The sequence below is a fragment of the Synchiropus splendidus genome, chromosome 3 (genome assembly GCF_027744825.2).
Source record: "Synchiropus splendidus isolate RoL2022-P1 chromosome 3, RoL_Sspl_1.0, whole genome shotgun sequence".
In the NCBI taxonomy this organism is placed as follows: domain Eukaryota; kingdom Metazoa; phylum Chordata; class Actinopteri; order Syngnathiformes; family Callionymidae; genus Synchiropus; species Synchiropus splendidus.
Genome location: NC_071336.1, coordinates 28,197,536 through 28,328,417, shown reverse-complemented (window position 1 = coordinate 28,328,417; position 130,882 = coordinate 28,197,536). Strand labels below are relative to the sequence as shown.

General features: G+C 42.1%; 1 protein-coding gene across 2 annotated transcripts; it reads left to right on the top strand.

The window, feature by feature from the left end:
* The first annotated feature begins 9,761 nt into the window (after positions 1–9,761).
* Positions 9,762–73,104, top strand: LOC128755342 (matrix metalloproteinase-16-like). 2 transcript variants are annotated; one of them, XM_053858668.1, is made up of 11 exons: positions 9,762–10,214; positions 26,565–26,713; positions 28,396–28,410; positions 29,292–29,414; positions 34,785–35,089; positions 48,999–49,160; positions 51,288–51,502; positions 59,758–59,896; positions 64,452–64,602; positions 65,421–65,536; positions 69,194–73,103. In XM_053858668.1, the coding sequence occupies exons 1-11, from the start codon at positions 10,098–10,100 to the stop codon at positions 69,520–69,522; spliced, it is 1,821 nt and encodes a 606-aa protein (XP_053714643.1). In that variant the 5' UTR covers positions 9,762–10,097; the 3' UTR covers positions 69,523–73,103. The 2 variants fall into 2 exon arrangements, with proteins under 2 accessions (XP_053714643.1, XP_053714644.1); XM_053858669.1 differs by lacking the exon at positions 28,396–28,410 and having other exon boundaries at positions 69,194–73,104.
* The last annotated feature ends 57,778 nt before the right edge of the window (positions 73,105–130,882 follow it).

The following is a 130,882-nucleotide window of genomic DNA, read 5'->3' as shown; positions in this document are numbered from 1 at the left end:
CGTGTTTATAATCATGCATTACAACTCATGACTAGGTTTGTATTATAAGCAGTGGTCTGAGTGCCAGCGTAAATAGAATAAGTGTTATTTACAGTTACAGTATACGCTGAGGTTTACGCAGTATATATACGCATATGCAGTATACAGTATACCTCTTCATAACTGTGTTATGATAGTTATAATGACATACAGGAAACACTCTAAATGCACAGTCCACCACTTATACTTTATAGTTATTGTTTCCATTCGTGATTATTATCCTTCAATAAAACTGTAGAAGTACATCCTATTGTCTGGTGAATTTACTACTAATATTAATGTGTTATGGATTTGTATTATGGATTTGTACAACAACAGGTATTTTGCCTCCACTAAGGAGAAGGTTGTTGTTAGTATTGCTCTGAAAGCACGAGCAGGAATATTCTGTTACCTGATCTGAAGCCTGTTCTTCATCTTCAAGTGTGAAAATCCACTCTTTCGACTTTGTTCAGTTTCTACTGGGTTTTGCAATCGATTCCTAAACACTACTGCCACCTTTTGTCCCTCAGAGCGCATTTGTTTTTTTTTCCCCCATCAACACTATAACATGTATAGTTTTTCTGATAGTTTCCAAAGTCTAAATACTGTATAATGAAACAATGAGAAGTTGTAGTGCAAGTTCACTGGTCGAACAGGGCTCTGTACATCAGTACCAGCCTGTGCAGGTGAGAAAACGTCAGGATTTAGCAGAGCAAGACTCAGCTGCCGTTCCGGAGATGAAAAAAGATTTACTCGCTCTATTCTTTTCTTAAACTGGACCGCTGTTTTCTGATAACAGAGATCAAAGTATCATCACTGCTGCCCACTCCTCCCTCCAACTTCACTTTGATAAGGTCTCTTTCTAAACTAACATCATTCTTGAGTAGGTCACTGCACTACTCTGCTGCAAAGCCAGGTTTCATAAGGTAAAATGCTAAATAGAACACTGCAGCTCAGGCAAACGTAAGCAGTCCATTCACTGATGTGCAACAGGAAGTTGAATCTTGAGCGAAAAGCCAATGTGGGATATTGTGACCATCACACCTAAAACCCTCTCTGTGTTCCAAAGTAGCTCATAATATCTCCTCATTAAGCTTAGGACTCTTTTCTGTTCATCACAGCTTCATTAATAATTCTGCGTTCACCCTGCAGCACTGGCTTCTGCTCATGAAGGGGCCGAAGAAGATTCATAATCAGACATGACTCTATCTTACCGTGTGATGGAGGAGTAGGAGGGTGAAGTGAACATGGAGAGAGAGGCCCGGCCCAATGTCAACTCTGCAACAGCTACAGATTGCAGTGGGAGGGCTGTGTCCCATTTCTGAGCATGAGTAAGACTGGAAGCAGATGACGCCATGACTCCAGTCAAAAACAGTGACCGAGAGAGACAGAAAAACAGAGCGAGAGATGCGAAGGATGCACAGCCGACTCATGACGGGGTGCTTTATCGGACCATTTATATTATTATGGAATCCATTTGTCACTCAGAACATGCATTCATATTTGGTTTTCCTTTAGATATTGAGGTCAACATTTAAATGTTTGGTTTGTATTTGTCCCATATCCTGTTTCTGAAATGAGCCAAGCTTTTACAGGTCAACATGGTGACAATTGCATTTGTGGAAAGACAGTACCAAGGGGTCTCTATCACCCAATAAATGCCGGTAAAACAGGATTCCAATTTTACAGGGCCCAAATGGGATGCATTCTGTAGCTAAAATTAAATTGATGCGAACGATGAGGCCTATTTTTATACACGTTGATGCACATTTTTTAATTGCATTACATCTATTGCCGGACCAGAATAACGTCTCATGACCTCCAAATCGAATCTTGCCTTGCTATACCAGCACGGCGGTGGTGCTGGCTCCGAGTCCCAGGACCCATTAAGTCAGCATTTCCATTTTAAAAGATCATATTGCACAGTTATGTAAGGTGGAGACATTCCTGCACTCACAATGAATTGTCTATATTTTACCATCTTATTTTGTCGGGAGTTCAGGAGGAGACGGGCAGTAATGATGTCTGTAACTTCCAGTCCGCATCTGCCGGTGACATAGCAGGAGTACTGCAGTAATACTTCCCAATTTTGCTATTAGGTATATGTTCTGTATGAAAATGATTTGTTAAATAAATTTGCAGTCTATTATTATTGTTATTAATAATATATGAATAATAATAATAATAATAATAATAATAATAATAATAATAATGTTTTTTTTTTCATTCTTACCGTTGAATCAATTTTGAATCAAAGTTCTTCTGTTTGTTTTTAAAGCTTTAAATGGTCTTGGCCCTGAGCACCTAGTAGAGCTCTTAACCCCCTATGTTCCTCTGTGGTCCTTGAGGTCAGCTGACCAGCTGCTCCTGGAGGTACCTAAAACTAAGAGGAAGATGAGAGGTCTTTCTCAGTCTGTGGCCCCCGGCTATGGAATGCCCTCCCTCCCCATGTTAGACAGGCACCATCACTGTCCACTTTTAAAACACTTCTTAAAATGCACTTTTACTCTTCGGCTTTTATACAACCGCACAGCTGATCTTTTTTTTTTTTTTTTGTGTGCATCTGTCCCATATTTATTTTATTATTTTATGTTTTTAATGTTTATTTTGTCCTGATCTTACAGTTGTACAGCACTTAGTGACGATCTTGTATTGCTTTTTTAAGTGCTTTATAAATACATAAGGTATGGTATGGTAAATTTAAAGACACAGCTACGCATAATGTTCACTCCCATTTACTGCCAGGATATTGGCAGTGATGGCCGCATATAGAAATATATCTGTGTCAATGAAAATAAAATAAACGTTATGATATATAAAAGTCAAATCTTTCTATTTATGGATGCAGAAAGAGGTCACCATTTTCTCACGTTAGTATAAACATCTTGTTGTCCATCATCAGTTTTACCTTTTCATCACATTACCTTTTTTGTTGTTTTCCTAACAAGGCAGCAGTGAAGTTGGAGCAGGTCACAGTTTTTTTTTGTGCTTAGTATGAGCGACATGATGGCTGCTGGTTGTATTTGAATGCCAGGAGGTGGTGGAAACACACTGAGACAGAACTGAAGTCAGAGAGGGGCAGGCAGGGTGGAGTGGGTGGAGACGACTGTCAGAGGTGATCGACAGGCAAAGAAGAAACTGAGCTGCTGATTGTCATATTTGGCTTTACAGCACAGAGAGGGTGAGGTAGCGTCCCCATAGGTGTGTTGCCAGGCAGGTCATAAACAAGCAGCGTTTGCCAGCGCAAGGTCAACTACAACCGTGTTGCAAGAGTCAGACCTCTTAGTGACGGCTTAGCTCATCTATATGAAGAGCTGAAGGCAACATCACACAACTAACATTTGCACAACTTTATATCTGTCCTTGAGGTCAAGGTTCAAAGAGAAGATGATGATTGGTCTTGTTTTGATTCCAGGATGGAGTCAACACACTGTACCATTGGTAGTCTCTCTCCCATGGTGTTCAACCTGGAGTAAGAATTGCATTTAAAGAGGTAACCAGCACGGCTTGGAGCTCATTCCTAATTATGTAGTGTTGTGTGGCGCAGACACTGAATAGAAATCAGCAGCTGCTGACGCTACTGAACCCCCACAGATTAGTGTTTGACTGTGTAACGTGTTTACCTACATCACAGTTAACACTCAAGGAGAGTGGGTCACCGATGTTTTTGTCAGTCATTTGAGGAGAAGCTGTGATGTTATGAAGCGTTGGCTCATCGCTGAATTTGTCGGAATGTCTGTATGATACGGGATGGAGGGCCAAGCACTAACTGACCTACTTCTTTTGTAGATCATTGGATGTTATCGGATGAAATCATATCCTTCACAAACTAGATGCATATTACACTTAACATTGGGTGGAATTGTTGACCTTCAGATATAGAGGTCATGGGTGGCACCAAGTTTCCTTCATAGCCGCTTGGATGATCTGCTGCAGTCTGTTCTGATCTGTGACTTTACGAAGGGGGGAATGTAAACGCATGTTGACGCAGGAAGTGCATTCATCGCCATGATGGTGCTCATCTCTTGCTTCAGGTATGAGGCCACCAGTCTTCAGACCTCTGACCATCAACTGGCCTCATCTTCCCCTGATAACTGTTCCAAATGTTCACGTTTCTATTTCTCATCACAGTGAATTATATTCTTGCCCTGATGAGCGCTTTGTGCAAATACCAGCTCCTGTACTTGTGTGTTGCTTGTACACAAACTCGCTGGCACTTTGTACTCAATCACAATCAGTGTCTAGTTCCAGTGTGGCGACGTGGCACTGGCCGGCGGGTAGTAGCAAAGAGAAAGGATATTAGACTTCTGCCTCCTGCCAAATCGCCCTGCACAGAGGTGCAGTCACTTGACAGCGACAGAGGCCTGGACGTGTTCCGGTGACATTCAATCCTGAGAGCCGCGCCAGGATGCTGATTCAAAATTTACATCCGTGCTCATACCCTGTCATGTTCGGTCGGCTCCCACGGCTTGATTTAAGGGATTCGTTGGGACAAGAGTACCCAAATATATCTAGGTCTATTCATGTGGCCTCTGCTCAACATTTAAAAATGGAACACGGATTATTAATGCAGTCCCTGGTTCTGTGTTTTTCTGGAGGAAAACTGGTAGAAATATTTAAAGGTTTAGTCCATTGAGATTATATTAGCCAAATCGTCCACCAGAAAGTAGTTCTTATTTAAACTTTTCTTGCCAAATATAGTCCCACAAGAGAGAGCAATCTCACCTGAACAGTTCTGGTAATGTCTGAGGACACCGCATGAAAGGGAACCAACAAAAGCCCTGATTTACCTGACACAAATATGAATATGAAAAGCATCAAACCCAAGCCAAAGTCCCCACCGCATCTTCGGCTCCTTCTGTTCAGTTTATTTTTTCATGCTAATACGAAGTGAGCCAGACGGAGAAGGTTGGTTTTATGCTGCCAGCGGAACCAGGAGGTCTGATTCGGAGCAGATGAGGCAGTTATGAGACAGACTCGTGTTTGCAGGGGAAGTCTTCATCATCCTGGCACAGCTCTGCATCTGTGGGAGGACCAGTTGAAACAGACTTCTCCAAAAGGGCGGATGCGGTGACAGCGTTCGCCGAAGAGAAGGATGTTTTTCAGGGAACAAGCAAAGCGTGTTTGAAATTATTACGTTTGATTTCTTGAATTCTCTTTAATTGTCAAAGAAGTGAAATATAATATATAACCAGCCAATGCGACATTCAACAATATTTTATTTGTTCTTGTCAAATTTTAATCATCACAACACACGAGATGTTGACAAGCTCAGAGGTGGGCAAAGTGCAGCAGGGGCCACATGTCGCCCTTTGCCTGAGTTTACGCGGCTCTCATGGTCAGAGCAAAACTACAAATGAAATTGACAAAAATTAGCTATTAATATTAGCTATTAAAGGTAATGAAAAATGCCATATCAAAATGCTCCATTACCCATACCTATTTTCCCAAGATATTAATGCTAAGCCTAAAAATATCCAGTATTTGTGATTTAGAATGACAATATTTAATTCAGTGCATTTGCAATTTTAAACACATTGTGTACTGTCAAATACTGTCACTTGACTTTCTCTGATTTTCTCCCTCTTTCATATTGTTAAAGTAACATATTTAAGTCACCGCAAATTCTGGACTATTGAGCGCACCTGAGTATTGGCTGCACCCACTAAATTTAAGAAGGAAAACAGATCTTACTCAGGCATAAGCCGCACCGGTATATAAGCCACAGTGGTGCAGTGGTGCTGCCTGCACCATAGAAAGGTCAGTGGTGCACCTGGCTTAAAAATGCACGAGGATCACTTCGGAACTAGTTATGAAAACAGGCTCCAGCATGGAGACTGACTCATGAAACACAGTCAATCATGTACTGGAATCATGAACTCCTCACATCTTATATTCACATTAAAGTGCACAAAATGCACTGTTTTAGTATACAAAGTTCCAACACCACAGCCGGTCTCAGCTGCTGCTTCTTGTCGCCAGACCTCTAGGAGATCGACTCTGTTGGTGGAGCTGCAGACATGAGGGTGAAACAATGCATTTTCAGCGTTTGCCTGTGATTTCATCAGTTTGATGCAACAACGCTCAATATTTTGGCAGCATGACGCTCTTTAGCCTGTAAAAACCCATACATTATATCATCCGTGTCATTGTATAAACCGCGGGGTTCCGACTGTGAGAACAAGTAGCGACTTATAGTCTGGAAATTACAGTAAATTCAATTCTTTCTTCAGTTTTTTTGGCTTTATGGTCCCCAACAGGACTCAAAATTAACTGTAGACCCTTTGGGAAATTCAATTGCCGACCCATGGACTAGTAGTCCATTAGCAATCGTGTGCTAACATTTAACATAGAATAGTTGCTGTCATGAGATCTGAGATCTTGGACCCAAAAGCAGGAGACAGAGCAGGACTGGAGTTCAATCATGGTTTCATCCAAAACAAAACCCTATATGACGACATCAAGGAGGGCAAGGACAAATCTTGAGATCAGACTCGATGTTGAAATGACTTGACAATGACTGGACGAGTCACAACAAGACAAGACTTGGCTTAACTTGATGATACCTGATGATGACTTGGCTTGTATGTGACTAGACAGAACTCGACTTGACTGTTACTTGACTTGACGTGGAGACTTGACTTAACTTGGCAAGAAGACAATGGCATGACCTGACGAGTCGAGACACACAGTCGTGTCAGGATTATTGAGACTGGACCTCAATGGGCAGCAATGAGTCCGGGTTTTTGTTCCAACCAATCCATCTAACTAGTCTAATCCCACACAGGAAGACAAGACTAAACTCACCAAAATAAAACAGTAAAATAAACATCCAAACATTAAAAACTAGCTAAAATGGACTCCAAAAAAACCCAACTGGCAACATTTGACTTTATTTGGAAATGAACAGCATCAGTTGTCATGAACTTCTTCTGACAGGAAGCAACAGCCAAATTTATGATTCATTCTTGAAAAGCTGTTTACTGTGTAGAGCGCAACCAATAATAATAATAATAAAAAAACACATCTATTCATTAGACACTCACCACTGGTAGTCACCTGATTTCAATCGCTTCCAAGTCATCCAACTTTTACCCACTGCGGGGAGCATTAAAATTAACGACACGCAAAGGGAAGATAAAAAGAAAGGACATGATGTCTGAGTCAGAAAATCTTTGTCCTTGTTTGAGCAGATTATTCATGCAATGCAAATTGCACATCATCTTCATGTCAGTGGAGCCTGAAGAAACATTCTGACGTTAAAGTAAATGAGCCCTTGCTGTAGTTAATACGACTACATGGCTTTCATGTTTGCCTAGATTTTACAGTACAGTTTCTTTGCTAATTCATCAAATTGTGATACATTTTAACATAAACATAACGACTTTTCAGATGAGACATTGTTTGTGGATGGCACCAACAAGGCACCAGCAGCAGATGGAATTTTTATTTTCACGATTGCTTTCGCCCACACGCATGAAAGAGTGGTTAGGTGACATTTTTAGCCATGTGCATCTTTGGTGAGGAATAGTAGAAGCATTTTACATTTACACATTATATAAATAAATAAATAAATACAGATTGACTGCACTTAAATCAGCTGTCAATGGTGAGAGAGAGAGGGAATGGATTCCCTTAAAGTTGCTTTTTAACATGTTTGTGTTTCACTTGTAAATCATGGCCTTTTCCATGCATATATATATAATATTTGCTTCTTATGCACTGGCCTTTCATTTTAGTGTAATAACATGGCATATCAAGCCAGTAAAACCCATTATCCAGCTCTGATCTCTTCTGATAGACAGCAATGTCAGCTACATATATCAGTTCAGCTTCCATGAAAAATAAAGTTGATATAAAGTTGCATCTTTTTGTAATAGAAAAACATATAGTTTTCCTACCAAACCCAACTTAGAATACTTTTGTCTGTCTTCCATTATTTTGAGTCATACTTTTATCAGCTTTTCTCTTATTTTACTAGCCATATACCTTGTAATAAACTCAGCAAGACGTCCTTCCAGTCATCGCTTGACTTGTCTTCCTCATGACATACACACTTATCATCTTTGCTCATAGATCATCATCTAGTCATCTAATATTATCGAACGTTTGAACATTCCCCTGCCTCCAAAAAGAGTCCAATGGAAAGATGTTGCTCATCCTGGTTTTGCAGGGACTCACAGTAGTCAGTGTCAAGTTCCCTCCAAGGTGTTTGCAGTTTTTAATCGCACTGTTGTCAATGGATTGATTTATTAAAATTCATCTCTGTGAAACTGACTTATAATAGTGGAGGATGATGTACCTTCAAAATGCTTTGAGCATAATTAAACCTCCCAGGGAGGATAATAGGTCACTTACCTTCCTGCGACAAACCATATTCACCTTCTTCATCCCTTGTTAGTGTAAGTGGGAGATCATTGATCTGGCTCATTAGATCTAAGCCCCTCTGTATTATCCGCAGAGATTAGAGAAAGGAGATGAGTGATTTTTCCAGTCACTGCTGAAGGCCGAGGTTCTTTGTTCAACCCTTATTCGGGACAGGAGCATTCATCTCATATATGGTCCTGATGATATGGAAATGAACTCACTGCCAATGACTGGAAACTGCGATGACACAAGAGAAAACAGAAAATGAGTGTTACTCATCGACACTGATCGAACGTATTAGTGGGCCCATCGTTGCCCTCTAGTGGCATTAAAGATTAATGAGCTATTACGTGGGAAATCTGAAATAGCAGAGCGTGTTAATGCCAGTGAGTTCTGTTTATTGCCTCGTGATGACTATATATATATATATATATATATATATATATATATATATATATATATATATATATATATATATATATATATATATATATCTCAAACGACAGATCTAAAAGCATCTGATCGTCAAATATTAAAAGGAAAAAAAATAGACTGTGTTGATAACTACCAAATGCGTCTTGCAGCATAGAAATCCATAAACTTGCACCAATTGCACACGTCCAAGTAGGAGGTACGTCAAAGTCTGATCCATTCCATTCATTTCACGAACACTAACCATTTGCTGTAGCGCTACAGCGGCGCAGAGCTCAGATCTGTCTCTAGATTAGACTATCTTCTTCATGTCTCTGTCTTCCACTGTCCCACAGGGGCTTGTCTAATCCCCTCATGGTACTGGGCAGCTGATGCTTACATGGTCTTGTTGTCTATGTCAAGGGGCCGAAGGAGGACACGTCTGCTGTGGGCTCTTGATCGGTAATAATTCAACATGAACAAATTTAGTATTTATCCACGCAATCTGAAAAATGCTCAAACCGTATCTTGTCACCAAGTATTGATATACGCCTCACGCCTTACTCTCGACTTGCCAGACAGTGACTTTATCATGCTCATATGCAGGTTTCCATCAAGAGCCAGGACTTGATGACTTGCAATACTAAAACTGCACGAAAGAAATGACATCCTGTATTCCAGACTATTTAATAAACTGTATTCGACAGTCTACAGTTGACACCAAGGGCCAAATACATTTTGATCGGGGGCCACAAATGTCCCTGGGGCAGTGCTTTGAATAACAATGGAATACAAGGAAATATGGATTTTTTTTTTGTTGACTTTTCCCAAACGCAAGACTTAGTCACCCGCTGCTCACTCGCGCAGGCAAATAACTAAAAAAACAAGGTTAATCCGAGTCGCTCCTTCATGTTGTCGATGCCGGGAGGGGGGGCACCTCTGCGCAGGCGCACTCGATGGGAAACCCAGTTGAAAACGAGCAGCTATGCCGCGCGGAGCTGTAGACGAGCTGAACGCTTTCGCTAGGAGCAGCGCTGACGGAGGACTGACCCGGGGACAGCGGGACCAAGAGGCTGGACGTAGCGCTTAACAACCACTCTTTCCCCGGGGAAACGCGACTTCCTCCAGGCGCAGCGAGGGCGGCCGCCGCTCCGTCTCCCAGTCCCCCTCCGCTCCGCTCCGAGCTCCACGGGAAAGACAGCGGCGATGCTGCTCCGGAACGTTTAGGATTTCTCTCCCCATTGTTGCTCTGCTTTTTTGTGTGTGTGCATCCACCTGGGACAGTGATAGACGGCTCCGCTATGGTCTCGCTGGCTCTCGGCAGCAGAAGATGCTGCTGGATGGGGACCTTCTTCTTGCAGTTGCTGCTGTGGATTTTATGCGCCGTGAACGGAGAGGAGCAGCCGTTCAGCGTGGAGGTGAGAACATGCCTTTGTTGACGCGTCTCTAAACATGAGCCCGGTTTCACATGAACATTGTTCACTGTGTCTCGCTAACAACAGGCTCTTTGTTATACATCCAGCTGCAGCACACTGCCGTGGAAGCTTCCGCGCTGAAAAAAAAAACACACTTTACCACTTCAAAATGTCTCTCACAATGTTTGACGACTGGATCAGTTTTGTCTAAACTGAAGTTCTAAACACTCCCGACTAACTTGGTGTGTTGAGTTTATGAAGCGAGGAGATGACATTTAGTCATGGGTCATAAATAAACAGCACGTGCTTGAAGGTTTGTTCCAACGACAACAGGAGACTTCATGATGCTGAATGAAAGCTGAATGAGAACCTTTCTCTGCCATGAATGGATTATCCAAAACCTCCAGGCTTCACGCGCCAGTGAAACCCCAAAACAGGTGACCTTATCCTGCTTGTAACCAGCGTCTCCAGGCGTGGTTGCATCTGGTCAACTGTTGGTGAAATTCTGCCTGTGTTGAGTCAAAGAGATAATAAACGTGTCAGTACACTTATGGACTGTCAGCAATATCTCAGTTCCCACATGATTTACACGCTCGGCTCTCATCACTGTGAGGAGGCAGCTGTCAGATTTAGTATCGTATGCAACAGGTTTGTCACTTTAAAGGTCCTCGTGAAGAAAAGAGCAAGACACTTCCACCACAGCAACCCCAGTCTGCATCATCCCTGTAGGTGTGTTAGTATTCAGTCATCAAATCATCTCATGTCTAAAGAACTACTAATCTTGTTTATTTTCTTATATATACGTTATTGTTCATAATTGTCAAACAACGGTAAGTAGTCAATTGTGCATTAATATTGCCTTCCTGACAGCCAAATATGCTTCTAGACACAAGTCTGTGTCTAATGCTGGTCAAAATAAAGCTTGCTGTTTGTGTGGGCGGTAGTAACCACATTTGTGTTTTGTTTTACAAGAGTATGATGTGATTTAATAATCATGGAAATGAGCGACAGCCCATGTCAATGGAGATTCGTCATAAAAACAAATGTCACATGCTTAAAAATGAGACCCTCGAGTTCAGTTGATTTAACAGAATGATTAACCTTGAGAGCTAGTTTTATGTCTGGAAAGCGGCCAGACATACCCTTTTCCTCCGTGATGTTACAACAAGAATAGCGTGATAACAACAACTAAAAATATGGGGCCATATCTTTTCAATATGATTCAAAGTTGTGATGAGAATTTAAATCCGTCTGACAGGATTATACATTGCTGCTGGGGGACTGATGTCCCCTTTATGCAGCGGCGAAGTAAACATTTCCTGTGTCCCTGGAAAGTCTGGTCACTGTATTGATCGTAACGGCCGACTGTAATGACTCTGTCTGCACCTGCTCTGCATGTTATATCGCTTATCAAAGGATGATCCAGAAAGAGCCTTCTTCTCCTTTGTAAGTTCTTACTCATCACAATTGGTGTGCAGTTTTAGGGGTGCCTTGCAACAGGTTTGTCACCAGGACACCATTTTTCAGTTATTTTCTGTCATACCCATTTCAATATTCTATTTCTTTCCTTTAATTTCAGTCAAGTAGTTAATTGTCTGTGAGTGGCAGAGGGTATGTATTTGAATAACACAGAATGAAGCCAAATCGGACTGGCATGTTACATTGTAACTCCCAGGGTTGGTTGGAAATGGGACACCGTTGAAGTGGTTTGATTTTGGTGGTGTTCTGTTGGTTGGTTTGGATTTACAAACATCTTAAAGATGCCGACAAACAAGCCAGAAATCCTGATCCTACGTTGTTGAAATTTGCTCACCGACGTCTGAAGGGTTTCTCACTCATCCATCACTGAGGGCAGAGTGCGTGCTGATGCTGCTACTGAATGCTACTGCCACCTGCTGTCCATATAAGCACACGTGTATATGTAAAATCTATGTTGGGGAATGATATCAATGTCACAGTTTGGGTGAAAATGTGAGGCTTGGTGGAGGTATATGCTGTCCCAGTACCTTTGTAGTCTAGTTAGTACGGGCATCGTATTTGTTCTGGTTTGACTTTCAAAACACAGCTTTTTAATCACGAAAAAAAAAACCCTCTTCTCTTTAATTGTTAGTGCTTTAAAAACTATGTAATGCCTCTGACCGACCTAACTACCTGCTTATGTCATGGCCACGGTACTCGATGCGAATATTGTTCATTGGGGAACTTTTGCTGTGATTGAACTTGTTGTCTGGTGTGTTTTTTAAAAGTCATGTGATATGGTCTCTTTGGCTGATCTCTCCTGTTTTAGTGGCCTTCTAGTTGAATTACACATCAGTCTTGCAGTCGACAAATGTTGTTTTGTTTAGCACCATTCTGTTGGACAAAATGAAGGGAAATTTTTCGCTTATTGTCTTATCTTGTCATCTTTATTTATGCTGCTATCTACATAGTTGCATATGAATATAAAAATACTAAAGGAAGTAGCATTAGAAGGTACATACAGGCATGAATGCAAGGAACTACTCTGGTTTCAGTCCGGTCAAAGGGAAATGGCATGGGTGGATTGACATGGTCTGCAGTACTGTAACCTATCATTGTGCTGTTTAAAAACATGCTAACTGAAGTGAAGTACTGTGTATTTACACCTCATTGCATGATGATGCATTTGCCATTTCTTAAAAAGTGTATTTCGCCCCACAAAAGTTGGCTCCATCTCTGTCAGTGAAACTGTTTGCTGGGAAATTATTCTTTGCCTCTAATGATGTTGACACTCCGCTGACCAAAACTGTCACTGGAATGCTCCAGAATAAACACAGGAACTGATTCACGGTCAAAGTTAAGCAGATTACGTGGTAGCCTTTGCAAATTGTTTCTCTCCGTGGCTCGATGAGATAAATACGAACAAGAGGAAGTCATTCTTGTTATTTTCATCATTTTCTTCACCCATGACTGAACAGATAATGGATGCGACATTTTGATCCTGTCCATGTCCAATGTGCTTTAGCATGTTATTATCGTCTTCATTCATGGCTCTCTGGGTGTTCGACTTTCTCTTCTGTCCTCCACTAGAAAAACAACATAGTGTAAATGTGTCATCAGCCTCCTTCATATTCACAAGGAGCGATGCATCAGGTTCACTTCTGCAGCCTTTGAATCGCTGGCCATGTTTGAATCATGTCACCACGCTCTCCGGGGATGAGACGAATCTGCATCGTCAGATAATGTGCGGCTGCACAAAGATGACAAAATGATTAGTAACACCGCGGTCTGTTAACGCATCAGAACTCAGATGGATGATTGCGTTCATCAAACCTGCCTCCGCTGACTGTCAGACGCAATTATCAGGTCCACACAGGAATTCTCTGCCTGTTGTGATTCCTGACAGTGAAGGGAATATTTTGCTCCGGTTACAAAACAGTGTATCGACGAGCTGAAAATATTTCATGTGTGGGCTTCGCTTCCCTAAAACCCACAGCCAGACCAAGGTAATGATCTGCCGCTACAGACAGGTTTTAAAATAGCTTGTCAACCTGCCTCAGATTTGAAAATGTTCCAGAGATGTTCAGTTTTAGATGAACAATACGTCACAGGATAAGAAAATAACAAAAAGGTTTTTTACCATTGGGGGAAAAGTTGAAGCACTTCTCTGTCTTGAAACATTTCATTGTTTCACGCTCTTTCAAACCATGAACTAAGACTTGTACTTAGTGGTCATGAAGTTCAAAATTATTGTCATCCAGAGTTGCAAAATTGCAATGGGCTGCATTGCTGGAGTTCAACAAGCTCAGCTGCAAATATGAAGCCTGATGTAGTTACGACTGAGAGAATTTGACTCAGATTCTGAAGCGGAATATTAATCCTGTGATTTTCTCTCTTACGGTATGACAGAGAGTGACGCTGCTTCTCTGCTTAGTGACTTTGGATGCTTTACTGTGTAGCTGGAATCTGGTTGACAGAGGAGGTGTCGGACAAAATACAACCTGAATAGTAGTGGAGCCTGCTCTGTCCATGTTCACCGCGCTGCCGTGAATGTAATCCACCATTACCGCCACCATTATTACTCAAATACTGCAGCTGTTTTACACACATTTTAAAATCTCAATACTGACATTAGTAGTGTCAGAGAGTGTTGGATTTATTCAATAGTGATAAGAGTTTTCAGTCATGGATAGTCATCTGATCCATGATTAGCACCATTTAAAGTTAGTTAGTTCAGCGTTTCAAGTTGTTTTGACCTAAACTAAACTTGTGCAATTTATTTCGTGTGTTATTTATCATTCATTGCTGTGATTTTAATTCAGTGGAGTGTAGAGTGAAGTTGCGACGGCATGGTCGGTAGCATTGCTTCAACACTCACACAGGCCACTGCAGACACTCAGATATTAGCTAGTCTATAGCCTTGTTGGTCCGTGGTTAGATGAATGTAGATTCAAAGCTTTCTCCATATTATCTTCATTTAATGAAAATGCAAAATTAGAATTTTGGTAATTATTAAAAAAATTGGTCCTGGCAAAACGACGACAGGGCTGGCAACCTGACTGGCATCCTAGGACAATGTGAACATCCACAAACGCAAAGAAATTAACCAGTATTATACAGAAAATCACTCTTAAAAGAATCTAGGAAGATTCTAAAATTGAAGACACTGCTCCAACTATTATACATTAGTTGGTCCTGTAAAGCTGTGGTGATGCCATCCCTCACCTCTTTCCTCCAGCTAAAGTCCGTATGAACACATATTGGAAGGGGTTGTTTGAACGATGGTTCCTTCAAATGCTTCCTCCAAAAAAAAAGACTTTATATTGGTGATGATAACAGTATCGCAACAATTCTCTACTATCTATTTAAGTTATTAAAAATCGTGGTTCTTTTATCCCTGTTGAGTCAATGCTGCTAGCTTGACCAGAGAGCTAAATATTACATGGCTCGCTTCTGATGGAAGCTTCTGCAGCATTGCCAAAACTAAAATCCTGATTTTTTAAAGGTGAAATAAACGCTTCATCTTGGTCATCTTGTAAGTCATCGGTAAACAGTCACAAAGCATAAATAACAAAAAATAAAACCATCTTATTTTAAGAAGGTATTTTGTGAGGTCAAATATGCCACACTGAGCAGCTATCCATATATATATACTGTGATAGATAACTTGATATAACTTGACTATATTTACATTTTTATGGATAATGATTTCCTGGCTTGTGTGTGAGCATTTTAGGAATACTATAATAACCTGAAAATGAAAGTCTGAGAATAGTGGACTCAGCAAAGGCTCAACAGAGAATGAAGCATCCTTCTCCTGAAAGTATCCAGAGGCCTTGTCGCCATCTTTTCTTTGTGTTTACTTTTACAAGCCCAAAGGTAACAACGAGGCCCATGCAACATGTCATAACTGCTCACAACATGTTCTAGTCTCTATATTTTGATATAGTTGCATGTATGAAAGTACTCGGCACTGTACGATGCACATGCACACAGACCTCCTGACGTCATTTGAGCAGATTTCTTTGCCACCAGGGTGTCTGTTTGTTCACCCAGTCTTTGAGATGTACGCAGCACCTGCTCTGACCCAAATGATTCATCCACATAAACACACTGTGTTTCTGCCCGCTGTTATTACATTCCTCTCTCTAACCGCCTTGTTCATCTTTTCTCTCTATCACATCTCTTACTCAGGCTCCCCTTTGACTTGTTTAATCCCTGAGATAAATGGGGGATTAGTGGCGATTGTCGTCACGTTGTGAGGCCCCTGATGAATGGAGGGGAAATACTTCATTACCCAAATAATGTCTGTTTGAACTCAAGTGTTGATAAGTAGCTCATATTGTATAAGAATTTAAGAACAATTGAACACATTTTGGGTACACATTAATACGCCACTATTGTACCGTCAAAGATTAAGTATGTCGATAATTTGCTACAATTTTTCTGTCAGGGTTTCTGCTACACGTAAACAAGCATGAGGCACCACCAGGGCTAAAATGAGAGCTGCTACGCCTTCAGAAAAATGGTCTCTTTTTAAAGATGTAATCTTCGTGATCAAACATATGTAAACAAAGTGGAAACAGAAACAAACATATAGCATCATGGAGGTGGACATGACTGAACATGAGTACTTTTGACTGAAATCTCTTGCTCACAGAACTCAAGTTGCGCAGTCCCATTGGACATATGAAGAGACGGACCGCAGGAGGACGGCTGCATATCGGAGGGAGATTTACAGTTTTAGCCGCTGAAATGCAAACTCCAGTGTCATATATCACTGTGTTTAGGCTGATGCATCACATTATTGCCGCGACACACCTGTAAGGCAATAATCATGTCATGTGACTGGTCTGCACTAAAGTGCTAGCCACAATTTTAAGAGCAGTTAGTTTTGTAACGGTATGTGCTGAGTCAGAAATCACATCCAAAACATGTGAAAAGCAGTCTTCCTGGGCGGTCTCATGGCTGCCAGGAAGCTAATTGCAGTTGAAAACAGTTAGTCACACACGTCATATTTTAGAAATCTCCTCCTAAGCTTCTCCCTCAGCCTGTCGTCGAAGTTATTTAGAAAGTCCAAAGAATATTTACCTAAACTGCGATGGTCTGATCAGTATGTATCATCAAACCGTGACATTTCTGTGTGGCATTTTTGTGACATTTTGTCCCACCGGCGCCACAGAGGTGGCAGACATGGCATGCATAAAGAAGATTTGTGTCTGTTGTGGGTTACTCAAGTGTTCCTTGTTAAATTGTGATGTTTGGCCATTTAATGGTTTATAATCTGAGCACGGTGATCAATATTATTCGGTTCTGTATTTCGTTTTACGGATAATTGTGTGGGCAGGAAGACTGCTGTTGCCCTGGAAACATTGGCACGCTTGCAAATGTTTTCTTCTTTCTGATGAATAATTCAGGGTGATCTGAGATGGTAGTTCTCCCACTGGCCTGGGATTGTGCTCCCACGAGAGCCCCTGCGTTGAACTGTCTTCTTGAAACTATTAAATATTTTCTTGGTGTGACAAAAGTGAATGCAATTATTGATGCAATGTTTTTGTTTGTCATCACCTTTTGGCATCCGAGTATGTGCATTTCAAATTAATTTATCTTTTTGAAACTTTATATGTGGGGAAAAAAACAGTTGAACGTGGCGAACCGGGGTATTGTTGTTATATAACTGTCATTGCGGGACGCACATTTTCAAGGGTTAAAATATCCATTGCAATGGGCTCAATAAATGATTTTCTTCCCCGTCACTGATCATTTTTTATTCACCCGTTGTCTCCACATTGCACTGTATCCTGTTGTGTAATAATTCACTGCTCAAGGTTGCGTTCTAATTTCCATCTTGGCAGGGGGGTAATTTTATTCATTTAGCAACTGTGCCAAAGTGATTTTCACACTAGCATCTGCAAGTGATGCAGGCATTGTATTGTCAGTAGACTGATACAAATTTGTGTCAAAAGAAGTCTGTGGAAGGAAACCCCTCGATACTTGAGATTTCAGACATGCTGCCTCAGAGGATGCGCGTCTGCTCCTTGAAGGCGAGTCCGCTTGTTGTCTTTGTAAAGTGGATTGCAAACTGAGCAACAGTCCTTTTCATAAACCACAGCTGTCAAGCTATTAAGTATTAAAATGCTCTGTAATTTACTTTTAGACCATATCAACTATTATGTATGGTTTTTAATTTTCAGGTACAGTTGTTATAAAGGTCTCATCTATTATGCAATATTAATACATCCATAAGACATTAGAGTGCCTTTATAAGGCTGTACAGATGATGTCATGAATCTCTTCTTTGGGTTCTCAGGTTTCCTCCCACAGTCCAAAGACATGCTCTCTAGGTTAATTGGACACTCTATTCAAAAATGCCCCTAGGTGTGTGTGTGTGAATGGTGTGTGTTCCCTGTGATGGACCTGTCCAGGGTGTATTCCTGCCTCTCGCCAATGGCCGCTGGGGTAGGCTCCAGCACTCTCCACAACACAACATTGTCTCTTGAAACTGTTTTTGTCAGTCTTCCAGTCATGCAGCATCATCTCTCAGGTTTGTTGTTTCTTGGGCAAAAATCCCCATGCTGTTGTTTATGATTTTCCCCAAATGTGCGATGAGGCTGGTCGCATTAACCTTTTCAGGTTGCGTACCACCACAAGTGTTGCATTCATGTTTTGTCCGAGTTTGCGATAATATATTCATCACTTCTTCTTGCGTAGCGCACACCCTATGTTGTCGTAATGACGTCACACGCTCCACATGCTGGATCAGAGGTGTTCTTCTGGCTACTCCTCGGCTATGGCTATACCCAGGCAGGAGTATGAGGTTTCATAGCTTGTCGATATTGCCACTGATATTTTGTGGATCATGTCTAGAAGTGCTGGAGCGGAAAATGGACTGCTTTTCGGAGCGCATATATTGGAAATTTTAGATGGGGTCCGATAAAATCCGATACTCTTTTTTTGGTTGATCGATGGGATCGATGTCCGATATCAATATTGAATCAGGATGCAAGTTTTTATTGACTTAACTTATCATATATATTTAATTCGGTCTATCTACTGCTAAATCTGATCCCTGCAAGAAATTAATTCTGTTCTTCTGCTTTGCATATCTGTCATCTGTCTGCCATGCTTTAGGACAACTGCAGTGGTTACTTGTCATTACTTGTTTTTAGCTGTTGTTCTCTGTGTCACAATGAATTTATTTTTCCAAGTTCATCTCCTGCTCACCACATATCCTCTGTGATCGGCCATAATACGACACAATATTATGTTTTATGTATTATGTTTTGTCTCCTGCTTTCAGCGTGTAGCTTCTTGTGCAGCGACTTTGGAAAGCAAAACGGCTGATCTCCTATGTAAATATATGACGGATGTGAAACCCTCCATCACAGCAGGCACCAGACACATGCCGGGCTTTGGCTAAATAGTCTGCTGCTGTTCATCATAATGTTTAAGCTTAGAGAGGGATTGTCGGGTTGTTCAGGTGACACACTTATCTCTGCTCTTAAATCTTGCTCAGCAACAAATGATAAACACTCACCGGTATAAGTGTTCATTCTTGGCTGGCTTTAATTAAATTATTAATCCCAACAAGTGTGTGCAAACACAGTTTTCCCTCTCTTAATTAACAATTGAAGTGTAATTGAAGTGCCAAAATAAAGTCTATCATGTCGCCACAATGACTGGACACAGTCACGTGCTGTAACTTGAGGGACTCGGCTGCTATCAGCTCATCTGTCCCAAGTGTCTTAGACGTACACACTGTCAGCATGTTGCCATGCCAACAGGACTTCCTGGGATACGCCTCATTCATAATTGAGGTGTTATGTCCTCGCATGTTGGACTGTACTTGAAGCGGCACTACAACTAGTTTAACAACTTATTATATTTTTGTTGCATTATTGTCAATACACAGCCACAATATATGGTGAAATAGATTTGGCAATATCATTCCTCTACTTCTAAGATGCAACCTGATGGATGTCAAGTTCCATGTACCCCAAGACCTGATCTGTTTTGTATTGTTTGTTTGTTCATCTACATATAAAATCTTTTTTTTTCTCGTCAGCCACCCAAATGTGTTTTGGAAATGAGCTGCTGTGGCGTGTTTGTTCAGGAGGCGATACATTTCATTTTCAAATAATTGAATTACCATACTGCTACCTGATGGCGTTGCATCCTAACTAAATGTGCCAAACATCTCATATTCCCCTGCAATGCCGCAATGATTTAGTCAATATTAAAATGTCTTTGGTGATGCTTGCTTTCTCAGCCCGCTCCATTATTGTTTGTAGCAAAATGAGCCTTTTGAAATGCAGCACCAACCTTACCATCTCATTATCATTACACCAATATGGAGTCCAAATTCCAGCTTCAATGAGCAGCACCATCTCTGCGCACAAGCTCTCTCATTATCCATTTGCAAAGTGAGGACGCAGAGGAATATCTGTCTGGTTGAATAAGGAGGCTGTCGAGCAGGAGTCTGCAGCTCTCTGGAATCCTGACATCGGCAGAACTCTGGGAACCATAGATCATGAGCAGAAAAAGGGAATCGATGAAAAAGAGAAGAGCGTAACCGCGAGGGAGAGTCAAGAAAAAGAGATAAAAACAAAGGGACAATGAGAGAGACCCCAGACCTGACTCAGCTGAACATTTCAAGCATCTTCTCTCCTCTAAAGCCTATTTTAAAAGAAGATGCTTAATTACAATGCAGGTTGTAAAACAGGCGGACCCAACAGTGAGCTGTGCCAAAATAGACTGAGTGCTCCAAGACATCTTAACTTCTGGTCTTCATTAAAATGCATAGGGATAATTTCGAAGAACTTGTACACCAACGCTGACCTTTTCCTCTCATATAATTACAGTCCAATTCTGCTCATCATTTCACACTTAGTGTAAACAGAATACTTAAGTGGGCAATTTGATTTGTGAGTCTTGAACTTAACTCTCTGTGTACAGTTTAAGCCAGGAAGTAGAAGTCACAGATAGCTGAAGAAGAACTTCTGTTATCAGAATTTCAAGCACAGCTTGATAGTAGGAGTCCATAGACTATATACAATGCCATAAACAGAAAGTCTTTTTTCTGCCTCGGAATATTCTCCACATTCTCCAGATCAAGGTCTCTCGATGGCTATTAAGGGTCTTCTCTAAAATATAAAATATTTCATCTGCTTTAAAAGGTATGTATCAAACAAAGCGATTTTCTGTGCAATGGTAAGTTTTCTAGCAGAATAACAGACAATTTTCACGAGGAAAAAAAAAAATTCAGTTACTGAGACAAGGAACCTATGATCACATTTTGGTGCTGCTCCCGATCACAACTGCCAAAATGGGTGTCGAATTGTGTGGATAAAACAAATGTAGGGCAATAACACTGGGACGAAAATATAATTATGGGCGGAAATGAGCGGTTTGGTGGTGTTCAACCTCTGCTTTTCAATTGCTTCATTTCGTGAAGATCTACATTTATTTAAGGTGATCTAATGAGCTACAATTACATCAAACATTATTGAGAAGTACAAATGGAGGGTGGATCTTGACAGTATATTTATGAACACCTCAGGCAATGAAATGTTCTCTTAATCTAAGTACAAAAACAAAGGATCTCTTGAGTCTCTTGGCGGCATAGCAATTACAAGCCTCCGGTGAAGTGAGACTGCACTGAGAGATGTGGGGTATTTGGTCCACTCAGGTAGATGAGTGAACATAAAAACTCCCACACATGTAGTATTTTAAGTCAGCCGAGTTATTGGGATTTACAGTTGGACAAATCACACTAGCAATCTTCAGCACTGCTGTGCCGTTTATTTATTTATCTATCTGTTGGCTGTATTTTTGTGCGGAGTAACTCAACCTATATTAAAATGATCAATCATCTTCTTAAGTGTAGTGTTCAAAATAATGATAGCTTAATGTCGTGTACAGTCAGTTTTTATTGCAGTTGTACAGCAAATTACACCAATCTTCTTGTTCCCACACGGTAATACGGTGGGTTTTAGGTTAGGTTTAAAAACTGTTATCTTGAAGTTACAGGAGTCTAAATGTCGGTCACATAATACAGCTTGTCCCACAGCGCTACACACAGTGCGACTCTTCTTGATGAAGTTACTTTTTGTATCTAATGGAAGACATTTGCGATGCATTTTTGAAGCTTTTGTAAACAATGCAAGTGTGGCAGTAAATAAAAGAAGACTGCAAAAACTAAGACAACAGGCTACAAATGTGTTTGAAAATTCTCTCCAGTTCTGCAGAGGCTGGTCGTCATCCAATACTTTCCTCATTCTAGATTTGCTCTTCTCGCCGCAGCAGTGGATCACCGATTGGCTGTGCTCTCCCACTAGCTGTAGCTTTAGCTTGACTAGCTTCAAATGTCATGTGGTTTACAGGGTGGAGAGTGGTGAATGAAATTGATTTTGTCTTTGCGTGACTTTCATATTACGATCCTCTGCCTCTGTGTTTCAACTCCTCTCTGATCGCTGCAGCTGGGGACTTTGGTTAGACGTAACCTGACGGGCTTGCTTGTCACTCAGTCTTCTCTCGGTCACTGGCTTTCGCACGTTTGAGGAGGTAATAGGATCCGTTTCCAGAAAGAAATCAGCCGATCATGAATTAGAGTGGAGGACATAGTAATATTTCTTCTAGTAGTGGTGGGACTTTAGAAACCTACACTGCTGGTCAGGGTTCTCCGCAGCGCTTTAGCAGCAAAAGGGTATTTCACCCCAGGGGAGTTTTTTTTTTTGTCAACATATTGCAAAATATGACTCGTAAAGTTATTGCCCCCTTACTGTCAGTCGAGCAGGACTTCGCCTTTTAAGGTAGACCTTAAACTGAAGGATGTACAATGCCCTCTGCTTTTGTCTTCACTGTCATCAAACTCTGGAACATGGCAGCCCCCACCTGCTGATCGGAGACACTCACGATGTGTGGGAAAACTCCAGGGGGCAACACCGCTGGTATATTAAACTAAAGTAGGGTACCAGGTCCTCGGTTTGTGTGTCAACGTTTGTCTGCAGTCACACAGCGACTGAGAGACTATCAAAAAGGAGTTCTAAAACATCCAAAGCACAGTTCGATATGGTGTAATAGCTATGGTGCAATAGCTCCGACTTAACAAGTGGTTAACAGATTGGTCATGTTAAAGGGTTTGTGTATTCACCACAGGAAAGACCTTTGTGGTGCCGTCTATTCGCTAATCACCATTTTCTCCCCTACTAAAAGATACACCGCCACTGTGTTCACTCTCTTTCACGTGAAGCCGCACCATCACATGGCATCTTGAAGAATTGCAGCTGGCTTTTTGAGAGAATGCTTTTAGAATGGACGTTTGTTTATCGTTTCAGTATGGATTCTTGGTGCCCATGGATCGATAGCGTAGGGTCATACAAATCTCGCGATACATCCTACTATCGACGGTTTGGTACACCCCTAAACCAAAGAGGGTAATGATTATGGTTTTGATAATAAAAGATCATGCTCTGTGATGGCCATCATGTACAGTATAGAAGTGCGGCTCAACACCTTTGTAAGCATCACATAACGGTCCCAACATAGTTATTTACGGCTGGAGTTATACTGTAGTTGCAAGTGTTCAGAAATCTGCTGCTCCGGTTAAAGAGAGAATGAAGGTGAGTGAGAGATTAAGAATGACATCAAGTGTTGTGAGGAGAAACCTCAGGCGTTCTTGACAGAACGAAGTTGTATGACTCATGACGCGTGACATTTTGACATGTGTATTACTGACAAAACTAGGACATAAGTTAATGCTGCTGAGTGTGAATCTGTTCAAGTAGGTTTTCATTGACTTTTTCCTCCCGACACTGCAGATGTAATACAGACTGACGTGAAGATGTTCCTAAGTGCTGTATGATATTCAGTCCTCTTTATTAGATGCGTCAGTGTTTGCTTTTTGTCGTGAGATGTATTTCAGCTTTATTTTGCCAATGCCAAGTCGCTCCTTGTATTTTGGCTGCAGAAACAATCCTGTCCTTTTTGGGATGGGAGCTTCTACTCTACGTCAAAATAATCAGTCACTGAATAAAGGGGCAGATCTGCACCATAACAAAGGGCTGCAAATAATCTGCTGAAGTATTGTTGAAATACACGGGGTATTTCAAATTCAAACATGCTTTTGATGTTGATTTTGAGCTGTTTAAGTCATGCCTTACTGGTATGATTTGACATGACACCTACAGTGACACATGCCTGGCTCTCTTATGTTGCATAACAGATGCTTTTGACTTTGCTTCCATTGTTCAGGAATGGTTTGAGTTTCATTTCATCCTCCTCACTTGCTGCCCCCCTGTGTTGTCTCTTCCCATTCTGTGAATGTCTTTTGCTGTTTGTATGCTATCCTGAACAGCAGGCTTCTGAAATAACTGAAGCAGCTTGAAAACACTGTGTACAAGAATAGCACTTAGTTTTCACAGCACAGCTCAGCTGAATGAAAAAGAAAGGTTTGAGGCAAATGTACAACCCAACTGCAGCTCTTTGAGATTGGGAACGCTGCTGTCGTTCAGTTTTCATGCACTCAGGATACAGCTGAGCTGGTGTTTCTTCGTTCCCTGACAATACAGTGCTTAATGACAATGTTTTATTATCAGTAAATAAAGCGGCCAAGGCAGTTGAGTCTAATATCCAAATCCTTTAATACCTCTGCTGTTGGAAAGCCCAGTCAATCCCCATATGGTACAGACGGGTCCCAAAGACTGAGCCATGATTGCCTCACTGATTGAAACCCTGAAAGATGTATTAGATTAGTGTTAGTGGGGGATAAACTGTGCCTCTTTAACTACTGACTCTTATGCTCACTTATACATCTGTCTGAATAGTCCTCGTGGTTCCCTGTCACCATCAAGGTCACCCTCACGGCATCATCAACATCAAACCATCTGGTCCTGGTTTGGTAGTTCTCTGTTTTACTTTAGCTTTTTCACAGTACTGTGGGGGATAGTATTTAACGACTCTCACTTTTAAGGCGTCACTAGACTGAGTGCACTCTTGAGTGGACTGTTGAACATTGACCTGTTGACTACTAGGGATCGGAATGTTGTGATCACCGATACCAGTATTGGTACTCGCTCCTATAGTGGCCTATTTCGCTCTACTCGTACTCGTTGAGTACTCATAACAGCATCCGATACCTACTACAGTATTCCCTTGCTATATTCTGTGTATTCAGTGCATCATGGGATTATACGGGGCCGTCTACTCTCCCGCAAATGAGGGTTGTCACCGACTCTCATGCCAACGCTTGGACTTTCTCACATGACAAATATACCCCTTGATACTCGCAGACCATCCTCCACGTGCCATTCGCAAGTGTCCTAACAGGAAATCAGCCCATGAAAAGTGACGTGAGTAAGATGTCTGCCCCGATGAGATTGCAGACGCGTCTTTGATCTGTTGATTTCTAACTTTGAACTTGATACGTGAACATTTGTAATTCAAGAAAACCCTCATTAAGTTTTATTATCCATTATGGTTTGGTTTTATTATGGTGCTTCCACTTTCGTGTGTGGTCCCGCTAAGTAACCCCTGTGAATAAGAAGGACATTGTATACGTCTTAGATATATTACCATATACGGCCCAGGCTACACTTGAAATGTTCAAAGTGAAATCTGTGACAGTGGTGTCATGGTTGTTCAGGGAATGTGCTGAAAACCCCTCCCACAATTTAAAATGGTTGTAATTATTAATTACGAATATCGGTCAGCAAAGAAGTGTTATCAGGGCATCGCTATTGTTGACATTTCAGTGTTAATGTCAAAAGTTTCCTCTCGCATGTGACGTTCATTAGTGAGGAGAGTTCAGGATATTTTATATGGTTCGCGTATATAAAGCGCCTTCTGTGGTTAGGAAATCCTTGATCATTTGAGGTGATATAAAAGAGCATCTCAAGCAAAAAGGAGTGCCAACTCGTTGCCTAACCCCCTAGGAAATGGGGCAGAATCTGAAACATGTTTTTCAATGGAAAGCCTGGCAGACGTCTGACTTCACTCTGGATCGTAATAGCCTTTAAAATAGTCACCATTTCACATGTTGGAAGTGAGAATCACTTGACCATGAGCAAATATTGACTAGGTTTAGTAACAGATGTAGTGTCATACTACTCTACCACCAGGGCAACTGTGATGTGATGCAAATGTAGATTTATCAAACAGGGCTGTGCTACTTGTATAAGTATTTATGGTCCAGAATTTCGTAGTGTCACAATGACCCATCGGTAAAAAAAACATGCTTTAAATCTTGTAGCATATGGTTAGATTTCTTAAGGCATAAAGAGAGCCAGTGGTTTTTAAGATATGTTCCAGATTATACTTGTGCCCTAACTGAGTCTTTATGTTTCGCATGGCATTTTACCTTTAGTGGACACTCTTTGTGTTTTAACAAAAAGGTGTCTTTTACAACCATTTCTGTGGCGTCTTGGCATTCACAGAGAGCCTAGCTAACCCATGTCTTCCTGAAACCCTCGGGGTAAAGATGACCTACATGGACTGCCACAGCTTGCCATTTGGCACTTTAAGTATTAGGTTAAAGCTTGCTTACAAATTAGAATGTATGTCTCGGATTCAATCAACCTCATTCCAATGCAAAAATACCAACAGCTAAATCGATTCTTGGGATGCGTGCCAGATTTTTTTTTGTTGGCTAGAGGCATAGACTTTTCTGTGTTGCAGTGAGACTGGAGACGTGAAGAGAATTGGAATTGTTTTTACTCTGGTACAGGAGAACTGTTGAGACAGCCTTCGAATAAAGACATCCTCGAGGCTTTATGCTGAGCTGTACTTCATGTAATTAAAACACAGATCAAATTATCCAGCATCAAATGTATTTATGTTTGTTTTAGCATTTGTTTTCCATCGTGCACGTTGATAATCAGCCTCTCTTCCTCTTCTCAGGCATGGCTCCAGAGGTACGGCTATCTCCCCCCTGCAGACCCCAGAATGTCGGTGCTGCGTTCGTCTCGAGTCATGCAGTCTGCCATCGCTGCCATGCAGCGACGCTATGGCCTCAACATCACAGGAATGTTGGACAGCAACACTATAGAGTAAGCGTCATCCTCATGTGTCGCATCACCTGAATTTGAAATGATGATCCTGCTGTCCTATCAAAGCAGGAACTGTGGTTTCCTTTGGCTTACTACAATGAGATTGAACCAGTATTGAAGTAAATCCTTTATTTACGAGATTTTGTAATGACTATAACGTCGCTCTTAAGAAAACTTTCAATTATTTGTGTATCATTGTCCTTGAGGTTGTTTGTGTGTAATTGGTTTATTAGACACGGAACAACGTACTGTTGACTCTTGAAAAGTTGTAAACCAAACAATGCTGTTACACTACTTTAAATTAGACCGCGACTCATTAACTGGTGTTGTTGTCTTGCAGTATAAAACAAGTGCTTGATGAGTCTCTCATTCATCCCTGCTTGGCAGTCTGAAGGCGAACATCCTTATTTTGCTAGACACAAAGTAACCCTGACATGGATTAAGTGGGGCATTTTAATTTGATCAAAGAGGCCTTTTGCGGAGAGTACACCTCCATTGTCAGATCAGAGAGTGCCAAATGCCACAGTGTTAATACTCAGTGGAACAGAGAGAAGAACAGAGCAGGGAGTTTGTCGGCTCCACGTTTGATCAGTCAACCTCGAACACAGTAGGCACAAGCAGGCAGACACCAATGACATTTAGTTGTGAGGAAAACCAAGTTATTTTGAGAAATTGTCAAAGACTCCTCAAAGAGTGTCTCTATTGTTCGATTATGATTGTGATCTGACAGATTGATGAAAGTGCTGGTGACACGATTTTAACGAGTAGTTTTGCAATATAAGAATGCATTATGTCATTGCAGTTATAAATCAAACAGTCTTCACTGCGAAATCTTACTTTGAAAAAAAGCAATACATTTGACTTGTCATTAATTTGCCATATAAATCAATTCACTGAGCTGTGGATGTCATGATGCTTGGAAACAGTATTCTTGTGTGATTGAACCCTGTTACAACAGATATTTTCTGTTAGTCCTTTGTATATTCTCAATGCTTTTTTTGTTATTGTATTTTTTTCTTTATTATAACTCACTTAAATTATCATTGTGTATTTTTGTACTGAACGCTGTTCACACACTAACCTTAACCCCTGCTGTATATTTTAATAGCAACACAATACAAATAGTTTCCCAGACAAGATCACAATAATGGGTAATATAATATTTAATCCTAATCCTATGAATAAACATGTTCAGTTTGCTTCATATTTGAATTATATTTAAGAGGAAAGCAAAAGGAAAGGAAAGTTCCCTTTGTTTTTTAGTTACCAGGGAGAAATCTGCCTGGAGTCTCTTTCTCTCAACAAAAAAAAGAGGTGATCAGTCTATAAAGTCGACGCACACCACTTCCCAGAATGTTGTATCTCTTGTTTCTCCGAATACGGCCGTCAGGAATTCTATTTCTTAAGCAAAAGCCACATACTCAATTGACATTTAAAAGTGGTAGCACCGTTAACCTTTCGCTCCACAGAGCTGTATGTTCTTACCTACCAGAGACCAAACCAGTGTTCACTGACATTTGTCCTCAATACACCACTGAAATACCACGTGTGCTACAGGTAGCAGTGAGCTCCGTTTGACTGTTGAGCTGTGACATATGACCATGTTGACCGCAACTTCTCGATGAAATGTGACGACACTAACATTTATTTTCTCCATGTCCCTCTGCTGCTCTTTGCTGAAGCAATAACACGATAAGGTGAGGTTGTCTTGGTGTCTAATCTGAAGGAACCTGAATGTCCAATCATTTTGGAATCATATCGTCCTGCATTTGTTTGTGTTTTTCTTTAAATGCATGTTTCTGAATATCCATCAAGTTACTAGATGAGTACATGCACTTACTCCTCTAGTACTTCTAGATGAGAAAGTGCATGTAAAACGCTAAAGTTCTCAGTATAGATGACAGCTGGACACTGATGACAGTATCATATAGCAGGGACATCTTTGCCCAGTAGAGTCTCCTTTTCTTTTTTTTTTTGCTATGTGAATTTATGTGAATTGACCACAGGGACACTGAAAACAACGTTGCTACTGGTCTGATATGAAAATCTGGCAATCAGCACTCTATCTACAAACATAACATACGATGAAATGACATATGACAGTTTGACTGTGCAGGTTCAGCTACTTCCCTAAATCAATGGGGAATCCAAACTAGCTGATCTGCGAATGACAGTACTAATGATTATGCTTGCAATAGTAAGAATTTAATTAATTATTTTTGTGGCGAGTGCCTTTTTTCTGCCTTGATCTCATCTGCCCCCAAACTACCCAACTGTGTTAAGCTTGAAAAACTGAAAAGACATGTCACTTCCAGCAAGACTGAACCTGTGCTACTAATGAAAGGAAATGTTTATTCCATATTTATGACAATAAACAGTAGAAAAGTGGCATGAGAATGGTAGGTTTATCCTTTAGTTCTGCCTGCTCACATCTATTTCCAGTAATTATGTTCTGTTTCAGTTTAATCCATTGTAAAATAAGACAAACAAAAAAAGTTACTAAAACTAAACTAAACTAAACTAAATTTCACTCATTGTTGGATTTTTTATGTCTTATTCTATGTGTTCTTTCCTTAAGGTGGATGAAAAAGCCCAGGTGCGGAGTACCTGACCAGATTGGAGGAGTTTCCAAATTCAATGTGAGGAAACGGCGGTACGCCCTCACAGGACAGAGGTGGCAGCACAAACATATAACATACAGGTACAAGATACTCTTGATATTTTACACCACTTCATAAAGAGGCACACACAAGCACCACATTTTGACTTTATTCCAATATTCTTTTTCACATTTTCTGATCCTATCAACCGTCTCAGCATGCATAAGAGATTTTCACCAACTCCATCATGGGGGTTTTGTCAATTTGTGAAGGCATCCAGTCTGCAAGATTAACCCAGCGTGGGTTGAGAATGACAAAGCAGCGTCTGTATATGGCACAAGCACAACAGAGCCGTCTATATTAATGCTAAAATGTGCTGCATTCCACGATAAAATCATGTCTCACCCTGCTGTCTGCTATATCAAGCTGAGGCCTGATGTAATGCATTTGTTAAATCGAGTTAAGTCAAATGAAGCTATGCTGTTGAGTAGGGTTGTCGCAATACTAAAATTGCAAAACTCCATATTAATCCCATGACGATATTAAATACCATTTTTCAATACCATGAGAGTAAAAAAAAAAGACAATCATTAAAAAGGCGTACAAACTTGTTACTGCATTTAAAAAATGAAAAAATGAGAAGATGAAAACAAAACATTAAAACACAAGACCCACAATTTTCACTTCGTGCAAATAAACGCAAAACAAATTACCCAAATGTTATAGGTCCTTGATCTGCCTGAGTTTATTTTCAAAGCTTCATGAGATTGTTTTTCTAACAACACTGGTGGAGTTGGCTCGGACTTCTTACTGTAGGTTTAGTTTCAGGTCGACTTCTCACTGTGTAAGTCCACATCTTAAGTGGAAGAAAGCATGTTTGAGTCACGTTAGTGTACTAAAGGCTGCTCGCTGCGGCTACTGACCAATAACAAAACAACCTACAATCATTGAGTACGCAGCTAGAGCAGACAACACATACTTGCCACAGCTAACAACAAAACATCCTACATCAGTTTAATACAGTGGGTTGAATGACCAACGCGAGCTTTGCTCACCTGCTGGAAGTCGTGCCTGCTGCTGCGCTGCTTACTCAGTGCGTGAAGTATTGATACCATGGCAAATTGCTATTATAGCCACATACTTGCACTAGTGTCAATGTTTTTGTTGACCTGACTTTCGAGACACATCAGTTGTACTGAGACCTGTGACCAACCATGTTTGTCGATGATCATCGGTTAGGTACTGTTGTCAGTGCGGGAAAAACAACTGTGTTAATACCAGTTAATATCAATTATATGCTAGACAAAACTTGAAAAAAAGGTTTTGCTACTGCCATTTTCATTTCTTTTAGAGGTTGTTTTATTTTCCCAATTATATTCAAAATATTTGTACGTTTTTGTCACTGACTTGAAGGTCATTGGTTCCTCTCCACTGTCATACCAGTCTAGCAGAACTAGTGGTCTCCGCAAAGAAGAAGGTCACAAACAACACTTTGCGTAATGTTAAAGCTACTGTGAGTAATTTTCATGTGGAGCAGACAGCAAACAAAATCACTTGAACTCTGAATCAACCCTCTTCCTCTTCACATAAATTGCTCTGCCCTGTATTTCGTCGGAAATGTAAGGGAAACATCTCTCCTCGCAACATCAATTCAGAAATCCAAAATAACAAACATGTTCCAGTTTCCAGTTCCATCAACAGTAACATCTGTGCGAGCAGGCTTTGGTCTGTAATGTTTCATCAGCAGCCCTGATCTGTGATATTTTATATATATGCCACACTGTCGCTGGCTCCATGTTTCATAGTTCGATCTGTCGGGTGAGCTTGTTTTCATGTCCTGCCTTAAGCCTAAATGGAAAGGCAGCATTACATCAAAAATATAATCTAGTGGATCAGTGACCTACAGCTGAAATACAACTGTATATATCACTGATGGCACAATGAATCAGGCTCGCATCTAAGTTCCCTCTCCAAACATCATCATGGAATTGAGTTCGGAAATCATTTCACAGGCTTTTGGTTCCTTCACATCGTCGTATTGGGGAGCCGCTAAATGACCTGGCTTTGATGAAGAGTTAGAGAATAAATGTGGTGGAATGAAAAGGGAGGAAAGTTAGGCACTGCTGCAGAAATGAGTAAAGGGAACCTGGTGGAAAAGCAGGTGATTTAACTGGCTGTGAGACTTTTCTGGCTCAAGTTTGCTTTTGTTCCTCTCGTGTGGCGTTTCTATAACTAGAGTTGATGTGTTCAGAGGGATGTTTGTGCCCTCCTGCAGATGTTTTAAGCCATGCCATGAGTGAAAGAGACCTGAAAGGGTTTTTATTAGGGATGCATCAGTATCGGTATCGGGTATCAGTCCGATACCGGGATTGAATACTCGTACTCGTACTCATAAAATGTACCTATGCACTAGAAAATCATACTGCGGAATGTTCTTCAAATAACATATATATATATATATATATATATATATATATATATATATATATATATATATATATATATATATATATATATATATATATATATTTTTTTATATTTTTCCCCCCACATATATATATATATATTTTTTTTTTTTTTCCGGGTATATATATATATATATATATATATATATATATATATATATATATATATATATATATATATATATATATATATGTGGGGGGAAAAAATCATGTCTGTTGTATGATTTTTATAGGCCCAAATGAGGTTATTGGATATTCATGCCAAAATGTCTAAAACTACTGTTAGCAGTTATCTTAATATACCTATATGAAACTGTGTTTTCTTTTTGTTTATTAAACTACAAAATCAACATTATAGATTATTCTGTCCCTTTCCACAAGATGTTGTTGTGCGTAGCAGAAACAGCTGGCCAACAGTAGTTATATGTGTAGTGCAACGTCATTTCATATTGTTTTGGTTATAATCTGCTGGTGAAATTGAATAGTGTTAAATTCATAATTTTATCGGTTCACTCCAAATGTTGACTTTTCTAAAATGATTGAGTAATTGACTTTAGTTTGTCTGTTGGATGAGATGATTTAAGAAGTTAGTATTTGATATTTATTCCTCGATTTACCTATTCTAATGATGGCATGTCTCATGAGAGACTTAAAAGGACTTTCTCATAGTATCGTTTCTTGTCTTTGTATTTTTTACGCTCCTTTAATGCAAATATATTTTAAATCCAGCAACAAAATCACACAATCTGTGTGTAGCTTTCTGTTCTGCTGACATTGAAATTCATTCCATTGCAATAACAGTAATAATCTAGACACATATCAGTGTAAACGTGTTCAAAGACGGCAGGAACCAACCAAGGCAGGACTGAAGTGCATCAGACTGCATTGCACAGCAGTGAAGCATCTCAGTAATCACTTTTGAATGACCGTCATATGGACTGACTTCAGAACCCCGGAGCGCCAGATCGTAGCTTCATTATATCAATGGTTACAGAGGAAGCAGTAGACTCATTCTCGTGAAATTATTTTTCAAATTCACTTACCTTACACTGGTCTGTAACTGCTGTGCGATGTTTCAAAGGAGGGAATATTTCACAGGTGCTGAAATTTCCTTTCATTTATTTGAGTAAATGACTTCCTGCGGAACCATTACCAAAGTTTCTCTTCAAGTACGGCTCGTGAAATGAGATCGCTCATTGAGAATTAACCTGTGTATTGACAACCAAACAACCCCCTATTCCACCAACACCGAAGTGCGCATTTTGAGATGATAATTAGTCCGGAAGCAACTTTCTCTCCCTGCAGGGAAGCAGCAGGAATGCCAAAGCTAATTAGAGCTTCCGACTCCAAATACTGTATTTAGGTCCATAAAACAAGTGGCAGCCAAACATTCAGTTGGCTTTAACACAGCAAAAAAGGAAGTGTGTGAAGAGTTCATGTCAACAGTGTCAAGGGTGAATTAAGAGTAGCTTTCTGGTGCTGTAAGAACAGTCCTGCCCGGCGATGCTCCCTTTCAAACACTAAAAACATTCTGATGTTTCCACACATCTTGTTGACTGCATTCAAATTCAGTGCTCATGATGATGGCCATGGCTTTGTTTTCTTTTAAATAAGGAAGCTGCAATTGAGCAGTTTTGGGTTTGCATTTAGACGTCCTACATCGCATAGCACTAAAGGTACAGAGCAGTGAATTGGGCTCTCCAGACTAGCCCCACTATGGATCACAGTGTCATAGATATCCCTACTGTTTTACCTTGCTACATATTTAAATTAAGTGTCCAGATTTTAATGTTAACGTGTACAATGTTGTATGCCTGACTCCTTGCAACAGATGGCTGAGGTCCTGATGTCCTGAACTATAACTTAAGAATGCTGCAGTATAGCCACATAAGGTTGTCATCCAATACATTGATACCGTTACTAATCTCACCTGCTAGGCACCAAGAGTGTTTACAGGTTTTGTGTCGATTGGTGTCTTCTTTTTTCAGTACAGCAGAAATGAAAAACACAAACAACTTCTGTACTAACTCCAGGTGTAGCGTCAAGTGAGTGTGGTGAAAAGCCCTGAGGAAGCTCAACAATACACTTGACCCAAGATATGTACTACCTTTGCAAAAAGTAATTCATTCAAGTGAGAGAGGGGCGTCCCAATTGATCTATCAACGAGGTCCTACGTCTGCATTTTTTTTTTTTTAAATTGTGTCATTACAGTGTCAATTTCAATTTGTATAAAAGGAAAGTGGTGTTTTGTAATTGCACACCAACTGACAGAAAATGTAAGGATAATAAGTTAAAATTCAATCCTTACAAAGTGCTGACAACAATATGAAAATATCAATATCAACAAAAATCAATCAAAAAACTGATGTAGCACTGAATGCCATAATAACTGGAAAAAATGTAATATTTATACACACCATGTGAGAAACTTGCAACATATCACAAAAGAATGGAGCATTTCTTGGTTCTTAGTTTTGCATCTGATTTCATTTATTAATACAGGGTTATAAGACAGAGTTTACTGGACTATATTTCAGTATATAGCCACACTATTGTTGGCTCTTGTACCTCCCTGGAAAGTATAGCAGAGCGTCGCAGCAGGGACATTTTTCCTGGGCTTATGAACAGCAGAGAGGATTTCCTGATTGCCCAAACTGAAATTGGGGCTCTCAGCGGGCACTGGGCTGTTGATAATCCGTAATTAGAAAATAAATTCTCGAGAAAATTGTTCCATCCCCAGCACACCTGCAGCGGCAGGCGAGGACTCAGCTGTTTTCTCTCCCAAATTGCTCCACTTAGTTCTTTGTTAACAAAGAATTAGCTGCAAACAGAAGCGTACGGTGACTGTCGTCATGGCGAGCAGCTATACCCAACCGGACTTATGGATCAGAAACTCTTGCCGTTTGGTTTGCTTACATCTGAGTACTTTGATGTCGAGAAAAACTCACTGAATTGTCTTGAGATGTTCTGATAATGTACTGAGAGAAATCCGCTTTTAACCTGCAGCATAAAGAACGTGACTCCTAAAGTGGGAGCGGAGGAGACCCACGACGCCATCCGACGAGCCTTTGATGTCTGGCAAAACGTGACGCCGCTGCGCTTTGAAGCTGTGCCCTACAGTGAGCTGGAGCGGACCAAAAAAGATGTGGACATCACCATCATCTTCGCCTCAGGTTTCCATGGCGACAGCTCACCCTTTGATGGAGAGGGCGGTTTCCTGGCCCACGCCTACTTTCCAGGGCCTGGAATTGGTGGCGACACACACTTTGACTCCGATGAACCGTGGACATTAGGGAACCCTAATCATGATGGTAAGTTCTGCTATTTTACATTTCGAACTTCAATAACCTGTGGAAGCTTGTACTTTGGAAATAATCTATGCATATGATACAGGAAATGTGTGTAAGCATATTGAGCTTCTTTAGGGGTTGTCCACAGCCATGCTAGTGTAACTGCAGGAAATGGTAAATGACTCACACTTATATGGCGCTTTCCATGGTTATCCAGCAACCTAAGTACTTCACACTGGATCACCCATTCATACACACTGTAACTCACCTATGTCAGTGGGCTGTGACACCGTGCAGCATCTGAACTGCCGGGTGAAGTGTCTCAAGGACACTGTGACACAAACACATCTCGAGCTAGAATCAAACGCAGCTGCTCTGACCCATCAGAAGACGTTCTCTCATGAAATGGGAACATCAATATTTTCGGTCGAAAACACCGAAAAAACAATTTTACTTGGGCTGCCAACAATTTGATGGTGGACTAGTAACCAACAACCTTAAGGAGTAGCCATATGAGTTGTATAGGTTGATGAACACAATGATGTGTTTCATCGTAGAGTTTAATACTTGACGATGTCGACTAGTCGTTGCAGCCCTAAATTTAACACATATCTCTCTACTACATGGAATCACAGTAAACTTAAATTCATACAAGACTCTTATAATCTTAGTTTAATTAGTCTTTTTTCATTATTTTTTACACACAGAATTGTGGGTAGCCTCATGTTTTCTTAGTCAATCTAAGGGACGTTTCTTCCCTTTGGTCTGTTGAGATGACTTAGCCATGATGTTGTTTGAGTCATGAGTCAAAAGCAATGAAGGAGATGACCTCTGGAGACTTAAGAAACAGCAAGGCAACTGAGAAAAACAAGTGCATGCTGACAAAAGATGGTTTCAAAGCACGATGGATAGAAGTGTGAAAAGAGAGCATAAGAGAGAATCACAAAGTATCTCTAGACAAATATTGGAAGTTGGAGATTTTACATGAGAGACAGCGGTGCGGGCTGAAAAAGGCTGAATAGCAAGAAGTAAGGAAAATATTTGAAGAGGAAAGTGGGAAGCAAAGATCAGTGGAAGCTGCACTGCATCAAAAATAGAAGTGTGGAACTTACTTTCTAAAACTGAATTTTTAATAGAAGGGCTTTGCAAGTTGTGATGGCATCTTCTTAAATGTTTATATGCAGACTGCAAATGCAATGGTAGATCAAATTGATAAAGATGTCTCCTGCAAGTTGAGTAGCAGTATGGGGCCCGGGGGACGGCTTGCATGCAGCCCATTTTTCCCACCGCAGTTCAGCCAGGTTGTGTCAGTTGCACACGCATATTTGCATGCACAACCACAAAAACACTTGACATGTCAGGCATCATTAAAACATAGTAAATTCACACGCGCACACTCTTGTTCCTCTCCTCAATGCAATATTAATCCCGCCCTTGCGCGGTCCATAGTTCAGTGAGAACACCCAATAATGCATGCAGTCCTATTAAGCACTCTCCTGCTGGCTCACTTCCCAAATGTGAACATGCACTAGCTGAACCTCGAATGCTTGCCGTGGCAGTGGGCTGTACTTTTTTTTGTTCTTCTCCAGTGACTGATGTTACACCAAGGTGCATTTTTAAAAGCTTTTGCGACTTCAAATTGTTTCCCCAGTGCTTTAGCAGCATATGCGCCCGCAATGGTGGCTGTTTTTGTCAACATGTCAAGGACCAAGAAAGATGCACAATATGCTCTGTTGTTCCTCAAACTCAGACACATCTTCTTTGCTATTAGCAACACCCTGCAGAGACACCCTACGCTGGGAAAAATAAGTTGTGGAAAACCCTGCGTTTAGTCTCAAGCCACAGCTGAACGTCTTCAGTTGTTTTGCCAGAAATGCTCCAAATATCAGGTACTTTGTCCTGCTGCCATGATTGTGATCTTGGCAATATCCTGTGTTCTCTTGGGCCGTGTGTGTGTTTTGGATGACGAGCTAATATTGTAGAAGTTTTTGGAAGCATTTGAAAGCTACTACCAACATAGCCATTAGTTATTGTCTGCCATCCATCCATCGCTTATACAGTGTTGGGTTGCGGGGGTGACCTAACCTAACCCTAACCATTTCTTTGGGAATACATTGGCTGTTTCAGGCCATCCAATTGACATACTGTAGTCACAATGTGCACTCCAAGTTAGACATGCCTGGAACACTTCAAAATAAAGTGTTCTATAATAATTGGTGGCTCAGTTTTTGACAACAATGGTCTTTTGAAGCCATTGATCTCAGTAGCTGGCTGCCTGAGCTGAGATGTATTGCTTAATTGAGCCGGTGGAGAAATACGTTTGCCCGGGGTTGAAAATATAAACAAATTCTGAGGGCATGTGTGATGTTGGTTTCAGGCTGGAGTACCTAGTTCCCTCACTCACCAGTCTTTTATAGAATATGTCAGTGAATAGTACGTCTTTTAATTTATCCTAATGGCTTTGCTGGTTAAAATTCAGCAGCATGTTGCCGAACATGAAGGGGGTCTACGTTTAAATGATGAGCCGCTTTAAAATCAAATGTGTTTGGATGGAGTCGATGGCTTGCAAGTAACAGCCAGGTGTTGATGAGCATCATTTGAGAGATGCATTCTTAACACTATAGACGTAAACACTGGCGTTAGCCACATGTGAGTCCACGTGGCTGGTAGTAAAATGCTCCATTTTCCATATGGACTACAGTAAATGATTCAATCTTTCAGGTCGCTCCCCTAAACCCAGTTAATTATTGCAGAGATGGTACCATATTAAATGCAAATTATGGTCTAATAGGAAAACAAGTGCAGCAGCTGGCCAAGTGTTGAGAAACATTTGTTTTTGCTTTCTTGCCTCACTACATAACAACACATGGTCACACACAGACACACTCATACCTGAAACGATTTCCTGTCTAGCAAGCTGCCACTGTCTGTCAGACCTAATCCGTTACACCGTTGTGGGGCAGGAACAGTCGTCACGGTGACCACCAGCCGCCCTGTGGATGGCATTGTTGTCATGGGTGACGACATGACTGATTTACGCTGGTGGATTCATCTCAGTCTGTGTTACGATAAATGCTGCTCTGCACATTCTACACACACATGTACATAGACTGGGTCTTCTGAGTAACTCTGCTGCAGCTGAGGTTTTTGACAATAGAGGATTACTGAAAAGTTACATTCAGTGGCAAAAGACTTTCAGCAGTCACAGCAGAATGGTATGCCTTTCATGGATTAGCTATTATCATATAAAGGGACTTGAAAATGTTCCATATAGCAGCATTTTTTAAAGGGCCTGACCTTGATCATATAGGGCAGAAAAAAATAAATTCAATTATCAAGGTTATCAACATTGTTGTACCTGAAATAATTACCAGAAATACACTTGCATAATTCTCCAAGGGCTGTTGCCAAAGAGGATTATTTCTTAATTTATCTGTCTGTTCTTGCAAATAAAATGTGTGAACTTATTTAAATGAGCATGCTCACAAAACAAATGGATGTGACTCTTCTCTCAACGGCGATGATGATTAATACACCTTTCAGTAATGTGTTGTTTCCCCGCTACTCTGCATTGCATCCCTGTGAGTAGATGTTGCATCATTGCTTTGTTCAGATCCCTAACATGGCACCTTTTTATCTTTCATTAACGCTCGAATGTCCTCTGTACTGACAAAGTTGCGTGGTGTTTTGTGGATGATGGATAATTAATGCACAGATTTGCAAATTGTCACACTTTTCTGGGTGGTGTACAAAAGAGCCCAAACAAGTTTCATTGAAAAACATGATTGAATTTGACAGTGCATCAAGCTGAATCTGAGGCATTTGTTGAAGCCAGTAATAACATTGTGGCATTGTTTGGATGTGATATTTTTCTTTCTGTTGAACATGAAATCAGAGAAAAGAAAAGGTGAATATGCACTGCCTGCACCTTCACAGATAGAAATATGACATTTCTATCTGTCAAACCTTCCATTGAAGCAGTCTCAAAAAGTTACTGAATAAATAAAGACAAACTAAAATCAGTAAATGCCGGATAACTAAGTTGTTGCTACAGTATTATTTTCCCGGGACAAACATTTGTGTCTGGATTAGATAGGAGCAGCGGATTTGTTTCCTGTGCTGCATGACAGCAATGATCCATCCAGAGAAAATTAAAACGATCAAACAAAAGTCAATTATAGATGCGGTGAGATCCTTGTCAGGACTTTCTTTTATTTGTTCCATCCAATCAATACTATCTGCACAATAAGCTCATGAAATATTACTGTATGAATAAAGCCTCTCATTAAGTAAGTATGCAAACTGAACAATTGTTAGTGTAGCTGGAGGACATTCTTTGTTTTTGGAATATTTCCAGTCAAAGCATCTGTCAAGGATGCAGGATGTAATTCCCAAGCCACAGAAGCCACAATAATGCCGTCTAAGGAAGGGCCAGTATCTTAAAAAAAAAAAAAAAAAGAAAAAACAGGTTTTGTTTAGGGATTCACTCCATGTCCCTGTAATCCTGTCCTTGAATTCCAAACGGTTCATATTGTTAGTGCTGGTATTATCTGGGGTCCTGCAGCACACTCATTTGTCTTAGGGGGGCACAGTGTGTTTACCTTGCATAGTAATCACAAACTTCCTCAGAAAAGACGTTGTTTACTAAGACTTTTACTGAGAGATTCTGAGATGTGCGTTTACCTGTTGTCTCCACTGGACGCTCCTGAAATCTAAAGAAGGGTCAATGGAATCATGTTTATGAGCCCCAGGAACTCCCTCAGCTTCTTTCGTATCAGAGAGACGTTCTGAATTATGCATCAGCTAAAATCCTTGTGCTCGACTGGTCTTCTTGGGATAAGTGGATTTGCCAAAGACATGACAAGGTTCACCAGGCGATATAATCAAGCTACTGTGCGTGCGACTATATTGCAGGGAGTGGTATTTAACGTGTACAGATTGTCATGTCAGCTTGCTTGGTTTTCAATTTTTTATTCACTTCTGTTTGGGAGTAAGAAAATATCGATACATAGTAAGCATTACTTGATTCTCCGATATTGTGTCAATATATTTGCAAGACTTGATTGTGTGATAGTGTCTTTAGTTTTTTCTGTACGTTGTCTGTATTGATATTTAACGTATAGCAACTTAGAAATGCTGCTGCATTTGTTATTTTGTTGATTGAGGGTGCTGTTCATTCCTCTGTTGGACTGTGAAATTGAGCTGACGATCGTAACCTTAAAATGATGGATCCTATGACAATATATTGCAGAATTTACTGTATCGCAATATATTGTATCGCCACTCCTGTATCAAGATACGTATCATATGGCAAATACCTGCCAGTACACAGCCCTATTCTCCTGTTAGTAGCTATGCTGAGATCTTGTCACACTCCTTAATTGCATGAATATTTTTCTAATATTCCAAGATTGAAAAATGAACTTCTTCACATTCCACCTGGCTGTATTTTCAGTGCTTGGAATTTTGTTGTTTTAAGACTTTGCTCATGTAGCCAGGGATTGATTCCATCATTGTTCAAAGCATTATCTTTATGGAGAGTAACGCATCCCTGGGGGCAAAAAAAAAAAAAAAACCCAGCAAGAAGCGATTCTGAAAGTCATCCAACTGCTCTACATTATTGCCTTGTCCTCTTAAGAGACTGATGGATGAATGGCTAGGATGGATCGATAGATGCAGGGAAGGATGTAGCAGCCATCCCAAGACATGACGAATCGATGGGAGAGCAGAGGAGAGAGCAAGGCTTAAGAGAACATGTATATATAAACTGGTAAAAAGAGGATATGTTTACTGTGAAGAAAAGAAGGAAATTGTGATAATATTTAATAAGCGCAATTTTAGAAAACAGATGTTTCTTTCTTCTCTGCCATGAAGCCGCGTATGTGGGATGTGACTCACTGTAATGAATCAAAGTGATTCTGATAATAATAAGCAATATAGTCTATTTGATTTCACTCATATTGCAGCGCAGGAAATAAACAAATATTAATATCACAGCAAACCTGCCGTGAATAACAATCCGAACTGTCTCACTGTGGAGACAGTACGCCTTCATGTACCTCCAGTTTCAGGGTGAATGTGGAAACTAAACACAGCTGATGTACACACAGGAAATTACAGATTCCTTGGTTCAGTGTTCTCTCCTGTAAAATAAGCTAAGAAAGTGAACAAAAACATTAGCTGTCGTTGACCTTTCTGGGTGTTGGTCTGGAGTAATGCCACTGAGTTGAGATAGACCTGTTCACAGTGGGTCCGGGCATTTGTCCATTGATTGATTGATGGAGTAGAATGCTCGGCTCCGGGGTGTCAATTTGCAAAACTGTTTACCATCGATAACCAGTGGTCTAAGTGGATAGCACGTTTAAAGCTGTGGATGTCTTTTTATCACTCAACATAACACACTTTTTACAAGTAGTGGAATTGTAGGAAGCCTGTTAAAAGAAGCTCGCTGCTTGGAGCATATGGTGTCCTTGCAGGTTTATTTTTAGGTTCTACTCCAACTGAGTGATGAGGAGAAAGCAGGAGATTTGTTTTTTTAACACTCATTTTCTGCTATGCGTCCTCCTGTGACACCCTCTAGATAAGGTTCTGTGGGTTTTTGTTGGCAGGAGGTTTGATGTTTCGCCAGGCGCTGTTCAAGGGTGCTGAAATAATAAAGGCTCCAAACTGGCAAAGAGTTGCAGATAGGATGTGTTTTATCAACAGCAAACAGAGAAAGCCATTATTATATCTGGGCTTTACAAAAATTCACTCCTGGGATGTACAATTCGTGTCGTGTTTTTATCATTTATATGTTTGTTTTAATGCTTAATAACTTTTTTTAAAGTATTATTTTTTTCATGTGCTTACTGTAATGATGTTTACAAGAAAAACATACTTTTTGCAATTTGCCACATACGTGCGACCTTATATTTCCTTAGAATCAATATAAAATAATAACAACAGCAATAATAATCACTATTGTGTTTATCAAAAAACTTCACACCTGGTTAGGTTGTTGAAACATGAAATCATTTTGACATTAGAAATGCTTCCTTCAGAATTAGTTTTTAACTTTCTATGATTTGCAATGACATTTTTGTTTACATTTTATTCCATTTGTGTTACAGCTTAATATAATAATGCATCAGAAAAACATCACTTAAACTCTATATCATGCAGAACAGTTAATTCATTGTGCATTCTCTTCAAGGTTGTTCTGCTTTTGTGAAACCTTTTTCTTATCTCAACTGTTTCTGTTAAGATCTTCAATCTCTGCTTTGTCCTTTCTCTTCCTATGCCCTTCAATGTCCCCAACATTGGCGCTACCTCGCTCTCTTAGAAAATAAATGGGGGAGATTCAGATTCTCTTCTTGCCTCAGGAATAGATCTTTATCTAAAACTGGAAGCATGTGATGTGTGAGTCCTCTGAACTGCCTTTGTTGTGGTAGGCAGCAGGGTTTGTGGGAGGAAACTGGTGGTAAAGTAGCTTTCAAACCGACTTGTGTTCAAACATGCCAGCGCTTAAGAAGTCAAAAATGTAAGCTTGTTAAAGGATTTTTCTGGGTTTGTATACATGATAGTTGTATAATTAAGTTCAGCCAGTATGATACTTGCGGCACATGGCACTCAGCAAGAAGAGTTGATGTCTGAATGGTGCATTTGATCTTTTGTGCACAGATTTGTAGCTCTACCTCATCCATCAATCAATTTTATCACACCATTGTGTTTGCTGTTTACCGCCTGCGTTTTTTTGGGCTTCAGTTTCCCTTAACCTTCCAAATATCACACTATGAACAGCTCACCAGCCTGTTTATTATAGAGCAAACTGAGAAGACAAGCAATCATTCACATACACTCAGACCTCTGTTAGGTTTTGGACTGTGGGAGGAAACCGGAGTGCCCAGAGTAAACCACCGATAACGGACTGAGGACCTCAGGCTGTAGGCAACCCTGCAGCCTTCTTGCTGTGAAGTGGTAAGGCTTCTCACCACCCCTCAGTAACCCCCTTCTTTGAATATTAGTATTAAAAATCATTATTTGTCATCATGGATATTTGGACTTCAAAACTAGCATTGATTTTGGCAGAACATGGCGGGAATTCCTAATGCTGGTATTGATCGTCTGATTTGGATTCACATTAGCACACTGCTCCAAACTACCGGAAGCAAACACTGTTACTGGATTATAATGGATCCTGGTCTTCACACATGAAGGGGAAACAAAAGGAAAACATTGTTTATCGTGTGAAATTAGCGCTCATATTATGTTTCGCGTATCATGTGGGACACAATTTCTACCTAACAGGTGACAGTAGCTTTTAGTAGTAATAGTATTTTCAGCTTCATATTTGAAGCTGAAGGTGTAGAAATTAACCTGAAATGTAAATACATTTATGTAAAGTATCTATTGAAACGAGAGTCGTGGGTTGTGTGTGGAAACGTCGGTCGAGGGTGAGACTGTCATTTGAGACTCTTCAGCTGACGTACGAAACCATTATGAAAGATGATCTTGGTGAAAGTGCTTGCTAATGTGTGATGAGCACTAAAGGCAGTTGGAGGAAATCAAATGTAGAGTGAGGTGAGGGACGCTCCTGATCCACAGAGTAACAAATACGGAGGGATGGTTGAAGACATTGTTGGAGACATCTGGTTACTGGCTGATGTTTGATTACTGTTTGTGTTTTAAATACCCATTAAATTTTTTTGGGGGGGATATAATTCAATTTATTCACCATTAAAAGAAGAGGCAAACACACTGGCATATAAAGGGTTAAAGAAATCTTGTATTTCATATGTCTACTTAAGAGATGGAAATGGAAGGCTGTTTTTCTAGCCAGTGTTTGAAAGGATGTTTCTGTAGTTCATTTGGATTCTGGTAATTTAACCAGAAACATTAAAGGAACTGTCTCTGTTTTAGAATATCAGTGTGAGCTCTCGAGACACCTTCATTTATTTCCCTGTAGCCTTAAAGAGGAATCAGGGATGAATGACCCTTTGTTGAGCTGATTTAGAGCTGTATGTTTGTTGTTCATTGTGCGTGTTTTTTGTCGGCGTGATTCTCCGACTATAAGAGCACAATGTTGCTCAATGTGTGTCAACAGGCAGAGTGTGAATGGCAAGAGAAGGCGAACAATTATCTGATAATTGGAGGAAAAGCAAGTGAGGAATGGAGGTGAAAGCACAATGTTCAGTCAATAACGGCGCTGAACCCACTGTAAGATGGGTGGCAAATGTGAGATGGGGTGAAGCTTGAATTAGCATGTGGGTGTAACCAAACTTCCAGGAAGAGCCGACTTCATCTCTCCTGACATATTTGCATTTTCTCTAGCAAAGCTAGGATAATCAACACAATGGCTGAAACACTGTCAGTCATTGTTTAGCAGTTGTCAAGCAGTTTTAGTGGTTGATATTCGTACCTGCCTGTATGTCAAACAATGTCATTTGAGCAGGACCTTTGATGAACCTTTTTAATTTGAAGGCTTTCATTTGACTTTGCTTTGTTGTTGACTTGCTTGGCTTGTGTGGGAACATTCTACAGAGATGAATGAAGCAACATCTTGTTTGCACTCCTCCAGCTGCATGTGTAATCTCCAATCATGGACTTTACCAGAAATGCCCTGTTTGTTGAGCTGGCCGCCCTCCCTGAGTTCTATCGAGAGATTTCATCTCACTGCTGTTGCTCCAAGCCTTGAACACTGACTATAGGTGTTAAATGTTCCCCAACATCCCTGCATGCCAGGAAAGCTTTGGAGGAGTCTGGCCAGAGACTTGCTCCGTCATTGGGCCCCAGTGTCTGTTGCCATTTATTTTACCGCTTTCCTCCTAGATTACTTTTAAAGCTGTAGCACAACTTTAACTGGATTCAGCTCTTGTAATTTTGCTGTAATTCACAACAACACTCAAGTTCAACTCACGGTTTGACATCAGTGGCCAGCCAAGCTCTATGTGTCCATGGACCTTATGAGCCAGGCAGTGAACCATAAAGCTGAGAACTTCTGGCTGCTTGTCTGTGCCGCACAGCTCTCCTGGACGAGCAACGCTCTCGTTGACTCTTGTTTTTTCACAGTATTTTCTCCCTCTGCCTCCACTCTCAGATAGCCCCACTCACATCGCATGACTCCGGTTTCCTTCAGGGCCATGATATGTTTTGATATCCAACGTCATTCTGGCTCAGAGGAGTCACATCCAGCAATGCTGTAAACTTCACCACGGCCCACGGGCCAAGTTGATTACTTTGCCTGATCTTTGATTCTAATGTGAGGAGCGCTCTTTTCTCTGCAGACCGAAGCAAAGCGCTTGTCTGCTCTTCCCAAACATGATGATGGGGACTCGCATCATGGCAGTAAAAATATCCACATTGCCCATTATCATTAAAACGTCTGCGTGTTTTAATGAAAGTTGTGACGCACTCCAATACGCAATTAAAATCAGTTTACTTCAAAGGCAAAACCATGAAAATGCCTACTGCAACGGTCTTTGTGCTTTGAAAACCAGTGAAAATCATTAATAAGGAAAAGCAATTAACACTCTTTTGTGTTACCAAGCAGCACAAGTTTTGTTCTCGGCTAAATGTGCAGTGTCAGTCGCTGAGGGAGTTATGGGAGTGTGAACAATGGGAACAACTGTGGTCCGCCGGGAGAATGAGGGGACTCGAGCTTGTTTTGACTTAAAAGACAACAGCGACACTAGCTGCTTTGTTTCTGGAAAAATGTCTTTGCAAAGATTAAGAATGGGAATTGTTCTTCGCAGCGAGACTGATGGTTGCACATGGGGGAGAGATTTCTTGTCTGCTGAAAATGTGATGTAAGAAAAAAAAATTGAGTATCTGCCAATGCTTCATGCGATCTCTGCATTAGACCATATTTTGCTTTTGTTCAGCACATTATCAGAGAACATAAGTCTTTATCGGGCATTCAAGTAGTTTGGAATTCAACCTCTTTCTGTGTCTGCCATTAGCACTGGCTTCAGCAAGACAGTGCCCTCCACCTGAACCTTACACATCCTTATTCATATCCTCATTCATCACAGCCACAGACCTCATTGGTTGTTGTCCTCTTCTTCTCCCTGGTATCACCATCTTCATGTCCACTGTTGCCTGTTGGGCTGGGAGATACACCAGTATAACATGCATTATTGCTTTGGCAACATTGCCATTCTGTTATATTTTTATGCTGAGACACCATTTCAATAACACTGCTGTAAAGCTGGAACTATTGAATGTATATGCAGAGTTAGCTGCTGCTTATTTAGTTCACCTCAGTTTTATTTTGACATTTCTCTGCAATATTCCCGATTCATTAAGAATTATTATTGATTCATTTGACATGTTCACTAATTGTGTAGGTGCACGAACATTTCCAAATTTGTCCGCATGAGCTCTCTCTCTGATACTGATAGTTATTTCCATAGACCAGTCTTGATAGAATAATAATAATAATGATAAACCCACATGACCTATAGAAAGTAATAACTCATCATTGTCAAGCGATTCATGTCTAAACAAAAATAGTTGCTAATCAAATGGAGCTAACATTTTTTGTCCCTGATTATTTGTGGTAAAAAACAAACAAACAACCCTTTAAACCCTTTGTGATGTAATGTCATTTGTTTCGTGGTTATAAGGTATATTTTGACTTAACTCATACACATAGTCCTGCATGCAGATTATGCAAATGTCTGTCTTTTATAATGCTTGATGTAAATTATTTTCATGTGCAAATGTAAACTTACGGTAGCAGCCTTAAGTCAAGCGGTGCTGGCTCAAATGTCATGTAATGGGTGAACCTGTGTTAAGAGACAAACAGAGGGTCAGTAACCTCAGGGGGGCTACACTGACAATCTGAGCTACTACTGCAATTGAAAAGCAGTGACCAAGAGCCCCCTATTTGATTTGTGGCTCTGTGCCTGTTTATCTCAGTGAGTATGTCTTAAACGTGCGGCTCACATGTTTCACCTGCCTGCAGGCGAAGGGCAGTCGCAGGCGTCATGTGCAGGGAGGCGGTAAATTATGGAGAAAGAGCAGGTCGAGGTTTCTGGTTTCTAATCACAAGCCCTGTTTACTTTACTGCAACCCTTGTGAGAAGTCAAAGAGCGACGCCTCAACATAAATCTCCAGCGTAACTGCGCCCGCACCTCTTCCACTCCATCTTGTCGTTGTATAGTTCTTCTCACTATCTCATTAGCTGCACCCTTGACCCGTCCTGAATAGACTGCCTGGAAGACAGCGCTGCACTTCTGCTGCGAGAGGTATAGTGTTCAAGAATGTATGCAGTTAGTCATATCATTCAGAGTGCGTAATTCTGTCAAGGTGAGACACAAACTAAATGAGGAGATTAACAAAAAAGAAGCTCTCTTCCGACTGTCTGTCTTCTTTGCCTGTGCTGTCCTTTAGTCTGTAGTGTCTCATATGGTGCCCAGAAAACTCAGAATCTCTTTGCCCCTAACTGATAATTAACATTCACCCAGAGTTATGTTGATGGCACCGCAGGGTCAGCAAGATGTCCCCGACTTCCTCCGTTTGATCTTAAGCAGCAGAAACAGGGTGACAAGACTGACCTCTGATTGCACCAGGAGGCACAGCGACTGACTCAGGATTGAAGGCTCCAACAGACGTTGACAGGAAAAGACACCAGTCTTTCTTTTCTTTTGTCCAACAGGACGTGAAACCAGTGCTCCTGCAGACAACCTAGCTCTAGCATTTTTCTCAGCTTTGTCGGAAATGGAGTGAGAATTCACAAGTCATCTGTACTAGCACTTTCGGTATGTCCTTTTCAGATACAGCTTGATTTAGACATTTTCTGTTGTACTTTCGCACAGGTTTTATAAACCTGTAGCAACAAAAGCAACATTTATTTTATTTTTCCTTTCTGTTTTTATTCTCCTAATCCCACAACTGGTGAAATATTACAAGGTTGCATAAATGTCACTTTCATTTTTGTTAATCCCTCAACTCTTACAAGCCTCAGACTTTCATTGGAAGGATTTGGCGGAGACCCCGGGCCTCTTTACTGAACTCCAGATATTAGTTCAGTCAGTCTTGTCTTTTTATACGCTGTGAGGGATATTAACCCCATGCAGTGCTGCTGACATTTATACAGCCAAAAAGCATTCATGAGGTTCCAATTAAGCAGCCTCTCTGTGGGTTGGCCGGTCTATAAATTGTGCCGTACCTGCTGCGGCGCGATCCAAATCACCACGCTGGTCTGCTGATGTGTTATTCATGCGACAGATTTGCGGGAGATAAAGTGCCTCAATTTTGTAGGGATTCCAATGAATAAGTGATGTTGAGTTTGGCACTCTTGAAGACCATGGAAGACTTGACTGATGAAGTGGTTTCACACTTAGTACATGTTTTTTTCTTTACAAAAAACTGCCCACTTTTCATTTTAATTAATTAAAATTATTTTCGTATCAAACATTTTCATCATGTTTTAATGTTGACTCTCTCTCTATATCTATCTCTCTATCTATCTATCTATCTATCTATCTCTCTCTCTCTCTCTCTCTCTCTCTCTCTATATATATATATATATATATATATATATATATATATATGACAATAGTTTCTGTAGAGATAAATACACAGCTGTCATATCAATATTGTCTCATGCAGTGGCTCCAAATCAAAAGGGAAATTAATACAGTTGGGCATCAGATGACACGAGACTGTGGGGGATTCTGTGGCTAAAGGTCAAGACCCATCACAGAGTGCAGGATTTTCCATGTGGAGGAGGAATGTGTGCAGTCATGAGTGGCAGCTTGTGTTACTGTCGAATATTATTGACCTAGACTTCAGCGCTCCATGTTTTCCAGAATGGCCTTCACTGAAACTGCCTGAATTGATCAAATGATTCCGTGTACAGCAGCGAAGCAGGGTCAGCCACTTCATCAACAACCTGGTCTTCAGCCAAGCCCAGAAATGATTGTGCGTCACTGTTCTTCCCCCTCAGGTAACGACCTCTTCCTTGTGGCGGTTCACGAGCTCGGCCATGCACTTGGACTGGAACATTCCAACGACCCCACAGCCATCATGGCGCCTTTCTACCAGTACATGGACACGGACAACTTTAAACTACCGATGGACGACCTGCTAGGGATACAGAAGATTTATGGTAAGACACTGACTGACAACACTTGGTGACAATTTAAACTAAGCACTATACTTGAGTTAAAGCACCCATTTAGACTCTAATCTTGATCATCCATTGTAGTGATGGGCCATATGGACAAAAAAAAGTTAGCGCGATAAATTGTGATTACGATACATACATTTTCATTGTATTCCATGACACACTACAGTCTCTCTTGAAACTGCTTTATGATGAAACTTATGAGTTGCGTTTGTCTCCAACATCATTACTTGTTTATGTTTAAATATAACAGTTAACCAAGTGTAGAGATGAGAAATTCATTGTTTCACGTCTCTGGTAGAAGCCGCTGGTGTCTGACAGACTGCTCTGCCAGCTTTATTTAGGGGTTAAACTGAGCAGTCTGTCTGCTGTATCTCATGTCTCTTAACAGTTGACTTGAACTATGGACCAGTCTGGACACATTTCCTCTAGAAAAGAAATATTAGAAATCGTGAATAAATGATCATTTAGTTTTATTCTATTCTCCAAATCATTATACAAACTGTCAGTCCTTTGTCTTGTGTGATGAAAAACCTTTTCACAATTCTCTCTCCAAAACGGTTGTTTTGCATTGCCTCAATCGTGAGATGCAGAATTGTCATCCTGGAGATTGTGTTTGGCAGTATATTGGCCATCCCTAGTTCACATGTCAAACGATCCGGTGTTGATAAACACATTATGTATATGGTATGACATGAAGTATGAGACACATTACACCATGCGCGTGACCTGATATAGAAGTGACATGGTGCCGCAGGATCGCACCTCAGCCAGACAAGCACAAACCTACATACCTTTGAGATTGACGTACCTGGGCAAACGATCAAAAAACTGGATGCATTCACATCGCGTTTCCTCCTCTGCCTCCCCGTCTGTTTTCAAGTTGAAGGGCAGGACAACTGATGGCAGCTTTGCTCGACTCCCAGAGCAGTTGACCTCATTTTCTCTTTCTAATCAGGAAGTGAATCATAAACAGACAGAGCCATTCTGCAGTTTTTCACAGATAGTGCAGCTTTAGGAAGGAATGGGCAACATGTTTCTATTACTGCATTATAGTCATGAGTCTCCAGAGCTATTTGATATTCATGCATAAGAGATGAAATGCACTTCCATGAATCTGGATAACAATCGAGACTGAATGATTTTGTGTTTCGCTGTTTAGTTGACAGACAGTGTGGTTGCCTTCCTGCTGTTGCTGCTATAATCTGATTACTTATCAATGTTGCACATATAAAGTCACAATACGTTTTGAAGAAACCAAGAGAACTAAACCCAAAATTTAGGAAAACATTGGCGGAAAATTGGAATAAAATCCAAAACAGTTATTAGCCTATGAACATGGACATGATTTCGCTGTTCGTTCAGCCAGCCATCTACCCATCCTTGCATAACATCAACAAGCTTTGGTCCCACTAATCTGGGATGAATTTCAGAGGATTTAATACAGTCGCTGAATGGAATCCGTCTCGTGTCGATTTGCCAATCACTTTTGTCGACTGAAATGTGTCTATCAGAGTAGAGAGCCGTGTTATTCCCATGTAGTCAACTCACCATTTTCACTTGGCTCACACACAGATTGACGTTTGAGAAAAAAATAAAAAATAAGTGAAATCGCTCTTTCAATTTTGGAGTCCGCCAGTGGTTCTCATTTGAAATGGTATGATGAGGCGCAGTTGTGTTCACACATGAACATTTACAGTAGCTTTGAGCCTCATTATTTATTGACTCACTACTCCGCCGTTTGTCATCAACACTCTCATCGCGGTGGGCGCCGTCACATTTGCATCTTTCATTTTCTCCGGCATCTGTTAAGCTCTCATCAACACATGGCAGTGCATATACTTGTTTTCACAGTTGCACAGTATGAGATCCGTGCACAGTCATGTCCTCAATTATTCATTCAACAACTCGTTAGCTGCCCTCGCTCAACCTCCTGTGCCTCCTGCTCAGTGCTGTGAAATGATTTTTGCGCACACGCCATGACTGCTGACTGGTATGATTTTCTGTTTGACACAACCTTTATTCACCACTATAGTCTTTTCGTTGAACCTTCTGTGCGATTGTGTCAAAATGTTCTGTCCACATCAGCTTTGTTTTGGATTTCCCCAGGACCTCCAGACAAGTTACCACAGCCCACCAAGCCTTTGCCGACGGTGCCCCCTGCTCGCTCTTACCCCCCCTCAGACCCGCGTAAACCAGACAGGCAGACACGACCTCCCAGACCCCCAGGGGATCGACCGTCTCACCCCAATTCCAAACCGAACATCTGTGATGGAGGCTTCAACACCTTGGCCATTCTGAGGAGAGAGATGTTTGTCTTTAAGGTAAGAGGTGTCCAGGTGGATCATGTTTAAGTGAAAATTCAGCTGTTCTTTGGGCCCTGCAGACTTTCTTTAAGAATGCACTTTGAGGTGTTAAAGTTTTTAAAGAAAATATTTGATCTTCAACTCACTGTGCTTTATAATCAGCTGTTTCAATTCTTCATGCTGTTGGAGGAGGTTGTTACACAACGTTAAAGCACCATGGCTGAAGAGCTTCTGCATATTTGTACTGAAGCTTGATGCTCAACTCCTCTCTGAACTGAACTGAACTAGATGTTTTTATTTTATTTCAAAAAACAATGGTGAATAGATAATTTTCAATGGTCTATAAGTGTGAGTGAGTGAGGTGTATGTTCACAGAAGGCAGTCTTTGGTGGCCTCCGGCCTCATGAGACCCTTTAAATTAAAAAAAAAAAAAAGATTTTGCCTGCTTTTATTCAAGATAGCTTGTATTTGGCATAGCATTAAAGGTAGATCGCCCGCAAAATCTGCAGTCTTTTAGTGAAATCCTTCCATTCCTACTGCACACATGATAAGATTAATAGCTTAGTATCAGTTTGAAAGCCACTTTCATCACTATTATTTATTTAATCTTTGCTCTTGCACTCACTGGTAAAGTTCATAAGGTGATTGAAAAGGCGCTGACACAGCGCATACCTCCTGTGACATTTTGAAACGCATGGCACAACGAAGCATGTATGGGCTCAAGTCCAAAATAATCTAATGTAAACGTTGTTGGCCAGACTCAAAACCACAACTTTGGGGTTTATAGAGCTGTTCTCTAACCGCTGCTCCACCGAGGCGGTTTGCTCTGCAGTATTCTGGAGTCATTACATGACTAACTAGGGTGTGAACATTGTCACCACAGACACATGAAAGTTTTTATTACTGCGATTCAGTCGTGTGTTGTGTTTTATACAGTCAGGTTTTTTGCTCCTTGTTACTGGAGCTGGTCACATGAGTGGACTGATTCCCCCTATAATCAAATCACTTCTACATCAGCCCATTTCCAACCTACCCTCAGATTCTCATTGAATTTTGATCATTATACTGCTATCAAATAAACAAATGAACAGACCCTCTCAGATAAACCAGTAACATCTGCAAATTGGTGCTATTGTTCATGTGATTCAAGATTACTGTGGACACACGGTCGTAATTTCCCCTCTTTAAGTTATATTTAAATGATCTACCTTTTTTAAGTTTCCTTTTATGATTATTTTAAAGAACCACACTTCATTGCATCATTGAAGATGTCTGAAAGGGGCTCTTTCCAAGTTACTTGGGGGCAATTGACCAACCATTTGAACAAAATGGATATTTTCCTCAGAGGAAACACTGCTCCACAGTCCTTTCTCCAAACAAACTCTGTCAGTACGAGAGCAAAAACCACACATCTTCCTTAATGCATCTTTATCCTCGGACTAAGCTTGAAAGCATGAGGCCTCAGCACAGAAGGGAGAAAACCTTTCGCCAACACAAAGCTCTCCAGTGTTCGACACAAGAAGTAGAAAAAGCCCTTCTCATGCTTTCTATTTTGCTGCTGGTATAAATAGATTTCCTTGGGTGTCTAAGAAGCTTGTGCAGTCATCTTGAATCTCTTTGTGTCCTCTCTTTACCTCCGCGCAGCTCTTTCAACTTACAACCAAAGATGTAAGTTGATATGAGACTCCAATTATAATACTCACTGGGTGTGTATTCCTGAGGAATAGAATCACTTAGAATCCACCGCCTGACTGTCCTCACCTTCCCTTCACTCACAGCAGCCTGTTCTGATGGAGTGATGAGGATCACTAGATTTTAGAAAAGGAGCAGTGTTCAGTGATCAGTCCAGCTTAATGGTATTTTAATGACAGCAACAGCTGGGTTCCAAAAAATAACAGGTCCCGAATAACCAAAACATTTCATGAACATGCATGAATAAATATACTTGTGATGTAAGAAGGTTCTAATGTTTATCCCTTATAACCACTTTTCACACATCTGTCAGGAAAATAGTTTTCCTCCTCAACTATAACCAACTATTACCGTAAATATTGAACTATATAGCGCACTGGAATATTAGCCACACCCTCCAAATTTAAGAAGGGAAATAGATCTTGTTCATACATAAGCCGCACCGGCTGCAGATGCAGTGGTGCTGTCTGCACCGTAGAAAGGTCAGTGGTGCACCTGGCTTAAACATGCGTAAGGATCACTTCTAAAGTGGTTTTGAAAACGGGCTCCAGCATCGAGACTGACTCATGAGTCATTGAATCAACTCCTCACATATTTTATTGACATTATTGTATTTACATTAATTCACTTATTGATGATATATAAAAACAGGGATCTCAAAGTCAATCACACGAGGCATCAAAATCTCAAACTCAGGTGGCCAAACTGAAGTGTCTTTCTTTGATATGTGAAAGTGGTTTAAACAGAATCAGATATCAGATATCAATCTGTGATGATCTGATTTTAGCTTAAGCATTCTCTGAGGTTTGCTTAAAAGCACAGATTTTGAGGACTGGATTCATTTTTCATATCCATAATACCCACTTGCTTTGTTATTTGAAGGACAAACAGTAATTCGGTGGGTCTTGATATCAACATGCTGTTTTGGTGGTCTACATTTTAGCTCACCTTTGACTGATTTTCTATTAGATCGTGCGTGTTCATGGCTGTTGCTAGCCACATTAAATGACCTGCATCGGAGCAATGTAAAATTTATGATCACAAAATCTGTTGTTTGAGGAGAGAGACTGAGCAGGATCCAAATATAAAGTCCGCCCATGCGCCTCTTGCCTCCGATTTCCCCTCCGTCTCTGCTCTGGATACAATGTGACAGCGACTGAGCACCGGATCCCATTGTGTTTTATTTAGCAAGTCCATGATTGTGTTGTTCAGACGTGGATGTGCGTGGGGCTTCCATCCTATTGGCGGGAAGGATTTGACAGCTATTGAATTTTATCTCTGTAATTGGTGTTGTTTCTTGGCTACTGCTCATGAATAGAGGCAATCAAAGAAACTTTCTCGACATAACTTTCCTCTGAAGTTTCAGTCAACACACATGCTAGAGGCGGCCTGGCCCTGCATGGAGAAAAAGCTACTTTGCATCAAGTGAACTTCACCCCACTTTTGTCGCTTCCCTTGGAGACACAGCTTTCTAATTAGTAATGTGTTATAAATTAACTGTACTTAATTAACCCTGGAGAAAAAGGGTAATGGAGTATGACAGACAGTGTTGCTGTACGATGTGCTGTGACTGTGCTACATTAAGTTGGATGGAAAAGAAAAAGCTGTTCAGTGAACTAGTGTTTTTGTTAACAATATTGTTTTGTTCAGGCACTAAATAGAGATAGAAAATTTCTGTTCCATGTTGTAAATAACTGTGAAGGCTGCAAGCTGTTAGTGTGAAAGAAAATGCCATGAATCACAAACAAAGGATATGTATGGAGCAGATATGCATTGTTTGTATGTTGAATGTTTTGTATTTTATTTTGAATGTTTTCATCTGTTGATGAACCCCATCAGTCCTAATAATTCTGCCAGCAAAAAATTTTTTCTCAATCGTTCCCCTATAACTTCCTGCATATTCTCCAAAAACTGTTCTGCCATTGGGATGAGGGAGGTTTATATTCACTTTGAGCGACCTACATGGATGGGGTCCTGGTGGATTCTGGAAAGTGGAAATGTCTTCAATAGATGGCCAACTCCCCTTTCTCTCAATTTATGATCCAAGCTTATGTCTCCTTGTTTTTTATGATTCTTTCTCTTCCCGCTGGTTCGGCCATTTGGCCCCAATTGCTTGGCTTTATTCACCAACTTGTCCTAGATTACTTTGGAAGCTAACCAAACCAGACAAGCCAAATATTACAGCAGCGGTCGGTCGTCCCATCCTCAATGGGTCCACAAGTGGTAACACAATTATAGTTGTAGTATTACAGAATAGGAAGTTTTAAATCAAGGTTTAATTATCATTTAATGTTACGTTTTAGTACAATATATTGATACTGAATGTGGAATGAGTGAGTTTGAGTTGGTATTTTGGATTAGTGACCAAGTGATCAAGTTGTTGTGGCTGTGTCGCAGGACAATTTGAGGAGACATGGCATACATTTTTCAAAGGAACACTCCATTATTACCCTTTGAGATGCCTCAGAGACGAAGAGTTGACCTTTAGGATGGATGGATGCTTGCTCGCCCCTCTGAATCAACCTCTGACCAAGATGAGACTACATTCCCAACTCCTCTTGGTTTGCTACCCTTTAAACAGTTCATATCATAAAATTGCCAAAGCACATTTTTGTTGTTTACTGGTCAGAACAGTGTCTAGCAGTCATCACCATTTTTGCCCTTACGAATGAAGACAGCTAGCGCGTTACCCTAGACATCATGTTTGTCCAATTGAGTACATTTCTCCAGCAGTGTCTGTACAAAAGTTACTAATGTTGAATTACCAAGTGGCTGTGGTGTCGAAGGATGACAATGAAAGTGTGTGTGAGAGAGTGCTGCCACCGTCTTCAACTGCAAATGAACTTCAAAAACCATATGGTGTCCCTTAGAACCAAAGTAGATGTATGCTGAAAGGAAGTATCTGTGGAAGTCTGCTTTAGCTCAATTGTTATTCACGTAATTCTAATGGCTTTCTCAAATTTGAAGCCATTGAACTGTACCTAAGCAATTTAGGCGTCCGTAATTCATGATGGGCGTCTCTGACTTTCATGATAATTTCACCAGCTTGACCTCTACATAATGATGTTTGGAATGTCTGTTCAAACAGTCTTAATGTCAGGCCATTTTGCAGTTGCTGTTTGAGCTCTTTTCTGCAGATAAGGGTCTGAGCTAGAATCAGACAGATAGAGCCTGACTAGGCACTTTAATCACTACATAGTAATGTGGGTTAATACAACAGTCATGCAACAAATCCCCCCCCAAAACATGCTGTGTTGTGCTAAATCCATGTGAAAGGTCTGGAGCACCAACAGATGCTGTGCTGCTGAACCGTTATTGTTGCTGATGCATGTATTAGGGATGCACCGAAATGAAGATTCGTGGCCGAAACCGAAAACAGAAAAAAATGAAAACCGAAACGTTGAAATAATTATTATGCCAGTTATTAATACCATTGTATTCATAGCTATAACTCACTAAAATAAAAGCATTGTAATCTCATGAAGTAGTATTCATGCTTCAAATAATGAATGAAGTTGTACTGACATTTCAGCAATGTGCACTATACGATTAAATTAAATTCAAAACAAAACTCTTTAACCCAATCGTAATCGACATACAGGCTTCTCATTGACTGTCCGAAGACTATGAAACATGTTTTCTCATAAAAACACAAAGTGGTGTCATGTCATTTCATGTTAATCTATAGGATTGCTACAACCAAGTGTGTGCTTGTTCTTGCTTTGGTGGTGCTTTGTTGGGAAGCCTGCAAACAGCGCTATGTGCAGCCAAAACCCACTTTTGCACAATTGATAAGTGCAACGAAGAGAAACACTTGCAGATGCACTCCATCTTGTAGTTAAATCTTAGCACATCTTACATTCCGCTTTTTGAGAAATACTTCCACGTCGCAGACGTACACATGTTGGCAGTATCCACGCTATCACGGACTGGCGGTGGCTTTACATCAGCAGAAATCTGATAGAATTCTTGCGGCCGAATTGAAAATGCACTTTTGGCCCATTTTAGGCCAAAGATTTCCTGCAGCATTTATGCCGTGCTCATAGAAATACAGTATAAATAGAGCCCCACATACACATACTGTCACTCAACCCAGCCAATGAACGTCACGCCTGGATTCACTTTCTTCGGGAGAAAATGGTTAATAAGCTTTAGGCTGAACCACGTGACATTTCTTCCGCCAGACTCAAACCTGGATGAAGTGCTACATGTCCTCGGCCTGACATCTTGCTGGGATGACTGTCTAAGTGGCAGATTTGCTTTCGTGAAAGTGTGAGACTGTATTGGGGGCATGAGTGGGATGTAGGAAAGAGAATATTCCCCGTTTGTTGGAAGTGAAGTGCCATTATGTGGGTCGAATTATTTTTTCTTTTCCAGATTTCAGGTGTCTTAGTTTTATTTGACATGACTGATGGAGGTCGTGGGTGTAGCGAAGCAGAGCAAAGAAGCAGGTCTTGAAATGGGAGAAGATGGGAAGTTTAGCAATGGGTGAGAAAAGGCAAGTGACAGCAGGGGAAATGTTGATGATATATATAAGTGTAATCATCTATCTGTTGATGGTTGACAAGTTGTCTCTTCTCGCTGAATCCCTCACTAATGAGGTCATGACTTTTTTGCTAATATTATCTCAGTGTGTTCGCGTCTCACAGTTCCATTGCCAACGGGCTGGACATTTGAGTGAGTCCTGATGTCTGTCACAGCTGGGTTTACCCTCTTCTTCCTCCATCCTCAGGTTTCGTCCCAGATCAAAAAGAATCGCCCTCCTCATGTTTCAGGGAGGAGAAACTCTAGACTCTCAAGCTGTCAGAGATCCTGGCCGCGACTTCACCTTGTATTTTCGATGGGTTTCCCAGTGTGTTCCTTGAGAACTGCATGCATATCAATGGTTGCGCTTACTTTTCTGGAAACCTTACACGGTACATGTGGATTCCTCATGACATCATGGCTGTCAGCCCAGGTGATTGATTGGCAGTCAAATTCACCTGAAGCATACATCAGTATGGACTTTCATCTGCCTTAATCCAATGCAGTTGAATGAGATTATCAATCTATTTCCGCTTAATATTTCCAAGACGGTGGTGTTGCATTTATGCAATACAATAAGGCAGAGCTTGAGTTCTTTGCTAGGTTAGTTAAGGCCACAGAAATGGCATTACTTTGTTAAAGTGAAATAAGCAACATTTGAATGTTCACGGTCAGTTATACCCTCATTCAGGAAATTGTGGGAAAAATAGTTGAGTCCAGGCTTGAGGGAGAAGTCATCATCTGTGAGCAGCAGGATGGCTCCATGCAGAGAAAGAGCTCTTTGTGGCACTAGAGAGATCCTCTGAGAAGAAAAGTTCCTTGAGAAGAAGTGTGGTACGGTACAAGGAAGTCAAGAGCGTCAGGAAAGTCAGGTCTGAGGACTGTGGTTCGGTGTGCAGTGGGTGTGATAGAGGGGCTCAAAATGAGAGTAGGATGATACCAGGATCAGCTCTCCACCCTTTCCTGTTTGCTGTTGTTATGGACAGACTGACACATGAGGTTATGGAGGAGTCTGGTGCTGAGAGGAGAAGCTGGAGAAGTGTTGGTTCGATCTGAAGAGAAGAGGAATGAGCCCCAGTACAATACATGTGTGTAAATGAAAGGGAGGCTGGGGGACCATTGAGGCTGCAACTAGTTGAGGTTGTGAAAACAGATGAGTTCAGGTATCTAAGTTCAGCCATACAAAGTGGTGGGTAGAGATTCGAGAGCAGGCGTTGTGGAACGGGTGGAGACAGCCGTTGAACGTGGCAGTGAAAAGGTTTTCAGGTTTTCATTGGGTGTAACTTGCAAGGAGAAGATTAGAATCAACTGGTGCATCAGGTGGACAGCCAATCATGTTGGATTATGCTTTTTAGAATGGGAAACACCAGGCAAAAAAAGAGTGTAAGACAAACAATAAGGTCCATAAATCTGATAAAGGAGGATATGAATAGAAGAGGTGTGAGTAGGGAGGATGACCAAGAGAGCTTTAGTTGTGTCTGTTAGATGCTTTAAAGCTGCATCATGAAGGACATGGAATACTATGCATTCACATCCCTTGGCTGGAATACACTTGGGAGTTTGAATTTTATTAATCCTACATGTTTTCCTCTCTTGTTTATAGGCATCATTGATTTTTTCAATCAGAGTGAACGTCCCTTCTCTCAATACCTGAGTCAATAAGAGGCAATTAAAAACCAGTTGACCTCTGCAGTTTCATTGATAATAAACATGAATATATAACATCGATATGAGCATGTCAGTAGTAGTGTGGTAGATGGTGGCCTCATGTGTGCTGCTGCCTCACAGCTTAAAGGACATCTCCAGTTTGATGCAAGCCAGGGTGACTCAGAGCTTGCTTAGAGGAGTTTTTAAAACATCACTGTGCACTCTGCTTGCATCCCTTGATCTGAGACCATCAATGGATAGCTTCTAACTTTTGGAAAGTGTGTGTGGTTTTGTTGATAGTTTTTCTTTTTTAATATATATATACACATCAGTGAACATAACACAGACACTGCAGCACCACACAGTGCTTGATCTCCATAATCAATTGCTGTTTGTTCTGTTCTTCCTAGGACCACTGGTTCTGGCGGGTGAGGGATAACTCTGTGATGCCAGGCTACCCCATGCTCATCAGTGTTTTCTGGAGAGGTTTGCCTCCCAAAATTGATGCAGTCTATGAAAACAGCGAGGGAAAGTTTGTTTTCTTTAAAGGTAAGATCTTTTTTTTCCCCTCACATCATAATTGCATTTACAAACTGTGATGTATTTTTTTATCATGTACATCAGTAGAGCGGCACAGAGGTTGGGGAAAGACAGCCAAAGAGACATAGTCTCCAAAGTCTCCTTTATGCACGTTGATCATGGTGATCAAGTTCGGAAAATGTGCGGCAAGTTCATATATCAACGGCTGTTTGATGAAATGCGACTAAGCGGACAGCATGCGGCTCCTTTGTGTCGTATCAATAATATGTTTTACTGTTTTATTTACGCCTTGTACTGGGAAGAAGGTAAAGCTTCCGCAGTGATGTCTGGCTACTTTTTTGACAAGCAGAAGAGTTGTTGTGCTCTGTGAAAACAGTAAACTCATGGCCACTGCATAGACGGTGTGGCAGACTGGAGCAGTGTGACGACATGTCTGACTCTCCTCCTGGACAGATGCAACTCTGTCTAATGAAACAAAATGTTTTAATGAACCTTTGTCTGCATCACTTTATTTTAATGTTGCTGAGTTTACAGACAAACCTTTAACATTCATTATCTCACTCCATAAAGGTGGTCATCTTTGTGTAGCCATTGCCTTATTGCCATTTAATTTTAAGACAATGATTAAAGAGTGAAGTAAATCTCGAAGCCTTCCGAGTGTAAATAAAGAATTGCTTCTAGCTCTGTTAGCTGGCGGCTCAAACAAGTAACTCTCCATTGTGTAGGTGCAGGTTTGTGCACACATTATATGAGCATCAGCTGTGTGTCTGTTGGAGGATGACACATATGACGCGTGAAAAATGTGTGCACAATGTTTCCTCTGCGACTACGTCGGACTTCCGAGGACTTGGAAATGATTAAATAAAAGCACATATTTTGACGCAGAACATGTCTGCATGGACAGAGGATCGCTGGTGACTTCACTGAAGCATTACCGGAGCACAGACACGAAAGCAAACAATAGTCATCACTGCAATTGCATCACTGTAATCTGCTTCCAAAACCAATAGCGGACACTTCATTTCTGCTCATATTAATGAGGGATGACTCAGGGTTATGTGTCAGCATGTAAATCAGACGTACGACCCAGAGTACTATGTATGAGCATCAAGGACGGATAGGCCGACAAGACAGTGGACGGTGCAGTGGCAGGTTTGGGAGAAAAACAAACATTTTCAACGTCATCATGATGTGTTTTTTAGCGCATCACTCGTGCTCAAAATCTTCTGATCCTCATCAGAGTTGTTACTGTACTCGTGCATCTTCAGTTAGACATCTCCATCCGTTCCTAGCAGGCAGTTTTTATCTGTGAACTGTACATCCATATTAGTATTCTGCACCCTTGTGTCCTTTCCGGGAAACAAATGCGCTTTTTATCTTGGCTCGCTGTTCGATGTCATCATTCTCCCTGAGAGGAGCCCCTTGATCTTATCAGCCAGCATGTGCTCAATGTAAATCTACTGAAGATTAAAGCAATGTTTTGCTCATTTGGTTGGAAGATCCACAGTAATCCAGCAACTTTGACTTTTAATGATCTCAATGTTTAAGTTTTGGTTGCAGTAAAATGTGTTGGTTTAGTTCTCTAGCGCAGTGTGTTCATCACTTTGACAAACGACTGTTGTGTTGGCAGAAGATCCTTCACTGTCAGTGCAACAACTATTGAAATTGTCATTGTTTTGTTATGATTTCTGAACAGCTCTGTCAAATCTAGTATAAGCCTGCTGCACAAAACAGAGATATAGACAGCATTATGTCCAAAGCTGAGGGCTATTTTCAAGAAAGATCAAGTAAACACAGCACAAGTGGAAGCTAAGTTGATATGAGGAGACAGACAAAAGCAAAACACTGGCCTGCTGGAATAAAAACTCCATATTCACTCAGTTTGTCCCATTTCTATGTTCCTCACCTAACAATTCCTGGAAGTGTAGCTCTTGGACTGTGTCTGGAATTTTGGGGGATTTTCTCCTACTTGATGGCTTTCCAGGTATGAAGGATCTTCAAGACGGTTTGAGTCAATTGCACTTATTTTAAACAACTACTACTTTTTACTTTTAGATTTATTGTGACCCAAATGTCTTTCTTGTCCCTTATCAAAGAAATTAGTCTTGACTATAGCTTGAGAAAGTGTGTGTGTACGTGTAATCCAAAGGAACAGTATATGGCAGGGAAATATCGATTTTCCTCTGCATGGCCTGAGATTGAGTCATAAAATGTCAGGCTTGATTATTTAATACGGTTTTTCTGCCGTGCGAATCATGGCCTGTAGTTTGGACCAAAATGTAAACATGTATTTGGTGCAGTATTTTTGATATTTTGCCAAGTTACAAGGTACTTCTACTATTTAGAAAGTTGGTGCTTTGATAGTCCTTTCCATATTTAAGCAACATTGGGATCAATTGACTGAAATATCCCCACGTGATGAATTGTACTATCAGAGAAAGATAATACTCAGAGGAGAGTGCAGGTGGGTTGGAGTGGGTATGGATGACGTGTTATAGGACAAAAAAATGAATGTGATTTTTTCAAGACTTTTCTGCTGAACAAGTGTAGTAATCGGATAGTTCTATTGTTACATTTGTTATCTACCAGTGTTTAAGTCTTTCAAATTTCTAGTCCAGTAGACAAAACCTAAGTAGTGTTTTGTTGAAAAGAGCCATTTTCACTCTGTAAAACTGTTTTCTCGCAATATAAATGCTGCTCCAGCAATATACATGGAGCTATTTGGGTTCAATCATTCCCAACTCTGCGATACTGTAAGCAAACGCTAGAAAGGTTTACTTTAACTGGAGAAACACGCTGGTCCACTGCACACGTGTAGTTGATTTGTGTTTGTGTGTGGTCAACGTTTTGATGTGAAAAAGAAAAATGTATCTTCACTTGCAGAGCGGCTCAGGAGGTTTTCCTGTGGTCCACCACAGTCACTCAGGAGAAGTGTAGGTCATAAAGTTACTACATCTTAAATTGACAAATGAAGTTGAAGTAGCTGCTGAATTAGGTTTTGTGCGCTGGCCTCTGTGTGTCAGCTGGATAGAGGAAGTGTGCAGGGGGTGCTCTGATTCCTAAAGAAGTGGGTCAGATATGTTTCCTGGTCAAAAAGAACCAGGAAATCCACATTCCTGTATTGGAAGTTTTGAGGCAGCTGACTCCCTCTTCCTTTGTCCCACCCTCCTCTCAGTCCTTTCCTTTAACCTTTCTACCCACATATGTATTTGAAGAAATGAAACTCCAAATAACGTGTTTCTGGTCACCATGATTATGCAAACTAATTCATACTTTAGCATGTAGTGATGAGGTAGTTCTCTGGATGTTCTGTTCTGATTTGCTTTTATTTGTTCTGTTCAAAGGGGATGTGTTTTGTGGTCAGTGGTTTCTGCTTGTTTACTGAAGCATGAACAGAACTGGGGACAATTTTGCTGGACTTCATAATGACGTCTCGTAGTTTGCTGCGTTCCAATTCCCAGCCCCGCCCCTCTTCCAGATGACGTCACATGACATCAGATTTCCTAGCCAAGAAAAACTCTCACCACCCTGAGTTTGCAATCCAAGATGGCTGCCCCAGTAATATTGTGTACAGTGAATCCTCGCTATAACACGGTTCACGTTTCGCGGCTTTGCTGTTTCACGGATTTTTTTAGTGCAGTCTTTTTATTCACTTTTTTTTAAACAGTGCGTTGTGTTCTGCATCCTGATTGGCTAAGGGACTAACCAACGTGAACTGTCTCCGCGCCTTGTCTCTGTACAGCTTGCCAAATTTACTCCATGATAAAACCCGCAATGTCAACGAAACGTTCTGCACCGGCAAAGGCACCCGAGGACGTGCCCAAAAGGAAGAGAAAGATGCTAAATATCGCAGAAAAAGTTGAACTTCTGGGCATGCTGAAGGAAGGTAGAAGCTATGCGGCTGTCGGGCGCCATTACGGAATTACTGAATCTTCGGTTCGTTCCATAAAGAAGGAGGAAAATAACATAAGGAGGACGGCAACAATAAGTTTTAACAAGGATGCAAAAAGGGTTGTAGTTAGTATTGTATAATAACGTAACGGGAACGTAACCCCCGTGATAAATGAGGGTTCACTGTATATCCGACTTCCAATGATTATTTCATTCTCTAAATCAGTCAAATACATAGTATTGTTTGACGCACATACACAGTATAGAATTATTTCTGTAGTGTCATTTTAAAATGTTCATGCTGCCTCTGCAATGCGGACCATGCTAACAGTGGCTGTTGCTAGCTTGGTCGATGCCTGCGACGCTGTTTATGGAGCATCTTCCTTTGGTAACTGGAACTTGCTGAACTCAGCTTTGTTGTTGTACCCAGACCTGACTTCTGACTACTAAGGTAACTGGAATGCAGAATTACACGGTGTATCTGCTAATGTCCCGCTGTTTACCTGATAAAGGGCGAGCAGCGACAGGAAGCTGCACCTGTTCTTCATCTTGCCGGACTCGTGTCTGTCCTTGGTCTTTGTGTCCTCTCTGTGTTCGGCTCCGGGAGGCTAATCCCCACCGCTGTGTCTCCTCCCTTTTTAATTTCATCTCCCACTGTTTTCTCTATGTGCAGGAAAGCAGTTCTGGGTCTTTAAGGACACAGTGTTGCAGCCCGGCTACCCTAAGGATATCACACAGTTCGGACACAACATGCCAGCCCAGAGCATTGAGACGGCCGTGTGGTGGGAGGACGTAGCAAAGACCTACTTTTTTAAAGGAGACAGGTAGGTCAAGGAAACATTCAGCTGCATATACTGTACGAAGCCTCTCTCTTTCAGGATGGCTGTGGTTCAGGGACTGGTACCGGTGGACAAACAGTGCCAGTATGTTGGTGATTCCACCGGGTTTCACGCAGTGCTCTATAGCCAAGACAGGCCACCTTCAGATCGACCGGTCTCTGAAAGGTTTACAGAAAAGTTCGGAAACATCCTCAAAAGAGCAGCCAGTCAGAAGCAGAAGTAAAATATTTGAGGAAAACATTTCTTCTCAAAGGACCTGAAGACAAATGTACTTTACGCCACAAACTTCTTGCTAATACGCTAGCATTCTTAGCATGTTATGCTAATGAAGACAGAGCTGATTGCTATCGCTTCTCTGAGGTTGTAGACGTTGGACTGACACCAATGAGCTCGAGGGTCGTCCTGGGGTGTGTAACTCCAGAGAAACTAGTTGCATGTGGGATATGTAATCTGCTCCTCCTGTGTTTTCCTCTGTTGTTGTTAACACTTATTTTTATTGAAATGTTGCCTCAGCGATACCATGGAGTTGAAGTCCTTTCTGTTTGAAAGGTTTTCTGTCAGAATAGCTCATTGGAGACATTTGTTTTTATTTTATTTGTAATAATTAAGAGATGACTTAATGTATTTTTTACGTGTCTGTTATAACTACAGGTTATAAAGAACTGGTATAAGAAAAAGGCGAATCCAGAAACAGTTTTCAACAAATGTTGTCTCGTGAATTCACACTATGCCAGTATTTCTGACAGAGACCAGTTGCTCTGTGAAGGCCTGAGTGGAAATGTCATTCCTTCATCTGCTCCTAGGTACTGGCGTTACAACGAGGAAATGAGAACCATGGACCCCGGCTATCCCAAACCCATCACTGTGTGGAGAGGAGTGCCTGAATCACCGCAGGGGGCCTTTGTGGACAAAGCCAACGGTGAGAACATATTTGACTTCACACTGTCTCACTCAGCTTCATCATCACTCAGTCCAAAAGGTGGTCTTGCGGTATCACTGGTTTCAATAATGTTTTCCCAAATGCACGAGTTTATCCATCCCTCAGCACCATGAGACCCATTTGGAGCGGGATTATAGAAAGCAGGAAAGACAAGACCACCGCTGGGTTCGTATTCCGGTCACAGCCAGTTGGCCGCTCCCGAGGATGGCGAGGCGGGATCTATGTCCCCCCCGAAGCTCAGCTATTGGCCGTCAACATGAGGGAAAAGAGAAGCTGTTTTCCAATTGGATCCGCGGATCAGGTGGATTTGTCACAATCTGGCAGGGTCTGGGTTTGGAAAAACAAAACAGGTGGTGCTGAACACTCGCACCATCTGCGCTGTGATTCGTCTGCCAGTTCCGTTGCCAGGCGTGACTGCCAGTGCATCCAGGTGGAGCGGGCATCAAGCGAAGCATGAACAGATTGATATCCAGAACAATGTGTGCCACTATATGCACCTCCACCTCCATGTCGACATGACGTGCCTTCCTATGGCAAATGCACGTTTCACCCGGATTAATGGACATAATTCTGTTTGTGTCTGGTGGCAGCTCAGTACTGGTGCTTTCTGAGTGCGGTAGGAAACACATTCCAGTGAAAGTCTGACACTGACCTCCCTCTGACCTCAGGCACTTCCTCCCTCTCTCTCTTAACATCACTCTTCATTTCTTTGTTCAGTTTTTTTTTATGATGAAGCTATTGTGTTCCAAACATAGTCTTCATTTGAAATTCTTGGAACCATAGGGAGCACTACGACCAGTTTATCGTCATCCATGTTCATAATGATATCATTGAACCCTTGACCAAAAATGCCTATGTGCGTACTCAACCTTTCTTTCCTCGTCGTCCTTAAATACTCGCATGTTCATTTTTTAATGTGGTGTTTTCACTTAGATTTTGTTTTACTCTTTCACTTTTAATATTGTGTGTAGATTATTGTTTCCACACTAATCGTAACATGCTGGGAACTGGACTCAGCAGAGTAATTTCACACTCTTTCACAGTATCACAGTACACTCTGGTGTCAACTATCGTAATTAATTTCAATTTTTCCGAGTCCCAGCCCTAATATTTGCACGGTATTATACTTGTAATCATTTTAAGCCAGTTTACGACGATGGTGCTGAAGCGCAGAGAACAACCCGACTCTCAAACTTGTGCTGCAGTTTGCCTCACTCCCTCTCAGTGAACCCAATGTGGCAGCTGTGTACAATTTTTTTTTTTTTTTTTCACCTTCAGACATACCATACTGTACATCATTGGAAATGTCACATTTCCAAGCAGCTGTTTTTAATCCCACTGAGTGCTAAAGAGTTACTGCACCGATGAGCCAATGCAAGCCTGACTGCAGGTGAATCTGCTCAGTGTTTGCAGGGACCTGCTGCGGCAGTGTTGGCGGGTTCGGTACCGTAACATTAGGAGAAGGGCTACACCTTGGCTGTCTGTTTTCATGTGCTGCTTTGATTTCCTAGACAGGATAAGCCTTTGCAGAGTTACAGCAACTGCGAGTTATCAATGAAGGGAAGACCTGGTAAACTACCAGAGCTGACATGTGAATTAAGGACAGAAGTTGGGAAGCAAATTTCAAGTTTTTGTTGAGTTATCTATTAACAGCAGAAGCACAACTGATTTTTCATCCATCTCTTAAACAATGAAAATATCCTGTAAACAAGAAGGCAAATGGAAGACAACACCACCAACACATCTGCCACCAAGTTTGCCGCCTCTCCGTCGCTTCCTCCTCTTCATGAAAGATAAACCTAACCTTTTTACTATCTCACATTCTGACAGGAAGACTTGGAGGATTTTTTTCCCCCTCATTTTACCGCAGCATAAACATGAATAATAAATAGTGAGCCAGCCTGTCAAACTGAGTAAAAGGCCCAGTTTTACATGCCGGTATATTTTCCCGGTGAGTATTTCAGGGACGGTGACTCACAGCAGGCAGCAAAGTTTAGTGTCAGTCCGAATCTACATAACAATAAGATGTTATTAAGAAATAGGCAAACGTGTCAAAATAAAGCTCCCACCTGCCATTCCGGCTCTTTTTCATGTCAGTTTCCTCACCGTAATGGCTTCATGTCGAAGCTCATTTATCTCCAAAATATCTGTATAAATATTCAATAATGAAGAAAAGAGTTTGAAGACTGTGTCAAACGGCCACACAGTCTCCATCACTTTGTGATTTGAGAATGAGTCGCCAGTTCCTTGTTGACATTTGTCATGCTGTCGCGTGAAATGAGCTGCGACGTTCGGTTCCAGCATCCGACGAGTCATCACAGACAACTAGGCTCTGCAATTAAGCTCCAGTGAGGAAAAGCTGCTCTGAAAACACTGGGGGAGAATTTGTGCCACACTGTCAGCCTGTGTTCACTTGCACGAGACATCCACGGTGGAGCGCAGGAACGGTCGGGCGCGGCTGCAGGCCTTCGTGTTCTGGCCATTATTCACAAATATTACTGTAGCTTCAAGCATTATTTCACACCATATGGAGGAGACGAGTCAATTTACACACAGCCACATTTTGTTGCTGGATTTTTTTTTTTCCAGAGACAAAATATGGTTATTTTGTGCTCATTTAATTCTTCAACTTGATTAATATTAAACTGAAATTATTTCTGTAGTTAAAGAGACATCTCTGGCGTGTGATCATATCAAATATCATAATAAATGTTCGCTTGAAACTAGTGCTGGGTCATATGACCTAAACTTTACATCACGGTATTTTTCCAGATTACATGGGTTTCACTGTATCCTGCGGTATTTATTATCTAAGAATAATTTTGACAGTAATTACTGCATTTAGTTGAACAGTACAATGCCATATTTTACCGTCATGAGGAGTGAATACTGTAGAAAAACTTTTAATGTCCACACTTCAAAATAAAGAACACTTTATGGTGCAAGTTGGGCAACTTGGAAAAAAAACATCTTACCTGGCTGCACAATGTATACAATAGGTTTCCGTAGAGAAGAAATCCATATCCTCCATGTTTGAAAACTTTTTTGAAAATTTTCTTCCTTTTTTTCAGAATTTACATTCATGTTTAGTTTTGCCTTTTTGTGGAAATTTGAATCAGAAGTGTGCCTGCTGTTGCAGTGATGTTCATGACCAAGTTATCCGCTAACATAATGATGCTATAGCATACTAATCCAATGTGCAGCCTCTGAAATGTCAAGACGTTTTTCATGTTGAAATAAAAGAAAAAAACATTACAAATAACATCCAACTTACGACCGGGATTGGTACCGGTGTCGTAAGTCAGATTAGGTACTGCGGTACTGGTAGATGGTTGTGTCAGAGTGAGATGCTGGGAAACTGTGCTGCCGTAACTGTCGTACGCAATGCCGGGCTGCTACATCCTGCGGTGCCAGACATTGAATTAAAAAAAAAAAAAGCTACTACTGGCTGTGGTCGTATGTACGGGTGGATGTAAGTCGAGCAGGTTGTAAGTCGGATGTTTAATGGCTTTGCAGTTTTCCCTCATTTTCTACATCACCTTCCTCCTCAAATTACTTTGTGTACGGACTTTCTCGGTCACATGTGCCCAGTGAAGTCATCCCTCTACAACGTAACCGTGTCTTGTCTTGCCGCAGGGTTCACTTACTTCTACAAAGGAAAGGAGTACTGGAAGTTCAACAACCAGTTCCTCCGAGTGGAGCCGGGCTACCCCCGCTCCATCCTGAAAGACTTCATGGGCTGCGACCTGATGCCGGTGCACCCCGGCCACCCGCCCAGCGATGACCCCAAGGTGGTGCCCGAGCTGGACGGCGAAGCCAACACAGCGAAGGCCATCGCCATCATCATCCCTTGCGTGCTGGCACTGTGTCTGCTGGTGCTCACCTACACCGTGGTGCAGTTCAAGAGGAAGGGGACACCCAGGCACATACTGTATTGCAAACGCTCCATGCAGGAGTGGGTGTAGACCAGTGAGGAGCCACTGCCTTCTCAGTTTGGGAAGAGGGAGACCTGGACGGCGGACATCTTTGGCCCAGCCACGCCTCCTCTTGAAACGCGGGCGCTGACACTCTGTCCAGTCCCACAAAATATGAAGGAATCCCCAGAGGACTTGAAGTTTACTATGCGGAGCCCCCCCGGCCTTTTCTCACTCAGAGGGGGAGCAAAAAACAAAAAGAGGGTGTTTTTGTTTGTTTCTGTTTTTTAATCATGTAAAACAAACCAGAGTTGGGCTTCACTTTTTATCTGAGAAACATTTCTCCTGAGGTTTGCCCGACTGGTCTTAATCAGGGGGAGGACTGTGAGAGTCGAGGGGCGCTCACTGCATTCATATCAGTCCGTTTTCTAATCTTCCCCCCAATTCAGCAGCGTGTCAAAGTTGCCGCTTTCTTTCCATCAGTTTGTTTTTTGAGGTCCTCACTGTTCCCTTTAACACGCTCCTGAGGAAGAGACCAAACCAAACCAAATAAACAGTTCTCTGTCTCTCCAAAGAGGATCGCCATCTTTCATTTCTTCGACGTCCTCGGTTCATCTTTCTTTCCGTCTCTCGTCGAGTCGGGGAGCCTCTGACTGTTCTGGCAGTCTGTCTGAGACACAGGGGCCAAATTATTCTGCAATATTTTAACTCGCCTTAACTATCGCTCATACGACTCGTGCTTGGTTTTCCAGTTCTTGGTGTTCTGTTGTTGTTTGTATACAGCTTGGTTTTTTATTTCATTTTAATTTTGTTTTTTTGTAAAAGAAGAGTCTGAAAGGCTTCTAATGATCTGATTCTTTTTTTTTTTTTATTATTACCCAGAATCCTCAGCACTGGCTTGCTGAGCCGCTCTGGATTGTAGGATCCGCTTTTATCATGTTCTGTACTGTACGTAGGAAGGTTCTGGATAAAGCCACTATTTTTGTGTTGAACAACAGTTGTTACTATTGGACCTTAATCCTTCACCCGCGGGATCTGGCAAATGAGCAGCTTCAGGTTCCCGCTTTGTTTCCTTGTCCCCCGACACTTTTTTAAAACAAGATGTTTGCTTCTAAAAATCTGCATCGAGTGCTTGTTGTTTTTTTATGATTTCCAGTCATCTGCCTTGTTTCAGAGAACTCTCAGATGCCAGAATGCTTTTGTCCTCTGACGGAGGGCGTAAATGTGAGACACCAAGTCAAGATCAGTGCCTGTGTCGACGTGCATGACCTAAACAGCTCATCTTAGCGCGACCTCTGACCCCTGACAGCAGGTCAGAGAGGTCCTCCTTGCATCTATTTTTGTACACTGCCCCTGAACTTCAGGTATAAACAAGGGTACGTCCACACGACTGCGTTTTTCTTCGGCAGAATTGATTTTAAAAGTCCATATTGGAAACATGTGAGATGTGGAACAGCTGGTCACATGCTGCTCATTTGGTAAATCGTGGTGGAAAGTCAAGCGCGAGAGAAGTTTGTTGGAGAATTGACTGAGGGAAGATGGATGAGGCTCTCCAAGGATGCACTCACGCTAGCCCCAGTTGATCCCTCCCACCCATGACGCAAGGGGTGTCAAACTCAACCACACATGGGGCCTGAGTTTCAAAGGTAGTGCCAGTTGCAGGTCGATCAAAATCCTTCCATATTCAGAGTTGGAGGCTCATTCTATGCTTCAGTGTGTTTACAATTGAATTTAACTCGGGCCTACGACTTACAGTAGCAACAATTTCCACAAGGGGCTGCAGCAGTTTTCGATTTCCGCCAGGAGCGGAGCGTCCCGGAGCGGTGGTTCTCCACTCGCTCACACAGGAATTGTCAGTCTCGCGGTGCCTCATCGCTCCACCGCCGTGAATGAATTTGTCCAGTCCAACCTCTGTGTACGACGTGCTTGTTCTCTGTCCCATCGCTTTCAATTCAGCTCAGGCTCTTTCTTTTCCAATGTTGTCTTTATACTGTCATCAGAATGGGCCGACACTCAACCTCCAAAATGAATGTCATCCATGTTGTCATCTTGTCTAGAAAAAAAAAAAGCTCGGTCGTCAATCATGCTCCAATTTTGATGTGATGTTTACATTGGTTTCACGCCGTGGAATGTGACTAACGTCAACTCATAGTGTTTTATCCAGATTTCATTTCATGCGTCCTTTCACACTACTCCAACTTGACGCGGGGCCGCACATCGCTCCGCAAGAAACAGAATCCTTGTGGATATGAAGCAGTGCTGCAGCCGAATCACAGTTCCTTTCAATGGAAAACAATTCCTTCTTTTTGGAAAAACTACGCTGCAGCTACGCTCCCGGTGGAAATTGGTTGCTCCATTTCAAGCTCGTCTGGGCCACATAAAATGACTTTGTGGGCTGGTTTTGGCATCCGGGCCTTGAGTTTGACACCCAATCCACTTCAAAGTTACCTGTGGTTCTGAGGGTTTGAGCGTTTGAGAAAGGGTGAGGAGCTCAATCATTTACGAGGGAAAAGGAGATCATTTTTAGACACAAAAAAATGATATTTGGCAAAGTCCAGATTCAGCAGGGAGAAAAGATGTGACAAAAGAATATTCTAAATAAAAAATGGAAACATAAAAAAATCATGTCAAAACAAATGATGTCCAATTTCTTGGGGCCAAAATGTTAACAATATTCATGAAATATTGACTTTTAAAACAATGGAGTTTAAACATTATAGTCCCGTCTCTTGCGTGGGGTGAGGTGTTCTCGGGTCATGCTCTCTTCAAAGTCTCCTGGGTCTGCAGCTCTTCTCATCCCCTCAGAATGTAAATATGAAGAAGTTTAAAAGTCTGAATACAGATAACAAATTACAAAATCTCGCACCTGCAAGCAAAAGGCTTAGGAAAGCATTGAATACAGATGCAGGAGCTCAGCAGAGGTCTCCTGAGGTGGGAGCAGTTACAGCACGGCATGCACCGCTCTCCTCCTCCTAGCCAGCTGGGGTGGAGGTCGGATGTCCGTTCACAGAAGAGATGACCTCCAGTCAGTGCTCAGTGTGGGAATGTCACCACAACAAAATCGACTCTCTTAGCTCTCGCTTCAAAACACAGATCAGTGCTCCAGTACCAGGACACCACGAGGTCAATGACCATCAGAAATCTGCCATGATGCATGTGAAAAACATGAATGACAGGAACAAAAAGATGTCAACAACTCCACACTTGAAGTCTGTACCAGACAAGAAAGCAGCAGTGTAGACGAACTAGATTCAAACAGTTGTTCAGAAGAACACGGCCGTGTGGACGTATCCGTTCGGCTGCGAGCCGCAGCACATGATGACATTTGGAAAAAAAAAAAAAAAAAAAGGTCTTCATCAACACTCCCTGACATGAGCCAACAAATAGTGCTGAATGTGCGTTGTCCATGTTCATGATCACAAACTGTTCTTTTGTTTTGTCTTTGTTAACTGTTTTCTGGTCAGATCAAATGTGACATTTCACAATGGCTTTTTTTTTGGTGTAAGACTTTAGGACCCCACGTCCTGACAGAATGAATAAATCAATATAAGATTATAAGGAGCTCCAGTCTTTTCTTCTCTCACATCATACATGAATAAAGAGGGTCAACTCGGCACATCTGTCCAGCTGCAAGAGAAAAAAGATCCCTGAGTTGGCACTTCCCGTGCACCCGCAGCTTTCCTGGAGCTCCCGGGACGGAGCTTCTGACAGCAGAGTCTGTGGGGTCACTTCAGTTTACGCTCTGTGGTCAGCGTGTGTGTGTGTGTGTGTGTAGAAGTGTGATGAAATTACACTCTCCAGTGCGTCTCATCGCAGGACTGTTCACTGGTGAAATTGCTTCTGTGCTTTTAGACAAAGCATTAACGTCGCGACTATGTTTAGATCCGCTCTCTCTTCAAGCTCTGACTCACTTTTCTGAGGCCACTCTCAGGCTGCTCTGTGCGAGCGTGTTGCCCTACATGAGCTGCAGGTGTGTGGGTGTCTGTGTCCGCCCTCCGGCCCTTCAGCTCCATCTTCATTGTCAGTGTGTGTGTCTGCTTCCCGATCATGAACACGCTGGCTGGAATGTGTTGGTTCTGCAAGAAGGATGGATGGACCTTGTCATTCAGCGACTCGGGGAGCGTAACTGTCACATACCAGGCACTTTTATCTGACTCTCGTGTGTCAGTGTGTTCATGCTCGCAGCGGAGAATCCTCCGTGTTACCCTCTGAGTTGGATGAATCTTCCTTCATCGTCCTTTTCATATAGAGTCTCAAATAGCCCAGAAGGCTGCAAGTGATTCATGTTGCCTCCCAACAAGTGTAAGGAAAATACAAAATATCATGAAAAAAATGAATGAATGAGTTAAATATTTTATTCTATTAAAAAAAAAAAGTTGAGCAGTTATGTACCTTATTTTTAAGTATTTTACTGGAGTATTTTATTTTATAAGTTGTCATTCAAGATTTTTACTCAAGCATTTTTACTAGTTTTTGGACTTTTTTTTTAAACTTTTTATTTTAAATAAATTTCTCTTCTGTGCCATAAATTTTACAACACTATTTTTAATGAATCACTTTTATTGTAAGTGTTTTTAGTCGCCTACTTTGTAACTCAAATACTTTCTCACTCACGCCTTTTAAAAATTTGATTTATTACATTTTAATTACTTACGGGTTCTTTTCACTCAATTTAATTCTTTTTTTTAACTTGATTTATATATTGGTTGTATCATTTTATTCACATTTTTTTTACTGCCGTATTTTTATTTAATTTTTGCACTTTAGTGTCTTTAGTCAGGTAATTTTACTCAAGTATCTTTAATTGATTATTACATTTTGTAATTCCATGTTTTTACACTGAAGTATTTTTGCTCATTTCCTTTTTTTACTCAAGTATTATTGTTGTACTATTTTTACTTGACTGCTTTTTCGCTCAAGTATTTATACTTGATCATTTTTCTCCCATGTTAATTATACCAATTTACTTACTTGACTAAATTTACTCAACAAATTTTTTGCCAAAATAATTTTACGTATTTCTAATTCAGTATATTTATTCGATTACTTTTTTCCAAGCATTTTTACTTGAATATCTAAATATACATATAAAGTATTATATATTATATACATTTATTATATACATTTTATACATAAATCATGATTATACTTCACTTTGACTTGACTTTTTAAATAATTTTGTCAACAAATTATAAATATTATTTACCTAAATTAGTATTCATTTGGGGTTTTTTTCCTACTTGAGTATCTTTACTCAATTACTTGATTAAATATTTGACATAAATACTATTTTCATGGAGCGATTTTTGTGATGTTTCACTTGATTCAATTTCCTCCATTCTGTTTTCATTTATGTATTTTAAACTCCACAACATTTCAGTGAGGAACTTTTCTACTGGATTATTTTATAGGTAAAAAAATACTTAAGTCTCATCAATTGTAGTTTCTTTACATTATATACTACTTTTTGATGGTAGGACTTAGTTTAGGCCTGATTTTCTTCTTCCCAAAATTTCTTGAATCAATGGCGAAAGTAGTTTTTAAAGGTGGGAGGGCAGTTGTTCTCCTCCTCTTCAGTCTTGAAGAGAAGATCCATTTTTCTGAGTGATGCCTGGTGTCGACCCATCGAGATATGGAGGCAGGAAGGACCCAGACAAACATCATGTGTGGCAGCTTTTTAAAAAAACAAGTTCAACGACGCCACTGCTTGTCATGTTGTCTCCGTTTGTAGCTTGTTTCCGCAACCCTGTGTTCCAACTCACAAGGGCAGAGTGGGATTCAAACTAATGGCTTCTCATGCAGCCACAAAGCACCTCCAGATGCTGGATGTCACCACCACACCACACCACATCCATGCTTGCTCTGCTCGCCTCTAACTTTCACATTCGTATTTAAACTGTGCCAACATGTAAGATGTGCCAGACGGTGCCTTGAATCCCTTTCAGTCTTTAGACTCTGCCGTCACAGCAAGCTACTTGGGCCAGACTTTCAACTTTCACAGCCCATTTGAGAGACAACATTTTGAAACACATGAGGGCGATTGTGTTGCAGGAGTTTACCTGTATAGACTCTCACACAACAACAGACAGAACAATGTCATTGCTGAGATCACATTTCACTCACTCAGCCTGAAGTGTTTTTCATCACAACCTCCGACATTTTAATAACCTGAGAGCTCCATTAGAAGAAAAAATAAACTTGGACACCATGGTTTCCAACTGGTGCCCAGCAGCAGAGGAGTTTGAAGCTTGTTGAAGCCAAATTGAAATGATTCCATCTGCGTTGCTCCTCCAGCTCCTGCTGTGATCAGCTGCAGAGTGATTAGACTGGGAGGCCAGGAAATACATTTTCATTTGGACAGAGCTGCGCTGGGCTTCATGGCTGCTCTGGGGTAAAGGCCCATCTATCTGGTTAGTGGAGAGGGTCAGAGCGGGTTAGAGCCGTCATCCATTTGAGTCGCTTTAAAGAGGAGTCGCTACCTTAATCACACTCAGACGTTTACCTTTGTCACGTGCGTGTCTCAGCACCTCTGCTGCCGTCCATCACACGCACACACACACCACCTCCCCCGGTCCTCGGTGCTGGGTGCTCTGTCGCCGCTATGTTAGCGATAACATAACAAAACACAAAACAATCGAGGAACAAACAACACATGTATTTTTTGATGCTCCCAGCCATTCGGTGGGACGTGGTCCATCAAAAGGTCGGGACCATTCAAGATCTCTGAGCGCAGTTCTCCCTCCGGTCCGTTCCGAGCTGTGGAAGACGGAGCCTCTTCATTCTCCTGCGGGCCGGTGAATTCAGATGGAAGATGAAACGCACAAGTTTCAAACAGAAGAGACCATATTGACTCAGAAATCAATGACACTGCTGCAATGCGAAGCCTCATCTGCAAAGATATTTCAAAGTCTGTCTCCTCGGAATGAACAAGCTGTCGGACCAGACGGGCTTGGGAGCTGTTCCCAGTTTGTTGCATTACCTCCACATCAGCAGCACCACACCTAACAATGAAACAGTATATGAAGACACGTTCAGAAGGTCCAGGACCCATCGCTAGGATTTCCATCTGATAGGTGGCACTTTCTTTAGCCCTTCTACGACATTAGCGTCAGCCGGCCGATGAATGGAAATGGATAAGAGCAGAGGTTTAATGCAGGACAGACTCAGATCGATTCAGGAGGAAAGTTCTGCGGTGGCCCCCTGGAGGGAACATTTGCTCGGATGGTATCGAAGCTTGAGGTGGCTGATGAAGACGGAGCGGCAGGAATGATGCTGCTTATGGATTAAAGTATGTGGCGCAGAGGACCATCTGTCGGAGGAGGAGGCTTCGTCGGTCTGAGACCCCTGCTGGCCTGAAGCCGATCATCTCAAACAGCAGATCACTTTCGCAGCATGTGAGTTTTGAGCATTTACAATTGGTGCAGAGATTTGAGGGGTCGAAGGCATCCATTCACCGGCGCAGTGAAATATGGATAAGATGATTATTAAACGTGGGAGATGATCCATTCACAGCCAGTGAAGAAAAGGGAAACGTCCATATTCATCTGCTTATCTTGAGGTCGGGTGGTGGGTGGAGGGGGGTTCAGACACAGCAAAGAAGCCCAGACCTCCGTCTACCCAGCAAGCCATTCCCTGCCCGGGCCTGGTGTCTTGGGTCTCCCAGTTAACCCCGTTACCAAGCAGCAGTTGAGGCCTGAGCTCCTCACTTTGTCTCTCATATTGTGTTTCCACTGAGAGTAGGTTTGTCTCGTGTATTAGAAGGTGAATATCGTCGCCACTTTGGAAACACCTGGTGAACAAGACCATGTCAGGTATTTTGGCCCCTTTTTAGTGATGGAACTGACCTTTCACACACAATCCAAAGCTTGTAACCATAGATGACTTTGGGATCATTGGTCTCATGGCTCAGCTCTTTCTTCCCCAGACGTTTTAAAACACATCATGCAATCGAATCAGGAAAACAACTTTTCACTTGCACTTTCACTTTCCATCTGAGGAACTCTCATTTTTGCTCAAGGTTACAGACAGATCTGGATATGGACGGAACCTTCCTTGCACACTCTGCCTTCATTTTGTCCATATTTCTGCTAGTTTCCACTTAGCTTACGGACATGGACTAAACAGAGCAGTTCCACCGGAAACCAAGGGTGGCAGTGTTGCTGTTTAGTACCTCATACGTAGCTCTAATGAGACACAAAGAAGACATAACAATGGCAGAAATTCTCCATCCTCCAGTCGTGATATACAGCCTCACAGACCATGGCCTCCTACAACGCTGCCTCTGTTTCGTCTTATATGCAAAATGTATGTGATCCTTCCACAGCCACCATGTTGGTTTTGGAGTTTGCTGTTGTCATAAACGTTTGACTGTGGACTGCGCCCCACTGGTGGACATATTGGGGAACAGCAACACCAACGCAAAAGTTTGTCAGGGAGCGACAATTGAAATCTTCTGACTGAAATCTTGCCCTCACAGAGGAGTGGAAGAGCCTCTTACGGAGATGGACCTCGCAGTGAGTGAGGGTCGGCCATGTTTGAAGATGTCCCTGTGTGACTCATTGTCACTCCAGGCCACTCATTAGCGAGGCAAACACATTAGCCGCGCACACGGACGAGGAGGTGCGGAGCAGGAAGTAATGATCCACAGTGTCCAGGTAAAATTAGCTCCATTAATTCTCATCATCGATTGGTCAGCAGCCTTCGTCCTTCCTTCCTCTTTCCCTCAGCTGCTTGAATATACGTAATATATGTTACGGGCCGAAATATCTTTGTTCGTCTCGAGGCGCTTTCCTTGTTGTTTTTCGGTCTCGGGAGGAGCAGTCGATACCTGTCTGCTTGGTAATGAAGAAGTGTGGCTGGAGGTCTCCTGCGTTCATTTAGCAAAGTGATTCCCCAGAAAAGTTCTAACGCCACCCAGAAATTATAATTTGTTTTCAATCCCTGGTGAGAAATGCTTTACTCTTGATTGATGGGCCCATTTGACTTCGAAAATTGGGATTCTAAAGGAGAGGCACCTCGGCCACAGAGCCCCGTTTTACCGCGGAAAAGTGCATCAGGTGAAAGTTATTTGGAGAAGGACAAACATTTCCTCTCTTCAAAGTCTCAAAGCTCTCTGTCGGCGCAAGGACTTCTCTTCCATCGTCCAAGACATGCAGGAGTCAGTTGGCAACCTCACATCGACCAAAGATATGAGCTGGTGTGTTTTTAAATTTTTAAAATTTTTTAATTTCACTACCAATATTTACAATATTTAAGAATGAAATAGAGCACTAGACAATAATAGAAGTCGTTTCACTGTGTTTCTTACATTTAACAATGGCTTTCACAGACTCTTGGAAGCGTCTAGTTTTGGAATATGGGTCAGAACATGTGAGTGCGGACCTCCACCAAGACAAGCGTTTTATCTTCCTATTTTTGTACCTTTTTTAGCATTTGAAATAATGATAGGAATGAGGTAAATAGGACAGCAGTTGGTGGTAGCGCTCCGGAACTTGCCAGCATAACACACGGTTACTAAGGTAAAGATTGAAATAAATACATTTTTTATTCTCCAGTAGGAGATCACAATGGTCCCACACAGCAGACAACTTGCGTTTCCCTTGGAGCTGCCACCTGGATCCACAAATTCAGAAGGAACCGTGAGATCAGATTGTTTCAGCAGTTGCATCCTGTTGACAGATGCGCTTCCTTATAAACACAGTTCGGTGTGTTTTTGCCGAATCGACACAGTCACGTGATTTTCTTAAAGCGGTATGCGCACCGACGCGGGGATTGCTGTTTGTTCGCGTGTGAGTGTTTTTGTTAAAACTCACCTTTTCTGTTTCTCCACATTATAGTTATTCCCCGTGTGTGTGTGTGTAGTTCCACCACCGAGCGCTTTCTGTTATTTGGGCCTGGTGAGTAAAGTCACTCAGGCTGAATATTATTCGCTTGTTTTCTGTTTCAGGTTCTTCCCTGTTCCTGTTCGTGTTCCTCACTGCGCGTTTTGGTGTTGACGCCCTTGGTTTCCTCATTCCTTTTTGTCTTTTGCGTTTAATGTTTAATGTCCGACTTACGACCGGGATCGGTTCCGACCAACCGGTCGTAAGTCGGATTGGATGTAAGTGGAATGCCATTCAAAATGGCGGACGTGATGGTTATAGGTACTACTGTAGTGGTAGATGGCTGTGTGAGAGTGAGATGCTGGGATACTGTGCTGCCGTAACTGTCGTACGCGATGCCGGGCTGCTACTTGCTGCGGTGCCAGACATTGAATAAAAAAATTTTAAAAAAGCATTTGCTGGCTGTGGTCGTTAGTACGGGTGTTACTTGTGTATTGTATTATAATACATTGTATAAGCTACTCTTGCTCTCCTGAGTCTTCTGTCAACGCGCATCAATTCAGCTACTGGGTCTGATCCCTGAGACAGCCGTGACATCACGATGGCATCAGTTCTGTGCTCCTCAGCAACAGAATAATGAACAGATAGTAGGTCACCTGAGAGATACACAATCATTTGCTGAGGATTAATATCAGCTGTTTGTTTCCAAGTGTGATGAAAGCCACGGTTCAAAGGAAGTAAACGCCTCCGAAGTGGCTCCCAAATCCAGGGTCCTCCACTGCCCACTGACTGGCTGCATGGCCCCAACAAAAGTGACCAAATAAACACTCATCACTCGTGTCTCCGTGCTGTGGCCTCTGAGGAAGCTGCGAGAGAGAGAGAGAGAGAGGAGCTTGAAGTGAGATGACAGCCGGCCCTGCGAGACCCATGATCGCTGGAACGACAGGGAGCTGTATGAAGCGGTCGACCTGATGTAAAGGGCTTTCTGCTGAGGATTTGAGGGCTTTGAACAGCAGAGTGCATGTTATGTGTGTAAAATCACAAAGGATCTGAGCTGCAGGCAGCGAGGAGCCGCGTGGCGCTCCCCTCTCAGGATGTATGGACAGTGGCCTGAATAGCCTGAAATATGTAAAGACCAGGCAGTGTGTGTGATTGACTTTCTTGTGTGTGGCTCTCACTGTTCGGCCTGATGCATGTTTCTGTGTTCACACTTTTTGAGGATTCGATTTCTAGGTCACCAATTTCTCAGTCCTAAGTGTGAGTGATATATGGTGAGCGTGAGACTTGAACACCTTGGAGATGGTGAGCGCTATGAGACGGGGCGTAAAACAGCGACACGTTATGAAGGTTGTGAGTCTGAAGATGTTTCACATCCAGCCCATGAAGAGCATGCTCCAGGGCAGAACACATTTTAATGGAAGAAAAAATGTCATTTTTCATTGATTCATTTCAATCACATTTCAATATATAATGAATTATGAAATGTATGCTGCGTCTGTCCTCTCCTTCTCTGCATGAAGTGCACTGAACGTTTTTATCCCGCTGTTTTTTTTTAAAGATTTTCTGTCTGTGACCGCTATCTCCTTCATCGTGGATGTTTTGGTCGTGACATCACGTTGTATAATGTGGTGCATTAAAAAATGTCCCTCATGATCTGCGACCTCTGACCAAGTCCCAACCCTACATGTAGAACAATCTGATAAGAGTGATAATTTACTATCTTTGGTCAGGATGGGGAAAAAACAAACTGCTCCTGCTTTAGTGAACAGTGTTTTAACATAGTCTCATGGCTGTCAGCAGAAAGTAGCTCCCATGTCTCATGGCTTGGCCCTGGAGGTTCGAGACCCCTCAGAGCTGGCCGGTTCCTGCCGCTCCCTGGGGCAGAAAGAGAGTCCCCAAAGCCGGACGGGGCGTCCTGCAGGCCCCCTGGGCTCTCCGGGTTCCAAAACCCCTATGGAGTCGAGTGACAAAATATTAGGGTGAGCCAGGGTCTTCTCTGCCACGGATTTCAGAAGAGCTCAGGGGTGCAAATCACTTCGGTCGGGCTGGGGACCTGACCAAGTCCCCCTCTTGGCCGTGGAGGTCCACGACCCGTCTGAGCCCCTGAAGCAGGGCAGGGCGTCCCATGTGCATGAGGCAGATGTTGCATAAACCCTCTCGACTCCCTCAATAATGATAAAGACAAAACACGTTTTTGTGTATTTTCTAGAGGGTTAATAAAGGTTGCTGACATCTGCAGGTGGTGCCAGAACAGCGATCCATCAGATGGACGCAGGCTAATAGATGACAGATGATCCAAAAGCAGAGGACAGGTATCGTTGGAATGGTGCTCTTGAGTCCGCTGTAGCTGATCCGGTGAGGAGCTACAGGTGAGAAGAATGAGCCGGATGAAGAGAAGGCTGCCGTCGAGTGTCTGCAGATGAATTCAACACAGTGAATAGAAGAGAGGGAGAAAAGTTTGCAGGACGCTGGGCACACATTATTGAAGGCATCATGGGAGCAGTTATTCAAACAAAACCAAAAACATTGTGACTGAAGTGAGTGACATCATCATCGTGTGAGCTCAGGGAGCAAATCTAAATTTGAAGACAAAGTATCTGGAACAGCGGCCGAACATGTACAAGTCTAAAAAGTTAATTTTAGGACTTGAGCCAGACTTGACTCGTGTATGAATCAAAGTCAGGCTTCATAATGGGATTTTCATAATGCATGACACACAGACAGGCGTGATAAAAGTGTGGCTGGGGAGGAATAATGTCAGCCACATGAGTCTAGTTTAACCTGCAGTGTTTCCCTGCTGATCTGCAGTGTCTGTTCACCAGTGAAGCAAGCATGACCACGTGTTTGTGTTGAAGTCACTGAGCAAAACCTTCTGTGAGCTCAGACCATGGTTCCCCTTTACAGCGTTACAGAAGTGGGTTACACAGAATCTGAGTTTCCAACGACAGTCGAACCTTTGAAGGCTGGTTTTCAGGAGTTTACTTTTGAGTTATTCTGATCTCATCTCTGATCTAATCTGAATCCACAGCCATCTTCATTTCAGGTTCATCTAGTGTGTCTAATCTGGACTCATACGGACAACATGCAAGTCAAAGCTGACCAGTGAGGGTTGTGAAAACGTGCAGACTGTTGCCAAGGAGCTCAGTTCCACCCGCTGTTATTGTCCTACTGTACATTTGTTTGTCCACATGATTATCATTCACGGTCAAAATCAAATGGGCTGATGGCGTCAGTGGCATCACAGCACGAGAATGAAGAATTGGAGCTGTAGAGAAAGAAGTTTTTCAAAAGACTTGTGGTGCAGTATTTGCCAGTATTTTTTTTTTTTTTTTGAAAGAAAGCTATATCATGATGGGTATTAATCTATTTGGATTTCTTTCTTTTTTTTCCCTCAGAAAATTTTGAATGATAAAAAAAAAAAAATGTTTTTCATCTGTTTTAACTTCACCAGACTTCAACAATGGAAGAACTTAAAGGGAACATTCAGACCTGAAACCTTGCATACAGTCAAGGAAAGAGCTTGGATTTGTGAGGCCGAACACGGAGGTCAATTTTCCCCACACACACTTATGCTAAAAAAAATCTGATAACCATAAAATAAATATTTTTACATTTTTGTAAAAGTCTTTTGTTTCTTTCAGTGTCCACCTTTTAGAGGGAAAAAAGCAACAGCAGACAACCATCAAATGTCAGAGGTTGAGTCGTGGGGGCAGCAGCGAGACTAAAGAGGCCTGTGTCTGATCTGAGGAAATACCGAAGCCCACGTTGAGACTTGAATTATCCCACACTCCATTATTTTTGGGTGATTCTTCTAAAGAAAAAACCCTCATGTGAAGCTGCTGCTGACAGTTCAATACCCCACCATCTCCTCGCTTCTCCTCCGTCAGTGGTGGCGAAGCTCTTCCTTCTTTTCCTTCGCCTCCGTGGATGTGACTCGTCGTATGCAGGCTAATTAGAAATCGCAGTCATTCCAGCACAGATCCGATCTCTGGTTATCTGAGTCAGAAGCAATTAAAGAAGCGACTGTAGCAATGTTCAGTTTTGTTCTTTAGGAACTTTAATTTGTCCGGCGAGGGAGGGGGCGGGGGGTGTCTCTCTGAGGACTTTGTGATTTAATGTTGGAGTCGACATTATTATTATTGTTATTCATGACTGTATCAAACAATCTGTTCTGCTGTATGAGCAGGTTTCCTCTCTACAGAAGACCGAATGACCGATGAACTGAAGGCCGAATGTGACCATGGCGCAAGGATCAGGGGTGGAGGGCTGAAGAAGCGAGGTCACTAGAAACCACAGTAGGACAGCAGCTTCTCCGGAGGTTACGTGAGGCCGCGGCGTCACCGCCATTTCTCATGAGCGCCGCAAACAATTTCCAGAGATGCATTTACAACATTCCTTAATGGAGAGACACAGTCCATTAACTTGATGCATGACGGAACCACCATGTGTTGCCCAGCACTCAACTCCATCTGCAGAACTCAGTGAATCTAAACTGAAGCTGCAGATGACTTAACTGCTTCTAATCTAAAATGAAGTCGCACATTTCGGCATCGCAGGGCTGATCAGCAAGTCTGTATCCCACTGCACGGATAGCTGCTTAAAAGCGGGAGCAGAAACTGATAGACAGAAATGAGACAGACACACTTGAAGCGGGTGAAAATGTGAGGAATCGCTGCTGAAGCATCACTAATACCAGGTCGTGGTAATTGGTGGGCACACATGCGCTGGCCGCAGCGTCCTGGTCGGACCCCAGCGCAGCGTCATGTCGGACACACTGGCTGATAAATGAATGAGAAATGATGTTTAGCCGAGTTACGAGCGGCCGGCGGCGTGACCAATGAAGCAGGGTGATTTCCAGCTGGCTCCTGAGACCAATGGAAGCGCTGACTGTGACTACAAGCTAAATTAGAATTTAAGTGTGAAATCCGACAGATCGAAAGTGAATGAATGTTGATGCCTCTTTATCTGAAGGTTTGACTTTCAGCTCGCCAAAATAATTGAGCGCTACCAATAAATTCCCTCGCAGCGGGTGAAGGTCGCTGGCCAGACTTTTCCTGGGAAGACAATTATGATTGAAATGAGGACTCTGAGAGTGGATCCACTGTTTGTCTTAACTGCACCGAGCCGGAGGAACACGTTGTCTCAGACACGGAAACTTTCCTCACGTCTTTTGGATAAAGTTTCTATGATATTAAAGATGTCAATATAAGGCTGCCAGTGCTAGTGCACGCCATTTAAGGGACCAGAAACAGGGTCCCGGGCCACCGATGGGCCTCCTAAAGTTGATGGGATTCATGCAGACACAGTTCAAATTGACTTCAATGTTGTGACAAGCCACAGGCATATTTTGTTCGCTCATTTAAAATTTGCTTCATTTTTAAAAATTATTATATTCCAAAATATGATTTATGCCTTTTGAAAAGACATAAATCTTTTTAAGTCTTTTGTTTTGATTTATTGATCTTTTTTTTCCCCTCAGAAAATTTTGAATTGAACAGACTTGAACAGTTCAAGAACTTAAAGGAAAAAGACCTGAAACCTTCCATACAGTCAAGGAAAGTTTTTTTTCTTTGTGAAGAGCCTGGATTTGTGAGCCAGAACACGGTGGTCATTTGACAAATGTGGTTTTCCCCACATACTCTAAAAAAAAAATCTAATGACCTTTAAACAAATGTTAATAAAAAACATGTTTGGAAAATTATTGTTTTTCAGTGTCCACCCTTTAGAGGGAAAAAAGCAATAGCACATTTTCCGGCACTTGTCAGAGGTTGAGTCGTGGAGGCAGCATCGAGACTAAAGAGGCCTGCATCTGATCTTCTGAGGAAACACAGAAACCCACAGTGAGACTTGAATAGTAACACCATTGTGTGAAATCAATCATGCATACTGAATGTATATTTTCCTCCATTATTTTTGGGTGATTCTTCTAAGACCCTCATGTGAAGCTGCTGCTGACAGTTTAAGTCGGGCTCCCCAATTCAACACCAATTCAAATTGACTTCAGTGTTGTGACAAACCACGGAGATGTTGTGGTCGCACATTTAAAATTGGCAGGAATTGAAGCGAACGCATGGACTGAAGTGTTCGCCGCTGATGGCACATAATGATCATCACAGCCGGCGCATTAGTATCTAGGTGTTAAAATGTTTGGAGCAGCAGCCGTAAGCCGGAGCTAATGGCAACGTAATTATCTCGAGGTGAAACTAGTTTGGCCTTTTGAAAATCCGAGTCCTTCCAACAGCCAGCACTTCCTGTTACCCACCAATAAACATTAGGACACGCAGGTTATATTTCACATTTACTCACGTCACAGTGTCTCTTCACCAAGTCACCTAAAATAAACAACACCTTCCAAAAACAAGCTCATAGCTCACAGGTGGCGATGTGGAACCCACATATGGCAGTGTTTATGCAGGACTAATGTTCCACATTAGGAGGCTGAGCGCAGCACTTGAGAGTTCAGCTCAGTCTTGCTCTCACTAGACTGTAATACCTACCTGTCCAGTCCTGCAGTCTCAGCACTGCCATCTGGTCAGTTACAGAGGAGATCAAGCTGGCTAGGATCAGCCGAGTCTGGAAGTGGCAAATGAACTGGAATGAAAGGGTGAAGCAGACACTTCCAGTGTCCTTCCAATAATCGAAATCTCAATAGTGGATGCGCCGTTGTGCCATATTCCCACAAGAAGGAGCTCCACTTGAGGCCACGGTTTTAGACGACTTTATGGACTGTGACTAGACTATGTGCAAGTTTTTTTAATCCCACATGGAAATCTAAGAACAACAGCAAAACAAGCCCATGTTGAACCAAATCCATTTGTAACATTTTGCCTTATGCAGAGCTAGCAAAAGCAAAGCTGGCCCTGTGTGTGAGTCATCGGAGTAGAAGAGAAGTTATCAAACATCAGCAGGTTCCTCTCTTCCCATTAGGATTGCGTCCTCCGTGGCTCATCGCTCTCTCATTATTCCAGAGTGCCACGGCTCGACTGGCATCAGGGGAGAGAGCAGATTGCTCCCGTGCTGTTCTCTTTGTTATTGAAGTAATCTTGCACTGTCCTATATCGCTAACCCCTTCACCTCTTTAGACACGACAAGATCAGTCGGATCAAGTGACATGGAGATGATGATAATTCCTTGGGCAAATCCTTGGCACTGAGGCGCCAGAGTTCACAGTCTTATCTCCAAAGCAATGGAACTCTTCACAGTTCTGTTGACTCCACAAGAGCGTTTCCCAAAATCTTCCTGGGCTTATCAGAGAGGACATAGGAAGTAAGACAAGCTCTCCCTGTCAAACAATTCTGGATCGGTAATCGAAGACTTGCTAGACCCAATAAGTAGGAATATATTACATACAATATGTTGAGAACAGTAGACTTTCAAAACGTAAAAACCTTCACTTTCTCGTGCTCCGACACACAGTAAATACAGACTTTCCTGGTGAAAAGGCGGTCGACTGTCTACTGTAGGTATCAATGTGTCCCTTTGTGGAAGGTGTCCAGGCTGCTGCCGGGTCGTCCACGTCACATCCAGGAGTGGCAATTGGATTTTGGAGTAAACTTCCTACTACACAAGAAACAGATATTAGCAAAAGACTAAATGTGTCAAGCTGGTGGTGTGCCCAGCATATACAGTACCTGATTAACTTCCTGGTCTGAGGAAGGACGCATCCTGATTGGCTGACATGTGCAGGATAATTCCTTTCATTTCCATTGCACAAAAATCACATTTATTCATTTGTAGCAAAAACTGTACATCAATGAACAAGCGATTCAGCCATATCAACCCACATGGCGTCATGTATTGATGTTGGGAAAGTGGACAAAGGCAACTGCAGCGTTGCATGTTGACGCACAGGTGTTTCATTGGATTAAAAAACACTTTCCTTCCAAAGCATTCCAGGTGGAGCGTGGAGCGCCAGGATGCACGGGGAAACGTCACTGACTCATATGTTGTTATTCATAACTCCTTCCATAACTCCCTTTACTGCAGAATTTCACCTGTCCATTTCACACGATGCTACCGTCACTGATCACATGCTTCCATGCGTTCTTTGCGCTGGTATTGCTGTTCACCATATATCCACCAGGGGGAGCAGCCCAGAGTCAAAAGTTTCTGACAACGACAAACTCCGAAACCAATATGCCGGCTGTGGAAAAAAAAAAAATTGGAACATGTGCTACAATTGAAAACCAAATGCGTCAACATGTAACGCTGAAGGCTGCTTTTGTTGTGGGTATCGGATGCAAAAGTCCACTTTCCCAACACCAATATATTGTGGGCTTGAGGCGGTGTTGGAATCTGTGCGAGTTTTCTGGTCCGCCACACCGCAGATAGACCCCCACCCACCCTCATCGTTCTCATTTGGCCTCAAAACTGATGAAAATTACTGTACCATGGGGATCAGAGTGCAAATTCCATCATCAGTTTCCACAGACTTTTCAGGCTCACCCTTCATAAGACCACATCTCCAACCACTGCACTCTGTTGCATAAATAATGCACCAGATTCTCTACCAAGTGTAAAGAGGCAGGAATGCCTTTTGTGCCTTGCTCTTCAGGACCATCCCAGACTGCCGTATTGTGTACTTTGTGGCACTGCACACTTCGTTCTTCAATTGCTTTCAATTGTTGTCACGCTGGTGACACTCTGGCTGAGCTGCCTCTTGAGTAATAACGTAGATCACAGCGAAGAGCATCCAAAACAAATCCCTTTTCTGACTCTCACTGCGTATTAGCTTCACCACAAGTGCTTGAAAATAATCAGCCGTAGTGTTTACAATGTGTCGTGGGAAGAAGTTTATGACCCTTTGATATAGAAGTCGGAGACATCACAAGCAGTCGCACGCTCAGCGAACATCTTTTGTCATCTCCCGAGGGCTCACCAGTGATGTGGATTATTCATAATCAGCAGAAACAAAAATAGTTTTCATATTAATGAAGCACTTGTGTCGTCGAGTCTGGGGTTATCGAGAGTGCAGGAGGTTTGTGGAGAACTCAAGACAAGCTCAGTTCAAATTGAAGGCCAGCGCGGTAACTGAGCAGGTATCTGTGGAAGCATGCTGTTATTACATGGGAATGAGTTGGAAGACGTTGGAGAAGAAAGGTGGTTTATGTATCGACATGAAAGAAGAAAAGGACATCAAACATCTCAGCCACATGTTCTCCTCGCACGCTGCCATTAAAGGAATTTTCCTCAGGGGGACAACTGACGCTCCGCGCAGACAAAGATAAAACCCACTTCAACCTGTCTGTTTGCCATTCATCACTGTTAGGATGGCAGCGGCAGTGGCTCCCCAAACTGCCACAACCCCCCCCAGTGTGTGTGAGCTTCTGAAAATGCCTCCATTACGCACTGTACGCTTCGAAAAATAGCCAATGTGGAGTGATGCGAGCGAAATAGCTGATGGAAGAGAAGAGGCAATCAAGGCGCGCTGCTCGAAAAGAGGAATATTTTATCTTGGCAGGAGACGAGCGGCCGGAGGCTGCGTGGCGGTATGGTGTTCCAGATGTTTGCTTAAATGAATCCGGGTTTCTAAAGGTACCAAAGTGGAGACGCAGATGAGGTGATTCAGTCCCACCTGACTCTGTATTTTCTCCAACTCATCCAACACTGCTCTTGTAATCGTTCCCCAATGTTCACACATAGGACTTTAGATCGCTCTCTTTCTCGGCTGCACGTCTGCTGCTGGTGTCATGTGACTCGTGCTTTTGGCACTCAGAGAAGACTGTGGGAAAAAAAACACTCACACAAAAGCTCCACATTTTTCAAGAGATATCAAGCTCTACTCTATGAAGATTTTCTTGCTGGTTGTCAAAGCAGTTGCTTGTTTGTGGCCCTCAGGCGTCTCCTTCCGCCCCCTGATATTTCAATCACATTAAACAGGAGGAGCTTGTTAAATAGCAAGTACACAAGTGATTTATTATGTGTCACAACACAGAAAAAGAAGACCTGCTATCACCCCGGCTTCACTCTTCCACACCCTGCTATTGTTGGGACTGTGAAAAAATAAAACTGCACTGGCTGAACTACCCACACAAACATCAGTAGAAGGCTGGCGGTGGTGAGTGTGAGGGCACCTGACGGTCATCCAAACCTGCACTGGAAATCAAGGGGTTTGCAGAGCAGCGCCACTGTGGCGTGTCTCCTACGTTTAACGTCGAGTCACTTCTTAAGTCTTGCCAGACTTATTCGTGAGGCATCCCACAGGCAACCTGTGGTTCACCCTGGCAGACCAACTGGAAACAAAACAGGAAAGGCTTGGAAACATCCAACACTACCCTGCGTGGGAACCCACTTCAGTTCGACCTCCTTTAGATTGATGAACAAAGTTTAACGCATTTTAACACGTCCCATCTCGTATCAACCAAACATCCAGAGAAAATGTTTTTTTTTTTTTTTTCCCAGACACATTTTGGTGTGAACAAGAGAGAAACTGAAATCTGGTCCTTGGTTTTGCTCCCTACCAGCATGTGACCTTGAAGCTCATGAGCAGAAAAATTAATATATTTGTAGATCAATTTCTGCTTTAAATTGCTCAAATTTTTTTTCTTTTACTGACCATTGTGGTGTTGTGACGGGCAGCTAAAAGAATGAATGACCCGCATTAGTGAGTTACCTTTTATGAGGTCAATAATGCGTAATATGTGTCTTTATTTTTTAAAGTTAAGTGAAACACCTCATCAGCTTCTAGTTCTTAAAGTGAAAAATACATTATTATTGCCATGTAAAATAATAAAACTAAACTTTATAAAAAAAAAAAAATTGAAGGTTAGACAAGCCTTGTCATTACACCCCCTTCTTGTCAATTTATTGGACACAATAAAATAAAAAGAATGAAAATGAAGACTTATATTGGGCTTATATTTCTGTCATTGCCATAAAGCAACCAATTGAATCCTTTGTTCTTAATGCTGCATGAGTGATTCGCGTCAATAGAGTCAGCAGGTTTGCCCTGGATGGACAGACAGAACAGGATTTTGCTATGTTTACATTTCTTCATAAAGAATGATGAATGCTCCAATGATGTTTGGTGGCCTTCGAAACAGTCAAAGCATTTACCGTAGCTAAGAGTGGGGCCCTGGGCCTCACCTTCATAGAACACAAATGTGAGACAACACTGCCCAAGATACCTGGAGGCCACCTGACAAAATCACTTTCCAATACCGCAACATGAGTTCAGTTTCAGTTGGGGAAATCTTCCAAGTCCTGCCTCGCCTGCTAAAAACACTGGATATCACTCGAAGCGGTCGGCAGAAAAAACTCAAATATATGTACAATAATAGAGAAGTGAATTCAAACTGTTGTTAGGCTCAAAAAGAGACAGTAATGTATTGAAATGTATTGAAAGAGTAACTAATATTTTTCTGCGCCACATAGAGAACTAAGAGAAGTGACAACAAAGACGTCTTATATGAAGCAGCATGTGATTGACATCCGTTACACGTTCAACCTTTTCTCAGCCACGTGTCGCCGACTTCAACACAGGTCTGTTGAAATGTCACCCGGCAGCGTGCTGCATTCGTTTGGATGGCGGTCGCACCTCATTAGGGCTTCACATCCGCGTACTGCTGTGACTGATGAATAATTTGCAGTAAAACGCTGAAGCTTCCAGTCGGGTGCCACGTGGCTCAGTCGGCATACGGTGCCGCTCACGTGATGACGTTTCTCAGGGATCGATGACACCAACTGTGACCACGCCACTCAAATAGCTATTTGTAATCTTTTAATCATTACTTTTTAAAAACAGATTTACTTTTCTTCTCTGTTCTTACGTTTGTGACAGGTGTGCAAAGTAAACAGGCCATCGATCAATTCGGAGCACCACAGAAAAATCAGATTGTTCCTAAACAATAGCAGTATTTTACTACAATGACAGCCATTTCAACAACAGTTTCATCTAAAAGACATCACTACCGGCTTCCCTTCACCATAACAGTCCAGCTCTCTGCTTCCCTTTTGCATGAAGGTAAATACAACTATTTTGAAATGAAAGACAGATGAAAGAACTATCTGACGTGCTTGCATTTTGTAGATGTACTTGGGGCTCAATGGCTGTGGTCATATTCATGCTCTTGGATTGAAGCACCACTCATTCCTTCATTCAATCACACATTTAAAAAAAATGTTCACATTATTCTACACAACAAATCAGAATTTTCTTCCTCTTCTCTTGTCTCTTGTTTCTTCATTTTAAATACCAAACCTTTGTTCTGTTTCCTGTGAAATGGAAAATGACACCAAGTGAAACTTAATGGAACCTGCAAACACTGTTCTTTCAGCCGACACGGTGACACTCGATACTGTCTTTCCCTCAGGTGTTGCCTCAGCACGGCAGCATCCTCCACCTCAGCCTATCGTCCCTCCTCAGTCACGTCCTCTTCATGTCCTCACTCAGGAGGTGGGAAGTATCGACACTTCTCAAGAGGACTTTTGCATCCAACAGGAGCGTGTCGGCTCTAGTCAGTGCAACATGTAAAACAAAGATGGTAGTTGAGGTGAGAGCAAGGCACGGCCGTTTTGACTGGACAAAATCCCCATTCTTTTCCCCTGGCTCTGAACACTCTGCCCAAGTGTTTCAGTTGCTGCAGACACGGTGGAAAACTGTAGGTGTTCAAATGTATGTTCATTCTGCGCTTCAAACTGAGGTGCTGTGGGACAGAAGGTAGCAGGAGTAGGTAGAAGTCGAAGATCATGAACATGTTTAAAGAGCGTGTCTCGCCTTATAAGTTGTTTTCAAACTAGTATGAATGAGTTCTGCTTCACTGAACCGGACGTGTCGCTGTCACGTCGCCATGTCTCGTTAGTAATCCGACTGTTAGGACAAACAACAGGCAGAGTTAGCGCTGTCATTTGAAGAAATTGACACTTTGCTGTAAAAACTGTCGACTCGATGGCGGCTCGCTTGAGTCTCACGCTCATTTATCTTGCCGTTTTAGCAACAAAAGTGTAGGTTCGTATGGCTCTCAGAAGCCGACATGCTAACGTTGTTTAGTTTTCTCACCACGGCAAGAGGGATATGGGATTATTAAATTGTAATAATTATTACTATACATTTATTTTCTCCTTTCTAGTCCTCTTGTTGTTGACTTAAAACTTAATCCAATAACCAAAATAAATCGACTTTCATGTTGATGGTGACAAAATATGGGAAATGATTCGAACGCAAGGTTTGCATCCGACGTATAAAACAAAAATATGAATCAGAATCAGCTTTATTGCCATGGTCACTGGGGATCCCACCAACTAGGAAAGAGCTTTGGATTAAAGTGCTGACATGAATAAAATAAAATAAACAGAAAATATCAAACTAAGTAACAAGGTCACCTTGCATGCATTTTAATAACCATATGATATATCAATCAATTCACTTTGTTCAGGAGACCAAGTCAGAGAGGCTAGATGGAGATGGTTTGGACATGTACAGAGGAGAGAGAGAGCCAGTACATTGGTAGATGAAGATGTTGAGGTTGGAACTGCCAGGCAGAAGGTGGAGAGGAAGGTCAAAGAGGAGATTGATGGAGGTGGTGAAGGAGGACATGAGGTTTGTAGGTTTGAGAGAAGAGGAAGCAGAGGACAGGGGGAGATGGAGGAGGATGATCCGCTGTGGGGAGAAGCCGAAAGGAAAAGAAGAAGACCTCAATCCATTCAGGAGCATGAGTGCTCCATCAGATACCAACATAGATTTTGTGAGTCGTTTAATGATGAAGATGAAGGGAGCAAAACCAGCTCCAGCAAAAAGGGCCCAAAAGGGCTGGTGCTTGAGCACCACTCAGGGTCTACTGTGCGTGTGCACGTGCCTGTGCGCAAGCGCCTGGCCAGCGACAATGGCTGAAGGATGAAACCGGCTGCACTGAAACACCTATGCGTCAAGAATAACAACAGTAGTTCCAATTTCACAAGTAAATTGCAGCAGTAAAATAGGATATATTAAAATGGTCATGGGAAAGTGAAACATATACGTTTCAAGCCGCAACATCCAGCGCAGCATCTGGAGGAGCAGTTTCCAAAACCGCGTGAACCTAGTGAGCGACTTCAGACTGACTGAAGGAAAAGATAGGAGCGGGGGAGATCTATTTCCCCCTGGCTTGTCAGTCAAGTGTAGGATCGTGATGTCCAGAGCTAAGTTTGGGACCAGCCAAGCAAGCGCTCGTTCCCATGAATTTAAATACAGTCGGTCTGAGTTCAAGCAAACGTGAAATAATGTGACAGGCCAACTCCGATTAGATTCAAGTGGAATGGTGGAGCGTTCTCCTGAGCGTGAGACGTGGTGGGAACAAGAGAGAGGAAGAACAGGAGGAAGTGGTTCTGGCTGTTCTCCCCTGTCAAAGCCGAGGAGACGCTGAACTGTGTTGGTGTGTTTGGCGGTCGACAGATGTGTGGACGCGCAGATAAACGCGGCTGATAATATTTTCTAAAGGAGATGAATCTGTTTTTCTTCTGGTGGTCGCTGCGGTAGACCCTAAACATGCTCCTTTTACACCAACAGAGCAGATGGGAAGTGAGTTATTAACACTGGCTCGATACGGCAGGTCTGCCAACTGGGCGGGGGGAGGAGGGCTGCAGCCGGATCAACCTGACTCCATTCTGTTAAAGCCCTTTTTTATATTCTGCTTTATATTCCGCTGAAACTGCTGACAGCTGCAGTTGAAGTTTTTATTTCACAGGCACCGTTTCATATCTGAGAGGTTTTGGTCATGAATTGATTTGAGCTCCACTGTTTCTTTTTCTACACATTCTGTAGAGCAAAGTGGAAGGGCATGAGTCAACTTTTGTTTTTAGCTATTGCTAATATCATGGCAATAGCTAGGGCTCAGACCCTAAACCCCAGGTTATTAAGGCATGGCGTGTGGGCCTGAGGGCTTGCTACGGTGCCAGTGTGGTGAGTCACTCACACCTGTGCCGCACATCAAGGACTTTCCCCACACACCTGGCAAGTGTCACTTCTTTTTTTTTTTGGTGCAGAGTCATCGCCTGGTCCCGGGTCGAGGTTACGACTGTTCTGCAAAATCACTTTTGAAATGCTCAACCGTCTTCGGCCGGATGAAGACGCAGCTTTATGTGAGTCACTTCGCTCAGATGTTGCTCCGGTGGTTCGATCAAACCGGTGATGACTCCAAAGCAGAAGGTTCCAGGTTCAAGATGAAAGGCAGTCTGTCTCTCCAGAGACCTTTCAAAGAAGCAAGGAAACAGGTGTCTGTGTGTTCTCATCCCTTTTCCGAGCGTCGTTCGTCAAACTCTCTCCCTCCCAGGCTGTTCCACCGCTCGGCAGGTTAGAGCCGTCTGTCTTCGCTGCCACATCTGTCTGTGTTGAAGTCCAAACAGCAAGATCTGGTTACCAGAGGGGCCTGGTGGTCTGCGCCAAATCAAAGCGGGCCAGGTTTCAAACGTCTGCACAAAGAGCTGCTATTTGTTTTCAGTCACAATACTGAGAGGATATTATCCTCCTATCTGTTCTTGGATTTTGTTTATGTAAGAAAAGCAACACGACTCTCACCTGGTCCCTAGTGGCACGAAAATGTCGACAGTATTTTATTAATGACAAATAATGAGCTTTCAACATTTGGATGTGAGTTTGTGCTCTTTTGTGGTTATAGTTTTATGTGTCAAAATGATGAAACATGGAGTGTTGTGGTCCACCAAACCCAAGATCGAGTCGAGATCAAGACCAATGAAGGGGGATGATACCAAGACCGAGACCAAACTGAATACGCACCAAACTACTGCTTCTGTGAGCTCTTGTCTGGGACTTGACTCGGTCTCGGGTTTAGTGGTCTCCACTACAATAGTAGTTTCTAGAAATGAAACAATATTTTAAATCTTGATACCAATATGACTTGGGAGCAGGACTTGTGTGCTATAAATATATTGGATTTCTGCTTCAAAAATGTACTTAACTTCATGTTTAGAATGTTTGCTCTGGGAACAACAACATGCCATCTCCATATGATAGGAGCCCAGTCATCTGGAGACTTAGCATAGAGCCTATAATGTCATGTCTGCGTTTCCCCATGTCTGCTTTGTTATTGTGATGTCCGTGTTTTTTCATGCTTTTATTTTTGTGATTCCCGGTTGTTCCTTCACTTCCGTTTCCTGTTCTCGCTCCAGCTTTCCGAGCAACACAGCTGGCGTGCATTTGATCATCAGACTTTCCACGGATATCGACTCCTCGATGCCAGCTCGTGTCGCCAGATGGTTTCTTTGCGTTCCTAATGGTAAACTCTCCCACGACTTCTCTCTCACTTAAGCTCCTTCAAATATTCCAAAGTTCTTGCGCACTTGATTCCTTTTTCAGCTGCTTCCTTAGTTCTCGTTTTCCTCTCGCTTCGTCTCTGCTTCCATTTTCTATCTCCAATAGATGTGTGAGTATTTGGTAGAACTCACTTTTGCTTTCTCATTGATATAGTTATTTCCTCGTGTGGGTGTGTGTTTTCCACCACAGAGCGAGTATCTTCCGAGTGCGTTTGTGTTGTCCCCGTTTTATTAGGCATCATCGTAATTCGCCTCTCTTTTGTTCCAGGTTTTTCTCCGGCCCTTTCGTGTAACTCACGGTCTGTGTTTTGGTTCCGTCGCCTTTCGTTCATCGTTCCTGTTCGTGTGTGTAAAATCTTGTCTTGTATTTAACTCAACCTCGTCTCCGTGCCCTCTGTCGTCCAGCACTCATTGCATCTGGGTCTAACCTCTGACAGCCATGACACATAACTTAACACTCACACAAAACAGCCGCACAAATACAGAGAACAGTTGCGATCTGGCCCGAGAATTTCAGACCATTGTCGGCCACTGGGGAAGGGGAGATGAAGATTGACTGAGCGAGGATCAGATGAGAATATTGAATATCAAAATAAGGTCCGTCATAAGACTGGACAATAGTTTTCCACGTGTTCCTGCATCCCCTCCACGTCCCTGCTCCACTCTCCCTGCTCCAGTTGGCGTGTCATGCTGGAGATCGGGTTCTAGCGGCGCATTAGGATCAGCCATTACGCGATCCCAAAGCTCTGATGTGTTCACCAGCTGAGCGTGGTAATATATCTGTAGTGCTGAACAAAACAAACCCTCCCTCCAGCGACATCAGCACACCTCTGCAGCTGGCTCATCATGTGTGAAGGCGAGAACACTCCGCCTGCGTCCACATTTTGCTTGGACGCCTTCAGTCCTACCTCATCCATTGTTTCCCTTTTCCACTTGTGCTTTATAATTCCCCCCATCAAGCATCACTGTCAGACATTTTCCTTGTTTTCCCTCCAAGCTCCATCTGTTTATACTCTGAGCAGAAGGGGTTTTCTGACTACACTTATCTATCCAGATGAAAATCATTACAGAGACTCATTTTAGAAGAAACGTCTCTCTCGCCGCTGGACATGAGTGATTCCAGCGTCGCGAAATAGCCAGCAGAAAGCCATCTGCTATATATATATATATATATATATATATATATATATATATATATATATATATATATATATATATATATATGGACAACTTTGTCCGTTTTCTTGCAGAATATTATCGTGATAGAATTGTGGGGCATAAAGAGAAACGCATTTCAATTGTGCGTGAGAGAATTTCCACACAAATTTGCAGCAAATGGATAAATGGGTCACTGTCAAAAGTCAGAGTCCAGTCGAATAGCACGACAATTCAAGAAGAATTCAAGAGGTTGGACTGAGGTAGGTAAGTGTTGCCTTTGGAAACCAGGTCAGTGTTTGTAGATCTGAAAGGTGAACAATGTATCGCTGACCATTTTATTTCATTTATTTATTTAACTATTTTGAAAGGCCAGTTACATAAATAAATAAATAAAAATCAGGAATTAATAAAAATAGAGCCACTGAAATGTAACTGTAATTATCCATGGTAAGTTGAAATATTTTATTTATATTTATGGTTAGATTAAATCATACACTTCGGTTTCATTATTATCATTGCTCTTCTTTATCTCTGCCAAGGAGGCTACGTGATTGTTCAACTTCCAAGAAATGTTGATCATACTGTAGAAGGGACAGTCAATCAAATAACCGTCTGGATCCACAAATCTTTTTTAGAGAAAAAAAAAGATGAGTTCTGAAGTTCTGAACACGACTGTCCACTGTAAATGATACCATGACTACATGAAATACTGAAAAGTTATTATACTGGAAGTCAGAGGTTTGCACTCTCTCGGTACGTTTTTTTTATTTTTACCATCATTATTATTACAAGACACATCTAGGACATGCTTTTCTCACCTACGTCTAGCTCGCAGAAGCCAAACTTTTCTTGTGCCAGCAAAAACTCTAGACAGTCATCAGTGCTTCCATCAGCTCCAGTCTGGACTGTGAAAGACGTTTTAAAGGCATCTCCAAGTTCCCTCCTAGACGGCACCAGCAGGTGTGGAAAGCGGCTGACTGTCTGCTGACCAACAGATGGGAACACATCATGACACTAGCTTCCTGTTCAGATGGATTTTCAACATTCTTCTGCTTGAAATCCCATGACTTTTCTGCTATATAGTTGTAGTCGAGCTGTTACAGTCGTCCAGCCGGTGTGTGCTGAACCTGTCCAAGTCAAGGCAGTAAGAAATGATGACCAGGCTTTGAGAGGAGGGAGTCTACATGGAGATACGGCCGACAACCTTATTTCTATCCAGACCTCAGTGTTTTACTTTATTCAGAAAGTTGCCAACTAAGCGTGTTGACAACGACGACTCCATGATGGTGACGGTGGTCAACCGTCACTCAGAAGAGGTTCATTGCTTTGCAGCGTCTAAACCACCGTGGCAATAGTTTAGCACTGGGTTCAGAATTGCCTGACACCTTGCAAGTGCTCAGGTTCGGTTGCATATATATATATATATATAGTGCCAACATCGGCCCGCAGGTCGAGACTATTAGCACTTTCTTTCTTCTGATGAGGTTGTGGAGGCTGTCTCTCTCTCTCTGTGTGAAAGGACTGGAAAACGTATCTTGCACACTAAACAGTTCATCCCTGAACAACCTTTGACATCAGTATGACATGAAGAGATGGAGCCAATTGCTTTGTTCAAAATAAGACGTTCGCTAAATTCCTGTTGAAAAGAAGCAAATGACACACGATTCTGGTTCTGCCTCGATGAAGCGGCCAAAAGGTTAATATTAAAATTCTTCACTTCATAATTTCAGGTTATTCAAGAGCAAAAATATGCAGTTTTCTTTGCCAAGGATTTTGGGAAGGCAGCGATGTGTGGCTTTCGCCTCTTTGGATCCGGTCCTAGCCCCTTCTCCCACTTGACGCTTGTCGCTACAACTACGTGGGCACTTCCTCCACTACCTGAATGAATGCATTCTGATCGGAGATTAAATCTTCAGTTTACTAAAAGGTACCTGCCGACTCAGAAATGCTTGCTCACGCCTCAAACACTGAAGCCGAACCAAACTATTCCGACATGTGACATAATGTAAAACTGAGCATAAATGACAAGAAGCATAGGCAAGGACACTCTTCCGCCGCACCACTTCCTCGATCTACATGTAAACAAATCGCCATCCGTAACCCAGCAACACCTCCCAGCAAAGAATACAACAGGACTCCATTGATTCTTATTTTGTACATTTGCTGCGTGTGGTATTGTTCGCGGAACTGTTGAGGTGGCTAGCCCAGCAGTCACACAGCATTCAGGAGTCTGTATTAGTCAAGAATCCAGTAACTGTCACGTGGAGTAAACATGCACAGTGACACGAAGGACAAGGACGCCGACCCGATAAGCATAGTCCATTGTTCTCGCTTCCTTCAGACGTGCTCACATGGAGCATTTTCATTCATATCAGTAGAGGTAACATCCATCGTACAACCTGCTTGACTTACGTCCACCCATGCTACATACAACGGCCAGCAGATGCTTTTTTTTTTATTCAATGTCTGGCACCACAGCACGTAGCAACATGTACGACAGTTACTGCAGCACAGTATCCCAGCATCTCACTCTCACACAGCCATCTACCACTACAGTAGTACCTTTAACCCTCGCGTCAGCCATTGGCACTCGACTTACGTCCAATCCGACTTACGACCGGTTGGTCGAAACCGATCCCATTCGTAAGTCGGATGTTACTTGTACTTCCGATGAAGTATAAGCAGCTGCTCCCAGTCCATCTTACCAATCTCAACTCACTTTAGCGGCGTCTGGATCATGTGATCACGCTATTCATTCGTGCATTCATTGGAGAATAGCATGAGCTGCTTTGGGTTGAACTTATTTTTAAGATTTGTTTACGTTGTGCCGTCCCTAATCTCCACTGGTGGGTGTCCACCTCCCTCCAAGTCCTCACATTTGTGATACAGACAGACTGAATTGTACGTGGAACAGAGGTCCATTGAAGCCACAAGAGTCAAGTCTTTGTGAAATAAATCACTTCAGGAGGCTTGACTCACAATATTCAAAACTGCTGCGTGGTTCAATGCATATTCTCACATGAAACATTTCGGGGTGGACGGCCTTTGTCCTTGTGACCAGGTCAGCAACAAAGGACAACATGAAGGTTTTTGAAACCACCCAAAATAAAACACAGGCATTCAATCCAAATCCAAATTGGGATTGAACTCAGAACATTGGAATTGGGTTGTCCTCAGACAAAACGGCGACTCTATTCACAATAAAAGCAAGATGTGGAACAGAGAGCTGCAGTAAATGTGATTAACTTTTACCATCGGTCTTGGTTGAAAGAAGTAAATTTCAATTAGACAACTGCGGCAACTCTGTCCATGTGCGAGGATTGGTGGCAATAAAAAACCCAGAGTTATTGACAGTGATAAAAATAGACTCTTAACGGAGCAAAAATGTGCAAAAAATGGGTGGAGCTCAGAATTCCTGGCTGAGTTTCCTATGAGTTTTTGGGTGTGAGGAGGCATGTAGCTGTGTGCGTCTTCCGGGAGGCCTGTGATTAATGACAGTGGGTGGAGGTCGAAGATATTGGATGTAAATAATCCATCCTGCACTGAGTGCTAACAAGCGCCGAGCATCAGAGGCGCATGGAGAGCTTTTGGATTAATGAAGCATGTAGAGTGAACTTCTCTTTCGATGGGGAAACGACTGCTGATGTCAGTTCATTTTCAATGGAACACAAAACTATGGCGTTGTCTTGAAGAGCGGCTGGATACTGAGGAGAGTTCAAAGAAGCACGACTGGCTGGCAGTGCTGAGAATTGACACGCCAAAACTAGCTCATCCACCACGGCAGTCATGAGAGACCAAAACACACTGAGTTCAGTGTGACGGCGGACGGTGAGGAACCTATTGTGGGTGACTTATCAGAACAGAACAAAGGAGGTTAACTGACTATTAGAGTTGGAGCATCATCTTTACATCAGGACGAGCTCAGGTGGCGCCTGGTGGGTGGCACCACAAGCCTGACTGGCATGTCTATATGGTGCAGACTCTTTGTCCTTTGGACTCTAACTGCTGTCATCACTTGGTGACAAGCTGGTGCTTGGACCAGGAGCAAAGTCATACACATTTGGAGACACTTTCAAAGACTAAGGTCAGTATGGAGCGACCACTCCATGGCCACATCCAGAACAATTGAGTTGAGTACTTCTGTTACCGCACTTGCTTTGCCTCAACTGTTATACTATTTCTGGGCAACCCATTCTCACGACCACAGCATCAAATCGAGACTTTCTTCATGTGAGTTTTGCGACCTATTGTTGACAGAGGAGTCAGCCATCAGCGCTGCATGTAGACGCATAAGACTTTCACTTGGATAGGATTAGCATTAGCCATGGGATGGTGCTCCATTTGCTATGTTTACTACCGTGTGTCACGTGTTATTTCAAGCATCTGTTGAAGCAGTTTTGAAAATTAATGAATAGATTTTGAGGCAATACTTTCATTTACACTTTACTTATATCTTCTTTGGAGTTGAAATAAAACATTTTTATTTTATGATATTCAGACGTGGTTTTATTATATTCATTTTATTCAGAATTGTATTCAGTTTTTTCCAATTTTCTAGACAGTTTGCATCAAGTGTGTTTTTTCTTTTTTTCAGTAAATTTGAAGAATATGACTTGGACCTAGTTCTGCTGCTGGTTGGACTTTTCATGACAAATAAATATAATATAATCACATGGTTTCATGTCATTTCACAAGGTTTTGGTTTGTTTACGTGTGAGTAGATTAAATATGGTTATTGGTGACAAATGAAATGAAAAGTAATGAATCAGTTGTATTACTTGAATGGGCCCTGGGTCCATTTGTTCTGGGAGAGGTGGACCCTGAGATCAAAAAGGTTAAGAACCCACAGGGAAGTGAGCTATCATCACCCCACCGTGCAACTACACCAACTAGTTTCATAAAAACAAGATCACAAACAGCAGTGAGGAAACAGTGTTGCCATTCAGATTTTTATTTTTGGAATGAAGCCTCCCTGCAGTTATGCTACCTAAGGTGATAAGTTGATTCAGCAGAGAGAATCGACTTCTAAGAGCAACAGCTATTGATGCTCAGCTAAAATGGCCTGCAAATAAAAGTCAACAATAATTAGCAATGTAGCAGCTCATGCCAGCTCTGACTCCTGAAGATCACAGCAGCCACAGTCCATCAGCTCCACAATATCTCAGACATGAAGCCGATGGCCTCAGGTGAAGATGGACATGGAAATAGGCAGCGATCTCAACAAAGCCCCAAATGCAAGATCAGTTCATTACAGCGGTAGTTAACACTGTGACTGTTTCTACCCTCACACAAGTGTTACGGTAAATGTTGCGAATGGATTTTCATGAAATGTTCAGGACTGGTCAGAAACAGGCCGAAGACCATGCGTGATTTTCTTTAGGAGGTGTTCCACAGATCTATGTTGTGTCCGTCCGTCACTTTTGTGGCTTCCTCCTGCGCAAAAACCCCCAGAAAAAAAACCTGACATCACAAACACAACAATTGAATCACTGAAATAAATCAACGTTCATGTGACCTGTTTTCATATGTGCATTGGACACCATGCTGCATGGTACGTACTGTCGGATCATTGATGCCACTGACCTAAATACTGTAATGTCCGGAGGATTCAGGGACGAGACGGATGAGAATTAGATGCTTCTTTTATTCGATGTGCTGCTGCTTCTCCCTCCAAAACTCAAGTCGCACACACAACCTTTCACCTGGAACTGGAACAAAAACCTGGCTCCTCACCACTCTCGCGAGATCTCCAACGCACACACACACATCCTGACCATTACACTTCCTAGGAAACTCGAGTGGACACTGGGATGCGAGTTTGAATCCTTGCAGGGAACTTTGTTTTTACAATGTTGTGCTTTTGTAAAGTCATGTGACATCAGTGGAGGCATTTTCCAGGGGGCGCTGGAGTTGTAATCCTGAAATTCTTTCTAAAACAAAAGATCTGGATGGTAAAATCTTGTCAGTTACATAACAACCTTCCAATTTGAAGCCCTTTGCCCGAGAAAAATGAACTTGTGTATTAAGAAAGAACCGAGCTCATTATTCTCAGAACAGAAAAAAAACAGATCAGTGAACACTGTGGCCCTCTGACAGGTGATTTTCTGACTTATTAAAATCAATGCTCTGCTGTTGTAGGGCTGAACTAGGAGGGAACGCTGACAACTACCTCAAGTCTTATTCTTCATTTGTGGTCCTCCCTGCAGCACTCACATTTACCTGTGTGATTCATGGCAAGTCGGCTTTGCAAAATAAAGTGTACATCATACGTTAGCGGTGCAGCAAAGATATACAGCCTTCATTTCTCCACCCAGTCGACCAACAGCAATGAAAACCTGAGCTGTGTGGCGGGGAGGTAAATGACAAGCGATGTCCTGCAGCTCCGCACAGGGAGGACGCTCTCACTTTGGTGGCATTTCCATTTTTTCATGAGTCCTTGCTGAATTGGGACCACTTCTCAGTGGAAGGAGGAAAACAGCACTGAAATGTAGTGGAACAACCTCCTTCCAGGCTCAGTGTTGCAACCCATTTCGCCTGCTCAACCTACCAGTCGCAGGCTGAAAATGAGATTTACGAGTGAAATAAAGGCAGCTATGGACGCTGGGTAAACAAAGAAGGTCAAAGGAAGATGAATACACTGACTGTTGTCTGAAGGCATAAAAAACAGCCAGGAGATTTGGAGAGCTCATTTAGCATTTATGTCTCCAAACAACTCCCTGAACAATTTGGAGACGCCGAAGAGGAGCGGCTGAGTGATGCAGTTAAAAAAAAAAAAAAAAAGAAAGGAACGTACCGCAGTAAAAAGTGGAAGAGAGAAAGAGTCCATAAGCAGTGTGGTCCATAAAAATGATACAATCTGTTTGTCCACCTGAGACATGTTACTCCAGAAAACAGACCCCTTCTTCTTCATTAGACGTATAGACTCTGCTAACATAATAGAAGTTCACGGAGGCCGGAGATGAGCTTGACTGGAAAGGAAGCGAGAGGGCAGTGGAGGTCATTTAATGAAACCACCTTCAAGATTTCTTCTGAAAACAGCAGCACCCTCTTCTCTACATTAGCAACCGACACAGCCACTTCACCCTGAAGCCGAGGAACAAGCTCACTACTGAGCGAAGGCCTCTCACTCCTGCATCATGCCGACCAAAGTGAAGCAGCGGAGGTGAAATATTTGCTGAGTCAACATTTCTGGGCGCCATACATCTAGTCCTACTGGTCAGCTGCCGGGGAAATGGCCGGTGTAGGATATCGATGAGGACTGCAGAGTAAACACAACTCGGGTGGAGCCGCAGTGGAGGGTGGAACTGGCAAATCACAAGGTGCAATAACAAGTCAGAGCTGCATGACATATGGAGAGAATATTCAACCAGAACAGGAAAGTCGAACGTCAGATTTTTAAATACAGTATGGCTTAGTGTGACTCATTTGGATGAATGTAGAAGGAAGACAAATGGAATAACACAAGTTTTAGATTTCCTGCTTTAAGGCAATTTGTCGTCTAGTGACTCTGCTTTGATTTACAATCATGATCATTTTATTGTGATAGAAAAAACCTGTCGACAGAATTTGATTCACTTTTGCAACGATATAGTACATTAGTCCATGAATAGCTCAGTTAAGTCAGGAATAAATGGAGATGGCAAATATCGAAAGCATACTTCTCATTTTAGACAGCAAGATAAAGAACTTTTCAATTTTCAGTGCAATATAGCAACACATGAATATGTTTATAATGAGTTCAATGTTTGGACTAGAGGCGGGACTCTGTCCACCTTCAATAATTTAAGGCTTTAAAATAGACTTTTCACAATAATATTTTTGAAAAATGGGTGGCGTGAAGAGCAACAGTGTGTGTCATGAGAATGATCAAATTGAAGTTGAATCTATACACACAAGCTTCAACATCAGAGTGAAGTGTCTCATTATTATTATTATTATTTAGTTAAAACATTATTAAATGTTGAAACGTTATTAAAATGCATCTGTGATGGATCAATACAGCATTGCAATCATTGTAAAAACAAACAGAGAATATCCAGCCTATAATTCAAATAAAAACTGGGATGGGATGGAAGATGACACATTAAATAATTATATGGTGGGACCTCGAGAGGCAAATGAAATTATTCACAGAGGGATATCAAATTACAAATAGTTTGGGGTTGAACATTTTTCTCAACATGAAATATTAGAACATGAATTAATCCTTTCATGTTGGATTCCCGTGAACCTTTATGAGAACTTCATCATAAATGTAACAACAAGTTTCTTATGTTTTTATATCTCTGAACCAGTTTAGCATTTGAAATTTGGTTGATAACAACGAGGCCAATGGGAAAGCAGGTGGCGGAAGTGTTCAGGTCATGCACATGCGACCCAAACAGTAGGAAGGGAAAAGAAAGGGACGAGGTGGTAACATGGTGTAGTTGTTTTAATGTAAGTGTGGGACAGCTGATGCCACGTTCAAAACCACCGGGCCTGCTCTGAATTTCAAAATATTGAAGGACAATTCAAGATCCAAATTCGATCCAAAACATACCTGACCTGACCCTAGAGAAGCTGGGTCACCTCATGCAGGGAGACCACTTGGGTTTGGAGGTGGAAAGTCTCATCTCCTGGACTCAGACTGGAACAGTTCCGTCCATATTTGAATTACATAAACGTCTTCCAATAGAGTAAAAACACACCATTTTCCCATAAAAAAAAAACCTCATACAGAACATGAAAACATAGTGTGCCTTGCTAATAGTGTAACTTTCATCTCAAAACGTCTCACCTCCTAAAAGTTGTTCCTCAGGAGAGAGCAAAAATGGGTCAGCATAATTATTTTTACACATAATTTGATGAAGCGCTTAAAAGTTCCCAGAGGTGCGAGTACAGATTCTTTAATATGATTTCCCTTCCGGGTAATTACATCAACAATAATTTGTAAGCCGAGCCACCACATGCGCCGGAGCTGAAGCCCAGGCACCAGGAGAGAGAGCTGAGGATAAATGGCTGAGGAAGATGAGAGTAGAAACATCAGTCTGGCTGACAGAGGAGTGCATGGAGATGACAAGGTAACTGATGTCATATCAGAGCTGCAGCTAAAAAGGGGCCATAAAAATCCTCCTTTCACGCCAGAGCAGACTGTAATGAGACAAGATCATGCAGAGACCCTCATGTGAGTGGATTTGCTGGAGCTGCGTCACTCTCTCAAACACAATTGGATTTCATTTTCAACTTCTAATTCTACTTTTGTTGCCATAACACGCAGAAAAACTTGACGGCAGCCTAGTGAATCTGACTACATTTACTGCTTTACTGAGGCAGTCTTCAGCCGTCGCCTGAGGAGGAGTCAGGTTTGTTCGTCTCAGAATTTGGAAATCCTCCCTCACAAGATGTTGTTCTCTTTGTTGTTTCATTGTGTCGCCTCACTAATGGAGCCGCTGCCCTCATGTGTTTCCCTCCCTGTGCTGGTATGTAATTGCTTTTGCAGAGTGGCTTTTTGTCTGTGGCAGTTTTGCAGAATGTGGCGAGGATTAATGGGAATTGCCCTTAAACGCCTTTTGAAATCAGTTTTGGTTTCGTGTTCGCGTGGTTCAAATGAGCAACAACAGAATACCACCCTTTTTTTCTCCTCACTCCTTTATTTACTCCAGAGCAGAAGGTAAACATAGCCCATTTCAATTTCGTGCAGAAGCATACTTGGTTTACTTTGTGACAATAGATTTGAAAGTAAGAGTCAGTCCTTACTGAGCTCTTCATGACAGACTTGGACTGAGATCTTCTGCATCTAGTCACCAGGACAGATGCTCTCAGGGAGAAAATTGAATTACAGTCTATGTACACGATAGCATATGAAAAATGAAAAAAACAAAAAAAACCACATTTTTTTCGGGACAATATTAAATACAGATATTTCTGACCGGAATCTATTTTTTTCCCACATTATGATGGCAGCAAGATGCGACGTCATATCTGTTTCCTGGTAAACAGTTGGGAAGCTGAGCTCACAGGGGAAGTGTGGCCTCACAAAAAACCTCTTTAGTGAAAGTTTTACGCCGGTTACAAGAGAATTGGCAGCCCTGTGCTAACATTAGCGCTCTCTGCTAACTGCTGCTCACTATAGCTCTGGAGGATTGTAGCTACAGGAATAACACTGTATATACAATGGATGGTCGTCCTGGGCTGTAAAACTGGTTGAAACTAGTTGGATATTGGTTATTTAATGGTTATTAAACTCCCACAGCTTATCTCTCCTGATGCATCTTTGCATTGGGCCGTGATGACGCAGGCTCTCAATCGCTGAAACTATTTTGCCCACAATATATATATATATATATATATATATATATATGTTCTGGCTCCTTGTTATTGCACACCAACTGTTTTGTATAGTTATAAAGAGTGAATAATGTTCTTGAATCGGCACATAAGTATCGGGTAAATACTGAATCGGGCCAAATGCATATCGTTCCAGCCATAATACAACACCATCCATCATCTCTTCAGCCTCTCCTTTCGTAATGTCACGAAAGGGAGGGGAAACATTTCACTTTGTTGACACAACAATGCGTCATATGTGGAAGGCTGACTTATATGTCAACATTGAAGTTCACTTGAAAATAGTTGCCATTTGACGCCTTGAGAGGGAGAATGTGTTGCCGCCACAGAACGCGTTTTCCAGCGTTGGATAAAATGAACACAAAAATCTGATCTCACAATCCTCATATTTACCTATAACCATGACCTCCTCAGGTCATTCTTTACCACAGAGATAGGAGCCATGTCAGATACGGGGTAAAGCCACTTCCTCACCACCTGAACCATGAAAAAAAACCATGAAATTATAAATAGATCACATACTACGAAACACACCTGTGTCGCAAAAAAAGTCTCTACAACACTAGATCGCCTCAAAACAAAATCTCAAAATCACTTTGAGGTGATCGATTCTTCCACAGAATGAATTATTTATGAATTTGCCGCTGAAGTCTCACAGAGCGCAAAGAAAACCGAAGCGGACTTATTCAGGCCATTCAACCCTGCCTTTGTGCGTCTCTGCCCCGGAGTGTTCCCCGTAGTTATCAAAATTTAAGAGTGGCGTTTATGTGAAAATGGGTGAGTCAAAGCAGAGGAGGAAGATTCCCTGGTGAACTGAGATTTACAATTTAGAGAGTAAATAAAAGAGTGGGAGTGGTGGTTCAGCTGAAGGGACTGACAGGCCTCACGGAGCACAGACGAACTTGGTTGGAACTTGTGGGTATCGTGGGAACTGTGACATCCCACAAAGGATGTTATGAAGACCAGTGAGACCTGGAACAGTCTTCCACTCACACTATATGGGAGTGTCCCATATACTCACTCTTCAAAATGTACTTCTAAATGGCTGAAAGCAGAGCTGATCTGGTGAGGTGTCATTTTTGTGACCCATCATCACCTGAGGAACTGAGGAATAGCTATTTGTCTTTCTAGCTGTACCATCATCTGAGTCGTACCTGAGGACACCTCCATCATTCAACCTGTTACTCAGGAGTGTGGCTCTCCAGGTGCCACTGGAAATATTTCTTCTGGACCGATTCCTGATGTAAAAGCTACCTATCAGGAAACCAGAATAAAGGAGCGTCACTTGTTCACTTGAGGCCAAATGTTGCTGTCAGACAAATGTTTTTTTGCTGCACGATTCTCCGCGGGGGGCTAACAGTTTCGAAACACTGCGCTACTGATCCACGCTGACTTAGACAGGGGACTAACTCGAGGGTAAGACGGAAAGCTGATATGAGACATTTTAGCTTCATTTGGAGGCTCGTCCCAGTAATGAGTGTATAACAGCACCACCCACTGCTTCTCTAATCCTTTCTAAAGACGGCAACATTCACCTCTAGCTATCACCGTCTCCCGCCTGCGTAGTTGGAGATTCAGGAGTTGGCGCCGCAACAACATGGAACTTTGGAATTTTGCTTGGCTCTGTGGAGCAAATCACCTTGAACACAGTTTTCCTGAAATGATTTAAGCTGTTTTATATTTATACAAATTCTTTGCGTATCGGATGCTCCCTGGTACAAAAGGTTTTTGAATTAATGTTTAAGCCCATTTGTATAGCTCATTTTACGTAGATCCTCTCCTTCCAAAGTGGAACTTAAGAGGGAAAAAAAGCATGATAAAAGATGAGGAAGAATTCAGACTACTGCAGTACAAATGGCTTCACAGAATTTACTTTACTCCGGTAAAATTGTACTATTTTAATCCAAATATACCAGATGTCTGTCTTAACTTGTAACAAGGAGAAGGAGACCTTGTTCCACTGTATGTGGGAGTGTGAAGCATTACAAAAATTCTGGAAGGATATAATGGACTTGATCTCAAAAATAATAAAAATGAAGATTCCTTTGGATCCTCAATTCGACACAAGTTTCCTATAAATCTTTCTATTAATGCACATAAGAAAAATGTGATAGTTTTCTGTTTGCTACAGGCCAAACATGTTGCATTGATTTGGAAAAAATGTTTCAGCTCCCACAGTTGGTCAACAGATCAGGGAAATGTCCAGCATTCTGGCGCTCAAAAAACTGACCTATATATCAAAAGGGAATGTGCATGATTTCTATGATATCTGGACGCTATTTATGCAATTTCTACAAGAAAAAGAGCTTTTTTCTTTGCTGTGATTGTGACTTTATGAGACTGGATTTTGTACACTGAGAGTTGAGTTTGTACACTTGGTATTAAGGGTGGGAAATGTGCATTGGTAGTTTTTTTTGTCTTTGTATTTGTTTGTCACTTGTAATGATGAAAATGTATAAATATATGTATGAAAAAAAAAGATTAGGAAGAATGTCTCACATAGAAGCATCACTTTCCTTGAACTTCTTTTGCTGAATTTCAGCACACTGTGACTTCTTGGTTTCCTTTCACGCAACACACACTAGAATGTTCATGAGCCGTGGAAAAGCCACTAAGGGGAAACCCAAAGTGGCTACATGCTGAGCCACAAACCATAAATCAACAAGTTGGTAGACAGTTTAAAGGCGATGTGCGTGTTGCGTATGTTTTTCAAGGTTCCTGGGTTTCCTCCTGGAAACTACACCATTCAGTTTGGTCAAGAAATAGTCGGTCATCTTTAAAACAAAGGTCAATTGTGTTGCAACGAATGTGGTCCAAATTGAAGTTTCATGTTGTTAATGATGGGTTGAATTCTGTCCATTTGATTTTTTTTTTTTTTAATTTCTCAAAGAAGCAGTTACCATCAATACCTGGATAACACATAACAAAATAAGGTAATGGCCTGAGAAAAGTGCTTCTAAGACAAGTTGGTCATCACCCTGTTACATTTGTTTTTAAACATTTCTGTCTTGAAGGTTCGACCCCCTTCACTGTCAATCATCTGCCTCTGTGGTGAGTGGCACATACCTACAATCTCACAAGAACAAGATCAAATCGTGAGGCCTGTGATGGTCAGTGGAGTAGATCGGACACGTGCGTCCATCAGGCTGCAAGTCATCACCAGCTATCTCTGACTCTTCCCATCTAAACGGCCTTAAAAGCATCTAAAAATAGAAAACAGCTGCCCTTCTTTCCAAAATATCCACAACCAAAATATTAAACCCCTTTCACTGAGGTCCAGCCACAGAGCTCTGATACAGTCATTTGCATTTGACATGACAGGAAGTATGTAAAAGACCCAAACAATGCTTTTGTAACCCATTTTCTTCTCCTTATCTGAGGGAGCAGCAGACGTCCATCTCCCAAGACGCCTCCTCCAGTTCTTCTGGGGGGATTCCGAGGCGTAGGTCAACCAAACGACCTCCTCTCTCCAGCGTGCCCAATTTATATCTGGCTCTCAAGAAGCCCCACGAATTTGGAATGTTAATTATATTAGCAAAAATAAACAGAGTCGGCGCATAGTTCCACCAAGGAGCTGATGTCACGTGACTATATGGAAACATAGTGTACAGTGAAATCATTAAAACAACAGTCATGAATTAATAATTGAAGAATTATGTGAGAAAAAGGAAGCGACCGGACAAGCAATGCAACCTGGGAAACGTGACCACGGGGCCACCGGTGGTGCACGGTAACCGTCACATGAAAGTTCATTTGCTTTAGGTGTTTTTTGCTAGTTCAAAAACCACATGGAGAAGCACAGAAATGTGATGATCTGCTCAACATCTCCTTAAAAAAAAATAGTGCAAGCAAAATAGTTGAATACAAAGGTGATAAATGGCTTAAAATGCTTCAAACATAATGTAACGCTCCTTGTGTTTTTGACACATGAAACTAGTGGAGCTCTATAGAAGGATGATCCCTCCACGTGATGGATATTCAACAACCATTGTCACACCTTTCTTGTGTGAGCCTTTCAAGAGGAGCTGATCTCCAAATCCTACTTCCCTGACTTACAGTTTCAAATGTTGACGTGCTCCTCTCTATGACCAATCACAGCAGAGTGGGCGTGGTCAGGGAAAGAGCGAGAGTTCAGCTCAGATAAGCTGATGCAAACGCTCTTCAACATGGAGCTTCTGCTGTGACTACACCCCTGAGCTGACAGGTTTGAGTCTCAGATACCATAAACCATAAACGTGTTCCCGAGCCTCTCCGCTCCACATCCGTGTTCCGCGCTCAGATAGCATCAGCACTGCACCTGCCCAACCTTGTCAGCCACATTAATCAGCACGAGGAGCGTGAGATGAATCCACCTCGACCGACTCGGAGAACAGCCCCCATATGTTTGGTCTGTTGGGAATCTGAGAACCGTATCCTCATTTCCCCCCCGAGGTGACGGTCGATCTAACCCAGACTGAGGCATGACGCTACTAAATGCCGTCGAGATATGGCAGCTTTATCTGCGAGGGCACACACACACACACACACACACACACAACACACGGAGTTTCTTATCCTTAATGTGACCCATTTCTCCTCAGGTTACCGTCTGTTATGGTCGCTTCTTATCTCCCGTCTGTGAGACTGTGGGGCATCTGAGGTGAACTGTACCGTGTGCGATAGAGGCTCATATTTAAACCATAAGGAGCAGAACAAGCCAGCTGATAATGCTGAGGCTGTTCCAGAAATATGAAAAGTAAACCGCCACAATCTAAAGTCGGTGCCGACGCTGAATCAACAATGACTTCCTTTGTCTGCCAAGCAGAGACACACATGCAACATCAAAGACACACACACAACTTTAAAGACAACACATCAACAGATGAGATGTTTTCTACAGAAAACAAACCGAGAGATTTTCACTACAAAAATCTTCCGGGATGATTATACAGTTATGCCTTGCAGGATGGCGGTTCACTTTTTATGACTTTGCTATATCTTTGCTCACTAAAGCAATTTTTTTTTTTTGTTCAATTTAATTATTTTTGACCAAACTCTAGCCCAAAAAATCAACATCAGTGGAAGGTCATGAGGTTCAGTATGTTCACACCTAATGTAAATGTGTGTGCGTTGGTTACAATTATTCAATCACACTGTAATATCTGATGCCACAATGATCACATTACTCGAGATTAGTGCTCCATCCGAAAGATTCTTAAACATTTTCCTTCCATCAGCATAATGTTATTTACTCCTCCTGTCAAGTCTTCAAGATATTTGAATTCCATTAAGTTAATATGTTACAGTAAATATGGTGAATTTATTTTTTAAAACGTTAAAAACAATGAGCATATTTGTCAGAGTGAAACATGGTCTTAAATAAGGAGAATAGCTGCTCTTGTTTCTACATAGATAATCTATGGTATATTTTCTTAGTTGCTGCGTGAGTGTCACTTTTGAACCTTGGGAAAGTTTCGTCTTAGTTAGTATTTGGTTAAACAATGTTTGTAAAGCTGCGATGTGTTTTGTTGAACACTGAGTGTGTACCTTTTGTACATTTATAGTTACAATAAACAAGAAACCTCCATAAACCAAGAAAAGTGCGGAGTGTCTTTTCAAGTTTGCTGGCTGTACAGTGGCACATGAGGTGAGGGCAACACACCTCCATTGTTTGATCCTGACATCAGATTATATCATGGGGTGCTCCTGGAATTGTTGCACCGATGTCTGGTTAATCTATGTTATTTGTCAACTTTAAAGAAATATTCAGTGCTGGACCATGGATCTACATCCACATGAACACACAGCCGTCTGATCAAAATGATTGATACGTCCCAGGTCTGTCACTGAAACATGTTAAATTGCGGCGGGTTCGCAAAACAAACCACCCAAATGGTCCATCTCATAGTTTTATGGCAACTTTTATAATTGTTGCATTCACGCTCGCTGACCACTGACCATTTACGTCAGAGGAGCAGCCAGAAACCTCTCAATGTCTTTGCAATAGAACAGAAACAGAACAGTCTGGAGCTGACGTCATGCGTCACCGAACTAAGAAAGGCAAACCAACAGGACACAGGAGGACACATGGTGCTCATACATCACACTCAACACAAGGATATCTGGACGTTCTCAGCGTCTGTGGTCGTGGAACATGTGGAGGACATCACACAAGTGAAGACAGATTGCTACACATTCAACCAACTCCTGACTTGTGTTTAAGAAGGGAGCGATGACCGAAAACACAAGACAAAAACTGAGGATTCGTCTTTGGGGAGTGGCGGAGGGAGTAAAACCTCTTTTTTTCAATAACAAGTGGATAAATTTGTGGCTGGCAGGAGTTTGGCTGTCCTCGTTCTTTCTGTTATAAATTGAACTTGCAGCGTCCAACATCACAACATGACTCCCTTCATGAGCTGCTAAGGTCTCCGGAGGAAGCCTCCTGAAAATAGCTAGTGAAAGAGTTCCGCTTGCAGTTTTTGTGTGTGTGTTTTTTTTTTATCAGTCTAACCCCTGAAATACTAGTGTGAATACATGAGCCGGGTGTTCTTCATGCAAATAAATAAATCAGTTGAAAAGTAGTTAATGTTAGAAAAATATTTGGATGATCCATGGAGTTTGTTTTTCATTTCTGTCTCAGTTTATGTCAATAATTTGCCAAAATTCAAAAGTCTGGGGTATTGCCTTGCGTATACATTGATAACAAAATGATTTCTGGAGTCGTAAAAAAAAGTAGCCATACTTTCCAAAGACAGCAAAGAGAACATAGCTGATGCTCACCAAGTTCCAGAACCCCATGTGACAGAGGTAAATCAGCAGCGAGATGCTGAATACTGAGCTCAGTACTGCGTCACATTCATGCTACTTTACAGAGCCAATCCGGGCCCAGGTAACTGGACCACGTGCTCTGACTGTTGGCAAAAATCTATATGCTACATGCTAATGCTAGTGAGGAAAAACTTATCTGCCAACTACACAGAGTCCATGGGAGAAGCAAAGGAAGAAAAAAAAAGACCAAAGAACGTCTAGTTTCTTCCTGTCTAGGTGTTCGACAGGAAGAACCTGGATTACAGTTTGACTATTTAGATTTTTGTCATTGTGTGGAAAGAGAAACAGGTCCAAGAGCCTCCCCTTGTTTTCTATTCTTTTCTCTATATTTCCAGCCCAGTCTTGGTGGGAAAATGGATCCTTCTGGACTGTTAGTTTGTCAACAATAAAACATTTCTGAACTATGACCCTGCAATATTTTTAAGCCTCTGAATGGCCCAAAAGCCCCGTTAGAAACCAACACCGGAGATCCCAGCGAGAAACCTGGACATTAAATTAGATGGAAGAAAGTGTTACCCTGTGGGGAGGGAGGTCACAAAACAAGCTCGCTGTAAGGTTTATTTTGTCTTTAAATCATCGTGAGGTCTATAGAGAAAGACAGAGGAGCTGCAGATGGACATTTGATATCGAGGCAAACACAGTAACACAGACACTACAGAGTGATGAATGGTATTTGTGTGCAGGCGGATGCACTTCATTAGGGAGGAGGACAAGCTCGCCGTGCTGTTTATCCTCGCTGGCCTCAGTCGAGGCAGTGGGGAACAATGTTCAGTGTCAGTGGGAAGGCAAAACACATCTGTGACCACGGTCCCAGACGCATTACTGTATTGTATGACACCCACTCTGCTCGCTCAAAGACGGTCAGCGCATGATGGATTGCCCACAGGCAGTGCAAGTCAAGCTTGTTCTCACGTTTCCTCCCATGGCTGATGTTTGTTATTACGAAGTGTGGAGTCAACCGTCTGAGGTGTACGTCACAGCTTTGGCTGATCATGGTTTACAAACTCTTTGGAGCATCCATCGCTTGATAGTTTCGATCTCGCCGTCGACCCATTAAGCTGTTCTGAGAGGTAGTTACTTCCAGAAACCCAGAAGGTTTTGTGTGATTTTTCTTGCAGCCAAATCTTTACTGCTCATAAATCGTTGAAGGTGGACAGAGGCCAAGAGTGCGAGAATACAACTTTACATCTCGCTCAGCCAGGACCATCGATCCACAGTTAGTTTTTCGACTGCAGTTATTTTAAATTCTTTTTTTTTAGGTCTGGAGTATCCATTTGCTGCGCAGGGGCGCTAAAGATCAGCAGATTTTCTTTTTTTTACATCCCATCAATAAGTGTGGATTTGTACCGCAAGCACAAATGTCTCTCCGGAGTTTTCCATTCAGAACAGAGAAGTTCCAGCGGACAGAGTCAACAATTTGAGATCAGCAAAGTCACCAACTAAAGAAAAAATTAAAAAAAGTAGAAAGAAAAAGTAGAAGTAGAAAGTAGGTGGCTGTAGTATTCTGCAACTCTCTGGCACACAACAGCTCTCTGTGTTCACAGCAGAGACTGATGGTGATTCTGAACACCAGCACCAAAATGCATCCGCAAAATTGAATTGATCTGAAATCTATTCATCCCAACAACCGTCCTTGGGCCCTTCCACAAGCATCAAGAGGTCATGGCTGGAGTCACACATCTTCATCACACACTGACTGGATGCCAGGATGTATCCAAATATCCACGAGGCCTTATAGAGGATAAAACACAAAAGGCAAAGGCTGAGCCCTGGATTGACTCCAGGTGATTCCACGAACGGACGGCCAAGACCAAAGACATTCAGAGAAATTTCACACGCCCCTCGTGCCCTCGGGAGTTTCACGGAACACCCGACTTTGAAAATCCTATGCATGAATAGAGTTTTATTTTAGATGGAAGAATGGATTCAGCCCACACATGAGCTATATTTATTTTACAAGCGTGACAAAACAAACACTGGTCTTGGGAGAGCTGCATTTACGTTTCAGCAGCCAGCGAAGGAGGCTTTTGATATTAAACTCCAGTTGTCAGCGGCGATGGTGCCACTTCACCCAACAAGTCCTCTGGCCCCCTGAGATGTTTTCCCAACATGAAGTTTAAACAAAGGAAATGGATCGACTGTGACCCTCCCAACCTCTCCTCCCTTGTCTTCTTTACATTAAAAAAAGGTGCTGACTCAGCACGTGTACTCAGCCCAAAATGTTATTTCCATCAGAGAATTATTTCCTCAGCGGTCACTTTAAAAAACGTAAAGGTTATCGCATGTCTTGCCAAGACGATGTCAGCATATTTCTTCTTTCTGTTAAATAAAGAAATAAAAACCTAAAATCCCACTGCGCACATTACACATAACAGGATTCACATGTTTCTCATGTAGGTCAAATGAAGTTTTTTTAGGAATTGTTTGACTCTGTGGAAGTGGATTAGTAAACCGTGCTGGGATGTATGTGATTTAGGAAGAGGGTCGGACTCCAGCGACAATCTGATCTGGACTCGAAACCCTGAACTAATGTTGGCAGGAGATATTCCGTTTCCCCTGGGCACATACAGCCTGAAACCTGAAGTTCTATTTGGAGGGCATGCAAATCCCAGTATTGCTAAGATTATCATCAGGAAGAAAATAAGACTGGAGAACAAAAAAGAGAGCGTGAAGAATCTGCAATATTTTTTTTTTACATAATGATTCCATGAGCCAGAAGACAAAAAGAGCAAGAAATGTTTAGAGCAAGAAACTGCTTAAGAAACAGTAAATGTAGTAAGTAGGGGTGGGGTTAAAAAAAATAATCTAATTCGAGAATTTGTGATTAATTAATCTCAATTAATCGTAGTTTAATGGTATCAGAATATTTGCCACAAGAAGCCACATTTTTCAATTTGAATGAATTTGGTATATTACTGAATCAAATGATGGAGCCACACATACATTTAAACAACAAAATATTGTTTATTTTGCATCAGTTTGACAATAGCACAATAAATCACGATGGTGGCTATATTCAAGTTTTTATATCACCTTATTTAAACTAAAGCTATTTTAATGTCTTGAAAATATTTGTACAAGAATTTCAATTTTGTAAGAATTTCAAGTACATTCAGTGTAGTGGAAACCCTTGTGTAGTGAAAAACATCCCTGAACAAATGCAAACAGAAGCTTTTGTTTGCTTTTGTTCAGGGATTCCTCCATGTTTGTTGTTGTTGTTATCATCCTAGCTGCGACGTGTCTTGTGCACCAGTGGGATCAGTGGACCAGGAACTCCTGCATGCGAGTCCCGGACTGCTGTGCTGCGCTCCCATTCCCAAGCACAGTTTTCCTGCAGCTCCCCGCTGCACACCTCAGTGTTCTGGGAGTTTGAGAAGTTGTGTTTGAGCGATGTTGTCCAGCCAGACAGCGATCAGACCCTTTCCTGCCCGGCATCTATCATGTTTGTGTAGTGCTGTACACGTAGTTTCTGGCATCTAGCGACGAGTCACCTGAGGCGAGAAGCTCACCACAAACTGAGAGTGTCCCGAGACAAAGTGCAGGTCGGGATCAGGTCCGTGGCCAAAATCCGACTCGCTTGTGTTCACATCTCTGACTTCTGAGCCAAAAAGAGACAGAACCCGCAGTGTGAAAGTGCTGTTACAAATGTTCCATGTTGTCTGGAGAGTGTGAAATTAAATTAAATTAAAACAATTGTTTTTTTGTTGTAATTAATTAATCGTCATTAACTTGTTAAAGTCCGACCACTGGCAATAAGATGTTGAGCAAAAAGTCTGTATAAGTCACAACATATAGAAACACAAGCTCAAAATGCAACACACTCATAACAACACAGTGTTAACAATAAGCACACGATCACGTAAGTGAAAAAAAAAAACATCAATAAATCTGTCTTGTTCCTGAAGGAAGACACAGTTCATTTCCCAGTAAAAAGATGAGCAGACACACCAGCCAGTCCTTAGAGAGAGGATTGTGCTGTACTTGATAAAAACAAACAGTTCTCCCTGAAATGGCTTTTTTTCATCAAGTACCAACAATTTGGGCAAAGCTCTGCTATGATCAAAGATAAATATTTAAGTGGGACGATGTCAGGAAGCCATGGAGACCAGCCGGAGGTCAGGTGATGTATGAGAAACACCAATCTTAGATGCCAAGTTTGGAGTCAATTATGCCCCTTTTCAGAGCCCACAATAAACAAATGTTTGGAGACTGGTTGTCCTCTAAATGAGTCATTGTTTGTACCAAGCCACCCGCATCACATGACCAGCCTTCACCTACTGGACCTCCTCCTCTGATCTCATTGTTGCAACTGTGCTTTGGAGAGAACAGACTGCGGCAGCTTCACCAAAATTCTACGTTGCCACTGACTGTTGTTAGGTCCTGGAATAAAAAAGGGGGTGGGAGGGGGAGAATTGGATCATGAAACATTTCTAAAATGAGAGCGCTGAAATGAGAGGTCTTCATTTTTTCATTAGAATAATAATTAGTTTTCTTTGACACTCATTAAACTGCGAGGACAGCAGAGATGGATATCTCAAAATACATCAAATTCCCAGCCAATAGCTGTCTTTCATCCTCAGGCACTGTTGATAAGAATATTTCATCACCCCTGCAGATAACTGTGAGGTACCAAGAAGTAATTACCTGCTAGAGTCTGAATCAGAAGACGTTTTCATGCACGTGACGGGAGAGGACACAAAACTGTCTCTAGTCCCGATGATGAAAAGTTATTTCAAGTGGAGGTCCAGAAGGGCTCAGCTAGAAACATGCCCTCAGTACGCTCCAAGAGCCTGGACTGTGTTTTTGTTGTGGGTGAATGTGATATCTCCAAAGGTTCAGTTGAGGACTGGAGTGGTCTACAACATGTTTTCTTCTTCAAAGGCTGGTGACGGAGGTATTAGCTGTATGCATGTCCTCAAGTGACTGTCTGGTTTCCTTCGCCTCCGGAGATGATGACCTCAGTCTTTAACCCAGCAAACATTGCTGTAAACAATATGGAAATTGGACGCGAAGTTATTGAGCAGGGGTGTCGTATAGGGGTATCAGGAATTTCTCTTGGGAGATTAATAAAGTATTTATCTATCTATCTATAGGACCCTTTTTCAGGGGTTTTCACACCATGGACAAACCGGGCTTGACTCCACCAGCAGCGGTGAATTTCAACCAGCGACTCTCTCAGCTGGTGGTGTGATTTTTGGCCTCGGGTGATGCTAATGTAGCAGCAAGTAGTGAAATAGTGGAGTGGAGTACGAAAACAATTCCACAAAAACAAAGAACGCTGAGCCAAACCAGCGAGTGTTTGACACAAAACTTCACAAAGCCCCACTTGTTTCCAGTTTATCGAGGCTAACTTTAGCGTAAAGCTTCTCTTAGTCACAGACTCCGCCACAAAACAGTAGCAATGGAAAGAATCTATCCACGTTCAACAAATTGAAAGGTATAATAATGTATTTAATGAAATGTATATTTAAAAAAAAACTGTTGAACTGTAGTGTGTCATGGGTTGGTGAGCTAAACCACTATTGAAAAGTATTTCAAGGGAACCATAAGAATTTAGCCAGTGAGCCACGTAAAATAATAAGGTTGGCTGGATGTGGCCCTCGGGCCTGGAGTTTGACACATGCATTCTAGAAGAAGCAAATATGGGTGTTTCCACGACGTCTCATTGGCATCATTATCACATACTGTGTGTGTAGAATCTGAAATAAATAATAACATGTTGTCTAACATCTGATGTGTTTCACAGGAGACAAGTGAGACCAAACCATCATCAGCACCATAAACCTTAAAGCTATACATGATAGTAGCTTGACCCACTACTCCGGTTACTGAGAGAGCTCCGTTAAACACAACTTTATGACCATTTATGACCACTAATGATGACTTATTTGCAGGCCGCCAAAGGTTGGGCTGAAATGAGGCTCGTCCAATTACATTCAGCACAGTTCTCACACAGAACTCCAGCAGTATAAAATGAATTGTGCAGACCTTTAAAGTGGTTTTATGCTTCTCTGTGTCTCTTCTGTTGTATTCACAGCAGTTTGCACTTGTGGGACGACTTGTTGGAGTGAACGTGGAGGCAGAGGAAGGAGAGAAGCTCTGGGGAGATGGTGCAAGGACTGTACTCAACATAAAAAAAATCAGAATTGATTTTAAAAAATTCTTTGTCAAGTAGGAAAAAAAAGAATGGAATGCAAGCTTGACAAAGAATATTGGTAAATGAATAAAAAATCTATATAATGAATGGCATGTGAACAACTGTAGCTGCAAAATATAGACACTAAACTAGTCAACACAGGGCGTAGCAGGCAACAATGCCAAACAAAGTGGTAGACCTGTAATAGGAAAATATTAAAATTTGCAGCTGATCAAATGCATTCACATTTTTTTACATTTTTGAATTCAGCTATTTATGAAAATAAAAAAAAAATAAATAAATTATATACATATATATATATGTGTTATATTTGTGATGGCACAAATGTAACACAAAAATAGTGTGATATTTGGCAGAATGTGTTCGAGCTCTGTGTTAGGACATTTTCTTCCTTTAGAGCAGTGGTTCTTAACCTGGGTTCAATCGAACCCTAGGGGTTCGGTGGAGCCTCCGCCGCAGAGGTCCACCCCTCAGTCCAGTCTGCAGTTAGTGGGCACAGTCATTGAAAGCGTCCTGCTCTGAGATTTCCTACCGGTCCGCTGTGTTGGTTTTGTTATTTGAACAAGGTGATATTAATGCACAATTCATTTCGTGCACCAGTAAAAAAAAAATCATATTTTATTTTTTACTAAAGAAGGGTTCGGTGAATGAGCATATGAAACTGGTGGAGTTCGGTGCCTCCAACAAGGTTAAGAACCACTGCTTTAGAGATTGCAACTGAAAGAAGTGGCCAGTGAGACCAACAACACTCAAGTGTGGTTCGTTTTTGTGAGTGACTTACTGCCCTTTACTTGATGTAGCTGGTGGCCTTCATGAATGAGGATGAAGGTTGTGCGCCACTTCAGAAAACAGTTAAGTTAAGGCAGGTGTTTATGAAAGTAAACGTCAGAAGGTGTTTGTCTGTATAATTGGACTTATCCTTCAGGTATTCCGCGGGGACAAATTCAGGGAAGCCAGACATGGTTTGGACATGAGCAGAGAAGATAGAGCCCACATATCGGATGGAAGATGGAGACGCCAGGTACAAGGAGAAGAGGACGACCATCGAGGATGAGGAGGCTGCCGCGCATAAGACGTGAGAGTTCACTTATGACTCATTCACCTTCATCCCAAAATCTTCGCTCAGCATTTAAATCTTCTAATTAAAAGGAGGACCGAGACTCAACACAAGGATATTTTCTAAAATTATGTCAGCAAACAGGCCACTTAAATTACGGGTGCAGCTGTATACAGAGACAGTTGGGCGTCCCGATGTTTAGTCATTTCCTGTAAGTGGATACAACCCCGGTGACTGGGTGGGCTCCCTCCAACTCCACTTGTCCGTGCTCCACGCTTGCTCTTCTGCTTGTTTCTATTCGACACGAGGGCCCGAGACGATGTTTTCCATCTTGGTAATCCATGCTAGGTTCTGTCAGAAGTGGGATCTGCTGCAATGAAGTCATACTGTAAACGACAGATTAAGGTCTTGGCCGGGGAAGTTCCAGCGATCATTTGAATATTGCAACATCTGCCTTCCTCTTCAAGTGAAAGGCAGCATGTGTGCTGGCATCTGTCAACATCCTGTGAGGGGATGGGTGAAGGTCTGAGCCTTTTTGTGGCCTAAAGTCCTCTTTCTGCATCTTTCCCATTTGTCAGCTGCATGAGTGCGCACGGGGACGACGGAGGAACTGGATCCACTCTGAAGTGTCCTCGCCTTCAAAATCATTTGCCTCGGAGCCGATCAGTTCCTGCTATTGACACAATTCCCGGACAGCTGTGCTACAGTATAATGATGTCAAACTCTGTAGCCGCAGCTGACAGCTCAGCCAAAACAGGAACTGGATCGGAATAAGAAGAGGGTTTCAAGGATTCTAAAATGATGCTGAGCCCGTGAATGGTACACGTGACCCATGTACTGCAGTGGTGCATTCAGTGTGGTTTCATTACTGATGATTATTTGCAAGCAAACAATGGGTGGCATGCACAAGAACAATAGACCGTTCTGCCTTTGAGGTGAAAGGAAATCAAACGCTCGTGCCACAGACTTTGTTTGGTCGCAGTTAATCCACATGTAGATGTTGTTGGGCAACAATAGACCAAGAAAGAAGCCGGCTTTATTGTTAATAATGCTCATTCATTTTCTTGGCCTGACTTAAAGGTGGTGCAAGGTTTTGGGGAATGTGTTTTTGTTTGCTTTGTTGCACAGTCCAATGGGGTAAAGGTTAAACCATGGGGTGGCGTTCCTTCATGTTACAACCCCAGGTTATAAATTCATGTCACTTGCAATATACGACGCCTCACTAAAGGTGCTATATATAAAGAAAAGGCAACAATGATACCGTTCCGAGTCCTCAACCTAGCGACAACTACACTGGTAGAATGTGAAGAACTGCAGTGGCACAGTGAACTTTTGACACCTATTGGCTGATGTCTGCGTCAACACTGGACACAACTGTCCACTCGACTATAGCCAATATGTTCCGCCATAAGCTGGGGTGGACAATTAAATTGCCCCAGGGGCCACATTATGTACAGTTGTGGGGGGCTGTCAAGACAAAAAAAAGGTGATAAAGGGGGGGAGAATTAAAAAATAAAAAAAATCAAGTGAGAACATTATGTGTAATTATGAAATTAAATTATTAAAAATATACGCAAAAATATTGGTTGGTGGGATCTTACTTTATTGAAAAAAAATAAATAAAATACAAATAAAATCAATTTAAAGATTCTTGATGTGTCTTATAGATTTTTCAATTTGTTTTAAATTCCAATATATTTTAAGAGACAACAAATATGTACAGTGGATCCTCGGTTCTCGACCACAATCCGTTCCAAGACGTTCGAAAACCGAGGTTCCACTGTATAACTTAAATAACTTAAAATAAATAAAACTAAGAAGTTACAGTTGCTCTCACAATGAACAAACAAATGCACAAAATAAAATTGTAAGAAACAGAGAAGTGTTTTTTATTGTTTTACTGACTCCAGGAGGGCCGCGTAAATGCAGTCAAAGGGCCGCATTTGGCCCTCGGGCCGCACTTTGCCCAGGTCTGGTCTAAAGAGTGAGAATGTGCTGTTTAAGACCTAGGAATTCTCATCGCCTCCTCCAGTCTGTGACTTCTTGATGATGTCAAGGGCTGGAGGCAGCAATAGCACGTGATGAACATCACCAGCCAAAACTGGACGCAGTGACCAAAACTGGACGTTCAATACACAGTGCAATTGTGACATGACCATTTATAGCTTCTGATCTAACTGCAGCCAGAACCACTGCTCCCTGAAAGGTCTGAACTTTGGAGGCTTTAGATGGTGGTGAGAACGGGAGCAATGACAGACAGAAGCGACAATGGAAATAAAAGAATGACAGCTCTTGTTCACACACCAGAGGAGAAACACGCGCAGGTGGCCGTCGGCCCATAATACAAGATTCCTTTGGAATAGATTCCTGTCAATCACACGGCTATCAATGCAAAAATCATATTGGCACGTTTTAAACCTGGGGTGACTGGACAACAGATGCGCCATCATGGCGTGGTTTGGCCCTGACAGACACCCGGGCTGATTTAGCAGGGCAAGCAATCGATAAGCTTATGAATAGAGCGCTCTGCACTGCAGCACGTCTCTTAGTTTGGGATTAAAAACACAGGAGGCATGCGCTGCACTCATTATCAGATCCGGAATACGCTCAATAACAATGATACACCCTGGAGTTTGTTTTGTCCACAGCACGTACCGACGAATTTCTGTTTTACTTTGAAAAATATGATAAAAGTCAAACAAGGTTTGAACATTTCTAATTTCATTTATTTATTATAATTATATTTCTATATTTTTTTATATTTTAATATTTATATTTATTACATTTAACAGCAGATGTTACTCTTCTACATTTTCAAGTTTTTGAATTGACTTGTCTTTGATGGATGTATTCCTGTACTTGCAGATGATAAGAACAATATTTCAGAAGTCTCCGGTGGAATCATCCGCACCCACGTCCACATCGGTCCATCCAACCTCCCATGACAGGAACACGGCACTCTGGGAAAAATGAAAGCCCGGCGATCTAAATTTAGACGCCAGTGACGTGCATTGTGATGTCCCACAACTACAGCTCAGATTAGTGAGCAGGACAGCCTATCTGTGATTTATGGAGCCGGATTTAGCCACATTTCTGCCAAAATCCTATAATAAGGATTTCACTCTATGTTTCTGTGACACATGGGTCTTTGTCAAGTCAAGCCTGACAGCTTCCGCACCTCCTCACACCGGTGGAAGACGACAAATATAGTCTGCTAAATCATAGTTGCATGAACGCTAACCTTCAATTTTAAAGGCTATTTTCGCTCGGTGAGTTGGTTAGTATTGTTTTATGACTGGCTCCAACTGATGCTTTATGAATATCATAGTTGTTTGGCAGGCGACTGGAGGAAACCGCCGGAGATTATAGTGATCAAGCTCAGCTAACCATCAAAGCACACACACACATAAACACACACACAGAGTCAAACATTTAAAAATCTGCAAGGACTTTTGTGATACTTCAAAAATAAATTGCAGAGTAATTTCATAAAGGGACCATTGAATGGACATTTTGGCCCCAATTCCACCACATGAACCAGCAGGGAAGGAGCCGGAGCTGACATTTTAGGGACGCGATAAATGCGTGCGTATTTCATTTTGGTTGTACTGAGAAGTTTTTGTCATTGTGGACAACAAATGAGGTCCACCCTCTGTTGCCAGGCAGCAGCAGCAAACTCATGTTTACATACATTGATCTACCGTTCAGGGTTGCGGGGAGAGCTGGAGCCTGTCCCAGCTGCCATTGAGAGAATACACCCTGGACAGGTCACCGGTCCGTCACAGGCCACACACCAATATTAGGGAGTCCAGTGAGCAAGTCTTTGGACTGTGGTAGGAAACCAGAGAACCCAGAGAACCCCCACGCACACACGGGGGCCACTGGCTAGCTCACCACGAGGCCACTGTGTAAGGCCCTATTTTAAAGGTGGAGGTACATCTGTGTCTCGGCGCTCCTCAGGCAGGCTTTCCCAGAGGCGAGGAGAAGGACACACACATCATTCACACACACACACACACACACACCCTTCAACCCATGACAGGCACAGGGAAGGTCCAGAGTGCCACTGTGCTGCCCAAAACTCATGTTTTAGGCCACATATGAATGTAAATCTGTGCACATTAACACAACCGTTAGATATCAAAACAAATGTTTACATAGATGATGTAGCAACAAAAAGACAAGAATCATTTTCTTCTTCACTTAAATGAATGAAATGATTCTTTTCTTTAACCGATACAAACTCCACTGATGTGTTTTTGTTCCTGTAGCCCCTCACACCTGCTGCAGTGGGTGAGCAGTTACTTGCTGAAAGGTGTGTTTTTAGAGGCAACATCAGAACAAAGGATGAGCTCACTGTATGGGTTGAGCTTGTATCTCAGCTCCCACCGACCTGCTGTCAAGAACCTGCAAATACATTGCAACAGAAACCCCTGGTGAGGAAGACCGCCAAATCTCTGCTGATAGCATACACTTCAAAGGAGGTCAGACAAACATTGAACTGCCGATATACTACACATCTGATGATTGTAGCTCTTTAATAACGCATGGGAATATTTTTAAAACTTTGCCAATATGTGGAGAAGGGCTTCTGTCCTGGAAGTGTGGCTAGAACTGGGTCTCAAGTTCATGAGAAACACAAAGAGAATGAAATGATTCATGAGAATAGATTCTGCTGTTTTTGCTGCTGTGACTGAGAGATTTCATCATTATGGGGGGAAAAAAGACTCTCTGATCTAATCGTCCATAGTAATGATGGACATAACTAATGAGCCATAACTTCAAATGAGAATTCCAAAGTCCGGCCCAGGGCCTCTTTTGGCTCCTGATCAGATCTTATGCAGCCCGCAACCGCTCACTACAATCCTTAACCATGAAGCACTTTTAATTCTCCTCAAAATATGACTTCAAATGAGAGGGGCGCCTCTGATACTTGACACTCGCTGGTGAAGGAAATTAAAATTACACAAAGTTTTGGAGGTAATTGCAGATTTTCTGCTGAACACTTCGAGCTCTGGATAAGATGCTCTTGCACTTCACACTTCCACTTTTCATGAGGCTAAATCATCAGGAAGACCCCTCAGTACAGCTCACACTTAAAATCCTCAGTTTCACTCCTGGAGTTTGGCTTGAATTTGGAGGTTTGCTTGGGTGGTTTCGGCAATGATAGTCAGTTGGAACCTCATCCCTCATTATCCAAAAGCTTATCCAGCTTTTGAAGAGCCTATATAGATGGGGGTTTTCCGAAACATGACTAGTACCCTCTTGGTCGCTAAAGACTGGAGCAATGGTGGCATCCTCGCAACACAGTCAGCCACCACTGCCTTCAGCATTGATGCCACACAGTGACCAACTTCACATATATGACTTTGCCAATGATGAATATAAAATGGTATATTGAAGAGACTCCATCCATACGACACATCCTTACTCTCACGGGAAAGTGGACTTTTGCGTCCTATGCTGACGCCGAAGGCAGCCTTCGGCGTTGCATGCTGACGAATTGGGTTTTCAATTGGAGCACGTTTTGCCTCCCACAGCAGTGCAGCGCGTTAAAAAAGACAGAGGTTTGGAGTTAGCTCTACGCTGCCTCATGCATCCTCCTCTCCTCGTCCTCGTCGTGCTTTGCGATGTGCAATGCACACATTAAATGGGGAGTAAAACGTGTATTTTTTGGTGTCAGTAGGGACCAAAAGTCCACTTTTCCAAGGTAAATGTATCATACCACGGGAGTGAGGGCGGGTTAATCCATAAGAAGTGTGTCTGGACGTCAGACACAGTAGTCTGTGTCCAGCAGTGCTTGTTCTATTACTTGGTGTAATGATGAACTTTTATATCACGGTGACTTTCACAGCAGACTTTGACAAACTATTTAACTTGATGCGAAGCTACAGTTAATGTGGTATGTAGATTCAACATGTGAGGACTGCACCCGACAGTGAGCCAGACGCCACAGTGCTGCCTCTCTAAAGTTCACCTGCAGAGCCACACTGGAAAGGCGATCGGAAACCAAAAACCTAAATGTGTTTGAGTCTGTATTTGACTTGAAAGGGCTCGAGCAGGGCTCTTCCAAAGCTAGCTAAATAATTGAGCAGCTGGAGACCCCCAGTGACGGGACCCAATCTGCTTCAAGTCAACATGTTTACAAGTTGGACTAGTTTGAGACTGGCTGGTGTAGATGCAACACCTCTGGAAGATCACGCAAGTTGTCAACATGTTTACACGTTAAAGATGTTTTATCGGCCCCACTGTGTCGCGTCACATGATCTTCAGTGGTGCGCCAGCAAATCGTGCAGATGTTTATCACAACCTCTGGAATTACAGTTGGTGGCACCACTAAAGCTGTGTAATCTTCTGAAGCAAATCGCTGCTTTAAAGTGTGATACATGCGGCTGAACCATGAAAGTGATGCAGGTGATTGACAGCCGACTAATGGGGCGGAACAAACGCAAATGTTTTTAATGGCTCATAAAAAGACGCGCGAGACATGCATGCCTTTTTAACGGTTACAATGTGGGCTGAACATATACTGTGAAGTATAGTGCTAAACACACGTCCAAAAAAGTTCAGCAGCTCCGTGACCAAGTGGAAAGGGATAATAGGGGTAAAGCATTGTAAGTAATGGCCCAGTAATGGGCAGCTATTACACTGTTTGAGCCTTCCACCGACAGTAAGGAAGCTAGTGGAGCTATAATCGCTCCATAATGTAGTGTGGAGGCTTGGCACGTGAAGCTGGAGAGATGGGAGGAGAAGAAAAGAAAACGACAGCTGAACATTCTCAGACAAGGCCAGATGCCAACAACGCACAGGCTTTAAGAGGAAATTAATTCCTTCCCGGGGGACGTATCACATATCACTCACTGGCTCACTGGAAAGCAACCCCAATGAATCCGCTACCACACAATGAGTAAGCTCCACCAGGAGGCGTCAGAAGGACGCCATATTGCCCAACCACCCCGTTCAATTAAAGGCATTACAGAAGCATGAAGAGATTTGTAGCAGGAGGCATGTAGAATCAATTGGCTTGCACACAAAACGCACCATAAATGGATTATCCGTTTTTACATGTGTAATCCGTGGACCTGCAGGCGGCTGGGAGTGACGTGCTGGCATGTGCCATACATGTGACCCTCGCTCCATATTCAATAGAACAATCGCCGAGGCCAGCTGGGAGGCTGAAACTAGGGCTGCTGGGCTAAGAAGTGTGTCTGGACCTGAGACACAGTAGTCTGTGTCCAGCAGTAAATTATGTTGTGGTGTTTTTATTCCAGGTCTGCTCCAGTTTGGAAGCGTGGGAAACCAGACCGACGGGAGGAATTGGGCCAGAAGAGTCACAGGGTTTGGGAGCTTCACTGCAGCGTGTGTATCAATGTAGGGAGGGATCGAGACAGACAGACAGACAGACAGACAGACAGACAGACAGACAGACAGACAGACAGACAGACAGACAGACAGACAGATAGATAGATAGATAGATAGATAGATAGATAGATAGATAGATAGACAGACAGACAGACAGACAGACAGACAGATAGATACATGGATAGACGGACGGACAGACGGATGGACGGACAGACAGACAGACGGACAGACAGACAAACAGATAGATAGATATAGATAGATGGACAGGATGGGATGGGACAGAGACAGACAGATGAATAGATAGATAGATAGATAGATAGATAGATAGATAGATAGATAGATGGATGGATGGACAGACAGAAACTTGTGCAGCAGAACCAAGTGCAAGTCATGTTCATCAAATTTACTAAAGAAAAAAGGAAAAAAAACGTTTGATGCAAACTGTTGAGAAAATTGGAAAATTTGAATAAAATTCTGAATACAATAAATTTACTAAAACCATGTCTAAATATCATAACATAAAAATAATACTCCAATACGCCATATGCCATTTCAAAACTACTTCAACAGGTGCTTTCATGAACCATTTTTTCTTTTTTTCTTTTCAGGAACTTCTCCATAGTTGGTAACTATCACAGATTTGCAGCTGTCAAGTCACTTCAGTGACACACTACTGCCACCACACGTGGCAAGTGTATTAAAACTGAGCGTCTTTTAGCAGCCCTGGACCTATGGTTAAGAATCATTGCTCTAAGTAAATAATAGAATTAGATGAGACCTGTCATGTAGTTAAAAACTGAGTTATGATCTGTCGATTGATATCAAACTGGAGTCCCGCTGAGGGATGAGGTCAGAAACTCGGTAACTAGAGAAGACAGTGCTTCAGCCTCTGGGTTTGGAAATGCTAATGAAACCTTTGGATCGCTCAGCCACTCACACGAAACTAATGATTTTCTTCACAATGGGAATCATTTGTCTCCAACTGTGATAATCTGCAATAACTGACTTGGCATTCAATAAAATGGAGGCAAAATTGTCCACAGGTGCAAATGCGCATGTGTTTATTCTCATAAATAAGCTCCAGTAAAAGCAGAACTTCCCCAGCAGCACAGCTGGACTTGATCCGAAGACCTTGGTAACCCTGCCCTGGATTGGGGAAGAAAAAGAAAGATTCGATTTGTACGCAAACTTTCGTATGACTTGAAGGAATCTGCCCTGAATTCTGCATCCAAGCAGGGACATTTACTGCCGACTTATACAAGCATTCTAAAACGGTGACCTTTAGAGACAGGAACAGAGCTATTTTTTGACAAATGGTTTTTTGCATCCAATTCTCTCTTGAAATGACAACAATGAAATCATTTTTGTTGGGTCCCGGGAATTGAAAAATACGCCTTTCACTGGTGACAGAGGAGTTTGATTCAAAGCTCTGACAATACGGAGCACATGAATGAAAAGCAATCACGGCCCGTCCATTGACAGGTTTAGAATGACAATGCCACAATTGAAAGTTGTTGATAGACCATTTTCAGCAGGATGTTGCTGTGACAGGTTGCCTTTTTTGGAGAGGAAGAAATGCTGATGTTCATTACATGGAGACATATAAACTATACATTACATGGAGACAACTAAACTATACACCCGCACCAAGTGTGACTTGGCGACAAAGGTATTCACCTCAGAAGTGAAATACTGTATTTTCCGCACTATAGAGCGCACCGGAATATTACCCACAAACTCTAAGAAGGAAAATTGATTTTTTTCGTACATAAGCCGCACCGGTCTATAAGCCACGGGAGCACTGTTGCTGCCTGTGGCACTGAAAATGCATGAGGGTCACTTCTAGCCATACTCTAGTTCCAGTTTTGAAAACAGGGTCCAGCGTCGAGACTGACTCATGAAACAATCTCGGCAATGTTCTGAACTTGAATCATGAACTCCTCACGTCTTATGTACATTTAAAGTGTTCAAAAAGCGCTGTTTTCACGCTCCAGTAAATCATCTGTGTTAGCAGAGCTGCGGACACGTGGGCAAAGACAGCGCAATTTGAACGGTTTAAAGACAAATAAAATGCCTGTGATGTCATCGGTTTGATGTGAGGAGGCTCAATATTTTTGCCAGCATGACGCTCTTTACACTGTAAAAACTCGGGATGCTCCGAGAGACAGGGAGAGCACTCAGCGGAAGCAGCTGTCTTCAACCTCTTTCATGAAAGTTCCCACTCGGACGTTTGTAAAAGTTTCAGATTCAGGTGGCCAAAGAACGCTGCATTTGACACACACAAAACAGCAGCAATTTCGATCGCGGGAGATTCATTCTTAAAATGACACCTGAGAAAGGCTGGCTCTGTGAAATGAATGATTATTTCTTGGGCAATATGCTTTGCGTTCCAAATATCATTCTCAGACCGGCGAGTGTCTGCGAGTGACCGCTGGTTCCGGCAGTTTCACTTTCATGGGCACGGCAAACTCTCTGTGC

Coding starts and splice junctions, on each gene's coding strand:
- LOC128755342 (XM_053858668.1), top strand. CDS start 10,098: ATGGTCTCGCTGGCTCTCGGCAGCAGAAGATGCTGCTGGATGGGGACC. Junction 35,090..48,998: donor AGGGAACCCTAATCATGATG/GTAAGTTCTGCT, acceptor CTTCCCCCTCAG/GTAACGACCTCTTCCTTGTG. Junction 64,603..65,420: donor TACTTTTTTAAAGGAGACAG/GTAGGTCAAGGA, acceptor ATCTGCTCCTAG/GTACTGGCGTTACAACGAGG.